The sequence below is a fragment of the Trichosurus vulpecula genome, chromosome 8, assembly GCF_011100635.1.
Source record: "Trichosurus vulpecula isolate mTriVul1 chromosome 8, mTriVul1.pri, whole genome shotgun sequence".
NCBI classification, from domain to species: domain Eukaryota; kingdom Metazoa; phylum Chordata; class Mammalia; order Diprotodontia; family Phalangeridae; genus Trichosurus; species Trichosurus vulpecula.
In genome coordinates, this window is record NC_050580.1 from 181526330 (window position 1) to 181642135 (window position 115806).

The following is a 115806-nucleotide window of genomic DNA, read 5'->3' on the forward strand; positions in this document are numbered from 1 at the left end:
AGTTTTCATGCCTAGACTGTAAGCCCACCTCCCAGCCAATGGTGAGAAGGGATAGAGGTGGGTGGGAATCTTTTCATTAAAGAGTATAAATTAAGGCAGGTTCCCTTTTACCTCGCCCTCCTCCATTATGGAGGTGTGCCCAAATCTTGCAAGGTTTGCAAAATAAATTTACTTTGTTTCTCCTAAGGATGTCTCTCCTATTATTTGAAAATCCTGTCTCAAACAGAAGCATGCTCCCACATCCAGAGTATAATGTGTTTTTGCCAAACATTACACCCATCTTTAACTTATTGATTTCTGCTAGAGCTACTTCCAGAGTCTGGCAAGTTTCAGTGTCACATAGGATCCAATCATTGTCCCCATCACCTGCCACTTACCAAACATAATCTATCATGTAACAACATCAAAAGGAGTATTTTGTAGGAATTGAGTTGAAGTGACAAAATTCTGAACAACCCACTTCTACTCTAAAGCATACCTCAAAAGGATCTTAAAGGAAAATATAAGTTGCATGGCCTTCTTCAAGTTTTATTAGGACGTTCAAATCTGAGTCAATAAACATTTTTGAACATGGCTAATGCGGGAATTTGTTTTGTTTGACTATCTATATTTGCTATAAGGGATTTTTTAAATTGTTCAATTGTGAGGAGTAAAGGAAAGAAAAAATAAATGCTTGTTAATCCAAAAAAATAAATTTGGAAAAAATTTAAATCAATAAATATTTATTAAATGCCTATTCTTGGCAAGCAATATAACTCCTAATGGTCCTGGAATCCAATGTAGAGTTCTCAAGGGGCAAATCTGTCCCCTTTTGTTTCTAGTCTATGAAGAAAAATCAACAGAACCTCTTTTTAATGATGGTGCCAAGGAACAAAAATAATATTCATATTACAAGTTGTTTGTCTTATGTTATGTTGTACTATTGTTAGAGAGAGAGGCATCCTAAATCATGCTGACAAGGAGTATGGTTTGTACAGAGTATAAACATATCTAAGAATGAGAAAATAATAATAGGTTTATGATATTTATCCCGCAGATGAATTACTTCTGATCAAAAGACAGATACTTACAGGAGCCTTGGTCTTTGATGGCAAGCAATCCTTTTCTTGGTCCTAATATGGACTTCTCCACCACTTTCCTCAAGTTGGCTTGGAACTTCATGTTTCCACTATCTTGACAAAGCATCTCCTGAATTTAAACCAGTCTGATTCAGTTATCTTCACTCAAGTTCCTAATCCCCAAAGGGATAAAAAATAAAGACACATTAAGGCCCACGATAAAATCAGTCCAACAGGATTGACAGTGGAGTTGGGGGTCAGGTAGGGCAGTAGGAGAGAGAGAACGGATATCTAATTCCCCAATGTGGGCAACAATCTTGATGGGAGAAAGACCCAGCATATCTAGACATATAAAAGCGGAAACATTTTCTTCACGAATCATATAAATAGCTCAGAGAACTGCTTGGTACATAACATCTCTGAGATAGAAAGCAAACAATGTTGACAAGACATTTAAAATAATATAGAGAAGAAAACAAAAAAAGAACTCTAGAAGGGGATCTAAACAAATGGCAATTTTGTTACTACTGTGTTAAATCTCATTTATATAAAAAAAGAAACAAAAATCCTAGTTTCATATTGCCGCCAGCAGCTGTGGTGCTGAAATGGCTGGAGAAGGCCAAATGCTATGCAGAGTGAAAAGAAAACACAAAACACAGGCCAGCACCATTTATTTAACTGAGGGACAAGGCTTATACACCTTTTAGGCAAGTAGAATCAACAAATCCACCTGTGAGGCATTTGCATAATGCATGACTTCCTTGTGCTTTTGTTACCCTTCTGCCATACACAATATTGTGTTAATAGCCCACAGGTGGTATTTAGCATGTGTGTGCCATAGGGGTTTTTGAGAGTGCACATGTGTACCGAGGAGGCTTGAAGAGCCTTCATCCTGAGCAGCAAGTGTATGCCGAGAGAGGGATGGAGAGCCCACGTGCCGAGTTATCAGGCCAAGGGCAAGAATACGGCCTCTGGCCTGTATCTTATCCCAGAATGGACCTCCTCAGTGCTGGCCCTCTACATCATATACTGACAGTTCTTGCTTTACATAAATGGATGTTCTGTAGACTTCTATGCAAAGCAATTTTTATGTATTGGGGTTAGAGTCTGAGATGGAGGGTTAAGGTTAGGGTTTGGAGTTGGTTAGGGTTAGCATAAGAGTTAAGAGATGGAGATGAATTTAGGGTTAGAAGTCAGAGGCTGATGTAGGATAAGGGTTTAGCCTATGTAACAAAGGCATACACAAGTAATACCTTTACACTAGGCATGAAACATACTAAAATACAGATATATTAAACACTGTACCATGATAATAAACAGAATTATGAAATGAAAGATAAAGTTGTATGGGACAGCACCTTCACCCAAAATTAAACTCAGAGTCTTCTCATGTAGAAAGTAGAAATGAATTTTATTACTACTCCCCTTGAGAGAGTTGGAGCCCAGAGAGCAGAATTTAGCTTTATTCCCTAACGTAAACAACCTCAGCCCCACCACTGGCCTTTTACTCTCATTGGTGGAGCTCTGGCTTACAATCTAAATGAGGAAATCTACTATCCCAGGTACAATTTTGCCAATTGCAAACTCTTAAAAAGGCTTTTATCCTAATTGGTGAGTTTCTTGCTGGGGGGTGGGAGGGGTTGGGGAGGGTTCAGGCTGCTCTAAGTTTTAGATTCCTACAGGTCAAGTGATTCGAAACTTAGGCCTAGTGACAATCAGAAGGTGGTTGGCTGAAACTTCTTTCGGAAATCTTTACATAAAGTCAAATTTGTGTAATGGGAATTTTATGTAAAGGGAGAACTGTCTGTACAAGCTTCTTTTCTTATTGGCACAAAACTATGCAAATAAGCTCTTGCTATTTCCCAGCCTCAACCTATGTACTACAATATCTTTCTGTCCAAGCTAGTGGTGGTTGGTATAACATATTGTTAGCCTTAATCTGAGGAATAATTATCTGAGGGGGAATTTGTAGATCCTTCCTTAATGTGATTATGCAAATATTTTAATGAGAAGTTGAGACCTGGTAGACAATCTCATTCCAGCCACTCTCCTTCTGTCCCTGAATAGATTACAAGTTCCCTTAAAGCAGGAATGATCCCAGTTCACTGTATACCCAATGCCTAGAACAGCATCTGACATAACAGACATTTAATAAATGTTTGTTGATTCATGATTTGCTCTGTTTTATATTAAAACGTTCATGTTTGCATCTTTTTAAGTTCATAATAAAAAGATTTTTTTTTTAAAAAAGCAGGTCCAACCACAAATCACAAAGGATGCCACGAACCTGTAATAACATCAAAGAAAACCAATCCCTAGGTGTTAAGCTGTAACGTATTTTTCTCCTAGGAGAGTTTGCAAAAAATAACGTGCATTCCCAAGGGGGAAGTGATATTTTCTTAAACATCTAAGGTCGGCTGCCCTCTAGCGGAGGGCTGGGCTAAGAATGGCAATACAAGAAAGTCAAAGCTCAGGCCCATAAGTAGGCCTCACCACAACTGGGAAGAGAAAACATCAGGGAGTGAATTTTCATCTGCTAATCTCCCTGCTCCCAGGATACAAAATTGCCCGAGGATATGTGAGCTTCAGCCCAAATTATTAAAGTATTAGGTATGGGAGAAGAAAACTATGGCCCTGAAAGCCTCAAAGATCAAGCATCACCAACCTTTTCTCTCCAAAAGCCCCCCTATTATCAGTGAAATGTGCTGGTTATTGCCCTCTCTACTTTTCAGACTCTGGCCCAAAGCACTGATACATTACCCTTCTACCTGGAGAGAAAAAGATATGGAACACAGGTTTGTCTAAGGCCCATACTGGGGTAAGGGGGAGAGTAAGGAGAAGATGAAGTAAGAAAAGTACTCACAATATAGTGCAGTGGAGGGTAGAGAGTTGGGAAACCTTAACTCATATAACACCTCTGATAGCTGTGTAACACTGGGAAAGATAACCTCTCAGAGTCTGCTACCTTATCACGAAATGAGTATTCTTGGACCAAATAGCTTCTAAATTTCTAAATCTATGGTCCTATGAACTTTTGAAAAATCAATTGAGTGTTTTTGTTACTACCCCTCGTGAGCAAATTAAAAGCAAAAAACATACTCCGAAAGATATAGTTATATAGCTAGACAAAGCAGATTCCCATTCCCACAAATTCCCAAATATCTGAAGGTGTATGTCTCTTTTGTCATTTTAAGTTCACCACTTCTATGTCAAGAGGTGAGTAGTGTTTTTCATCTTTATCCTTTTGGATTTGTGGCTTACAGTGCTGGTCAGAGTTCTAAAATCTTTTATTTGTCAATATGATGTTATCATTAAATTGTTCTACTCACTTCACTCTACATTGGTTCATAAAGGTCTCCTCAATTTCCTCTGAAATTGTCCCTCTCATCATTTCTTATGGCCCAATAATATTACATTATATTCATATACCACAATTTGGTTAGCCATTTTCCAGTAGGAGGATAGCCCCTTAGCTTCTAAAGAGCTTCTAAAAATGTTTTTGTATATGTACATCTTTTCCCTCTTTCTTTGATTTTTTGCTAGTACATTTAGTATTGGGATAGCTGGATCAAAGGGTATGCCCAGTTTGGTGACTTTCTGAGCATAGTTCTAAATTGCTTTCTAGAATGGCTGGACTGATACACACCTCCAACAGTGCATTAGTATATTTGTTTTCCTACAACTCCTTCAACAATTGTCATTTTTGTTTTATTTTTTAACTGTGATAAACTGATGTATATAAGGTAGGATCTCAGAGTTGCTTTAATTTGAATTTCCCTAATTATTAATGGTTTGGAACATTTTTTATATGGCTATTGATAGCTTGGATTTCTTCCTTTGAAAAATTGGGCAATAGTTCTTAGTTTTGTAAATTAGAGTCAGTTCTATTCACTATCTTGGAAATTTGATGTTTTGGGGGGGAATCTGTTACAAGGATTTTTCCCATTTTTTTTTCTAATTTTAACTAGATTAGATTTTTTGTGCAAAGTTTTTCCATTTCATCTAATCAAAACAATCTATTTTCTATTGTTATCCTATTACTCCTTTAGGGTTGAAAATTTCCCCCCTATATTGAAAAGATAATTTCTTCCTTGTTCCCCTAATTTCTTTATGATGTGACCTTGCCTATTTATTCATTTGGAGCTTATTTAGAATATGGCGTGAGGTTTTGTTCTAATCTTAATTTCTGCCAGACCACTGCCCAGTTTTCCTGGAAGTTTCTGTTAAATAATGAGTCCTTCCTCCAGGAATGGGGATATTTGGGTTTGTCAAAACTATGCTATTGCATTTGTTCCTTCTTTATATTTGCTTTGTACCTAACCTATTCCACTGATTGACCTGTTTTTAAACCAGTACCAAATTGTTTTTAAGGATAACTGCTTTGTGGTATAGTGTGAGATCTGGTCATGATAGACACTTCCCTGCCTTCTTTCTCACTTTTTTTTCATTATTACCTTTGAAATTACTGACCTCCATAATAACTTTTATCTTTTCTATCTTTATAAAAGCCCTTTGGTAGTTTTATTGGTACAGAACTGAATAAGTAAATTAATTTTGGTAGTATTGTAATTTTTATTATATTGGTTCAACCTACCCATGAGCAACGAAAGTTTCTTCAGTCATTTGTGTGGAAAGAGTGCTTTATAGTTAGATTGACAGGTGGTTCTGGGTGCATCTTGGTAGAGCCACTTTCGAGTATTTTATAGCTTCTGCAGTCATTTTGAATAGAATTTCTTTTTTTAGCTTCTGGGACTAGATTTTGTCCAAACCCTTTCAGCATCTATTGAAACAATCATACGATTATTTTATTGTTTATATTATTAAAATAATTTATTATATTTAGTCTTCCTTATGTTGAACCAAACGTGTACCCTTGAGATAAATCTAAGCTAGTTGTAATGTGAACCTTTCTAATATGTTGTGACTTATTTTTTAAAAATCATTTTTTGCATCATTGTGGTTGGTAAAAGTTGCTCTGCCATTCCTATTTGCATATCCCCCCACCCATTCAGCCTCTTCAAACTAATGGACAAGTTGTGTTTCCCAATACAAATTCTCTTTCTTTGCTTTGGGAAGTTCAAATCGGTAACTTTATTATGCGCCTACTATGCGCTACGAACTGTGCTAAGCGCTGGGGACACAAATAATAAAGAGGCAGTGGAACCGCAAACGAAAGGAAGTTGAAAATGGGGTGGGGCACCTGGCACGAGGGCTGAGGGATCACGGTGTTGCTGGAGTCCAAGCCCGAGCTCCTGAGGGAAAGCAGAAAGAAGCAAGTAAATCATTTGCGGGAGCATAAAAGAAGGGGCGTGGGAGAGTAGTCTGAATTGGGTTATGGGATCCTCCAGGAGGTAACCCACCTCAGCCATTGCACTCACTTCGCTGGCCGTGAGTCGTTTCCAAGCCCAGTCGGGGGAGGCATCCGCCCCGTCCACCCACATGGGGTGGAGTCGCAGGGGCTTCTCCTGCCCAGTCTACCCCCGAGCCGGGCCCCATTTTCTGGGAACTCACCCCCCCACGATTGCGGGAGGAGCCCTGCTAGGGCCGCTATTGGCCCTTGTCTCAGACCTTCCCAAGGGCTGGTTAGGGAGTGACGTAGCGCACTCAGCTTGTGGCCCCACCGATGAGCTTCCCCCCGCCCTACGTGGAATCCCGCCTAAGCGGCTCTATATAAGGCTCGCCAATTCCGTACTCTTTCTAGCAGAGGGCGAAAACCCCATGATCCTTGGCGGCATGCAAATAACAGCTTGCATCAGAGTAGGGCGCGGCCTACCAGTCCTTCCTAGCGCGGGAAATCCCGTTCTCTTCTGCGGTCGCCGGGGACGCGCGCGTGCGCCGTAGCCAGAGAGCGGTCCGGGAAGGTGGGCCGGCGGGGATTCGGTTGAGAGCGCTATGCCGTCGCGCAGAAGGGGTAGAAGCACAGGCCACGCCCGAGATTCGGCGCAAGTTTCGGGGCTCAGGATTGCGAGAGGTTGGAGAGAGGGGGCGGCGGGAGTAATCTTGTCCCTCCCTCCCGCCGAGTGGTCTCCGGGAATTGGAGCGTCCCGGGGTTGCTATTGCCGAGATGAGGGTGGGGTTTCCTCGCGGGTCTCTGTTTGCAGAGGCACGGCTGGTGCGGGGGTGGGGCGGGGGCAGGGGTCCGGCCTGACGCAGAGCCGGCTTCCCCTCCCCCGCTCATCTGCCTTGGGTCCTCCAAGCTGGCATTCTCGCCCTAGTATTTGTGATCTACCTGGTTCGCTGCCTTGGCTCGTTCTTTACATCCCCTTCACGGGATCGTTGGTTCAGAGCAGGGAGTCGAGACGAGTCAGCAAGCATTTATTGAGCACCTACTGTGTGCTGCACTGTTCTGAGCACCGAAGAAGGGCAAAAACAACCCCTGCCCCCAAGGAGCTCCCAGCGCAAACTATGTACAAACAAGACATATGGGGGATAAATTGGACATAATCACAACACTAGCAGGAAAGGATCTTAAGGGCCATCGAGTTCAGCCCCTGCATTTTACAGATCTAGAACCAGAGCTAGAACACAGTTGTTCGCTGTATCGTCTCTGCCATTAGGCTGTGAATTCCTTGGGGGAAGACCTCCTAAGCGCTTTGCACTGTGTCTGGGATGTCCACAGTAAGCATTTAATAAGTGCCGCTTGGCTTAACTTGACCAGACTCCAGCCCTTTCATTTTACACATGGAAAGCTAGAACTAGAAGGGACATTAGTAACCATCTAGTTCAGGTGAGGAAACTGGGGCCTAGAGAAGTTAAGCAAACGTACCCGGGAGGAGGGGGGAGCTAAACAACTAGGAATTGTCCAAGGTAGGATTTGAACCACGGTCTTCCTTATTCCAGGACCAGCCCTCAAATCTGTATCATGGTATTCCAGGTTCTTCCCTTTTTTATTCTTACTGGTCCACCCGGACCCCACCCCCTACTGGAGTCCCCATGTTCCATTTCTGTTTTCTCTCCAGGTGCCAGGACAAAGCTTCAGTGCCCAGAGCCGGAGGCTAAAAAGAGTGAGGCAGCCTCACCCACCCTCGAGTTTCGTTGGCAATGGGAAGACTCCGAGGGTATCTGGCATTGGTACTCTTCTGCCCAGGATATGGAGATCACAGAGGCTTTTAGGTCAGTACTATTCAGAATTTCCTCTCATTTTCTATACCTGAGGTTAAGGGTTTGGTCCAAAGGATCCATTTCCCTGGAGACAGTTTCCTATCTTAGGGGAATTGAGTCTTTCTTTCAGGGACATGCTCTGACTTGTACTCTCACTTACACTGAATTAGTCTTATCTAGCTTTCTGGGTAGAGAGTCACTGACTACAGATATTTAAGAAAATATCACTGGTCCCTGAGTCATATCAGTCTCAAGAGTGTCTTAGAAGCTCTTCTACAGGGAAAAATTCACTGGAGCATTAATAGATCGGTTTCCTATTCACTCCATCCCTTTCTCCATCTCAGAAATGTTCTGCAGTGACTAGTTCTGTGAGATAATGATAAGATTCATAAGGCAAACCTTTCCCTTTCTTGTATTTTAGGTTATGCTTGGTTTTTTTCCCATCAAGGAACTACTGATTCTTAAACTGGAGAATCAAATATCCTTTTCCCCTCTTCTAGTCAGTCCTTTTGGATTGATTCTGTCATGGGACTTAGTCTGTCTTTCATTTTTACCTCTTTAGAGATTAAGAAACTTGAATACAAAAGGAAGCAAAAGACTTGTTCTTGTCTTCATAAAGCTCACAGTTTAATGGAGGAGACAACACACAAATATGTACTAATAAGCTATATACAACATAAATGTTGTCCTTTGTTCTCGAAAAGGACTAAAATGACATCACTGTGTTAGAGAGTCAAGTTACAATGTGTCCTATTATGGCTAATCAGACCAATATGAGACCAGTACAGGCTTGGAATGCTCTAGCATAGGTTGGGCACAAATAATCTGTGTGAACATTTGGAGTGGATTCTCCAGATTTGCACATCTCGAGTTTCCTTTGAGCTACTTCAATTCTGCTTTGCTCTTAGGGCACAGCACCTTTTCTGATGTGGGCGTGCCATGCTGGGCGGTCCTGTGCCAGTGTCTCCCATGTCACGCAATCAATTCCAAAGTCCTTAAGTTAAGAGAGAGCTTGAGAGTGTCCCTGTATTGTTTCTTCTGACCACCATGTGAGTGCTTGCCCTGTGTGAGTTCTCCATAAAATAGTCTTTTTGGCAAGCGTACATTTGGCATTCAGTATCATGGCCAGTCCATCAGAGTTGCACTGTCTGCCGTAGAGTTTGAATGCTTGGCTGTTTAGTTCAAGAAAGGACCTCAGTGTCTGGTACCTTATCTTGCCAGGTGATCTTCATAATATTCCCAAGATAATTCAGATGGAAGTGATCCAGTTTCCTGGCTTGGACAAATAGGAAGTAATTAAAAGAGGGAAGACATTAGAATTAAAAGGGGTTAGGAAATACTTCCTGTGGAAGGTGAGATTTTATGTGGGACTTTAAAAAAGCAAGCAAAACCAGTAGTTGGAGATGAAGAAGAAGAATGTTTTAAGCATGGGGGACAACCAGAGAAAATGGACCTGCACTTCAGGAAAATCATGCTAGGCTGAATGGAGGATGGGGAGTGTAGGGAGACCTTAGAGAAGCAGACCCACCAGCAGGCTATTGTAATATTCTAGCTGTGAGGTGATAAAAGTCTGCTCTGGAGTGGCAGTATCAGAGGAGAATAAGGGACATATTTGAGACATGCTCCATAGGTGAAATCGATAGATTTTATCAAATGATTAGATATGTGGGGTGAGAGATAGTGAGGAATCAAAGATGACACCTAGCTAGTGACAAAAGAATTTTTAAATATAGTCCAGACTGTACTGGTCCCTAACCTGAGGATGGCCAGAGCTAAACGAAGTAGGCCAGAGGCTGATGAGTCAGGAATCAAATAGTTTCATTTCAGAGTGAGGAATATGCTTGCAAGTTGCAATATGCTTGCAACCTTCTAGAGAAGGTAGGCTTACTTGCTTATGGCATGGGTATGGTTTTTAAGCATAAAAACCCCCAAAGGCTGGACTACAACACAGTCATTCTTAGGCCTTGAGTAAACAGTTTCCACAGCAGGCCCACTTGTGCAGGCATTTTGGGGGACAATACAGGCATTCTTTGGTCCTATGGATACAGTCTTCAAGTTACTAGAATTGTTGAGCCTTGTGACTGTCTCAAGTCATTAGGGTCGTTGAGCCTTGTGATTGTTCATCAGGGTACAGAACGTGGGTGATTGCAAGATCCAGGGTATAACCACTTGTGTGTGGCTGAGGTGGGGTGAAAGAGTAGGTCATGGGAAGTGAGTAGGTTGAGGAACTGAATGGATGGGGTGTTTGATGGAGAGTCTGTCTGTAGTTTGAAGTCCCATAGTGTGAGGGCAGGATTGTGGAGGAGAGAAAAATTGTGAGCCATGTACTGAACTCATTAATGAATGAAGGGGAGTGACCGGGATGTCCATAGACTGCAGCTATCAGGATTTTGATTTTAGGAGCTTGGGTAGGGCTGATTGCCTCAAACTGGGGTTATCTTTCAGGAAAGGAAATGCTTTGGTAAACATCTCATCAGAGAGTGGAAACATGAAGCTCCAGATGGACTTCAAGAAGATGGTCCAGAGGAACACAAAGACAAGGACTGAGAGGAGGATTGCTGTTGCCATCAAGGAACAGGACTCCTGTAAGTGTGTATTCTTTTATCAGGAGGTGTTCATTTTAGGGACAGATACCATAAGTCCATTCCATTATTAATTATTTTATCTAGATATTCTTGTAATCTGTACAGATCACATTATTGTCAACATGATGATTTATGGTGCCTCTTTCTAATCATAACACATTTTGTAATATGAATATTATCCTTATTCCCTGGCACTATCATTAAAAAGGAGTTTTGTTGGGTTTTCTTCATAGACTATAAACAGAAGATCAGGGAACTGATTTGCCTCTTGGGATTTCTGTATTAGATATTTTTGGTTTCCAGGACCTTTGGGTGATAGATTGCTTGCAAAAGACAAAGCCCGTAATAAATGTTTTTGGACTCAAATTTGAAAGACCCAGTAACACATTGGGGAAGGAAAGAAATGCAATTTATATTTTCCTTTGAGACCTTTCTGATATATACTTTAGAGTAGAGGTGGTAATTCAGAATCTTGTCACTTTTCTTCACCCTAATTCCCACAAAATCCTCTTTGATATTGTTCCACTTTAGATTTTGTCTGGCAGTGGCAGAGTGATGTGGAAGATGACTGGATCCCATATGATGCTAAAACTTGCCTGGCTCTGGAGGCAGCTCTAGCAGGAAGCAATGGATCAAAGATAGATGTGATGTTTGGCCGAAAACGTTATACTCTGGATGTGGGCAACATGGTACAAATCAATTGCAAAAGTGGATACCAGTGCAGAATAGAGCGCCAGCCTTCAGGTATATGTAGTCATTGGTTTAATGAGAAATGCATGAGATTCAGTGAGGGATTGATACATGGAGAAAGAAGTAGCCAATTTGATATTGTTATGGACATAGTAAAGGAAGAGGGAATGAGCTACGCAAGGGCTGCTGTGATGTGCAGTGAAGTACTGAGACATACTGGGAAAGGTAATCTGAAGACAACACGGGGTGGGGGGGAGGTAGATAAAGAGACACCAAAGAGAAAGCTTGTTCGTTGTTTCAGGGTAGGGGATGATTCATTCACAGGAGCATGGGGAACATTGTGAAGAGCAAGTCTTAGTCACAGAGGAAATCAAAGAGTAAGGACCAAGAATCACAAAAAATGCTAGAATTTGAGGAGCTCAGATCCCTAGCTCATGGTCAGTAACTGGTTGACAAATGACCTGGGACCATTAGCTTTTCAGGTATTGTAGATTAAGGAGGAAGCTGTTCAGAGACAATTATGATGTCAGGAACATTGGGCATATTGACTGTTGGTTAACATGCTGAAGTTTTAGCTTTTTTTTCCACTGTCCAACCCACTCTTTGTGAAAAATACCTGTTTTTCAGAAAAAAGGTCATATTTTATATTTCCTTCAACCTTTTCTATTTTAAAATGCATTTTTATTGTTATCTTTTGTTTTTATACCATCTAAAATTTTCCCCTTAATTCCTTACCCTTGCCACATTCCCAGAGAGATCTCACACATAACAAGGATTTCTGACTTGTCTTTATGTTGTGCTTATCTCTTTTTTTGCCCTTAGTGGCTATGGAGTTGACTGAAGCTAATGGAGGCAGTGCTAGAAACCTATCCAGTGTTTTATCTGTGGAATGCCCTTCTGAAGCCAAGAAAGCCCGAGGTGAATTCATGGTACAAGGAGCGAAAGAAACACCAGCGGCAGAAGATGCTGAGAGGAATGACAAGAACAAAGAGAGCAAAGGTTAGCTTCAGGTGGGAGAGAAGGGAACTTCAAGGGCACTTTGGGGGAATAGGCTTCTATTGGACCCTTCAGCTCTGCTGTGTAACCTTTGTGCTACTTTGAGACGTGATCTGAGATAACCATCTTTTGGAGGCACTGAGGGCCACTTACCAAACTGTCATCTCCAAAGTTACCAGTGATCTCTTAATTGCCAAATCTAATAGTCTTTTTCATTCCCAATCCTTCTTGATCTCTCGGCAGCATCTCACACGACTGATCACTTTCCCCCCTTAGTTCTCCTATGTCTCAGAGGGTTCCTTCTCATTTTATTTTTTTGGTTTTTCAACCTTGTCATGACCATTAATTAGAGGTATTCCCAAATAGCTCTGTCCTGTCCTCCTTTCTCCTAGTTATCCAGAAAGGATTGGTCAGGAAATAGAAAGATTACCATCTGAAAAAGGTGCTGGCTAGCTCCTAGATTTTTCTCTGATTCCAGCACCAGTTGCAAACAATGCTTATCTGTATCTCCTCAGTAGTGAAGACCTTGTTACTGAAGGGCAAAGCTCCAGTGGACCCGGAGTGTACAGTTAAGGTGGGGAAGGTGAGAGACCCTTGACCTAATCCTTAATCAAACTGTTTTGCCACTTTCCTTTAGAAAATAATGTCTTACCTTTGGTAGATATTGCTACTAAAATAGGATTTAGTGCTAGTGATTCATCTCTCCTGAGGCTGGAGGACTGTGGGGCAATGTTAGCCTCATCTCCCCCTTGTCAGTGGATTGTGTACCCTGTCCCCAAAGAACCCATTCCACAGGATGGGAGCATCTGTTGGGGGTGGGGCAGAGGTAGTAAAAAGGACTGGACCATAACTTGATCCTGCTGGAATCAGGGCAAAGAAGTAGGTGTTTAAATTGTGATGCAAGATATTTGGAGGAGCCTGCTACTCTTGCTTCCTGGGGATGAGTGCCTTGGTCAAGGCCACTTCTGGCACATTTTCATTGAAGTTTTGCTCTGTCAGAACATGTCCCAGTAGAGATGAGAGAAGTCCTGAGGTCTTGCTCAGGGCCCAGTCTATCCTGGTGTCAGAGAGAGTAGAATATAGTGAAGAGAAACCAGGATTTGAGGTTCCAATGCTGCCTTCAACAATGACCAGCTATACGTGACTGTGAGCAAGTTGTGTAACCTCTTTGAACTTCATTCTCCGATGTAAGATGAGGGCAGTGATAGTGCTTGAGAACCTCTCTCAAAGTGTTGTTAGGAGGATGAGATTGATTACGTAAACGATAATTTTGCAAATGATAATTTTTTGGGGGGTAAATGCCAGCTCTCCTTATTTATGTCTGACGTGTCATCTTCTAGGCCCATGTATACTGTGAAGGGGATGATGTGTATAATGTTATGCTGAACCAGGTAAGAAGGAAAGGCGTATTTGGAAAATAACTTTTTAGTTAATTGTTAGGGTCCTAGTGTTCTTATGTTTTTAATTCAGGATTCCTTACACTAGGTACTAACTGGCTGGCAATACTCACTATAACACAATACTAGGCCTGCTTACGATTAGAATCAAATCTTTCCCAGGACATTGTAAGCTGAAGCTCTCTATTTGTCAACAGGTTTCCTTGAGGAGCAAAATCAATCACTTTATCAAAAATAATTCCTTGGCTTTCTTTTATAAAGTTACTGTATAGTTCTTATTTAGGAGTGGTTATGGAGAGGGGGAAAAAGAAGTTTTCTACTTAATAGGTCCCACCAATTGCAACAGCTTTTCCAATTACAAACCTGTTATGCTACCTTATACCCACTCTTTCTTCTTTCACTGGGAAAATGGCAATTTCTTTTATGCTTTATCTTCAGAATGAGGACTTTGGATGAAGCATACTAGAAGTTCCATTCTAACGCTAAAGTTTTTTTAACTATGTTTAGGGGACTGGGAAGGGAAAGGAAGAAAGGTCTGTGTACATAACCAAAGAAAGTATATGCTCAACCAGACAGTGCAGGGAATAGTATTCCACTGTGAAGGCCAAACTCTCCTTTGTAGATTTCGCCTCACTCCAATCAATCCATAGCTGTATTCAGCCCCTGATGCTACTACTTACTGGTCACATTCTTCCCAGAACGGCCTACAAAGCCCCCACTCTATATCCAACTTGAAGGGACAGAGGTCTTTGCCCTTTGTTCTGTTTTACTATTGTTCTTCTCTTAACTCTCTGTCAGATTGCTACAAAGCCATGGTTGTGGTCAGTACCAACAAAAGAACAAACAGCTAGAACCAAGAACTAGAGTAGTCCTGCACTTCTAGGTTTAAAGGGGTTGTTTCTTTGTAATAAATACATAGTAAAATTATGTGTTGTTTTCCTTGGGAAAATGATCACTATAGTTTAGCGTGGATTAAGAACAAGGAGAATCAAATGGCTTAGGGCTTTAGGGATGGGAAAGGATGAGAAAGTGAGAGAAGGAGCACAGGGACAAGATGGAAAAAGCCAGAACAGGTTACTTGGGGCGAAGTGCAGAGCTCCAGGATGTTCACTGGCTCTTACTGATCTTAGAACTGCAGAATGCTTTCTAAAAGCTGTGAGGAGATGGCAGTTTCTTTTGGTTCTCATTCCTCTTCCTCAGCTCTTTCTCATAAAATTAAGTTCTCTGTCCTACACTACCTATTTCCCAGGGGAAAATGGGTGTTTATATCCAAAGAAAGGTCATTTGTTTATGTGAATTTCCTGTGTAACCTAGCTTATGTTTGCATGCTCACTTTTTATCTCCATTGTTGTAGACTAATCTTCAGTTCAACAATAACAAGTATTATATCATCCAACTGCTAGAAGATGATGGACAGAGAAACTTCAGCGTCTGGATGAGATGGGGTCGAGGTGATGGCTGTAGCAGGGGATTTGGGGGTGGAGGTGGGGTTCGACATTTGAAAAGTCGGAAGGACAATGCGCCAATAATTGAAGGCTTTTCTGGATTAGAATATGGGAACCCTGAAGGGTAGGAGTGGTGCAAAGATCAATCTGGGTTTCTTGAGGAATGAAATATAGTTATTGCCCCTGAGGTGGAGGTAAACGTAGAGCAGTAGTACCCTCCTCAAGAAACTTTTATCCTGCCGCATTCAAGAGGACCCTATCAAAACTAAGAGCAATTCGGCAGTTAGATTTGGGTCTTGCTCTCTTTTATAGCAGGTCTTTTTTGGGGGGGGGGGAAGGCAGGGCAATTGGGGTTAAGTGACTTGCCCAAGGTCACACAGCTAGTAACTGTGTCAAGTGTCTGAGATCAGATTTGAACTCAGGTACTCCTGACTCCAGGGTCGGTGCTCTTCTCTGTGCGCCACTTACCTACCCCGAGCAGTTTTAATCTATGTTATCTGTATTGAGAAAATCAACATATCCCTGAACTCTACCCATCTCCTTAAGCCCTGTGATTTCTTTGTCCCCTTAAACCATTGTGGCCTGCTTTTTGCCTAGCAATGAATAACAGTCATGAAGAAATGATGTTTTTCTCTGTGTTGAGCAGTCACACAGTGCTTGAGCTTTTCTGAAGGACTGATGTTATCACTGGTATTCCCTTTGCAGTTGGGAAGGTTGGACAGCACAGTTTGGTGACCTGTTCTGGGGACCTCAACAAAGCCAAGGAAATATTTCAGAAGAAGTGAGTGGCCTAGCAAGTGGGTAGGAAAGTATCCTCCAAAGCATCTCTTCTTTTAACGAAGATGTTATTTTCTTAGTCAAGTAGGAATTATCAACTCATCCTCTCTGAAGCTTATTAAAGAGGCCTTAAAATTCAAGTATATGGTATCGGGCTGGATTATTTGGGAAGGCAAGGGGAAAAGGTGACTTCCAACGTCTGGAGAATATCTAAATAGAGATCAGAGACTGTTTTTACTCCAACCCCGCGCCCCCCCCCCCCCCAAATGTATCCCAAGACCTACTGAAATCCTTAGAAATACCTGCTTATCAGGACTGAAAAATGAGCTATTTGGGCTATCCTAGGCTCTTCTGTGCCTAGGCTTAGTAATTCATGTATATATACATTGAAAACCCCTAGGATTCTGTTCTTCCCTCTAAGTTTTCTCTCTTTCCTGATCTTTTCCATCCCTCCAGAATTCTTGAGTACAGGTTTTATGGGAAAGTGATGTGTGACAGCTTTGAGAAGTGAGGCTTTGAGAAGATCCTTTGTGAGAATACAAAATTGTCCTGCCAGGACTGCTGAAAGTATCCCTGTAGCTTCAGCAATGGGATTTCCCCCCCTTCTCCTTTGAACTCCACAGATTTTTTGACAAAACAAAGAATAGTTGGGAAGATCGTGGCAGCTTTGAGAAAGTCTCTGGGAAATACGATATGCTGCAGATGGACTATACCAGCAATTCTCAGGTATACCCTAACCTACCTCTGGGAAAAAGCTATTCCATTTCACTGTCTGGGTGAGAGGTAGCCAAATGGCCATGCTATAGTGAGCACACCTTAGGGGGAGCTCCCTTTTCCTTTGAGGAGTGACCGTTCCCTGAGGACGAAGATTGACCGATTTTTGTGACTGATGAGCTTGTTTAGTTGGGACTATGAGGATGAGGCAGGGTGGACAGGAGGAGGGAGCAGATCTCTCTTATGTCTGTGGAGGTTATGGGGAATTTTCATTTGCTACTTTATGGTGCATTCTTAGAAGAATAGCGTATAGAACAAGAAAGGTCCAACTATATCGTGCGTTGGTAAGATTCTATCTGGAGTATTGTGTTCAGCTCTGGCTACTATTTTTTAAGCAGAGGGACACTGATAAATGGAAATGTGACCAGAGAATAGTGACCAGGATAGTAAAGGCTCTGGAAATAGCCAAAGGAATTAGAGATGTGTACCTTGTAGAAGGGGACTTGGGAATTGATAGCTACCTTCAAGTATTTGAAAAAGCTGTTATTTGAAAAGGAAATAAATTTGTTCTGTGTTGCTTTAAAGTACAGATGAAGGAACAATGAGCAGTAATTATGGGGCAGATTTGGCTCAATATAAAGACTTTCTTGAGAAATAGGTATAGTGGAGAGAGCTGGCTTTGGAGTCTGGAGGATTTGACCTGAAGTCCACCCGTAACTCATTGTGGTCACTTAACCTCTTTTAAGACTTCTTTACAAAGGACTTCCCCATCTACATTGGTTGAGGATGTTCCTTATGCCAACGAAATCACAGATCTAGACTGAAAAAAGAAAAAAGGACTTTATGAAGATAAAAGATGTCTAAAAATGGAATGGGTTGCCTCTAAAAATAATAAATTTGCCACCACAAGAAGTACTCAAGCAGAGACAGCATGACTTTGTTTGGGGTTATGTAGAAGAGATTCATGTAGTGGGTAGAACTAGATCACCTCTATAATCCTTTCCAAATAGGTTCTATAATCTGTCTCAGGGTGAAGAAGAATCAAAAGAAGGGACATTTGCTCCCATTTCACCTCCCAAAGTAGAGTCTCAGCTGGAGCTTCCAGTCCAAGAGTTGATAGAGTTGATTTGCAACATTCAGACCATGGAAGAAATGATGGTGGAAATGAAGTATGATATCAAAAAAGCCCCACTGGGTATGAGCCCTGTGTTGACTTCTTCTCTTCTTTCCCCAGTCCCCAAAGTGTGACATTCTTTCTCTCCTGTGTGTGTAGTTGGACTTCCTGGCAGTAGCACTGAATTGGAGGTAGCATAAGGAGGGGGAGCCTGGAGTTTTTTTTAAATGGTCTAAAGGGAAAGATGAGAAACTTATTTAAGAAATCTGGTCTTTGGACCTGCAGGGAAGCTGACAGTGGCACAAATCAAGGCAGGTTACCAGTCCCTTAAGAAGATAGAAGATTGTATCCGGTCTGGTCACAGCGGGCGGACCCTGGTGGAAGCATGTAATGAGTTCTATACCAGGATCCCACATGACTTTGGGTAAGGTTGCCCCTAGGATACCACCATCATAACATCTCTTCAGTCTTCTGTCCTCTCCATCAATGCCAAGAAATTTACTGGCAGAAGAGAGTAACTTTATTAGCATTCTCTTAGCCCTTGAGAAACAAAGGTCTTTCTTAGATCCAAAGCTAGAATTGAACAACTCAGGAAGCAGGGAGTCTGAAATGCAGTCAGCCTCTTATTTAGGAATTTGAGTCTTCTTGTCAGATTATATCCCTACTCTTCAGCTAAATTGGAGTTTCTAGCTTTAGAAAGAATTGGACCTAGCATCATAAGTACTAGGGGAACAACTCTTCCTTTAACTGCAAGCAGATTTATTCCTTGTTATTTTCCACAACCATAAAAGTAGTACAGCCATTCTCCCATGAGAACCTACTATCAGGAGATGTATCCATAAGCATCCCATGAAGAAGGGAATTCTGCAGTTCTTTGTGAAGCAAGCCTTAGCTAGAAAAATAGAAAGATTTTCCTTTCTGTCTTGTCCTATTCATGGCACCTATTTCTTCATATATCTGGAAATTCTATTTTAAGGTTTTAATCTACTTAAAGTAATCTGGTTCCTCAGCCCACTTTTTTATGGAGTTTATTTTAGTCCTTTGAGTTATTCTGTTTGTGAATCACTAATGCTTGTGTACACTAACAAGTACGTAACAGTTTGCTTATATCTCTGGGCCTAGGCTCCGCACTCCACCACTAATCCGAACAGAGCAAGAATTGAAAGATAAGATACAGCTTTTAGAGGTGAGAGATATGTGGGTTGATGGATGTCCTATTTCCCTTAGCCCTATTAGCCCCAGGATCCATCTCTCATGATTATCTATCTTATGCCTTTAGGCACTGGGAGACATTGAAATTGCTATCAAGTTGGTGAAGACAGAGCTGAAAATCCCCGAGCATCCCCTGGACCAGCATTATAGAAACCTGCATTGTGCTCTTCGCCCCCTGGACCATTCCTGTCATGAATTCAAAGTGATTTAAGAAAGATTTATTCTCTTTCCTTCATTGAAAGTGCTCTGTTTCCTTTTCCTATTATCATTTCTGATATTAGGCTCTAAAATCCATTAACAAAAAGAGTCCATATTTTTACCAACCATAAGATTTTTAGCTAAGTGGGGCCTCATCATAAATGGCTTGTGAAATCTGTTGGAGACTGAGAAAGATACTTCTGCCTGCATATATCAAGGAGGCCATTGGCTTAGTGATCCCAAGCCCAAAATCATTAATTTCTTCCATCCTCTCATCCAGGTGATCTCGCAGTATCTTCAGTCTACACATGCCCCTACTCATAATGATTACACTATGACCTTGCTTGATGTCTTCGAAGTAGAGAAAGAGGGTGAGAATGAAGCCTTCAGGAAGGATCTTCCCAACAGGTCTGTTTCTGGCCTTGGTATCAAAAAATTCTGTCTGATCTCTCTTCAACTAATTTCCTAAAGAACTGAGTATGGTCATATGATTTGCAGAGAGGGAGGAGAGGAAACTGGAGACTTGGTCCTATCCATAGCCTAGCAGGAAGGGAAACAACAAAAGATACAGGTTGATACTAATGGCTCTCCTTTAGGATGCTGCTGTGGCATGGTTCTCGATTGGGTAACTGGGTGGGGATCCTAAGCCATGGACTTCGCATTGCCCCACCTGAAGCTCCTGTCACAGGCTACATGGTGAGTACAGTTGGAACTCTCAGGTTGAACAAGATATAATCCTGACCTTTCTTTGATGTCTTTAAAGTGGAACTCTTCCTGTTCTGTTGATAGTTCCTGAGGTTCCATATAGCTCTAGTCTGATACATGAAGTTAGGCTTCAGCTCCCTTCAGTGGTCATGGAAATTGTGACTGTGATGTCTGGGAGTGATATAAACTGAGGTGCCTTTCACCTCCCTGTGGACTCTCAACCAAACTACACAGTTGTTTCTGAGGTATTCCAAGGAAAATAGAATTTAGGATCTAGCTATTCTGAACCCCTTTGATAGCTGGAGCTTATAAGGCTTTAGCTTCTAAGGGCTTTTTATCAAGGCTTCTAACTCCTAAAACAAAACAAAAAATACTTGGTTTTTTTTCCTAGTCTTTAGAAAGCAAAAGGCTTCACTACTCTCATTTTGTCCACTCAGCTAAAGTTGTGGGAGAACATAGTGAAAACCCTAACCCCAGGAAATGAGTTGCTCTTTTGCTCAAAGTGCTTAAAATCTAGGGCTAGTGGCATATTCAGCTATACTTTTTCTTTTGTGGGCTCAGCTGCTGACCTAGGTATGTATCTATCAATTGCAGTTTGGAAAAGGAATATACTTTGCTGACATGTCCTCCAAGAGCGCCAATTACTGCTTTGCCTCACGCCTGAAGGATGTTGGGTTGCTGCTGCTATCAGAGGTGAGGAAGGGTCTCAGCTGATAGGACCCAGTTCCTATCAGCATTAGCCCTCCTTCTCAGGGTGGGAGGAGAGGATGAAAATAAAAACCCTTTCCTGGGCTTTGTCATTTTCTGCTACACTGCTGTATTGAACTGGTATGAGGCAGAGAATGATGAAAATGCTAATAGTGCTTCTTAGGGACATGCATGATGGTTTACTGGGAGTCAAAAGATCAGGGTTCAAGTTCTAGGCCTAGAAATTATCAGCTCTGTGACCTCAGGATCGTCACTTGACTCTAAGTTAAGAGAATCTGTTAATGAGAGAATTGGTAACAGTGATTCTACTAAAGTCCTCCCCAGATGTTATCACCATCAACTATCAGAGGGGAAGTGTGGCATGTGAATTCCATGGCTATTTTCTTTTGCAGGTAGCTCTGGGTGAATGTAATGAGTTGCTGGAGGCCAATCCTGAAGCAGCAGGACTGTTGCAGGGCAAACACAGTACCAAGGGAATGGGCAAGATGGCCCCTAATCCTTCCCATTATGTTACTCTGTAAGTATTCACAATTATCTTGACCAGTCACATTATTCTTTCTATTCCTTGGCTAGACAGGTTTTTAACAAAGCCTTTCTACCTTCTTTCCTTTGGCAGGAATGAAACCACAGTGCCCCTAGGACCAGCAAGTGACACAGGAGTTCTGAACCCACAGGGCTATACCCTCAATTACAATGAATTCGTTGTCTATGACCCAAGCCAGGTTCGTATGCGATACCTGCTAAAAATTCGATTCAACTTCACCCAGCTCTGGTGAGGGAGGAGATCCTTTGTTTTCTGCCCTCTTCAGGTTAGCTCACCAGTGACAAATCAGACAACATAGAACTTGTGATTTTGCTGTTATTTTTGTATAATAAATATATTGAAAAGCTGGCATTACGGCATCTTCAAACTTTGTCTCCAGATAGATGATTGTCTCTGTCCACCCATCTTACTCCCATGACAGAAAGTACACGTGGCCCTGGGCATCTCCCACAGCCAGTTGCAGGTTAGACATAGGTCCAGGTCTTGGCTCCACACAGCTTACTGCTCCCTCACAACGGAAGAGGCCCCGCTGTAACAGACACAAGGACATAGTCTCAGTTTAAGGCTTTCACTATAGCATCTGTGGAACTGGCCAGAACACTAGGTTTTTCCTTCCTCGTGCCATCCAAGTTCCCATATGTACTGCCACACTCACCAGCTGTAGGTTGGGTCTCTCCCAGAGCTTCACATCTCGGTCCTCGGAGGCTGTCAGCAGCAGTTCAGGGAGCACATGGAGGGCTGTGACTGAACCAGCATGGATCTAAAGAGGGACAAAGCAGGGAGAGACAGGCATGTCAAACCCCACCAGAGCCCTAGCTACTACAAAACCCTTTTGCTTTTTGTCTGATCTCACCTTCTTGGAGTACCGTGTCTCCAGCTTCCGGAATTCGAGTTCCTCGTCTGTGTCCTGCCGTATGTTGCTTTGCCATATGTTGTTGGTGTCCCAGTCTCCCTCAGGGAGACGTTCTGCCATGTTCCAAAGGACCCCTTCTGAGCTGGTACACAGGAAAGCCAAGTCTGCCATTCCCAGGGCAGAGTTAGAACCAGAGCAAGCCACCTCAGCATACACCTTTTCCCCTTTAGGTCTCTATTCTCTTGGATCCTTTGCCAGCTTACCAGATTCAGGCTTGGCTTGGGTTATCCACAGTGGTGTTCCTCTGGGATTTTCCAGCTGTAGATTAAAATTCTGTATGTGCTCCAGTACATTTGATTCTTTCTGCCGCTGTTGAGGGACAGATGAGAACAAACATATATGCACATGTGTGTATTATTTTCTTAACCAGCAAATTTCAGTCCAGATTTAGGAATAGTTTATCTGCAGGATTCTCTGAACCATAGCCATATGCAAACCTTAGCCACACCAAAGAAACCAATCTTTGAGTGCCCATGTTAGATCCTATAGGAGATACAGAGTATTAGACATCTGCCCCAACAAGCTATATCATTGGGCAATTAATATGAATGCAGAAAGATAAATGAAACATGCATGCATATTAACCCACAAGCGAGGCACCATGCTAGGTGCTAGGGATACAAATGTAGAGAATCAAACTACCCATATTCTCAAGGAGTGTACACTTAGAGAAGCATTTAGCCAGAAATACAAGACTTACGTAGACAGAGAGTGAAATGTCACCCAGAGTGTCCAGGACAAATACACCATATTCCTTGTGGGTAGAAAACATACTATACGTATTGAGAGGGAATTTATACCTAGAGTGAAAGAAGCAGAGATTGAACTTGGAACCTTTACTCATGATTCAATGGATCTGTACCCATGACTCATAAACGGGATCAGCTCTAGAGAGAGGAGGCTTGTGCTAAGTTGGATAAAACCTTTAACATAAGTTAGATAAAGCCTTCATACCATGAAGGTTCTTCCCATTCATGCCTCAGCTTAGGAAGAAGGCAGTACCTAAGATCTTACCAGGGTTCAGAGACAGGAGAATCTAGATTCAGTAGCAGCATCCCCAAAAGTGGCTTTGCTAAGATGAGAGAGCTGCTGTCTGGGGCCAAGTCCATACCAGAGAGCAGAGTGTTGCTATCCTCCAGGTTCAGTTGAAGGGCATAGCCCAGGCTAGGAAATTAGTAGAGGAGAGAGAATTGTCCAAATCCTATCGTACTCCACCAGAGCCATCCCTGACTTCCTCGGGACTGAAATGGAGGGGATGAAATCCTTTTCCAAGAGTCAGAATTCTTCCAGGGATATTTTACCCAAATATTGAGAAGGAGCAGTGATCTGACCTGAATTCCCCTTTGCTCAGTGATTGAAGCCCCTGTTACCTCCATTTACTCCATTTCACCTGATAATGTTGGGTATGATGCCCTTCTTTTTCACTTGCCACTTGCTGAGGTTTTTGTCATTGATCAGGGCAAAGAAGGTTTGTGGAGAGGTCCAGCACAGGGCACTGACTCGGCCGGGGGCCTGGTACAGATCACAAGGTAGGCTCAGTGTCTTGGGCCCAGAACCAGCCTTCCCACCCAGCCTCCCTTTCAAACATAGGCACAACCTATTTTCCTAGGGCACACTACTAAGTACTAAGCCCAAGGTGAGGCCCCAATAAAACTGGAGCCACTTCTACTCACTTGAGCTCTGGCTACAGCTTTGGCCTCCTGCCATAGGATTAATTCCCCAGCCTGGCTGCCAGACACTGCCAGGGAACCATCTGGAGCCCAGGCCACAGCAGTAATGGCCGTGGGCCTCTCACCAGCACCTACTTCATCTGGAGAGGAGGAGAGGCCTCATCAGAGGAAGAACAAGATACACTGACTACAACAGTCAACACAGGCAACGCTTGTTAATTTGCAACACTGAATGTTGATACTAGTGAAAAGACACCCCTCTTTTTAACAATCAACACAACAAACTGTTTTTGAGGAATATACTTTGTCAGGGAACTGGCTGGATGTTTGCTGGGAAGTGTCTGTAGTGTCGAAATGTAAGTTTAACAGGCACATAAGTAGTCTGTAGAGATGTATACACTAACAAAGGGGGACTAGAGTTGGTATGAAATGAGAAGGGACTCTCTGAGTCACAAGCTCCCACCTGACTCTTCCGGGCCCACACTTACCCACTTTCTCGGGCACATGCCAGAGTCTCACTGAACCATCTTTTGAAGCAGTCAGGAGAAGACCCAAGGTCTCTGAGGCTGCAGCTGAAATGATTGGACCACTATGTCCTAGAAGGGTATGGGTCTGAAACACCTATAGGGGGAGCAGAGATGGTAAGTCAATGATCCACAGAACTACTATGGTCAGGGCATCCTTCTCTTCCCTCTTTCCCTCAAACCCATTGGGGACTTACCAACAGTGGATGCCACAGCCGTGTGGCTCCATCTAGTCCAGCAGTTACTACCAAGATCTCTGTCCCAGGCTGTCCAGCTGATGAGAGATGGTGATCATGGAGGGAGGAGGTCAGACAGAGGGCCAAGAAAGGAAGAAGGAAAGGGACAGAGGGAAGGAGTTTTGTCACCTGCACGAGGCTCCTGGGTGGCCACACAGTGGCTAATGGGTCCAGAATGGGCAGGAATGCTTGTCAGCTCCACTCCTTGAAGGTCCCACACTTTTAGCGCTCCATCCCGGTCCACAGATACCACGTGCTCCTCCTGCTCCACCCCATCCCCACATCAAAATCATGGTTATGTCGAGGACAAGTAACTGTGGGTTTTGCCACAGCTTGTCTCACCACCCACACACCCATTGCAGGAGAGGGGAAAGAATTAGACATAGCCTTAAGCTTAAGTGATCTGGAATAAGTAACAAATCCAGGGAGCTAGTTAAGTGGGCTCACCATAACAATTTAGTAATAAGCTCAATTCCGATGTGTCACTCTCCCTCTCATAGGGCATCCCTTACCCTTCTTACCAGACCCTTGACTCCTACTTCCCTACCCCATCCAAAGCATCTCATAGTCCACTGGATTGTGAGCTCCTAAAGAACAGGGCGTTTCTTTTGCCTTTCTTGGTATCCCCAGGTCTTAGCTCAGCCTCTGGTACATAACAGGTGTTTAATAAATGCCTATTGACTGACTAACCAATACCCTTGAAACTTACACAAATTATTCAAGACATTTGATCTCCCCAATTATACTTTAGGATAAGATTGCCCTCCAAAACTAGAGTCTTCCTGAAGACTATAGCTCATCCATCCTCCCCATGATCATTTCCCCATCATGAAGCCCATTCCTATCTCACCACAGCAACCACGGTGCTCACTGCACTCTGATGACCTAGAAACTGGCCAAGCTGCTGGCCGGACACCGGGTCCCATAGCCGCACAGAACCGTCGTTGGAGCAGGAGAGCTGGAAGTTAGAAGTCACAGATAAGGGACATTCATGCTTTCTATTTTTATTAGCAGTGACTATATATAAAACATAAGGTTGGAGGCACAGTCTGTCTTCACTCCCTTTCAGAATGGCATCCTGTTGGATATTGATTTGGCAAGAGGCTAAGAGATGCCTGCCTGCCTGTCTATCCATCTGTTTAGATAAAGAGCTATGTAAAAAACTGGAAACCTGGCTGCCAATCAATTGGGGAATAAACAAATCATGAAATATGAATGTAATGGAATATTATTGTGCCACAATAAACAATGAATATAAGGAATCTGGAGAAACAGGAAGATCAGTGTGAACTGACAGAGTAAAGCAAATAAAACCAGGAAAACAATATGCACAATGGGTCTAATAAGTCAAAATAACATTAAAACGAAATCAAATGTAACATCATAGTAACCAGTCTTGGCTCTCAGTGAAAAAGAGACGGAAGTGCATCTCGCTCCTTTCCTTTGAAAAGGAGGTAATTTCTGGTACAAAATGTCGTATATGTTGCCTGACACTGTCTGACAATTTTTGAAGGTAATACCATCCTCCCAATAATCCAGTCTCACAAATTAGGCTCCTTACTCTCTCTCATCCCCCATAACCCGTCTATTGCTAAGGCCTTCATAAACTCTCTCATATAGCCCCCTCTTCCATCTTGACATTGCCACCACACTCTAGTGCAGGCTCTTACCACCTCATACCTGGGCTATTACAATAACCTTTAAGTTTCTTCCTGCTCTAGTCCCTCTCCACAGAGCTGTCAAACTGATCTTCCTAAAGTGCAGGGCTGACCACATCACTCTCCCTCCCATTCAATAAATTCTGCTTGTTCAGTCACATCCAACACTTTGACTCCATTGGGGATTTTCTGGGCAAAAAAGCTGGAGTAGTTTGCCATTTTTTTTCTCCAGCCCATTTTACAGATGAGAAAACTGAGGTAAAAACGTTTAAGTGTCTTGCCCAGGGTCACATAGCTAGTAAGTGACTGAGGCCAGATTTGAACCCAGGAAAATGAATCTTTCTGACTCCAGGCCTCTATCTACTATCCAGTATCAACTATACTACCTATCCAGGCTCTCCATCTACTATGCCACCTAGCTGTCCTCCATAAATTCTAGTGGATCCCTGTCACCTCCAAGATCAAATATAAAATTCTTTGTCTGGTTTTTAAATACCTTCATAACCCAGCCCCCTTCCGTCTTTCCAGTCTTCTCACACTTGCTATCCACCATGTCCTCTTTGATTCAGTGACACCGGCTTCCTTACTGTTCTTTGAGCAAGATGCTCCATTTCCCAACTCCAGGCATTTTCAATGGCTGTCCCCCATGTCTGGAATTCTCTCCCTCTTTATTTTCATTTCCCGGCTATAATCTTACTTTCTACACGAAGTTTTCCCTGATCCCTGTTAATGCTAGTGCCTCCCCTCTATTGACTTTTCCATTTTCTCCTGTCTATGTCTTGTTTATACATAGTCTGCCTGTTGTCTACCCCATTTAGACTACAAGCTCCATGAGGGTAGGAAGTGTCTTTTGCCTTTCTTTGGATCCTTAGTGCTTAGCACAATTCCTGGTGTATAGTAGTTGCTTAACAAGTGTTTGTTGACTTGACTTTGCACTGCTGCTGGGCCATCTCTTCCTGATTATTTTCTCTTTTCATGATACTGTTCCCTTCTGGTCTTCCTCCTACATGACTGCTCCTTCTCAGTCTCTTGATAGATTATCCCTGTCATGTCTACGGTCAGGATACCTGAGGGCTCTGTCCTATGGCCTCTTGTCTTCTCTCCATATATACTCTCACTTGGTAACCTCTTCATCTGCCATGGATTCAATTACCATTTCTACTCAGCTGACTCCCAGACCTATATATCCAGATCCATGCTCTCTCCTGAATTTCAGGTCCACATCACCACTGACCTATTGGACATTTCAAAATGGATGTTCCACAGACAACTCAAACTTAACATGCAAAACAGAACTCATTATCTTTTTCCCGAAACCTACCTCCTTTCCAAACTTCCCTCTTATTGTTGAGAGCACTACCATCTGTCAAGTCTTCCAGTTTCTCCACCTCAGGGTCACCCCTGACTCCTCACCCTCACTCCCCCTACACATCCATTCTGTCCACTTGTGTCAAAACACAACATTTCTCACATCCATTCACAAAGCTATCACCCTAATTCATGCTTCATTACCTCTCACCTGGACTATTACAATAGCTTATTGGTCTCCCGTCCTCAAGTCTCTCCCACTCCAATTCATCCAGTCACCAAAGTGCAGATCTGACTGCATTATCCCACCCCCTTAAGTCAGCAAACTTCAGGGACTAAACTAAACTCTAGGACCAAATACAAACTCCTCTGTTGGGTGTTTAAAGCTTCTCATAGCCTGCCCCTATTCTACCTTTCCAGCCTTCTTAAAAATTACCTTCTACATTCTTTGTGGTCTAGCCATACCTGCGTGCTTGCTGTTCTCCACACATGTGTTCCACCTCCATTCTCCTCACCTCTGTACTGACTGATTCCCATGCCTGGCATAGTCTCCTTTCTCACCTCTGCCCTCCTGGGATCCTTAGTTTCCTCCTTCAGGACTCAGCTCACCTGCCACCTTCTGCATGTGGCCTCTCCTGGTCTCCCCACCCCTTCCCGCTCCCTATTCCAGATGGCAGTGCTTTCCCCTCCCTCCAAGGTTACAATTTATCTGCTCTATCGTGATCTGTACATACCTACATATGTATATGCAATCTTCTCCATTAGAATGTAAACTCCTTGAGGGCAGTGGATACTTTACTTTTGTTTTTCTATGTTTTAGCCACTGACTATGTAGTGTTTGTTACAAAGCAGGTGCTTAATAAATGCTTGCTGGTCAGTTGGTTTCAACTGTCTTTGTGACAAGGTAAAACTCATGGTTGGGGATAGTATATCTGGAAATGACTAATGTAAAAACAAAATGTATCAATCAAAAAGAGGAAGGGGTAGGAACAAGTGAACTTCTACAAAGGTACTCTGATTATCTCAAGCCCTGAGCCTGGAGTCAGGAAGACCTGCGTTCAAATCTAGTCTCAGACAAATACTAGCTGTGTGACTCTGGGCAAATCACTTAACTTCTGTTTGCCTCAGCTCCTCATCTGTAAAATGAGGATAATAATAGCACCTACCCTGCAAGGTTGTTACAAGGCCCAAATGAGATATTTATAAAAACACTTAACACAGTGCCTGGCACATATACGTTCTTATTCCCTTCTCCTCCCCCTTCCCTTGTTCAAAGAAGCCATGGGAGAACCTAGAGTGGGAGGAAAATTCCTGGGTTGCAGCCCTGAACCATCATCCATGACATGCCCACTGACTGTGACGCCACTGTATACTTGCCATACAGTTAGTCACTCTACTAACCTGCACATGCCTTTCTGCCTTCAGCCCGTAGGAGGTAGGACTATATTCATTGCTGCTGGACACAAATCTTCAAACCCCATGGAAGCAGTGGGAACTCAGGGGCCAAACTAAGGTGAGAATGGCTGAAGCGGTTAGGGAGTCTAACATCTGCCCTATTGAAGCATCCTTTCCTACAGAAAGGATTTCTCACTTACCAGCATGGCATCGTTGGTCCAGGAACAACCAGTGATCCAATCACGGTGACAAGCAGGAAGGGAATACATCAAAACAGGAGCCTCAGGTGTCCTCACATCCCAACACAGAAGACTCTGTGAGAAAGAGACATTAAGGTTAAGGTCAAGCCAAGAATAAAGGGACAGGTGTGTTAAGGCAAGAAAGGAGATTGGCAAAGGAGTGAGGCATTTATAGCATGAAAGTAAGACAAGTAAATAGAATAAGATGTCCAGGACTGACGGCACCTAGACCAGATAGAATATTAGGGGCAAAGTGGGGATACCAATAGATATAAATAGAGATGTAGATATAGATGTAAAGGTAGATATCTAGATGTAGATATAGATGTAGGTGTTGCTAGGATATGCAAATAGATATCAAATGAACTTCTCTATAGTATCTAGGATTAGAGACAAAATAAATTGAGAAGGAAACCTTGGGAAGTAATTTTATTCTAGAAGTATCTGATTCCATTTTGGAATAATCTCTCTTTCTATATATGTGTAAAATGTCCTTTAGTACCCCTCATACTACAAGGGTCAAATTTGCCATCTGAAAAAAAAAGACTTCTTTGCTTTTGTTTTTCTTTTGTATTTTGGTAAAAACTGAAGAAATCAGAACTGCCAAAATTTGTCTTGGGAAACTCAGAATTGGTTTGTTTGATGTTATCGAAACAGTTTAGTGTTATGGAAACTCATGTCTAAGAGTTGATATGATAATGACAGTTGGCTACAGAGGACAAGTACGGCACAGCAAGAATTGAGAATTGGTAGGAAGGCCAATGTGGTACTCTGCTGAGGTTTACCTGATCCCTGCTGCCAGTGGCCAGGATGCCCCCATCAGGGCTGAAGCTGCAGCAGGTGACAGGACCTGTGTGTCCACGGAGCTCTGTACCAGGATGGAGTTCTTCTGCCATCTCTGGCTGGGTCAGGAATGGTAGTGACCATAACCGTACAGTGAAGTCCTCTACAGCAGGCAATGGGGAGACAGCATACAAACTTTTAGGAAAAGAGGGAGGGAAAGGATGACCACAATACCAGACCCTACCCCAAGGTGAGGACAGAGAAAGACAAACTTATGCTAAGTCTCCAGGGACTGAGAAAAGATTTAAGGCACAGAGAGCAAGGATCAGGTATGAATTCCTCCTATGCCATCTGTCTTTATAAGTCCAACTCATATACTTCTTCCTTCACAAAGTTTCCCTAATCTTTCAGTTAATATGCCCATATGACCTCCAAAGGTACTTTATACCTCTCTTACATATGCATGTATCAGGCATTATTCTGTATTAAAGTTATTTGTATATATATCCTATCCCACTGCTTATCCTGAGAAGTCAGGAACTATGACTTATCCAAACTTTGCTCTCTGCCACAATCTTGCAGTTTTCTGCACTGAAGGGGTACTTAATTAAAGTTGGATAGAAATGAAATAAACAGTATTAGACAAAATGGACTATGGAGAACTATGGAGTCGGAATGTAGAGTGAAGCAAACTCTTTCTCTTTTATTTTGTTTTGTTTTCTTTCTCATGGTTTCTTCCATTCATTATAATTCTTCTATGCAACATGACTGATGTGAAAATGTGTTTAATAGGAATGTAGAGCCCATATCAGATTGAATGCTGTCTTGGGGAGGGAGGGAGGAAGGAGGGGGAGAAAATTTAAAACTTATGTAAATGAATGTTGAAAACTGAAAATAAATAAAATATTAAAAAAAATAGACTCTGGAGGCAAGTGTTAAGGACACAGCCATGCATTGTAGCTAGACTTGTAGGTTCAAAGACAAGACACAGTGAGTGCCATGCCCACAGAAGGTATTTAATAAATATGTCTAATTGAATGAATGATATGAACACATTACAACTAACACGCGTCTAGCTCCTATCAATATTTATGCTGTCCCACTTCAACTAGACCCCCACCACTTGGCAGTTCTTCAGTCATTGATACTACAGTGACTCTTTCCATGTTTATCCTCAGAGTCCCAGTGCCAACTCTCAACATCATTCTATTCTTAGCAGATGACAATGCCTCTTCCTCCACTGAGAAGAATGAGGCCATAGCACATGAAGTGCCTCCTGCACCTTCATCTTGGCTGCAGAATCCTCTCTCCCTTCCCAAAGCTAACTAACCTCTTCCCATTTACATAAGTCTACCTGACTTATGGAGACCAAGAATAGGTCTCCAGGATTGGATTGGCCCTCATATCCATGACTATTCCAGATAGCACATGCCCAGCCCACGAACATTTCCTCTGCCAATTCCTTTGGCTTACCTGAGGCAGAGGCAAAGAGTTCCTGGGAGGAAGCTAAACCCAACACAGCCTTCTGGTGTGCGGGGAGAAGCCAGAGACAATGAGGAGTTACATCTCCAAGCACCCAGCACTGAAGATTCCCATCTTCTCCACCACTCACCAGGACCCTGTGGTTCAACCAGGCCAGTGCGGACACTGCCACATCTGACACTGGGCATCGATCTTCCTCAGTACCTGAACAAAGAGAGAGCAGCTTAGAGTGTGGCCTTAGGCTTGACCCCTCCCCAGGCTCCTATGCCCAAAATCTTCCGTCCTTTCCCCATTCATTTCTCCTGCTACCCCAAATCCCGATACCTGAAGAGGTACTGTAGATTCTGATGCCATCTGTGTGGTGACCAACGGCCACATGAGCCCTGTCTGGACTGATTGCCACAGAGAGGGCAGGGGAGAGGGGCAAGGAGCCTAAATCTCCCTTGGGTCGGCCCAGGAATCCTGACCACACCTGTACCTGTAGCCCAATATAAAAAGTAAAACCAACAGATTATTCAACACACAAATAAAGCTGCTCCCCCTACACCTAATACATCAGAAATTCTTTCTTTCAGAGGATCTCAATACAAAAGCTGCCAAATATTGGGCATCCACTTAGAACAAACCCTGCCCTTGCCCACAGATTCCATTTCTCCTGAGTCACTTTCTCTAACAAAGGCACTCTCCCAAATCTGTCTGTCTCCCCAGGGATCTTTTCCATACAGGGATATATCTCCAGAGATTTTCCTACTGAAATTGCAGAGACTCCTCCCCAATGAAGAGACACAAAGATCCCCACTATACCTCCCCAATGCCCCCAAGGCCTACAGAAAATTCAGCTATCCCTATCCTCTCCCTGCCCCTCTATCTAGGCCAGCCCTGGGCTGACCTTGCCATCCTCCCCAGCAGTTAGCAGCTGACGTCCAGATTGCAGGAAGAGAGCAGAAGTAGCATATCCTTGGTGGGCGGGGAAGGCAGCCAATCGTGCTCCCTTCTGCCAAGCCCACAGTTCAACAGTCCCATCCAGATGGCTGGCAGCTAAAACTGACCCAGTTGGGGCAAATGCCACAGCACGGACTGAGGACCCTGAGCCCCCCAGCTCCTGCAAGGTTAGGAGGAAAGGAAAGAGGATGTCATGGGAGCACTTTCCACCCCACCCCTTTTATATACCAAGCCCTCAGATCCACTCTTCCCTCCCATACTAGTCCTTCCTTCTCCCTCTCTCCACAATGACTAATACTTTCTCACCATGGTTACTCTGAGGCTGTCCAGTCGAAGAACACTTAGGCGCCCAGCCCAATTTCCTGTGATGATCACCTGCCCCTCAGGGTGAAAGGCAACAGAGTTCAAGGGCTTCTGGGACAAGTGCTGGGCAGCTAGCTTTCCATGAACTGTGTCCCACAGCTGCAGACAGGGACAACAGGCAGTAGGAACAATGCACTAGGTCCTGAGGTCCCCACACCCAGACACATTTTCCCAATTTGAGCTCTCAGAGGATCCAAAGGTCATTCCATTTACTCCCTTGCCTCTTTGAAACTGGCTCTCTTCCCATCAAGCCAGATGGCAGCCAGTCAGGCCTGACCCCGAAGAAGCATTTTATTCTGAACCAAGAGATCATTTCTGCAGAGCTATCTCCTAGTCAGTTTGTTATCCCCTGGAACAATTAGATATTTTTCTGTCTCTCCAACCCAAGATCCTCAACTTTACCTTCAGATGTCTATCCAGGGACACGGTGGCCAGCAGCCGGCGATCAGGGTTCAGGCAGCAGTCAGTGATTTGAAGTTGGTGGGCTTTGGTCTGGAACACCCTGAGCCCAGGAAACTCAGATCAGGCCTGTGGATCTCCTCCCCTCCCTCATTAAGGTCTCTGGCTCTACTGCTTCTCTCCCCCAAGCCCTGGCATCCTCCCACTACCAACCTTCAGGTGATTGCAGTCTAGCCTTTAGAGAAGGAAGGACCAAAAGTGAGGGAGATTATATTAGTAAGGATCTAGGTTGGTCTCTGTGGAATTTGGAGGTCTTACCGCCAACCACCTTGGAGGTCCCAGAGCTCCAGGAGACCATCCATGGCTGTGAGGAAGACAGTAGTATTCGAGGGACACAGACAAGAAGCAATTCCATCACAACCACTCACTATGGACTTCTCTTCCTGTGGATACACCAAAGCTCTGTTTAGCTCATACTCTCATTCTTTTACGTTCCTGACTTCTGATCTAACCAAAAAAGGTATCTGAGACAGTATAGTAACTCTCTGTACTCTCCTAACCCAGGGTCCTCTGAGCTATTCTGTACTCAGATGACTGTCCTAAGGGATCCTCAGCCCAGTCCTAGGTCACTCCTCTATCTTGGGTCTTCTCTGAAGTTAGAGTGGTCATAAAAACTCTGAACCAGGACCCTGGGACCTACCTACCTTTCCAATCTTCTCTCCTATTTATGAGTCCTCCACCCCACCCTACCAGATCTACTTGCTGTCCCCTCAACATATCATGACTATTTCCACCGAAGCAGGTCCTACACTACTAGAACTTCAAATATAGACCCATTGACAGTTGTATATGCCTGGAATATAATAGGCACTTGACAAATGTCCATTTGAATTAATTTGAATTCTCTGAGGACCAGCCTAGCTAAGTTTGGAGCAGCTCATCACCAAAAGGCTGGCCACACAACAATGTAATGATGGGCCATGGCAACTCAGGAAGACCATTTACAGGATTTTATTGGACCTGGGAGTATGGAGTGTGGGGGGCGGGGAAGGGGAGTTGGAGAAGTGGAGGATTCATTGGGATGTGACAGTGATCTAAAAAAGAGAAGGGCACCAAAAATATGCTAAGAAGGCACAAACTCATAATGTGCATCATCACACAGTGCTGAAATTACCCATCTTTGTTGTATTGCCATAAAGTATTAGTCATCATCTTTTTTATGGTCCTACACTATCTTTCATTAGGTCCTGGAATTCAGAGACCATTTCTTACTCTCCTTTGAATCTCTCCACAGCCTTTTAATAGTTTTTTTCAATACTTATTTGTCACTTGCTCAATCACTTTTACTGACTGATGAATTATTCTCAGAAGTCCTTGTCCCCTGGACCTCAGGATTCTAGGGATGAATCTGTTGAAAAGGCAAGAGTGACATCATCCCACAGTGAATTTGGCTGTCACTGGGTCTATACGGGTAGCCTGTGGAGCCATCCTGAAGGACTCTTGCTGTTCCCCCAACTTCTTCACTCCTTCCTCACATGGCTCCCCTACCTGCCAGGTACACGTGTCCAGCAGGTGAACAATCCCACTGGCAGTAGCCACAACTGCCCGTTGTCCATTGGGGGAAAGACCCACAGCTGTAGGAGTCGAGGGAGGTACCAAAGACAGGCTGGAACTACAAAGGAAGTGTGAGAGAGGGAGGAAGAGAGGGAAGGACAGGAATAGGAGAAAGGGGGAAAGGAAGGAAGTGAGGGAAGGGGGAGAGGTAGGAGGGGAATGAGAAGGGAGAGACAGAGATGGGGAGGAAAAAAGGGAGAGGGAAATGGGGAAGAAAGTAAACAGAAGGTTCCAATATGTACCAACATACAGATACACAGATGTGGAAATACAACTATCACAAGAATCACGGTTTGTGGATCTTACTTATTATGTAAATGAGTACCTTCATCATTCCCAAACACACTCTCTTCCCATATCTAATGTGTACCTCAGTTATTCCTCCTAACTTTCTCTCTTTCCTCTACTGTATGACTTTCAAGACTCCTGCCACTTTCCCTTTCCCATCCCCCCAGATTCAATGGATGAGGCAGGGGCTTAAGCCTTCCCTATTTTCTCAGTACCATTGTCCCACTCTCTAAGAATCATCACTTGAATTCCCAGGCCTCTGGCTATGCCACCCCTTTTTAAAATCTTAGCCACCAGCATCTCTCTCTGTGCTTCACCCACCCACCCATCCACCATCTGAAATGACTCCAGTCCCCAACTCAAGTCCTTACTCTCCAATACAACCCCTGTAATATGAGCATCCTCACTGATGACATTTGATGCTCTCATCTTTAGGTTCCTTGCCTTTCTTAATTAATTTCACTTAATGCCTTAAAGAACTGTATGCTAGCCTACCTTGTGAGGGTCAAATGAGATAATGAATGTAAAGCACTTTACAAAACTTAGAGCCATCTAGTAGCATGAGCTTTCCTATACATACCTATTAATTTTTTTTTCAGTTTTTCTTTCTTTTCCCTCTTTTTTAAAGTGGAGGCAATCAGAGTTAAGTGATTTGCCCAGGCTCATGCAGCTAGTCTGAGTCCGAATTTGAACTCAGGTCCTCCTTATTCCAAGGCTGGTTGCTCTATGCACTGTGCCACCTAGCTGCCCTGGCCTATTAATTTAAATGTTGTTGCCCTCAATAGGATGTGAGTTCCTTGGGGGAGTTTTTGCCTTTCTTTGTATCTCTAGCACTTCGCACACAGTAAGCTCTCAATAAATGCCTGCTGTTTTTAACAAGAAGCACATGCTCGGCAAACCTGCAAGGCTATAGGGATATAAAAACAAAGTGGTCCCTGTCCTCAGGGAGTTGAATGTCCTTCTCTCCAGATGTCCATGTTTGTTCCAAATCCGTTAGGCACCAACATGACCACACCCTGTATTTCATTATTAGGAGGCACTCTTGCAGCTCTGAGGTATCTCCAAGTGTAACTGCCTCTTGTGCTATTTCTTCCAATGAATCTATTCTCTACTCACTACCTTTCCTACTAGATCCAGAGGACTAACCACTTGCTGGCTATCCTGGGTTCCTTCTTTATCAATAACTCTATCACCAATTACCTCAGTACTTTCCCATCCAGGACCACAGTCTTTGTGCCCCTTGAGCTTCCACCAAGGTTACCTCTTAATTCTGAACTGCTCCCATCCTCCCAAGCCTGCTACTTGGATAAAACTGGCCCAGCAGAGATTCATACATCAGTGGAAGTGATACCTTTGCTGAGCTCCCATGGTCTGGGGCTTGTTGAGCCAGTGCAAGATGGGCTGAGAGGACCATTGCTGGGCAAGCTTTGGAGCCTGGTGGCAGATAGGTGAGTCGGAGGGCTGGTTGGTTGCCTGCTGGGCCAGGAGTGCTGGATACTGGGTGAGGAGCTTGGATTGCTGCTTCAGGAATATGTGGAATGTGGCAACATCTGGCTCAGAGGGTGTTAGCTCATCCACAGGGGCTGAAGATTCTATCAAAGGGAAAGCAAAGCCAAGGGAACAAGCATCCACTGGACAGTCATTACCTGGCCCCATCATATCCAGAACCAAAGGAAAAAAGGCAGCAGGCCTAGACTACCAAGTATATAAAAAAGGAAATGGGCTAGGCGTCTTGAGAAGGCCTCTTTGTGGCCTTGAGTGTTCTGTGGAAAACAACTCTACCTGTCCTTCCCAGGGCTTACTGCTCTCCCAGTAGCATTCCCAAGACTAGACCCCTCCCCACCCAATAATCAATAAATTAATAAACATTTCTTAAGAACATACTATGTTCCAGGCACTGTGCTAAGCTCTAGGGATAAAAAAATAAAAAGCTCCCTGAAGGAGCTGACAATCTAATGGCTCTTCTGAGGTAGAAGAAAGAAGATGGGAGATCTTGCCTTCTCTTACATCCCTAGGGGATCCAGTTCTTGGGCCCTTTTGTAGAAAGAAGCTATCCTTAACTTACCATATAGGGCATGGGCCTCCCCTAGCTGGGAGAGTAGGCCCAGTTCTAGGTAGGTAGCCATAACATTGAGGTTGGTAAGCAGAGAAGCAAGCAGGGAATGGTTCCCACTCTGTACCTGGGGAGTGCCAATCAAGATCAAGATTAGATATCAGCAGTAGATATGGCACAGAAAAACAACATTTATTCAGCTGAGACCTTGGCCCAGGAAAAGTAATCAGGATGGTGAACTCACAGGAGAGTATACGAAGGAAAAGTGAGATGACTGGGGAGTTCAGGGGTTTGAGAGGATCCTAGGGATTTAGAGATGGTTTAGAGGATTTGCATGGAGGTGGGGGGAATGGCTTTACCAGGTGGTAGGGCAGGTCATTCAGGGCCTCAGGGTGGCAGTTACGGAAGGTACCCAAGGCATCAGGGTCACACATCCTCCAGAGCTGAACTGTAGAGAGCAGATGTTTGAGAACATCCAGAAAGTTAGATATAGGACAGGGACTGGAGACCAGCACCTGGCACTGTTCCTTATCCCACTTGACAGTGAGCTCCATAGCTGCCCCTGGTCAATTTCCCTTGGGACACAAGAAGTCCCTAGTCCACCCACTCAGATCCTGGAAAGAGGAGGATTTGATCAGAGGCCCCATGGGGTATATGATTTTCCTAACCCCAGGTCAAGGTCACCCTCATTCAGTGCCCTGCTTTGACTGTCCCATTCTGATCACCTGCAATGAGTACATGTGCTGTGGTCTTCAGTACAGGCCTCTTCCTATAGCGTAACTCAGCGGCTGAACTTAAGGGCCCAGGAGGGAGGCGCAATCGAGCTCCAGGAAGTTCCAGGGACCCCTCTCCCAGCAAGCTGGCCATAGCAGTGAGTAGAGGTAGGAGACAAAAAGTGAAGATTTTGACTAGGCCATGGGGAACCTGTGCCACCTCACACTTGAGGGAACCTTATATATTGGTTTTAACCCTTTCCTGGGAGAAGAGGAGTCTGGGACTGAAGTCACAGTGATTTGTAAGGAACTCTTAGGTGGGAAGAAGAGCATACAATACCAGGAAGGACAGGTATGGCTTGAGTTGGCAGGGGCATCCATTACCTGCGCAGACTTCGGACAAGGTAGGTAAATGGACCCATAGGGTAGGGGTCTCCTTTCTTTTTAGCAGCCATAGCTTCTGCCCAATCCACAGTCTCCAAGGGTAGTGCCCGCCATGTACTTATCACCCCATGAAGCTGGTCCAATGTTAGACCTGCAATCCAGTATAACCTTCAGTCTCTGACCATCCCTATGGTGTCTCCTCAGTCCTTTACTAAATCCCACAGTGTCCACATTCATCCATTACCAAGTCCTATAGTGCCTCAGACCTCTCACTGAGCCTATGAAGAGAACCCTCCCCAAATTCCCTGAGATCACCCCCATTTCAAACTTCTCCTTAATCTTGTTCCTCCCCCTGCCCCCAGCTATATCATGATCACTTAGCACCTCTCTCAGAGGTCCTAAAACAGCCACAGGCTGAGCCCCATACCACCCTTCTCCCAAGTGCCTGAGGACTGACCACTGCGTGTGACATGGAGGGCAGCTAAGGCAAGAGGCAAAATGTCAGAGCCATGCTCCTGCTCCAAGACGCCTAGCATGTGCTGTAGCAGCAGGGGCACAGTGGCTGGTAATGTCCGAAGTTGCTCAGACATCTAGGAAAGAGTGCAGGGGTCAGAAGATGGTTGTTAATGGGATATAGGTGACGCAGGGGGCAGGGGGGGCGGGGAACAGAATGAGCAGAGGACATGGGAAACAGAAAGGATATAAAAAGGGGATGGGGACACAGGTGAGAGAATGGGAATGAGAGTGGAGGGTTAAGGGGTGGGGAAGGGAATAGATTAAGGAAACAGGGTAGATAAATGGTTGGGGATGAGGAAATAAAAGTCAGAAGATGAGAATGGACTGCTGGTTGTGGCATGAAGGGGAAACAGTGGCCATGGGAATGGAAGACAGTGGAAAAGGGAGTTCTGCCCTCCCCCACCTGACCTGCTCATATAGCGTGAAGAGACGAAGGTGATCAGTGGCCAGGCGCAAGTAAAGAGGAAGAGCTGCCCCTCGCTTTGCCAGCAACAGCCGCATCTGGAGAGACGTGGGAGAGACTGAGGAGGAGGGACTAAGACCTCTCATCCGGTCATCGTAAACTCTGCTCTCCCCACGTCCCTTCCACCACAATGCAGACCCCCTGAAAAGAGATCTCTCCCTTCAGCTCCTGCTTCCAGGGTCTTAAACAATGGGACCATCTCACTGCCACATCACACAAGTCCGTCCAGAATCTTCCCTACTGCCTAAAAGTCTTGCCAGTTGGGCAATGGCAGCATAATAGCCGAGGGCTCAGGGTCACTTCTCCGCCTATGAACACCTGGAAAGCTGAGACAAAGCTACTGAGCTGAAGGAGTTCTTTTGTCTTTGCGTTAGGGTCAACTGGACTATGACTACTACAATTCGTGCTGTCATTTCTGATTTGTCATCATTCCACTCCTTTCCCTTAGGTTTGCTATTCAGCATTTCTAAAACTGCAAATGTTCTCTTTTTTAATGAACTGACATTGCTTACTAAAAAATGTATCAAGGAAAAACTGTAGCCCCTTCCTTCCCTGGCTTCCTTCAAGGCCCAGCTAAAATCCCATCTTCTAGAAGAAGCCTTTTCTGGTTCCTGTTAATGATGGTACCTTTCCTCCGCTGATTACCTTCAATTTATCCTGTCTATAGCGTGCTGATATACAGTTGTTTGAAAGTTGTGTTCCCCATTAAACTGTAAATACCTCGAGAGCAGAGACTGTCCTTTGCCTCTCTTTGTATCCCTAGTGCTACTTAAAAAAGGTCCCTGTAGTTCTGGTCCTCTGAATCTATCATTATATGCACATGCCCTCCCTCTTATACTAACCTTCAGGGTCCCTTTGTACTCATCCCACCATTCCAAGGGCTCCCTGCTCCCAACCTGATTGTTGAAGGGTGTCTCCTCCAGCCGCTTTCCATACAGGGCCAGCTCCTGCCTCACCAACTGGGCTCGTGCTTTGGGTTCCAGGGGTTTTAGAGCCACTACATGAGCATCTCGGCGACATTGAAGGATATCCCCCAACCCCGTGTTTGCTGACATACTCATGACTAGGTGTACTTTCTTTGGGAGATGAGAGAAAAAAGAGTGAGGTGTTAGATGTTCCTTGTACCCCATAGCCATTCAAAATCACTCCCCAATTCCTCTACCTATTTCATCTGTTAACTTTTCTGTCTCCCAGCACATACCTGAGGCAGGATCTTTGGAATCCAATCTGAGATCAGTTGACCACTTTGGTCTCCTAGTAGGTCAGCCCCATCAATGACCAGCACTAGAGTCTGGCCAGAGCGTAGGGACTGAGCAGATTTGGGAAGTAGGGTCTGTAGCTCCCACACCAGTCCCCTGCATGTGGAGAGAGAAGACCTCAGGGATACCTGAATGTGGTGAGCAGGGAGAGATGGCAGCTTCCCATCTTGAGGGGAAAGAATTCTGGACCCACTTACTCCTTGTGTTACAAGGATCAAGTTACCTAACATCTTGGGACCTCAGTTCCCTGATCTATATAATGAGGGGGCTGAATGACCTCCAACTTTAGCTCTAAATCTATGACCTTATGGTCCAAGAGGGTGGAGAAATGCTTAAGAGGAAAGCTTACCGGTAAGTAGTTGGGAAAGGCCTGGAACACCGAAGCTGACGGTGCAAGTAAGTACAAAGGCGTCTGAGTAAGGTGAGGACATAGCTTTGATCTGGACGGGCTCCGACGAAGTGGAAGAATACTTGGGAGCCCATGGTGACCCCACAGGGAGCTTGCAAGGCCGATACTAGGGATGACTGTGGAGGTAGGAGAGGAAAAGCTGTAGTCAAAGACTTACCCTTAAGAGACTTGCTTCTTTCTGTTTTCTTGGCCCAGCATACATAACTCTCATCACCGCCCTTCCCCCCATCCTCCACTCCGCCTGTACCAGGAAGGCTGTCTTGCCCTGTCCAGATTCCCCGATCACTAGGCACAGACTACCACCATGCTGCCGTAGCTTTTGGACAGTGTCCTTGAGGAGGCTGGGCCGAGCTGGACTGGGTGGACACTGTAGCTGCTGAAAGGCTGACTGTACAGTGTCATCATTCTTAGTAGATTCAGTCTTTTCCGGTCCTGATTCCTGCTAGGATGTATGTGGAGAAGAGGATCTCAGGGTGGAGGGCATAGCTGTCTTCCATCCCTAGGGTCTGGCATCTGCTCCATGGCTTCCCTGCTTTAACTTACCCATCACCTGCTATAAACCTCTCCAATACCCCAATGTGCATATCATTTATCCCCTCAGTGCTACCCCCAGCCCCTTCCCAGTGATTGTCACTGACCTGTAGATAGAGTCTCTGGAGCAGGTCCCATACATGCTGTAACACCATCTGCCCAAACTCTTCCAGGCCCTTTACATATGGCCGGCCTGCTGCCACCCCACCCCACACACAAGAGTACCTATAGGCAGAAGGAGCACCCCTCAGAGCCCAATCCCCCAGCCCTTCCTCCATACCACCCATGTGGCAGGTCTTCTCTACTCCCCAACCCAGAGTAGGTCCTGCCTCTTCCATCTTACCTGTGGCAGGTGACACACTCCTGTTTGTCCAGATAGCTCTTCAGTTCTGAGATTCGTTCTGCAGCCTCTTCTGACTCAGAGGCAAAGTCAGTTTTCCAAGCATCTGGCACAGAGCTGGCCAAGCAGAGACATGCCCCACCCCAAATTGTAAGACTAGAACCCAGCTTTCCACCAGAGAGGGTGGAGATCCCACAGAACACCACCATGCTTTGAAATAGGCTGTCTAGTAATCTAAGGCTATGCTGGGCCTACATAGAGAAGCCATGTGCTTCTGTTCCTTTTTCTAGCATCACAGCCAGGAATGCCTAAGGGGTGGTCAGGAGGGAATAGTGCTTGGTACTCAGGGTGTGCTACGGGTGGGAGGGAGGGGGCAGTACCCAAAGAACAAGGCTCAGGGTTTCTATGAAGCCGAGTCCAGTGGGAAGCAGACAAGATACCTGAGGAAGCTGGAGTCTCTCAGGTAGATGAGAGCTGGAGTCAAACACTGGTGGCGGGAACCTCTACTTAAAAACTGCATCACCTCCATCTCAGTTACAGATCGGCCAGATGGATAGTCCTTTGCCTGAGAGATGTGAAGAGAGAAGACTTCATTCTGGGCCAATGGATGCCTCCCTTTCTCAAGAGCTTATTCTAGAGTCTAGGCAGGTTCCCATATCCCTTTAATAATCTTCCTTTATAGAGGCTAAGGAAAAAAAGCCAGTAGACCCTCCCTATTGGATCTAACCTTGTCCAGCCAGTTGACACATAATCCTTAAGTGGAAACCCTCAATCTAACAAGTTCCTCCCTTCCCAATACGCCCTTCATCCTAGTCATAGCTCCCTATCACTTATCTGAAATCTTCAGAAGAGGGAACATAACATAATGGCAGAGTGCTGAGTCTCAAAATCAGGAGACTTGGGTTCAAGTTCAGACTCTGCCACTTAATACCTGAATAACCTTAGGCAAATCACTTACATCAACTCACCTCCATTTCCTCATCTGTAAAAATGAGTGGGTTGGACCTCCGTGGTCCCTTCTAACTGTCAATCTGTGAAACTATGAGTCCAGCAAGACCTGACCCCTCATCCTTGGCTCAGATGCCATATTTTTGGTTCCTTCCACATGTCCTCCCCTTTCCCTAGCTGCCTCACCCAACGGAAGTGTGGATGGTCAGGGAGGCTGTAGTTAGGAGGAACGTAGCCATAGCGGGAGCCCAGGATCCCCACAAAGATTTGTGAGTTTTCCACCTCCTCTAAGCACAACTCCAATTGTCTACAGAGAAAAAAGGGAAAGAGAAGGAGAATTATGGCAGAGAAGGAGTGTCACTGGGTGGGTGGGGGAAGAGGAGAAAGAAACTAATATATGGGAATAACAGTGTTAAATGATAGACATGGAACAAGAACCATTAGTTACAGGGAAGACAAAAATGAGGTAGGGAGACAGCTAATTGTGGGATGGAAACTCTGGAGTTAGATAATAGATAAGAATGGATAAGAGCACCCACATTTCTTCAATATCCCCAAACTCCGACACCACGTGTTTTGTCTCACATATCTACCTGTATCAACTCCAAAATACCCTAAGACTCTCCTGCCTTGACCCTTTGTCTCCCATCTTTCCCAATCACCCACCCCTGTTCATGTGGGTCTCCTCCAAAACCCCTCATCAGTCCATATGTTTCTGGTATTCTGGGACCACATCACCTATCCATTTCCCTTACCCCACTGCACACACCTGTCTTTTCGGGTCTCCTCCTCAGTAACTCCCCAGCGTAGGTCAATGCCCCGTACACTGATTTGGTGGTGGGCTGCACGGGCCTGCAGGGCAGGTAATACTGAGCGCAGCAGCAGGTCCCGTTCCCCATGCATATCCAGGAAAGTAGATGAGATGAAAACACGGACACTGCGCCAACTGGAGGCAGAGCAGGGCACAGGGCTCAGCTTGGCTCAGATTAGAGATTACCCTATACCCAAATCCCAAAGATGCCACTAGGGCCCTAGCCTAGCCTCAGTCAGAAGTAGACCCAGGCCCCAAAGATATCAATCAATGGGTATAAAAGGAGCCAGAGAACAGTTCTTTTGGGAACCACCTGTCCATAGTCTTGGCTTTGAAAACATAGTCCCTCCCAGTATTTACTGCTTTCTCTATATCTTATACAACTCTCAGTAGAGATTTGTAGTATGGGTAGGAGGGGACCTGATAGGAACCTTACCCCTGGACCTTATAGAATGGGCTCACCCCGACCCAGAAATGAGGAGCCATGACCCTGTGTATGGGAAAAGGTGTCACTTCCAAAGATCCCTTCATGTACCAGAGTCCATCAGCCTTCTTGGTTTTCCCAATCCACCCAACCCAGACTGACCTATGCTGGGGAGCAGGGGCCAGGAGGCCTGGTACCCTGTCCTCTAAGGGCCTATCAGGTGGAGTCTGTGCCTCCCCTCTCTGGGGTGGGATCTTGAATATCTTATCCATTTGGCCCACATGTTCCAGGAGACGAGACATCCCACGTTCTGAAATAAATCTAAGACATATAGCAATAAGATCAACAGTAGCTAAAGAGATTGAGGGGAAGAGTGAGAATCAGAGTACTAGATGGAGCTGCCATTGATCAGGGGCTAGCAACTGTAAAAGATCCAAGGAAGGACTGGTCAGTAGATGAACAGCACAGCCTATTGGTCCTGGCTTAAAAGCATCAGAGTAGCAGACCATGTTTCTCACAGTCATCAACACATTCACTCTTTAGATAATGGAAGTTGTGGGTATTGGAAGGAGTAGTAATTGAAGTTATATGAGCGGGCAGTCAGGTCTGCACAGCTTAGTACTTTTTAAACAATATATTAATTAATTTTGTTTTCCACATTTACTTCCATAAGATTTTGAATTCCAAATTTTCTCCACCTCCCTTCTCTCCCCCCACACCAAGACAGCCTGCAATCTGACAGCTTAGTACTTCTTAAAGAAGGGGGCATTTGATTAAGATTTAAAGATAGTGGTAGAAGGCTAATGACTTAAGAGATTTTGGAGTGTAGAGGAAAGAAAATCGGTAAAAAAAAATGAGGCTGAAGAAAGATGAGCTGAGGCAAGTCTAAGAGTGACAGAGAAGTTTATAATTAGGAGTTGGGCTTTAATTTGGATGCGGAAAGGAGTGTAGGCCAGTAACACCTCATGAGTCTTCCTGATTCCCTTTGACCCCTTTCCCCCCACCCCAATACCCAGGGCTCACTTCAGTATTCCATCGGTGCAGCCTGTGAGGATGACATCATTGGGGTTCATACTGAGTGAACTGGAAAGGGGAAAAAGAGAGACAATGATATAATATGGCCCAAATAAGGAAAAACTGTAACAATAAAAGCCATTCCAAATTAGAAAGGACTGCCTTCAATGTGAGTTTCCCATCAACGCAGGTCTTCAATGCAGAGAACTTGTCAAGGTTGTTGCAAAGAGGATTTCTTCTTTTGGTAGGTGTCTCACATGACTCTGCAGGCGCTTGCTACAATACTACTGTAAAGGGAGGAGTCATGGGATTCCTCACCCCAACCTCAGTTGACGTCAGATAGAATGTAGTCATATAGGATGGGGTTACTGAATATGTAAATCAGATGTGTCTATGCTGTGGTCTTATTGTTAGGTATGAAAATATCATTCTGATTGAGTTAAGAAGAGAAAAATGTGATTGGCCCAGCAAACTAATCAGCCATCCCTCTGGCTCTAACTAGCTAAACCTTTGGATGAATTTCAGAGTTCAGAGACTTTGTAAGGTAGGAGTTGCTTTGAAGGGAAGCTACTGGACCAGTAGAAGACATGGAATCTGTGGGGAGACACACCCTCCAGACAGATACAGATACAGAGAGGACTAACCCCTGGGGGAGGAAGCAGCTTCAAGGTTTCAGATAGAAATGGACCTTGGGAACCCAACTGCACAATCCGCCCTGTAAAAATTCTAAATCTAGGGAAAGCTATGTGAGTACTCCATGAAGACAGAGAGGTCTTCCAGGCCCATCGGTGCCAAGACTGGTGAGTTACTTTTTCCTACACCACTATTTTGAGGCCACTGTTTCAATGGACATGGTATGTATTTGTGGGAGCCCGTACCAGGGGAAGGAGGAATGATTTATAACTACTATTCTTCTTATGCCACTTGAGTAAATGCTTTAGATAAGAACAAATTTAATCTGCTGACTGATTGTTAATGGGAAGTACATTGGTCGGCCTTTGTGAGCTATAGTGTTCGAGGTACAGTGTTACTCCTGGAACCTGAGACAGCAGCTATGATCAAGCTGATGGGGTCAGCAGGGGTGGTGCTACACTATACTACTAGAATCTTTGAAGGGTACATTCTAACATACCAGGACACTACTTCTCTCTACCTGCTGGAGAGGATATGCAAGGTGAGATTGCTTGGGCCCAGGTCCAATACTGAGTTGCAGACCCCAGAAAAAACCCACAACATTTTTAAACCTGTGGTGGGACAACGATGGATAACAGAGTTTCGAAGTTGAAGAGTGAGGTCACTGGATAGAGGAAAGAGGTAAGAAAAGACTCAAGTGGAGAGCAAGGTTGTTTGGGAATAGTAGGGCCTGTGGCAAGTAATAATAAATTGTCTCCTTTTTGCATCAGGTGATTAGGGAAAGAAGGGTTCAAGGAGGAAAAATAGACAGACAGCCTTACCCAGGATGCGTCCCAGTTAAATCAACTCCAACAAAAAGGCATTTGGGATTCACATGCTGCCAGAAGAACTGCTTGGCAGACACAAACTCAGGGAACTCCATGGTGTCACCAACAAAGATAACTGTGTCTATCTGCAGAATAAGTAATAAGAGCTCATATCAGAAGGAAGAAAAAGTTTGTGGGGTTTGTTGGGGCTGTGGGAGAATTGATAAAGTGTGAAGAAGAGAGTCTGGGGATTAGCGGAAACTTTTCTGGGAAGAGAAATCCAGATATGCTCCCTTGACTCAAGAGTAATGCATCTGACATTACAGATAGGAGCATATAAAGGAAAGGGATAAGGTAAGAGTTGATATTGAAAGTACTGAAAGACAGCACACATTTGAGTCTAAAAGAGAGATATGGAAGAGCTGGAGTTAAAACATAAGAGTCAAGAAAATGGTGTATCAATGACATGAGTTAAGAAGTATGGGACTCGGAGACAAGGGTTCACTTTCTCTGAGTCAGACTTACCAGCACCTGCTTAGTGACCATGTCCAGCAAGTATGTAGCAAATGGATGATCACCTGATTTTGATTTCTCTACAGCCATGTCCTGGGACAAACAGGATCAGTATTTGAATCAGAAAGAGAGGAATGAAGAGGTTGGTCACTCAGGCCACCTCTGGCTACATATCCATCCTTCTGTCCATTCCTACCCATGAGGCCTATTTTAGGTCCATCCATCCATCTACCCTTGTGCTCATCTAGTCAGACTATCCTTAGGCCCACCTCCTTTATCTATTTTTTTTGTACCAACCCGTCCAGACTTTGGCCAGGACTTTGCCTATCTGCCTATATCTCCCCTCCACAAACCCCACCCAGCAGAGTAGTCAGGCTCACCTCTATCTGTGTCTTGAGCTCGGTTGCAGTCTTCAGGATGCCCTCCTCTGGATTAATCACAGCTTTCTTCAAAGTATGCCTTTTACAAAGTAATAGCTCAGCTTGCTCAGCACGGGCCATAACCATTGCAACCAAAAGTAGCGCATGATTTGGGGGGTTCTATTTGAGTGAACAGAGGAATAAACAGACTCCTACCATAAGTAATGGTGACTATGGAGAATTCAAAGAAGCATAGCAAGACATGTGAAATGATGAAGAACAGAGAAAGTAGAAAAAGAGAAAATCATACATTTTGATAAAGAATATGGAATCAACATACATTTAAAGACATTAACAAGTGACATATTCATATTGTAGGTTTGCAGTCAAGTCGGGCAAAAAGAATCAGGAAAACTAGGATAATGTGACATCTATGTTAAAGTTAAGACACATAGCTTTTAGGGAAAGGCTAACATTTGGCAAATGATAGAAGTTTCAGACCTTTTGTATAATTATTTATATGTTGGGGTTGTGCGGGGTAGGGGGCATTTCAGGATACATGCTCATCTTTCTTAATTTCTTTTCTTATGTCTTTGTTCATATCTATCTATATCTATATAGATCTATCTAGATATATTTATCTATAGCTATATATATATATATATATATATATATGTATATATATATATATGCCTCATAATTTGCCAGTGGAAATCAAAATTAAATTTCTATTAAAAGAAAAACGAACAAATATACTCCCATGTGGTCCTGAAGTTTGAACTACTCTTCCCAGGCACCTGTGTGGAGGGGCAACTCCCAAGGGTTGTTGTTTGAGGATATAACATTTGGTGTCAACAAGTGGTGTCCTGGCCATCACTCTGGAGACTTTTGAGGGGGCAACATCCCTTAGAGGATTCTTTAGAATACAATCTGAGAGAAACAATTATTTTCTATAATATTAATAACCCATTCTTAATTAAAATCCAGGCTTTTTATTTCCTCATTAAAGAACCAGCCCCAGCAGATCAGTCAGCCAGTCTCTGAATGTTGTGGCTGACAGATGAGACTGCCCTAATCCTCAGGGAACATGGGACAGGACCCCACTCAAATAGGAGACTTTACTCCTGTTTAGGGTGTAAACAGAATCTAATCTAAGTGAATTCTTGCCCTTAGGGAATAAAGTCCATGTCCTTGCACCCCTGCATTGAAGTTTAGGGTGACCCAGCTCATGAAGGTGAAAACCAACCAGAGTGGTCCAGGTGGAGATGGATTCCTCTGTCCAAATTACTGGAGGGGGCTGAGGCTTATAATCAAGCCATGTTCTCAGCAGGAGAAGTCAAAGACTTTTAGGCCACCTCCTCATTAAGATGTCCACCAAATAGGGTCAATTACTCCTGTCCTGGGCATTCCTTTTCTTGAAAAATATTTAAGGCATTCAGTGTCTGCATTAGGAGTTTTTGGTTATTGAGAGAAATCACTTACCATCAATTTATTCATTATTGGCCAGTCCAATTAATAAAATGATTATTGATTACCCAGAAACTCTGTCTCTTGGGTTTTTCATTTGTCACAAACCACCAGTGACACAGAACATCAAGCACAAATCTCTGGTTTGGAAGGGTGATGGAAAACTTGTGAAGGGACTTTCCGGACAACTAAGATAGGGGGAGAGGCTAGAACCTCTATTTTACCTACCTTAACAATGTTGTTGATGGTAGCTAATAATAAATTTACATATAATAATTTTTGAAATAAAGAGTATTTTGTGGTAACAAGGAACTGGAAAGAAAAGTAGATGCTCATCAAGTGGCTACACAAATTGGGGTGCGTGAATGAAATGGAACCTTACAATGCCTTCAGAAACAGAGGAATATGATGAATCCAGAGCAACACATAAAGACTTACATGGACTGATAGGCAGTGAATTAATCAGAGCCAGGAAAACAATGCAAATAATGACTACAGAAATGAAAACAGAAAGAATCACCACCACAAAATAACTGAAAATGAATGTTGGGAAATTATAAAGAAGAAATTTTGCCCCCAAAAAGGAAATCTAAAAAGATACCTCTCCTTACTCCTTTGGTTGAAGAACACTCCATACAGTGCTAGAATTTTTTTTTAATATATTGAACATTTTGCTGAATTCTTCTTTTCTTTAAAAAAATTATCAGAAGGTATAGAAAAATTGGTACACTAATACACTGTTGGTGGAACTGTGAACTGATCCAACTACTTTGGAAAACAGTCTGGAGTTATGCCCAAAGAGATATAAAATTGTGTATACCCTTTGACCCTGCGATACCACTATCAGGTCTGTTTCCCACAGTGATCAGGGAAAAAGGAAAAGAACCTACAGATGTTCTAAAATATTCATAGCAGCTCTTTTTGTGGTGGCAAAGAACTAAAAATTGAGGAGATGCCCATCATCTGGGTAATGCTAAACAAGTTGTGGTAAATGATTGTAAAGGAATAGCACTGTGCTCTGAATGAATTGGTTGATTTTGGAAAAATATGGAAAGACTTGCATGAAATAATGAAGAGTGAAATGAGCAGAACCAAGAGAACATCGTACACAACAACAGCAGTGATGTTTGAAGAATAACTATGAATAAGTAAATTATTCTAAGTATTATAAATACTCAAATTGACTACAAAAGACAAAAAGACCTCCAGAGAAAGAACGGAGAAATAGAAGTATGCATAGTATAGTTTTACATATGTGAGTATATATGCATATACACACATATGTATATAAATATATGTATACACATACATATACGTGTGTGTATCTGTGTCAAGTGGTAGTCTTCTCTAATGTGGGCTGGGGAGGGAGGGAGACAGTGCAGAACTTAAAATGTAATCAAAAAATAAATTTAATTTTAAAAAAAGGATTATTTGTCTTAGTATGGCTTTCTGGGAAGAGGAGGAAATATGAATAAAAATCTATTTGAAAGTAGTAAAAAGTACTATACATAGCATTAATGATTTATAGCTCTAAGGCACCTTTAGAGGTCATTAGGTCCAACTCCCTCATTTTAGAGAGGTTAAGTGACTCACCCATGGTCACTAAGCTAGTGTCAGAGTTGGGATTTGAACCCAGATCTTCCTGACTCCAAGTCTAGCACTGTTAGCTGCTATGCCTCTTTTACATAGAAACAAGACCTATTTATTAGTAATAATGATAACAAATGAGGCTGGAAAATGCACAACAGGGATTTCCTGTCTGTAAGCAATAGGGGATCAGGCCTCATGCCTAGTGAGGACTTTTAAATCAAGTCCTTTTAAAAATTCAGGAACAAAAGGCAGACTGCTTGTGGGGTACTTGTTAGGGAGAGTCAGGTCCAGGGAAGTAGACCACATTCACAGGGGTCTTTAGAACCCTCTCTACTTCCCAACTCCTCGCTTTAGCGTAGTCCCATCATATCCCACCTCCCCCTTTTTGTTTACCTTTTTTTTGTCTTGGGGTCGACCAAGATCACAGACAATCAGGGTGCGTCCAGGCAATGGCGGCAAGTTGTGCTGCACAGATAGGTTTATGGCTGTTTCCAGGGCCTGTTGATAGCGCTTCATCATCTCCCGGTCTTGCTTCCACTGGCTATAGGAGAGAGACAAATAGACCCTAGAGAGATACCCCAGAGTTTATTTCCCTACTTTTCTGAGGAAAGATGGGAGGTTCTTTCAGAGAGTACACAGTCCCATCCTCCTCTCTGACTCCTCGCTTGCACAGCAATCCGCTGTGGCAGGAGGTGCTGACCGAGGCTCTCACAGCCTTCCCTCTAACAACTCCTCCTCCCAAAACAGTCTCAAGGACAAAAAGAGGGAACCCTTCCAAGGTTTCTACCACAAACCACACGTGATTATGCTTGGATAGGAATAATAGCAGCTAGCATGTATACAACTTTTTAAGGTTTGCAGAGCAATTTATGTGTTATCTCATTTTATCTCACAACAACCTTATGGGGTAGGTGATATTATGATCTCCATTTTACTAATTAGGAAAGTGAGGCAGAGGGTGGTTAAATGACTTGCCCAAGGTCACAGAGTGAGTGCTTCAGGCAGCATTTGAACTCAGGTCTTCTTAACTTCAAGTCTACCTAGCTGCCTTTAAAAGGCTCATTTCATGCAGCAAGACAACTGCATTTACTTAGGAAAAAGTAAGAGAACTAGGAAATAACAAGAAGAGGCAAAATTGAGAATTCATATGGAGAAGAGAAAAAACAGAAACAAATGGAACCAAGTCACAAAATGACCTGAGAAATAAGACGGAAAACCAAAACTGGGACAAAGACTGATAGAGGCCTTCAGAGATCCACAGAGATTAAGACAAATAGCCAGAACAACATCGAAAGCATAAACACAACGGATGCCTAGATCAATCAAGAAGTATTCAACGAGAACCAACAATGTTCCAGGCACTGTGCTAGGCGCTTGGGATACAAAGATATGAGCACTTTTACTATGGGAGGAAAGGAGAATGGGGCAAAGGGGTGGGGTGGAAGGAGAGGAAACATTACAGGTGGGTGTGGCTATGAATGACCCATGTGTGATTTCACCAATGTAGGGGGCTCCTAATGAAGAACTTCTTCTACCACTTCTCTACCAGATTGGCCACATTACCCATAACTTATAGGCTTAGCTGCCTGGAACACTGGGAGATTCAGTGACTTCCTCAGGATTACATACACAGAAGATGTAAGAGGCAGGACTTGAACCCGTCTTCCTTCACTCTTGGAGTGACTTCACCATCTACTGTACCAGTGGTGTCAAACTCAAATAGAAACTGATCCCTGCAGGCTGTATATTGACTTAGAAAATCACAAATTAACACATCTGTGTTGTGTTATATTTTTAATTTGTTAAATACTTCCAAATTACATTTAAATCTGATTTGGGCAGCACTAGAGAGCATTGTGTGTCACATGTCTGACACATCTGCCCTTTGTATGCCATCTCTTATAAACACTGGATACATCCAAAATACACATAAGCTGATTTTGAGGGAGAAGAAAAGCCTCATTCAAAGGTGTCTCTTAAGCTGAGTTCTTGAAGAAGATTAGAAAATTTAAGAAGCCAATGGGAAGAGACAGAAATGATATACCACATTTTTGACTGAAACTTAAGAGTATATTTTATTTTGAGTGTTGAGGAAATTATATCATTGGAGTTCTTACTAAAGTTGTTTGTTATAATAATGAGTTTATTATATTATGAATGTATAATGAATTATAATATAATAACATTGTATATAATAATATCTTCTTTTTGAGTACATTATACTCACATGAGAGTATATGAAGAGAAATTTGGTATTCAGTCATGTCTGATTCTTTGTGATCCTATTGGGGGTTTTCTTGGCAAAAATACAGGAGTGGTTTGCCATTTCCTTCTCCAGTTCATTTGACAAATGATGAAAGTGAGGTAAACAGGGTTAAGTGACTTGCCCAGGGTCACACAGCAAAGGAAGTGTCTGAGGTTGGATTGGAACTCATGAAGATGAATCTCCCTGACCCTAGGCCTAGCATTTTATCCACTTTGCCACTTACCTGCCCTTTGAAGAGAAATAATGTATAAAAAAATCTCTAAAGGTCGTGAAGAGCTTTAAATGATTCTTTAAAAGGAGTTTACATTTTATCCTATGGATAATTGAAAACTACTGTAGTTTACTGAGAAGGGAATAAAAAGAAATAGAAACAAAGGTGAAGATGGGAATAGGGACCGGCTATTAGGTTTTATGGTCCCTACAGAGTAAATTTAAATGTAAAACTTCCAGTGCCATAGAAAACTATGGACCAGGGAGATCTAAAGCAAGCTCATTAATGAACATGACTATACCTTTACAAAAAGACAGTTGGTATCACCAGTGTTCCTTTTTAACATCTCCTTCTGTTCTCCTACCCTCTCCCCTCTCAGGAATGCACACACACACAGAGCACACTCACTTAATCCTGGTCAGCCGATGCTTCTCCCTTTTGAAATGCTCATATAGCACAGGCACCAACATTGCAAACCGAAGGTCTTTATTAGTCAATTTCTGCTGTGGCTTCGGTATCTGGCCTTTCTTCCCCAGCCTTTCTAATAACCCCCGCATTATATCCACGTTACGGGGAATTGGTCCTGAGACATAAAGACATCAAAGTGATCTTCAATCTTTAATCTTGGCCTCCTTGGCTTAAGCTTTAATCTTGGCCTCCTTGATTTCTCAAACCCCTTCCTGGTCCCCTCCCCATAGACCCTGTCCCAAGAATACTAGAGATCTCTGCTCCCTAACCCCCATCTATCACTCTAGGACATGGAAGCAAAGGTTAAAACTGTTCCTTGTGCTTTCATTGCTCTTTCCCAGAAATGGGAAAAGTGTGGGGAATTGTGGGCAATGATAGGTAGATGGTACCAGAGTCTCGGAGTTGCCTCTCCAGGTCACTGATGGATGTATGGGCAGAAAGAAATCGGAATGGAAGCTGCCGGCTGCGGATCACTGATTCCTGGGGTGAAGGAAACAGAGGTCTGAGGGGTTATGGTAGATGGGAGGAAACTGGGAAGAGGAGGTCGGGGGTGGAAGAAGGAGAAATAGAAAAGTAAAAGGTGAGGAAAGGAGAGAACTGTGGAAAGGGAGAACAAGATGAATGGTAGGAAAAAAAGAGAAGAGAAGGGAGAAATGAATGACAGGAAGGAGGAAATGTGACTAGATCCTTACTTCTTATATACTTACTTTCTGGAAAAGCTACACAACCATTCTTCCCAAGGAGTCTTAGCCTCCTAATTGAAGCCCCACATAAATAACTGACTTGCCAAATGCTATTACTCCCTAAGAAAATAAACCTGATGGATAAGCCTACCCCAATTCCACCTCCATTCAGCTCTCCTGCCTCAACTCAAGATGAAGCATAGGTCCACACCGACCCACCCCTGCTATAACCACATGGCTCAGGAAGGCTGTCTTAGTATCTCCACACCTTACGCTCCAACAGCTGCAGGATGCGTTCGTGGTGCCGGGAACTGATTCCAACTCGAAGCAGGCTGCATATGTTCCTCAGCATGGCCATGTAGGGCAACTTCCCACTGTCTAAAGAAGGAAAAAGTTATTTCACTTGTTACAAAGTACAGAGTGCAGAGAAGGGTAGAATGGACCCCACAACCCAGATCTAAAAGCTCCAGTGGATGGGTCTAGGGGGAGATGGGGCCAAATAGAAAGTTACTGATGGAGAAAGGATATTTTTTAAAACTATTTTGTTACACTGAAAATGTGTTTACAACTTAACTAAGAGCCAAAAAATACTTTGACCTGAAGTTTGGAATTTATAATTTAGAAAATTTCTGAAATGTCTTCTTTAGTAAAGATAATCCTAATACTGCCATTAAATTTGGTGTTTCTATCACTAAACTTGACTTAGATTTGTGAAACATCCTCTTTTAACATTGAAAAGCTCTTCCAAAGCCAGGAGACAAGGAATTTTTTTTCATTAAAAAATAAAGTCATCCCAAGGAATCTCTCATGAGAAAGATGACCAGATGGTTATGGATGGATAGTGGAAATAAGATGTGCAGTATAAAAAAGCAATTATATTTTCCACATAATCCAAGAGGCCCCCACTTTAAACAAAGCAACAGTTTTAGTAAGTTTTGCATTGGAACTACCTCCATGATGGCAAAGCAAAACATAGTTGTGACAAAAAATCCCAGTGAAATTACAATAGTTTTTACTCAATAATATATCACAAACACGTCCCCAGTAGCTGATACTCTAAGTGAGTATGCCAAAAAGCCCCATTGAGGTTCACAGAAGGCTATCCAGAACAGGTTTCCCAACATGTTACTAGGCATTATTTCTATAATTTGTATAGCTGCCACCAGGAGGATGGCTAAATCTACTTAGGATAGCACAGGCCCCACAGTCATGCTCTCCCCCCAACATATGCATAGGTGATGTTAAATTTCAAGGTTATCAGATTTTTTATTAGCTCCTGGACTTCTCTAGAAATAATGTTTCCAAAACCAGATAGAAATATAATTAGGTTATATGAGTTGAAATGAATTAAGTGCCTCATGGATGGCCTATAGTCAATAACTGCTTTGAAATCAAACCCTCTATGTACATGAGAACACAGCTTGAGGTGGAAAGGGCCTTAGAAGTCATTTTGATCCAATTCCGTACCCACTATACCTAGCTTTTATCACTGGTAGTTGGCTGAAATTTCTTTCAGAATTCTTTACATAAAGTCAAATTTGCATAAAGCCAAAGATATTGGAAAATGCCTTTGTAGGAGAAATGCAAGCCAAAAAAAGGCTACTTGTAATCCAGGCGGTAAATACAAATTCAACGATTTTTCCTTTTTGACTAAGTGTATCTATCTTGTCCTAAAGATTCACAAGTAAGAGGAATTACAGCCACTTGTCATGAGCAACCTAGATGATACTGCCATATTTAGCTAGCCCGTAGAGGAACCTCCTAGGTTGGCAGTCGGTAACATCTATCACGTTGGGTTTACGGTGAACTTAGCAAACAAATGCCCATTGTATTTCCCAAGGTCAAATACGTGAAATCTTCAACAGTGGGCCAAGCAGCAAAAGTAGGTGACAGAAAATTTCTTGAAGCACAAGATGGAACTTGGCTCTATCTCTCCTAAGACCTCATGGGTATAAAAAGCAATAAGAAGGGAGCCAAGGGAAAGTAAAGCCAAAGGATATTTTTTTTAAAACTATTTTGTTACACTGAAAATGTGTTTACAGCTTTATATTAGGTAAGCCGAGAAGGAAGGTCTCCTAAAGAGGAAAAGAAAACTCGTAAGGTAACAACAAATTTTCCTCAGATTTACAATAAACTTATCATCTCTGTGGGCAGATGGGGTAGCTGAAATTATAAAGACCTAATGACCAAGGGAGTACATTTCCCAAACCTGGTTACCCCATCCCATGTTCTCAGTAAACCAAGTGAGTGGTGACTCCAGCAGAGATCCACTTCTGTGTATTTGTTCCTAATCGGGGGGAAATTTAACCAAAAGCATATACAATCCACAAAACTAAAAATGAAGCAATTTAAGCAGAGACTACACATGATAAAAAGGAGAAAGCAGACAGCAGTCTGCCTGTTTGTTGTATTTCTTCCTAAAGGATTCAAGTAGTACTTTCCCTTAAATTGAAAGCATACAAACGTGATGGCCATTTACATAATATTTGTCCTATTTTAATGAAGCTCTATTTCTATAAACAGAATATAGACTAGCCAAATACTCTAAGGCATTATCTAAGAAAGAGCTACACTGTTCCCTCAACAGGGACCACCATACAATGGAAGCCTCCTAAATGACAAACATTGGCTCCAGAAGACCCCAACCAGACACTAGATAGTGTGTCTTGCAGATTCAACCCTATTTCAGTAATGGAACATCACAGAGAGAGAATGATAGAGATACTATTCCATAAGGCTCAGACTATATATAAAGAAGAATGGGCCATAAATAGGACTTAAATGGGGAAGGTTAATTATACCAATGAGCCCCTCCCAGACAGAGGCTTTGTTCCCCTTCTGACTCAGCTCTCTCTCCCAGGTCTCTGGCTGGGGAAGCTTCATCCGGGTCCCAGCTCTACTGGAATCCCAGGGACCAGGTAGACGGCTCCTGGAGAAGGACTGCAGGTCTGAAGGGTACCTGGAATGGGATGGAAGACAGAGAGGAGAAGACAGTTTTAGTATTACAGACATCTGGTATGAGGAAGCTAGGAGCGGGCTTGAGGAAGAAAAGGGTCTGTGGTCTAACTGGCAAAACACTTCAGCCAAAGTTCCTAGTCATTATTGTAGGGGTTAAGGTCTTAGGCCACAGAGTTGAGGGCATTGACAAAACAGATTTACAAGTAAAGGGCTGTGGGGGAGCTGAATGCCCTGATGTGTTTTTGGGTCTATGGGCCCTGGGAATCAGGGTCTGGGCTGTACGTAACTCACCTGCAGCCCAGCAGGGCCTTGACATTCTGTACAGGGTCCCGGATATGCAATCGCTGTATCAACTTCTTCAGGGTAAAATCTGATGGTTTCTTTTTCACTGGTTCTGTATAATAGGCCCTCATAAACTGTAGGGATACATGCAAGGCCCCAAAGGAGACTTTTCATCCATGGCCATGGCTCTCTCAGAGAGAACAGGGAACTAAGATTCCCCTACATATCCTGTTCCCTGTACCTTGGATCCCTAATTGTTCTCCCCACCCCACCTCCATGCCTCCAATAAAAATAGAAGGAAATGAGCATCACTTGACAAAGTCTAAACACTTGGTTATCACTGTCCCTCTTCTACGCATTATAGATTTGTGAAGGGTTGACATGTGATAGTCTTGTCTGTTAAATAAGAGGGAGAAGAGGAACAGAGAACATTCTGGGGAAGAGTGAGGGAAACTAAAATTTTCACTCAGACCTACTGGACAACTAAGCCACTAGAGCCAGGCGATCATGAGGAAGATAGAAAACTGACAGAAATTGGATGTTGGACTTTTCTCTGAAGAAAAACAAGCCAAATTTGGGGTAAGTTGTTAGGCTAAATAGAAAAAAAGTCACCATGTGAAAAAAGGTTTGAGAGAACAGATTACAGAATACATGTCTGAAGATGTCATGGAAAGTCACCCTGAAAGTTTAGCAGTGTTATTGGATTTTTTTTTACTCATGTTCTGCAAGCATTTCCTATGATGCTGATATGCTTAGTCTAATGATCAAACTGTATAAAACATTATTATATGCAAACTTTTCTCTGTCATTCACAGGTTGATCTACTTATTTAAATTTCCAGTAGAGGCAGTATGGCGAGCTTAATGCATATAGCAGTATATAGGATTCAAATCCAAATACTCAATGGCTGTGTGACAAGAGGCAAGTCACTTAACCTCCATATGCTTCAAGCGCCTCCATAGTATTTATCTACTAAGACATCTCCAAAGTGGGATATACCACTGGAGTGGTCATTGAAATTCCTGGCACAGAGTACTATCTTAATTTTCTAGGGGAATGGCATCCAGCCTTGAGATCGGGTGAGACATGCTTACCTACTGACATCTGGTGGCAGTACAATATATTACAAGAGAGAGTGAAATGAAGGGAAAAGAAATGTACACTTCTTGATTCACTTAGAAGCCCAATCCAGCTGACTGCCACCACTTAAAATACTGTGACATGGGTCTCCCCTATTCTATTATGAGCAGTTCTGGACAGATAACACTCATCCCCCACGCCTACCTCCCACATAGCATTTTGTGACCAGGAACTCACAGCTTTTTGATGATGGTAAAAGGTCTTGTATACTATAGTCGAGTTGTACCACTTTCTTTGGCACACTTTTTCTGACTTCTGTAGTGTGGACAAGAAAGCAGTAATTAGGGTGCTATTCATCCTTAGCACTCCTGGGGCCCTTCTCTGGCAGTGAAGTCTCAATTCTATGCTTTGGTCACTATAGAGTAAAATGGAGAGCTCCTTCCCAACATTCCAGCCCAGGGCAGCCATCTCTTCAATTCCCACTGGTTCTGTACTCTTTTGAATTTCTCTATCATGCCCACTTGGGGTACCTTCCCTTCCCAATAAACTCATTTTTCAGATTTCTTTTGTATGTTGTCTTCCCCCAAGAGATTGTAAGGTCATTGAGGGCAGGGACTGTCCTTCTTTTTTGTGTTTTTATCCCCAGCACTTAGCACAGTGCCTGGCATATAGTAGGCATTTAACAAATCTGAGTGACTATCCCTAGTCATCCGGATCTGTATCTTGCCACTGAACCCAGATGGCTCCAGAGGAGAGAGTGAGGCTGATAACTTTGTAGAACCCTGCCTCACTTAAATACAATTCATTTGCAAGTCATGGAATCACCTTCCCAATGCCATGGTCCTCTTTGATAATGAAGGACAAACAATAACAACTGACTGACTAACCTACTTCCCCAGTTTTAGGAAGAGGGTGCCCTCTTCTCAGATTACCCCAATCCTCTCTGACTTGTCTGGCCCCTTTTGTTCCCAGGAGATAAGCAGCTCTTAGGGAAGAAATTGCTCAGTCTACATCTCCCTAGAGGTAGAATGGCTCCTGACTTATTCTTCCTAGGAGATCACAAAGGGGAAGGGGGCCAGATGATATCTATGATTAGGGGCAGGAAAAGTCACTGACTGGACGTCGGGGGCGCCGCCGTCTTTTCTTAGCCCGGTGGTCCCGAAGGTTGTATTTAGCCAACTGGTACTCATCAAACTGGGCAAATTTGTCAGTCATGGCAGCACGGAGACAGGCAGGCATAGGTACCAGCTTCCTATTGGGCTCCCCAGCCAGGCTCTGTTAGTAAGAGAAGAGGGCTTGGAAGAGTGAGACTGGCCTCAAATTCCAACACACAGATCGTGAATGGGGAGAGTGGGTCAACACATAGGGTTAGAGCATTGAAGGGATAATGAACTTTAGGGGTCACAGAGGGATCAGAGGACATCAAGCAGAGTGGAAAAAAGGAAGGAGGAGGTTAAGGGCCCACTGAGATGTAAGGGAGAAAAGCTTTAGGTCAATCTATGAATATCCTCTATGCTGTAGCTTCAATGAAGATAGAACAGAATTTGTTTTTTGAAGAAGTCAGTACTATACAGTAGAAAGACCACCAGCTAAGACACAAGGAGATCTGGGTTCTAGCCCAAGCTGTACCACTTCTTTGCTTGCGACCTTGGGCAGGTAACATGCGCCAGTCACCCAGGATAATTTACCAGAGGAAGATGTAATGCAAAGAACATAAAAATCCAGCAGGCCAGAGAGAAAGCCTATGGGACTCTGAAGGAAGAGACTGGAGGAACAGAGGGGAAAAGAAGTAAAACTTGAGCTTATATTTAGAATAAATTAAAATACAGTTGCTGGTAAATTGATTTTCTTTTATTTTGAGCCAAAGAACCCTGGCCAAAAAGTCAGAAAGCCTAGGTTTGACACAACCTGTGGGATCTTGGGAAACTGTTCCACCTCTGTGGGCCATAGGCTCTTCATCTGTGAGAAGACTGTCTCTTCAAGCTCCGAAATGCTACAATCTTAGGGAAATGGAAGGGCTTTCCAATAGAGGAGAAATAATGAGCAATACTAGAAAGGGGGACAGAAGGAAGTTGGAGCAATTCTATCCAAGGAAGTCTTACAAAACAAGAGAAGCATCGACTCAGCTAGGTGGCACAGTGGATAGAGCCCCAGGCCTGCAGTCAGGAAGAACGGAACTCAAATCTGGCCTCAGATAATTTAATACCTGTGTGACCCTGGTCAAGGCACTTAACCTCTCCCTGCCTCAGTTTTCTCAACTGTAAAATGGAGCTAACAATAGCATCTACCGCAGGGATACTTGAGATGATATTTGTAAAGAGCTTGGCCTAGTGCGACTTGATGTATAGTAATCGCTTAATAAATTCTTATTGATTATTCCCTTCCTTCCTATGTGTGCCAAGGGGAGCTATCCCGCCTAAAGGAGGGAGAACAGTAGAGTAAACAGTAGAGACCAAGGGCAAAAAGATTCTCTCTGGATCTAGACAGCTAAAGCAAAGGGGAGAGAGCTCAGTGAAAGTGAGGACAAAAGATGAGAGTGAAGGCAAAATAAAGGTAAAGATCCCTCCTGGACATACCTGGAAAAACTGAGCCACCTGCATCCAGTCAGAGGGGAGCTGGACAATGGCACAAAAATATCTCCGCACGTAGGGACGACAAGCCGGTAGGTAGGCAGCTACGGCTAGGACCATGATGGCTATATCGCGAATGTTGAGCTGCTGTCGTGCATACAGGGATGCCTAGGATACAGGGTGGAAAAGGTCAGACTGGGATACTGATTCCGTCTCTTGTTGATACCTTCCCAGAATTCCTAAAACTCAATTTTGATCTCTCAAAATAGCTCCTTTTAACTCTGATCAACACAAAGACCAACCACAATTCCAAAAGACTCATGATGAAACATGCTATCCACCCCCAGGTAGAGAAATGATGGCTGGATTCCAAGTACAGATTGAACATATTCTCTATTCTTTCTTTATTTGTAGGGTGGGGATGTCATGGCCAATGAAGGAATTTGTTTTGCATGACTATATGTATTTGTAATGTGCTTTGCTTTTCTTGCCTTCTTATTGGGTAGGGGAAGCAGAGAGGGAAGGAAAGAATTTGAAACTAAAAATAAAACAAAATTAGAAAAGGAAAAACTCTAAATTTTTTAAAAATTAAAATAGCTCCTTTTGTTCTCTACAGGACAAAATCCGAACTTGGTGTCCTGAAATTCAATGCCCTCTGTAATCTGGAGCCAAACCAACTTTCTAGGCTTATCTCCTCCTTTTCCCCTACTAGTCCTAGCTAGAGCCTCAACTAAGGCAGAGCAACCAAGGTTTTGCCAAAAGCTGCTGAAATTTAGAAGGCACCAACAGCATTAGGACTCCAGAAAATAAAAACAGATTGTTGTTGGAGCTGTGAACAAATACAACCATTTTGCTGTTGAAAGCAACTTGGAATTATGCAAAGTGATTAAAACATCCATACCCTTTGACCCAGAGATTTCATTATTAAGTATATATTATATGTTTAATATACTATACATATATTATCTATTATATAATATATTATATATATTATCTATTAAGTATATATTCAAAGGAAGCCATCAATAAAAAGAAAGTCTCTGTATGCACCAAAATATTTATAGCAGCACTTTTTGTAATAGCAAACACAGAAGATATCCATCAACTGGGGAATGGCTTGTTTAGCCATTTTGTTTAATTGTGGTACATAAATGTAATCAAATTTTACTGTGCTTTATGAAATAATGTAATGAATACAGAGAAATATGGAAAGATCTAAGTGAATACAGAGAAACACGAAAAGATCTAAATGAGTTGATACAGAGTAAAGTAAACAGAACCAAGAAAACAATAAACACAATGACTATAACAATGTAAAGGAAGTCACCAAAAAAAAAAAACCATCAAAAGTGAATGCTGCAAAATTATAAACAAACATGGCTCAAAAGAAGAGATAGGAGATACTCCTACCCCACCTCTTGGCAGAGGTGGGAGATCCACAAATGCTGTACATTGCACATCTTTTTAGACTTTTTCTATGTATTGGTCAGTTATGCTGATTTTTTCATCTTTTTTCATCTTAAAATATTATTTGTTATATAGGATGGCTTTCTGGGAGGGAGGACACAGGGAGAGATTATGGTGATTAGAAAAAAACAAAATATAAGTAAAAATGTATTAAAATTGAGTTTAGCACCTAGTTAATTAGGAAGCCACCAAATGGTAGGAGCCCTTGGTGATCTCCCCTCCATCTCAACCTGATCCTGTTCCCTCTTCTGGGAACAGCAACTAACAGCAACTCCCCAGTGTCTTGGGGACATGGGCCAGAGTCCCAGGACATCTATCACCTCTTCGTGGAGCACTGTCCCAAGATCTCTTTCCCCACAGGTCTCAGGTCCGTCCATGTTGTCAATCTCTGCAACTGGATTTACTTTGAAACAGTTGATTTGAGGTTCTCTTGCCCCAGACATCAAAATCACTAGTTATATCTCTAGCTGTAACCATCACTCATCTACTTACTAGTCCCCCAGATCCAGGTTGTCCTTTTCTGCCTCTACTTGTGCTCCACCCACTCTATCTCCTCTAATCAGGATCAATTCATCCTTCAAGGCTCAGCCAAAGCTCTTCTTTCATGAAGCCATACCTAATCACCCCAGAAGTATTCTCTTTTATTGCCCAAATGCTATAGCATTCACTGTCTATCCCACCTGCATGACACTCATCAAATGAAAACTGTTCTGGTTTGTAGTTATTTGTAAATGTGTCTTATTTCCCTAATCAGATTGTAAACCCTGTGAAGTCAGAACTGGGAGGTCCTCTTTATATCACTTCATCACGTAGGACAGTTTCTTAAACATAGGCTGTCAACATTTGTTGAATGAATGAATATACTCCTGTATCTTAGACTCCTAGCTTTATCCCTAAAGACAGCTCCCCATACCCACACAGGTAAAACTCATCATACCCTAGCAAACCCCAAATCACCCCCCAACAAGTCAGTACCTTTAGAATGAACTCAGGCTCTAAAAGGGCAAGGTCTGTGCAGAGCTGAAGCAGGAACTTCCGGGTGGGGTCTTCAACCTCCAGTAGGTTTGCCTTGGAGGACAGGGCACAGCACAGCTTGGTGATTAGCAGCATCTTGGGGGAAAAAGGAAGAGAGGACAGGAGATAAGCATAGGTATATCTGGGCAAGGACCTTGAAAAAACAAAGACCACTACACTCAGACTTAGAGCTACACCAACCCAATCAAGTCCGCAGGGTAATGTGAGGACCAAAAACTTCCTTACTAGCCCATATTGCTCCTCCAGCCCAGTGGGACAGGCAACCCCAGGGAACATCCGTGTATCTTGGTTCCAGTTCCAGCTCCATCCTCCCTACGTTCCCCTAACCTGGAAGTCCTTTACCTTCTTGTTCTGCAAAGCCTGGTCCATGTTCTCATGTTGGGCATCAGAGTCTCTGGGAGCAAGCTCCAGAGTCAGATCTTCTGACTCCATTTCTTCCCCCAAGCTCAGGTCATAAAGAGGAATTGCTCTCTCCACTTGCTTTCCCTCCTCCTCCTCTCCCTCTTCCTTCTTCTGTTGTTGTTGTTCTTCTCTGGAGAGGGACCAGGTTTCCTGGGGAATGGAAGAGGTATAAGTATCATTCACAGACAGACCCTTGAACTGACTCCATGCCGATGGGATAGGGAAAGGAGGCATAAGGAGACTTCAGAACCACCTTCCAGTAAACAAACCTTCATCTTTCAGAAGTAGGCTATGACTCTACATACCAATCACCCTGATTTTTAGAATCTTCTTAATGTCCCACTTGTGTGTCCCTTCAAATACTAGCACTCTATCCGGAGCTGAGGATGCAGCATGGGAGCTCATTTGCCCCTGGCAGTTCCCCCTTGATGCTGTATGGCAAACACCATGAAGATAGCCTTGGTATACTGATTAGGAGGCCAAGTTCAGACTTTAGTCTGAAAAAATGACCAAAAAAATGACCAAAATATATATTACCCACACTCCTATCTACATACCACACATATGCAAGGGCTAGTATATTTAATAGGGCACACTTGAATGAAGGACTACATTCCCCATGAGTCTCTGAGCTTTAAGGACAGACTTGGGTGAAGTCCTGAGAACTTCCATTTTTTTTTTTTTGGAACAGTGGCAAAGCGGGATGGGGTGATATATCAGGAGGGCAACAAATTAAAAAAGGAGCCATGTGGAGGGACCATGTGGAGCAGTCCTATTATTTGTAACCCTGGGAGTCTAAACATAAGTATGTTCTCAAGGTGTCATGTAACAATGAGACATGGATGAAAAGAACTTAGACAGAGCAGCCTGATTCCAATGTAATCTTAAAAATATATTATTTATTTACTTTAAACATTTTAAATATTAAGTTCCAAATTCTCTCCCTCCCTCCTACACCTCCCCCAGCCATTGACCTATACAGTCTTGAAACAAGGATATGTATGAAGGTTATACCATAACTTAGATAACTTTATTCAACACTACAGAATAAACACTAGAGAGAAACTTTTCTAATATAATATGGGAAAGTATTCATAGAGAGGGGTGTTTTAATTCATAGAAAATAATTCATATTGAAGAGAAACCCTTTGGATACATGAAACATACCAAAAAGATAAAGACTTTTCCTTATTTTGGGGATGTGAATCTCAAAGCAATTTGCTTTCCCACAGTACTTGAGGATAAGATCCTAATTCCTAGAGTGCATGTGAGTGAGAAGAGTGCTTTCCCTATTCCTTTGTTAACTGTTTTTATGCTGAAATGAATGTTATAACATCACAGCAATCTGCTTTAGACCATAAAGTTTCAGAAAATGATATATTTAGAGGAATGAGGAGATATTTAGAGGCCACTATGTTCAACTTATTTTTATGGATGGGAAAACTGAAGCATAGAGCATAAGAGACTTAGTCATACATTAATGGTGTTGGGCATCAGTCAAAAAACATTTAAGTGCTTATTATGTGCCAGGCATTATGCTAAGTGATACAGCTAATAAGTTTATAAGGGAGGATTTAAACCCAGTCTTCCTAACTCCAAGTCCAAAGCCCTATCCACTACTCAGGGTGTGGCCTTTCAGTTCAGGAATACTTTCTTGAAGACTGAATCTTCTAGCATCTAGCCTTAGATCTTTGCTCTTGGCATCCACCTCTCCTTGTTCTGTAGAGTCTCAGGAATATTTCAGGACTCTAGAGCTCTGGATACTACCACTGCAAAATCTCCATGTGGCTCTCTTTTGTTTTTCTCAAGGGACTCAACAGACATGCGAATGCTCTCACGCGGCATGCAGGCACACACACACACACACACACACACACACACACAAACATACACACAGCCTCAGTTGTGGCACACTGAGGTACAGGAATGTGGGAGGGGTGGCAAGAAATGACAAATAAGGATCCTTAGGGGCTGGGGCTGTTACCTGAGACTTAGTGGCTTCCAAAGTCCCCTTGGGGTATGTGGTACAGTGATCCAGGGTCCCTCCAAGGAAGTGTTGGTTCCTACAAGCTGCAGGCTCTGAGAGGATGTGGTTAGTGGTGTCCAGGCACTTTAGGGAAGGCTTGGTTAGGTGGGATGGTTGGAGGTGCTGAAGCAGGTGTCTGGGTGGCTGGGCCAGGATGCTGTTCTCCAGAGAGAGAACAGTTGGCTGTCCAAACAGTTCTAAACCTTGCCTCTTCATGGTTTGGGATTGGCATGTAGATTCCTGAAAGAAGAGAAGGATTCAGTGTACATGAATCGTATGGACAGGGGAGAACCATTCAATTTTCCACGCCAGCTGTCCTGTAAATTCAGAAGACAAGCAGGTGGAACCAAATCAGGATATTTTTCCAGACTGGGGTCAACCTTTCAGAGGTACTACTACTTGGGAGGGCCAGTGAACAGGAATGAAAGGAGTCTGGGGAGAGAGAAAATGGGGGCATTAAGGAAAAAAAAGATGGGATGTGCACCAAAGCACAGTTTTCATGGTAAGTGATTTAAATTAAGAAAACATTAAATCTATCAACAAAAGCTAGCAGGAAGAGATGGAGAAATTCTATTTGAAATGACTACAGATAATATAAAATACTTGGGAGTCTATGTGGCAAAGCACACAGGAACTATATGAATGTAATTACAAAATACTTTTCGTAAAAATACAGATCTAAAAAACTAGATAAATACTAATTTCTTGTAGGTAAGTTGAGCCAACATATTAAAAATAACAATATTACCTAAATTAATTTACTTATCCAGGACCATACTAATCAAACTACAAAAGAATTACTTCACAGAGCTAGAAAAATAATAAAAAACCCATCTGGAGGAACAAAAGGGCAAGAATATCAAGGGAATCAAGGAAAAAAAAGTGATGGAAGGTGGCCCAGTAGTACCACATCTCAAATTATACTACAAGTGGTAAGCATCAAAACAATTTGGTACCGGATAAGAAACAGAGTAATCAGTGGAACCAATTAGATATATAATAACTCAGAAGTAAATGACCACAGTAATCTAGTGCATGATAAACCCAAAGATCCAAGTTATTGGGACAATAATTCATTATCTGACAAAGAGTACTTAGAAAACAGGAAAGCAGTCTGGCAGAAACTAAGCATAGACCAACATCTCACACTGTGTATCAGAATAAGCTCAAAATGGGTTTGTGATTTAGATATAAAGGCTGCCATCATAAGGAGCAATTAGGGGAGCACAGGAAAAATTACCTGTCAGATCTATGGATGAGGGAAGAGTTTATGACCAAACAAGAGATAAAAGAGGATCAGAAGTAAAATGGATAATTGGCTACATTAAATCAGAGGATTTGCACATGCGCGCGCGCACACACACACACATATCAATGCAGTGAAAATTAGAAGGAGAGTAGGAGATTTGGGAAAAAATTTATGGTAAGTTTTTCTAATAAAGGCCTTATTTCTCAAATACATAGGGAGCCAAGCCAAATTTATAAAAATAAGAGCCATTCCCCAATTGATAAATGGTCAAAGGAAATGAACAGGTAGTTTTCCGAAGAAGAAATCAAAGCTATCAATAATCATATGGAAAAAATACTCAAATCACTAATAATTAGACAAATACAAATCAAAGCAACTCTGAAGTACCACATCACACCCAGATTGGCTAACATGACAGAAAAGGAAAATGACATATGCTGGAGGAAATGTGGAAAAACAGGGACACTAATGCACTGTTGGTAGGATTGTGAACTAGTCCAACCACTTTGGAGAACAATTTGGATATATGCCCAAAGGGCCACAAAACTGTGCCTACCCTTTGACCCAGCAACACCATGACTAGGTCTGTTTCCCAAAGAGATCAAAGAAAAAGGAAAAGTTCTCGTATATACAATATATTTATAGCAGCCCTTTTTGCGTTGGCAAAGAACTGGAAACTGAGAGGATGCCTATCAATTGGGGAATGGCTAAACAAGTTGTATATGATTGTGATGGAATGCTATTGTACTGTAAGAAATGATGAGTAAGATGATTTTAGAAAAACCTGGGAAGGCTTCTATGAGCTAATGCAAAGTGAGGTGAGTAGAACTAGAAGAACAATATATACAGTAAGGGTAAAGTTGTAACAAGAATCAATGTAAAAGACTCGATCAACACAATGATCCATAACAATCCCAAAGGACTCATGATGATAAATGCTATATACCTTCAGAGGACTGATAAAACTCTAAGTGCAGATTGAAGCATATTTTTCTCACTTTGTTTTTCTTACTTTCCCCTCCCACGACATGGCTAATACGGAAATGTATTTTCCATAACTTATAGGTAGATTATATATGTGTGTACATATATACATATATCTATATATGGCATCATATTTCTTGCCTTATCAATGGATGGGGAACAGGGAAGCGAGAGGGAGAGAAATCCATATTATGCACAAGGCATGATGATAATTCTAGAAACAGGAAACACAAAAAACTCCTCTCATAAGGAGTTAACAATTTAACAGAGGGGATGGGATATGAACATTTACCTGGGTCCCTTTTTCCTTTTATCACTATATTAAAAATGGCATCACAATGGGTTAAATAAAAGGCACTAAGGCATAGTGCCTAGACCTGGAGTCAAAGATCTGAGTTCAAATCTCTCCTCAAACAGTTAGCATGAGATAAGAAAATCAAATATTAATTTTCTATTTCATTACACTCTGTAATTGATTCTATTCTGTAACTGCCTAAGCCATGTTTCTTTGTCTCTGAGTTAAGTTCAGAAGTTCATGAGTTCAGTTTTCCACTGTGAGTTGTTTCCCTATAAATCACTTTAATTGGAAGAAAACTTATCTCTGTACCACTAGTTGGTACAACTAGAAGAAATCTGTTATCCTTGAAGGATGCAGGTAGATGCCAGGGAGTCCAGTCTGTTATCTCTGCAACACTGGCTATCCTTTAAGGAAGTCTGGTTTCTTATTGCTGTGACACTAACTAGCCATACAGGTGGACACCACCAATGAGCTTTCCATAGCAACAAAATGAAAGAAGAAAGGTTGTTGCGAGCCCTGCATTCCAAACTTCCAGACAATTATATTGTTTTCTGTCACTTATGACACCTCAGACTTTGCAAGCAATCATATTGTTTTCCATCTGTGATACATCCTGTTCTTTGTTCTCTTGTAGTTCTCAAAATTATAAAAAGGCTGCTTTGTCTCACTTTTTGGTCTTTTGGCCTACTGAAGAGCTAGAAGAATCCTTTTATTGGTAATTGCTAGATTCACCAATAAAATGAACATGCTTGGAACTTTGTGCTTCAGTTTACCCTAATTTCAATCATGATAGCAACCATGGACAAACTATATCTTCTTTTAGTTAGTGCTTCAGAAGTTTCATAAGGCTCTTTTGAGCAATACAATGATTTTAGACAATTCCCAAAGATTCATGACAGAAAATTCTATCCATATCCAGAGAAAGAATTGTAGAGTCTGAATGCAGATTAAAACATACTATTTTAAGCCCTTTCTCCCTTTTTGTTTGGATTCTTCTTTCACAACATAACTAATGTGGAAATATGTTTAGTATGATTGTACATGTATAGCTTACATCAGATTGCATGCTGTCTTGGGGAGGAAGGAAAATTTAGAGCTCAAAATTTTATAAAAGTGAATGTTGAAAACAAAAAATTAATTAATTTAGAAAAAGAACTGTCATGAGGAAGTCTCTTTCAGATAGGAAGGCTTCAAGGACAAAGTAGTACCTTAGCTGTTACATCAATCCATATAGGAAAATCACATGGGCATTACAATCTTGTTAGCATGAAGCCCAGCCTTGATAAAGGGTTGCAACTCAGGCTTATAGCCTCTTAGCTCCAGTCTAATGGCTAGTCAAGGCAAGCCTTGAGGTGCAAATTGGGATTTCAGGTCCAAATTTAAGCTATGGCATGTCCATTAAGACACACAGCAAAAGGGATATATACATATATATGTATATATATCTATATATACCTAGACTCCTGTATATACCGCATGTAGGAGTATATCCATGTAGGAACATGTATATATAAATAGGGCAGCTAAGTGGTAAAGTAGATAGAATCCTGACCCTGCAGTCGTGGAGACCAGAGTTAAAATCTGGCCTTCGACACTTACTAGCTGTGTGACTCTGGGCAAGGCATTTAACCTGTTTTCCTCAGTTTCCTCACTTGTAAAATGGCATCATAATAGCACCTACCTCCCAGGGTTGTTGTGAGGATCAAATGATAATAATTGTAAGGTGCTTAGCACAGTGCCTGGCACATAGCAAACACTGTAAGTTATCATTATTATTATTATTAATTACATCTAAAGGAAGGACATTTATCATTAGTCTCTGGGTTTCAAGGGGAGGTCTGGTTGAAGTCCATAGAACTTTAATTCATTTGAGTGCCTATAGCATGGGGTTATTATTGCCTCAGGAGGGCAACAGAGAAAAGAGGAAAGGATTGTGGAGGGATTTAAATAGCAGTCCTATTTCATGGTTATTTTTAATACTTGATCTGAGGAATCTAAGGCTGTTTCTAAGATCGCATGGGTAAGAAAGTAAAAATTAACATTATTTCAAATTTCTACTACATTGATTTCTCCTCTATTGATTCTACGCTGTATTGATTTTTATAATTGAGTCTGCGTCTGCCTAAAGTTACCTTTCTATGTCTTCCAGTTGAGCTCTCTAGAATTACGCTTTCCCTCTGAGTTAGTTTGAAGTTATAATTAAAAGAAAAGTTGTTATCTCTCATACCGGTAGCCTCTGGTATACTTCCAGGACATATGTTTATTCCAAGTTAACTTGGTACTGTCCCTAAAAGATACATCATCTAGTTTTGCCTGTCCTCTGCAATTAGGGGTTTTTAATCTCTTCCAAGTAGACAAGTCTGGTAGTTTTGATCCCCTAGCAAAGATCACAAGCTGCAAATGGATCCCATTCTTTAATTGTCAGAGAAAAGTATGATTAGTGTCACCTGCATACCAGCCCACCTTTCTTAGTGCAGCCAGTCATAATGTTCCAAGCCTTTCCAAGAGCCCTTCTTTGTTGTGTATCAATAAAGAGGGTTCTGTCCTTCTTATCAGGGTCACTGGCTTTGCTGAGTTTGTCAATCTGGCCTGCTTTCTTAAAAGTTGCATGTGGCACTGATTTTGCTTGGAGAGTGTATCTCAATCTCCCTTTATTGCATTTTTTTCAAGACATGGGACAAAGAATAATGGCTACATGGAGCTGAGTTAAAACTGCCTGATGCCCAGTCTTTAAACAAGGATGTTTCTTACATTGAAGACTACACTCAATTTGTTGTGGTTTCTCACAAAAAAGGGCTGTATGTAGTCCATTTGGGGAATGTGAATCTCAAAGCATATTGTTCCCAATAGTATTCCTTGGAGATGAGAGCCTAATCCCTGGAGAGGGCTTCATCAAAGTGATTTCCCTATCCTCTGCTAAATGATCCTACTAACTCTGTTAACAGAACAGTATCAGACTATTCAGCCTCAACTCTGTGCTTTAAACTGTGAGTCTTGATCCCATATGGGTGTCTCAACCCACAGTTTCTGAAGTGCTTAAAGGAGTTGCAAGTGGGAAGTTTATGAAGCCCTGCTCTAGAAAAGTCATCTTTCCTTGCTCTACAGGAATTCAGGAATAAGCCTGGACTCTGGGGCTCCTGGACACCTCCACTCACCTGAGGCCATATAACCTTTTGCCACAGGCACAGGAGTAGATATCCTGAGAACTTCCATCAGGCCTGTCCTTAGAACTCAGAGCTTCATGGAAAGTGCACTCCTACCATCAGGCATGCCCCTGTTAAACTTACATGTTGAGGATTTCTAACATGATACACCACTCTATCTCCCTTTGATAATAAGCTCTTAAGGCAGGGGCTGGCCTACTCATTAGCAGAAGTCCAGTCAGAGTATGGATGATAAGGGAGATTTTACAAAGGGGTGAAAGACTTTTTAAAATGGGAGCAGCACTGAGGCACTGAGGACAGGACACACACACACACACACACACACACACACACACACACACACCCCCTATATACACACAGCCTCATCTATCACTGTAGCACACACAGAGCTCACTGAGGCATAGAATATGGAGGTAAGGAATGTCTAGTAGGGATTCTTAGGGTCAAGACTAGTGCCTGAGGTTGTTACCAGAGACTTAGTTGCTTCCAGAGTCCTCTTAGGCCATTTGGGGAAGTGGCCCAGAGTGAAGTCCTGGGCCTTCCCGGCTGCAGGCTGTGAGAGGAGGTAGTTTCTGGTATCTGTGCTCTTCAAGGAAGCCTCAGTCAGGTGGGATGGCTGGAGGGGCTGAAGCAAGTGGCTAGCCGAAGTGGTACTCTGCAGGCTGGATGGCTGGGTCAGGATACGGTTCTCCAGAGAGAGAATGGCTGGCTGTCCAAACGGTTCTAAACCTTTACTCTTCATGGTTTTGGTCAGGCCTGAGTAGAGAGAAACACCCAGTATATAGACCTCCCCAAAGGATGGGTAGGAGTGAACCATTCAACTTTTCACCCTAGCTGTCCTATCTTTTCAGGACACAAAGAAGTATAACCCAATGATAGATTTTTCCAAACTCAAATGATCCAATTACTGTCGGGGGGAGGGGTCAGGGACAAGGTATGGAGAGGACAGGCAGAAGTCAGTAGAAACAGCCTGGGGTACTAAAGAGGAAAAAAAAACCCAAGGTCTATGAGAAAAAGGGACATGTACCAAAGGTCTATTTGTGATAATATTATAATTAAAATTCAGAAAACTTTTATTAAATCCCTACAATATGACCCCATGTTTATTCTGGGTATATGAAAACAAATAAATAATTGAGCTCCTGTCCTCAAGGATTTTATCATCTAACAGAGAACATAGGAAATGTACTTACCTGACCTGGGTCCTTTTTGCCTTTATCTATACATTTAAAACGGTATTAATGGTTTAAAAATGAGAGCCAATGAGGCATGGTGGACATTATGCTGGACTTGTAGTCAGAAAGGTCTGTGTTCAAATCTTAGCACACTGATTATCTGCATGATCACATGCAAGTCATTTAGATTACTAATAAGTGCTCTAAAATTTTTTGAGGAGAGAAATCATTTTCATTCAGGGAATGCTTCAAAGAAGCATTCAAAGATATCAATTAAGATATCGTTTGGAATAGAAAATCTATATGCACAGTACGATCTTGTTAGCTTGGAAACCAGGCTTAGTAAAGAACCAAATTTGCATTCCAGGCCTGTAGTCTCCTGGGACAAGGATAATTGCTGTTCAGGGTTCCAAGGGCATTCCTTTTCACCACCCTACCCATGTAAGGAGAGCTGCTCCCTCAGGCCTTCACACAATTCTAGAATCAGTCCTGTCAGGCCACTCCCAGTTGGCACAGGTGGTGCATCTGGTGTTATTACAGGGTCAGTTCAGTGGCACAGAGGATAGAGCTCTGGACCTGAAGTCAGAAAGACCCCAGTTCAAATCCTGCCCTAGACATTTACTAGCTGTGTGGCAGTGGGCAACCTCTGTCTTCCTCAGTTTCCTCAACTGTAAAATGGGGATTAAAAACAGCACCCACCTCCCAGGGATGTTATGAGGATCAGATGATTTCATGTTTGTAAAATGCCTGGCACATAGTAGATGCTTAAATGCTTGTCCCCTCTCCTCCCTCCCTAGGCTCTTTCTTCAGCCTGAAGTTCCTCCATTAAAGATTCATTTCCTTAGAAATCATCCCTCATTGAAATGCAAACACCCACAGGTGGATAACACATTAAACTATTTAGACGCCTCTAATACTTTCATGGGCATGAGTATGTTGGCCCTTTCCCACAAACAAGTTTTGGAGGGCACACGGAGAGCCTGGTGGGCTAAGTCATGATAGGTAAGAGAATTCTCCTGAATGGAGGTGGGACGATATCAAGAATACAAACTTTGCCAAAGACAGTAAAGGAGGACTTCCGGTCAGTCCCTCCTGTTCCTGGGAGCATAAAGGGCAGAGGCAACAGTAGGTCCTCTCTCTTGAGGATCTAAGGGGACCCATTCCCCCAGCAGCAGCCCCTTGGCTCTGGGGTGGGGGGCGTCCAGCCCACCAGGGCACCAGGCTCCTATTCCACCCTCCCAATGCAGACCACAGTGGGGGAGGGCTGGAGATCCAAGGCAGGTGCAGAAGGAGGGGGGCTCGTTACCTGTACTCAGGCCCTCCTCGGGAGGACTTCTGCGAAAGAGCCCAGCAGGAAAGAATCCTGGCTAGAGAGAGGGGAGGGCGTTGGCAGGACCCGGAAGAAGGCCAGCTGCTCCTGATCCTGCCCAGAGGGGAAAGCAAGAGCCTGGCAGCAGGGAAGGGAGATTAATAGCCGGGGGTGGAGCAGGGAGGCGGGGGCAAAGGGTGCAGAAAACTGAGGAGGAATCGGCAGGAGTGGGATTGAAGTGAGGGAGGGAGGGAGAAGAGAAGAATTTCCTGCGATTTCAGGCCCAGGAGGAACGGGAAGGGGCCTGTCGGCTCGTATTCCGGTATCTCTCCTCCCAAGCCATGGCAAGTATGACTCAAAACTCCAAGCCTTTTTGACTCTCGGGGAACCAAAGCCCAACTCGAAACCATTTATGCAAGCTAGCTTTAAAGGGCCAGCTACCCTGGGGCTTGATCAGGAAGTAGGAGCTCAAAGTAGCCCGAACACTGTGGGCTTAAGAGGCATTACTCTGCTTTCTCTCTTTTATTTCCTGTTTATCCTGTATATAGCTTGCTTCGTATATATTTGCGTGTTATCTCCTCCTTTAGATTATAAGCTCCATGAGGGCAGGGACTGTCTTTTGCCTCTTTTTGCATACCCAGTGATTAGCACAGTGCCTGGCACATGCTCTTGCTGTTCAGTCTTTTCAGTCTTTTCTGACTCTTTGTGACCCCATTTGGGATTTTTTTTTTTGACAGAGATCCTGTAGTAGTTTGTCATTTCCTTCTCCAGCTCATTTTACATATGAGGAAACTGAGGCAAATAGTGATTTGCCCAGGGTCACCCAGCTAATTGTCAGAAGCCAAATTTGAACTCAGGAAGATGAGTCTTCCTTTTTCCAGGCCTAGAGCTCTATCCACTGCCCTACCTAGTTGCTCTGCCTGGCACATAGTATTTGCTTAATAAATGTTTATTGGATTGAATTGGTTGGCAACAATCAAATAAACAACAACTCATATTTCTGAAGGGCCTTAAGGTTTATAAAGTATTTTTCTTAAAATAGCCCTAGGAGGAAGGATGTACAAGTAATATCCCCATTTTATAAATGAGACTAGTGAAACAGAGAAGTGAAATGATTTACCCAGTCACACAGCTAATAAGCATCATAGTGTAGCCCATGTAAGCTTCAAGTATCTATATCCCAACTACCACTTCTCACTGATGAGTTAGGTCCCCAGAGCTTAGCCAGCTGTATTTCTCTATCCAAGTACTAGAAGGAGTTGGGGAATGGAAAGAAAGAAAACAAGCATTTATTAAATGCCTACTATGTGCCAGGCACTATGCTAAATGCTTTATAAATATCTCATTTGATCCTCACAAGAACTCTGGGAGGTAGGTGCTAATATTGTCCCTGTTTTACAGCTGAAGAAACTGAAGTAGACGGAGGTTAAGTGACTTGTTTAAGGTCACACAGCTAGTAAGTATCTGAAGCTAGATTTAATTTAGATAATAAGGCTGTTGTTCAGTCATATCTGACCCTTAGTGATGCTATGGACAATAGCACACCAATACTGTTCATGGGATTTCCTTGGCAAAGATACTTGAATGCTTTGCCATTTACTTCTCCTGTGAATTAAGGCAAACAAATGTTAAATGACTTGCCCCAGGTCACACAGCTAGTAAGTGCTTAAGGCCAGATTTAAACTCAGATCTCCCTTGATTCCAAGCCCAGCACTCTATCCACTGAGCCAGCTAGCTGCCTCAAATTTTAATAAGTAATAAGGTAGCTTTCTCTAAAGCAGTAGTTCTTAATATGGAGTCTGTGAAATTGTTTTAAAAATATTTTGATAGTCGCATTTCAATTTAATTGGTTTCCTTTGCAATCCTTTGTATTTTATTCATTTAAAAACATTATTCTGAAAAGAGGTTCATAGACATCAACAGACTTCCAAGAGTCAAAAAAAAAAAAAGACACAAAAAAGGTTAAAGTTCTACTCCTACCTCTTGAATTAGCAGCTGAGAATCAGTTTATTCAGCCAGCCTTAAGTAGCTTTTAGAAATGAGTTATTTACTGAGAAGATAGACTATGAGCAGCTGGTACAAAATATACCCCAAGGTCTGTGACACTCTCACCCACAACTATATAGAGTCCAGGGGAAAGTGGAATCAAGCTGAGATGGAACATGTGTCAAAGGGATGATTCACAGCTCCTGAATGCCGGAAGTCCTTTTCCCCCATTTGGGGGAAGTTCCTTTTAGGTGTGGTATAAGTCTCTTTGCTGGGTTTCTACAGAACCACACATCCAGCCTGTCTTTGACACCTGATGCACACAATGATACCAGCTGATCTAGGAACGTGAATAGGGCACCAAAGAGAAAATAGGAGCCACCTCTGCAGTGGGACAGGAAAAGAAGGGACGATGCTAGGATATCAGTGGGAAGATGAGAGATTCAACATCCTCTGGACTTTTCAAAGCTCAAAAGGTCCTTCTCCAGTCAGAAGCCAAGGACTTTCATCCCTTCCACTCCCATCATCCCTCACACTCAAGTTCTTCCTAAACTGACCATTTATAGACAATGCTCGGAATGTGGCCAAGTTTCTTTTACCTATTCAAACACAATTCTTGGTCATTGATATGAATCCGTTCAAAAGCTTAGTCTAAGGCAGGGTTTCATAACCTTTTTTTGTGTCAAGGACCCCTTTGACAGTCTGATGAAGCCCATGGACCCCTTCTTAAAATGTTAAAGGAAATGCTCTATTAAGTTATAGGTTAGTATAATGTTTTTTCCCCAAGTTCATGAATCCTGTGAGATCTATCCACATCCCTGATCTAAGGCCTATGAGTGATTAAGACATGTTTCTCATCTTATTAAAGGATAAAAAGTAAAAATGGGATGGGGTACAGTATTATCATGAATTTAGAGCCAGATAGGACCTTTAATGTCATCTAATCCACTGCTCTCATTTTAGAGATGAAGAAACTAAGCACCAAAGATCGGAAGTGAACGTTGGCTAGAAGAGACAAAACTAAAGAGGAAAAAACCCATAAGGAGAAGGGATCCTGGTAAGAGAGAACTCTGAAGACTGTAATTTTCTGAAGATTTTCCTGGAGGAAGCCCAACTGGATTTCTCTTCTCTGCCAAACTCTTACCTGGTACCCAAGCATTTCTCTAAGAAAACTTTTCCATTGTTGACAGGAAAGATGTCTCAACTTCCCTTACCAGGTCTAGAAAAGAAAGAAGAAAAGAAAAAATGGAACTGATAATGAAACATAGAAAAAGGACAAGATATAGCCTTACAGACAAGATTCCATCTCTCCCCAGAATGGGCTCCATTGCTAACTCTCTCTTGGGTCATTGCCAGTGCTTGTAGGTGCCAAGCACACCCATAGGCCTTGGAACAGAAAACCAACAAGCCACTTTGGGGAAGACCTAACTTGACGCTATCCATAATATCTACAGCAAAGGCTCTGAAACTGTCCTGTCCCCAGTACTATGCCCGTACTTCCCTAACTTCTGCTTTTGCTTGCCTGTTTTCTTTTCTGCCTTTACCATAGGGGCAATATATACTCAGAGAGAGAAGTGTCAGTCATAAATCTCCCATTTCAGGTAGGACAGCCTTACTTGGGTAAAGGTGCAAAGTCTTGGTTCAGCTTGATGGTCAAAGTACTGCCTTAGGCTTACCCCCTTGTGACCAAAGGTGATTGACTGATTGTCACAGGATCATATAATTACAGTTGGAAGGGAATTTAGAGGCCATTAAATCCAATCTCCTCATTTTGCAGATGAGGAAAACAGAGGCAGAAAGTTAAGTGATTTGCCCATGGATACAACTAGCGAGTGTCCAAGTGGGATCTAAACACTGGTTTGACTCCAAATCCAAGACCCTATCCGTTCTACTATGCTCCTTAATTTATCAAGCTTGCTCCCATAGCCACCAGATCCAGTCATCTCCAAAGACCTTGGGACATTTGCTTTCCAGTTCATCCCATAGTTCAGCTAGCTCCAAATATAGGGAAAATTCTATTTTGGATAGAGGAGATCAGGCCAAGTGGTCTTGACCTGACCTGGAACATCCTTGTATTCTTTTCCATTGCCAATCCAGGCTGAGAGCCACCAGAGTGAGTGGATGTTATCCGGAAAAAGGATATTATCCTTGAAAGTATTAAAAGAAGTTTGGAGCCACCTTCAGGTCATCCTCTACCATCACAATTGCCCACCATTTGAGGATTCTGATGATCTGGCTGGGGTCCAATACATGTACCAGAAAATTTTGTAAAAGCCCTGAAATTTTGGTGTTCAGTTGGGACAGGTATGGCAACAATGTCAGAATGTTTGATGTGCAGGATGGAATTGCTCACAATAACGAGGAAATGCTCAGCTAAGAGCTGGTAATGCAGCAGGTATAATGGCTAAGGGGTGTGCTGGGGTCTTAAGCAATGACTAAGATGAGGAGGACAGGTGTAGGTGGCACAGCTGATAGAGTACCAGGCCTGGGGACAGGAAGACCTGGCTTCAAATGCAGCCGCAGGTACTTATTAGCTGTGTGACCCTGAAGGAAATGGCAAACCACTCCAGTATCTTTGCCAAGAAAACCCCAAATGGAGTCACGAAGAGTGGGACATAACTGAAAGCAACTAAACGACAACATAAATTCGTGTCCCATCCTTCCCACCTCCCCTCACCCAATGAAAAGAAAGAACGCCTATATTACATGAGTACCATAAAGCAAAACATATTCCCATACTGAATAAACTTCTTAGAGTTCTCCCACAGTGCAATGGGCTGTTTCACTAGAGACCTTCAAGTAAAGTCTAGGTGACTATTGGTTGGATATGTAATCAAGTAGATTCTTGTTTAAGTGAAGGTGGACTAGATGCTCTCTGAGATGCCTTCTAGCTCTGAATCCAGAGGCAGGTAGGCTGTACGGTGGAGAGGGTGCTGGACCTGGAGTCATGAAGATAGTTCAAATCTGGCCTCAGACACTTACTAGCTCTCCTGGGCAAGGATCACACAGGTTAGCACACACAACCTCTGTTTGCCTCAGTTTTCTCAATTGTAAAGTGGGGATAGTAATAGCACCTATTTCCCAGGGCTGTTGTGAGGACCAAATGAGATAATAATAGTGAAGAGCTTAGCACAGTGCCTGGCACCTAATACGTGCTATATAAATAGCCCAACTATAGCATGCCAATAATGTCCATGTGGTTGTCTTGGCAATCTTACTGGAGGGGTTTGCCATTTCCTTCTCCAGTGGATTAAGGCCAACTTATTACATGACTTGCCTGGGTTACCAGCTAGTAAGTGTCTGCTATATAAATGCTAGCTAATAATAATAGTTATTATAATTACTACTACTATTATTATTATTATCTAAATCATGTGGTCTGACTCATGACCTTCCTGTTCGCTCTTCCATTTTTCAGATGAAATGGAGAATTTCATTTGTATTCAGGGGAATCATGGATAAAACCTAGGGAAATCATAGGAAGAGTAGTAAGGAAAACATTCTTCCCCTGAAGCTCACCAGCCCTAGGTGAGTCACAGCAGCTTCCAGTTTAGGAACTTGGGATCCAGCAAGATCGCTTCTGCCATGCAGGTCTCTGGCCACAGTGGCCTTCACCTCCCTGTCATCTTTGTGGAAGGGCAGCAACCTGGGGCAACCCCCAATCAGATCTTGGTTAGTAACAAGAGTTGTATAGATAGAGTGGCTTAGAAGTCAAAGGAGGAATGGGGGGAGGGAGTGTTATGAAGTAGTTGGAAATCAGGGAAGGCTTCATGGGGCAAGTGAAGTGATATGAGCATTGAAGAATGTGTAAGACTTCAGCAGGTACTTAGGTGGGTCAAGCTGAAGCAGTCTGGTCAGATGAGGACACTTCACCCAGAATGAAGAAAAGATATAAGAAATAGCTACGGTGGCTGATTAATCAATGATACAAGTAATTACTAAGTACTAAAGGAATTTTTGTTGTTCAGTCACGCCGATATTGTCCATTGGGTTTTCTTGGCAAAGGTACTGAAGTGGATTGCCATTTCCTTCTCCAGTGGATTAAGGCAAACAGATTAAGTGATTTGCCTGGGTCACACAGCTAGTAAGTGCCTGAGGCCATATCTGAACTCAGGTCTTTCTGACTCTAGACCCAGCACTATATATCCACTGAGCCACCTAGCTGCCTCCTTAAAAAGAGATTTCGTTGTTCAGTCGTGTCCGATTTTTTGTGACCCCATTTTGGAGTTTTCTTGGTAAAGATACTGGAATGGTTTGCCATTTCCTTCTCCAGATCATTTTACAAATGAGGAAACTGAGACAAACAGGGTTAAGTGACTTTCCCGGGATCACCCGGAAAGTAAGTGTCTCAGGCCAGATTTGAATTTAGGAAGAGGAGTCTTTCTGATTCCAGGCCTAGTGCTCTATCCATTTCTCCACCTAGCAGCCTCAAATAAAGATTACCAAGCCCTTATGAAGAGCTAGACCTTACCTTATGTAGAAGATATAGTGTGCTTAAGCCTACTACATTTGTAGAGCGCTCCTTCTGCTCTGAATATAAAATGATAATGATAGCTAGCATTTACATAGCCCTTTAGGATTTGGGAAATACTTTTACAGACATTATTTCATTATATCCTCACAACAACCTTAGGTAAGTGTTGTTTTTAACCTCATTTCACAGATGAGGAAATTGAGTTTAAGTGACTAGCCCAGGGTCACACAGCTAATAAGTATCTGTGATCAAATTTGAACTCATGTTTTCCTAATTTCAGGCCTATCACTCTATCCATTGTATCACTGAGCAGCCTGGACAATTCAGTTTAAGCCTAAGAAGCCACATGAGTCAGTCTGCAAACTAGGCAGTGTTGACCAGCTCTGGAATGGAATGCTATATAGTGTGTCCCAGATTGGAATAAAGGGAATCTGGATGGCTATGTTACTATAGTTTGTTTTAACATCCACATATAACTAGGTAATTCCTTTGTAAGTATAGCTGTGGCTCTCTCTTTCTTAAAACTCCAAAGATAAAGGTATTTAAGGCATATGAGACAAGTTGAGCAAACATATGAGATAGAGAAAATCCAGGACACGTTGCGGAAATGTTGAGGAGCCTGGTTTGGTTAAAACTATAGGATGAGAAAAGGTGAGCATTGAGATGAGGTTAGTAAAAACGAAGGGCTTCAAATACTAGATTAAGGAATTCAGTCTATATTTTATAGGCAGCAGGTAGCCACTGAATATTTTTGTGTGGGAAGTGAGGTGATCAGTTGCACCTTAGGAAGATTTATTTGATAGGAGGGAATAGGATTGTTTGGAAAGGGGGGAAAATGAAGGGAACAAGGCCAGCATGGAAGCTGTTGCAATAGAAATATTTTGGGAGTAAAATCAATGAGAGTTGGGGGCTAATTGGAGAGAGGTTAGGAAGATCATTGGTGACTTTGGAAAAAATTTCAATTTGAGTGGGAGGGTTAAAAGCTAAACGCTGGTAGGGAAAAGAAGGAAGTAACTACAGGCAGTTCTTGCTTCACATTAATTGGCATGATGCAAATTCGATTTTACTTTAAGAATTCCGAAAGAAATTTCAGCCAAGTAACAGTGACAAAGGGTATGTGCAGTAGGTAAGGAGGGGGCAACACACTGTGTACTTGTGTTGGCTTTATTGTATAGTGCTATGCATACTTTATCATTAACTTTACCTTTCATTTCATAATTCTGTTTATCATCATAGTACAGTATTTAATGTCCGCATTTTAGTACATTTCATGATTCGAACAAAGGTATTTTTTTTTTGGTGTATACTTATATAGGCTAAGTAAAGTGGGTGGGTGGAGGCAAACTCTAACCCTAAATCTGAATCAGACTCCCCAGCTGTGGCTCTAACCCTCTGACTTCAACTCTGCCTCTGAGTTCTAACCAATTCCAACCCTAACACTAACCCTCTGATTCTAATTCTAACTCTAACCCTAACTTTGTCTCATTTTCATCATGTAAAAATGCTATGGAATGGTTGACTTGCATAAAGACTTGCAAGAACTGTCTGTATAGTCTTCCTTGATCTTTTTTTCTGGGAGAGAAAGAGAGAGAGAATGAGAGAGAGAGAGAGAGAGAGAGATGGATGGGATTGTAGCTCAAGGGAGTAGCAGAGTTGATCAACTCAATAATCACATTGAGTAATTACTAAAGATCCTAGGCTCTGGAGATACAAATTTTTAAAAACCCCAACAAAACAAAACAGTTTCTGACCTCAAGGAGCTTCCATGTAAATAAGGGTAGGTGCTTGGAGATGAGCATTATTTGTACACAGATAAAAATAGAGAGGAGGCAATTATCAGATGGCAAAAGTGATATCAGATAATGTTTTGGGGATACTTGAGGACAGAGAGAATGCTCTTAGGGTTGAGAAGAGAGGGAGAGGCTGGGGATAATGGAGAGACTATTGGCAATGGGGTAGAGTAGAATGATGGGCAAAAGGAAGGAACCAGGGAGGTGGGGGGAACATTAAAAGAAGAAGAGGGGAAGGGTAAAAGTGCGAGTGAAGTGATTAAGAGATCAAGGTTCCCAGCGGAGATAGGAATGAGATGGAGGCCATAAGAGATAGAGATAGCCTTAGAAAGGCGATGGGACAGCTCTCCTCTGAGACAAGAAAGAAGAATGGATAGCTGAAACTAGACTTTTGAGGAGTAAAGGAGGAGAGCTGAGAAAGCTCACATCAGATAGCCTTGACTTCAGCACATGAGAAAACAAGGTCTTATGCTGAGAGTGAATAGGGTGGAGTATAGGGTTGGTGGCTCAAAGGAAAGTAGAAAAAGTTTGAAAAAAGCCATTGTGGGGAGTGGATAGAGTATTTGCCTTGAAGTCAGGAGGACTTGAGTTCAAATCCTACCTCAAACACTTATTAGCTGGGTATAACAATGTTACTTGGAGCTGCTGTGGGGGTGTAAGACCAACAACACCAGCCCACAGGAGGGCTGCTAGTACAAGTTCTTTGATCTGCTTTTCTAAAGGAAAGCAACTTTAAAGGGGTCCATAATCTTAACTTTAATCAAACACATATATGTCATTCACTTAGTTCAGGGGAAAAGTTAGCACCCCGAACTTCAGAGAAAACACAAACAGAAATTACAAGCCAAAATTACATAAACAGAGAAATAAAGACCAACAGATGAGGCTTCCAAAAGCCCTTCAAAAGCAATACGTACACAGTCACCGGAGAGAGAAGCACCAACATCTGGGTCTTTCAAAGCCGAGGGGCTCCTTAATGGCTACATCTGGCTACATCTGGCTACATCACAGGAACATTTCCAATGACGGAGCCTCAAAGCAAAAAGCCAACCTCCGAGTATACATACCCTTCTTCCGGGTCAGAGGGCAGCACAACCCTCGTGACCCAGGCTCATGTGACCCAGGCTTCCATGTGACCCAGGCTCATGTGACCCAGGCTTCCATGTGATGCAAGTTCCATGTGGCTCAGGCTTAAAAGGTCACACAGGCCTATGAAGGGATGGGGAGGATCTTCAAATTGTATTAACATTACACCAGGCAAGTCATTTAACCCTTCTTGCTTTAGTTTCCTCATCTGTAAAACGATAATGATAACACCCACCAAACAGTGTTGTTGTGAGATAGCATTTGTATGTAAAGTGCATCACAAATCTTAAATGCTGGTGTTAATCATGAGAACAAACCCCAAAATTTGAAATAGGTTTAGAAAGAAATTAGGTCATTTGGTAGAGGAAGAAAGCCAGAAGAACTCCAGACCGCGTGTAGCAGTTGCTTGAGATGTGAGCATAAACATTCAAATTTGGGGAACCTGCAAAACAAGCACTCGGGACCTGGGTGAGATCCAAGTATTCCCTTCAGCCATCCTGTTTCCCCGGGAGCATCTCTAAGGTCAGCCAATTTCTAGCCACATCAAGGTAGGTTCAAATAATATTGAGGAATGAGGTTTTCTGAAAAAGAGATAAAAAAAGATTTCCCTATATTACCTATATTCTTGCTATCATAATACCAGGAAGGATTGCAGAGTAACAGTGAGGGCTTTGTGAGCTTTAAGAGCATGAATTTGCAGGGGATACAATTGGCAGGGTCTTGAGATTTATTCTGCCCATTAGTAGTGTATTCAGGTTAGTGGAAAGAAAGCACTGTGGGCTCGCTTCCCTTCCCTCCTCTCATATCCCTCAATTATTGTCTTTCTTCTCTTTTTTTCTTACTAGTTCTACCTCTTCCAGTCCTCTCCCAACAATTGCCATCTTTTCTTTACTCCACCCCACCCTTATTTTATATATGTAGATATTATCATAATATTATATATATATATATATACACACACACACATACATACACACATATATATACACATACACACACATATCTATATATCTATCTATCTATCTATATATATATATATATAAACATAAACATTTCCTTTCTTTCCAGTGTAACCATCCCCGTTGCTCCTCTCCGAGGAAGAGAGCACTAACAACTGGGGGTGGGGTGGGGTGGGGCGGGGCGGGGCAGGCAAGGCTCCCATAAGAGATGGCACCTGAGTTGAACCTTGAAGGAGAAGGATTCTAAGCTGAAGAGATGCGGGTGGAGGGCATTTCAGGCATGGTGGTTGAGGAAGGAGGGATTTAACAGGTAGGAGGACAATAATAACAGCAAGCATTTATATAGTGCTTTACAAATAGCTCATTTTATCCTCATAACAACCCTGAGAGGTAGGTTCTATTATTAGCCCCGTTTTACAGCTGAGGAAACTAAGGTTAATTGACTTGTCCAGGGTCACACAGCTAGTTAAGTATTTGAGGCAAGATTTGAACTCAGATTTTCCTGATTCATTGCTCTATCCACTGTGCTACCTCACCACTGAAAGTAGTGGTAAGGAGGCCAAGGGAGAAAAGAATATCTCTAAGGATGAAATGATTTACAGTGTCAAAATCAGAAGATAGATCAAGTGGGAAAGAAAATGAGAAAAGACCATTGGACTTAGTAGTTGGGAGGTCATTAGTAATTTTAGAAAGAGAAGTTTCAGGAGAACAGTGAAGTTGGAAGCCAGGTTATAAGTGGCTGAAAAGTGAGTGGCTGATGAGAAATTGGAGGCAATGAGTATGGATAACTTTATAAAAAGTGTGGATAATTTTTAAAAATTTTTTTACAACTTTTAAAAGTAGTTATTATGATCTCCAAATTAAGAAGAAGGGTTGTAGCCAGCATAAGCCTTGTTTCTCTGGTAGCAGAGGTGTTCAGAGAATGCCTCTTAGTGAAGGCACAGCAAAGAAAAGCACTCCAGGAAGAAAGGCGAGCGAGAACGATGAGGGAGGGTCTGGAACCCACTGGTCTCAGGAATGTCCCCAGACATGGTTATTTAATGGTCATATTTTACCTCTAGCCTGAAGTAAGATATGACTTCCCAGGGTCGGTAGGATTTATTCACAAGATCATAGACGTAAAGCTAGAAGGGGTCTTTAGGGGTCTTCTAGTTTCAACTCCTTTTACAGTTGAGGAAATTGAGAAAGAGAGACATTATACAAAAAGGACATCCAAAGACTTGTCCAAGATCATACAGGTGCAAGCTGATGAGGTGGGATTTGAATCCAGATCCCCAGATTCTAAATCAAGCACACTTCCCACTGTGCTCTGCTGCTTTTCTCCCCTTCATCTGCAGACAGGAAGATAGGTGAGAGAATGGTTGGATTGGCCACTAGTCTACATTAAGGTCTCTTGTTTGAATTGTCTTGATTCCTATCAAAGCTCCCAAACCACATTTGTGATACTTTGTTCCCTTTCTCAGGGTTTCCCTTCCTAAGGTATTTACTGAGACTTTGCTCACTCTATGTTCTATTGCCCTTTATTATTTATCTTTACTACATGTTACTGCTGCCACTCTTCTTTCTCTTGCTAGTCCTCTCAATATTTGTAAAGCACTTGGCACAGTGCCTGGCACATAGTTTGTACTTAATAAATGTTTGTTCCCTTTCCCTCCATTTCCTTCCCTCCCTTTCTTCTTCTTTTTTTAATTCTTTTTCCTTTCTTTTTAAAGTATAACTATGTCACTCCCCTACTCAATAAACTCCAGGATCAAATATAAAATCCTTTATTTGGCATTCAAAGCCCTTCATAACCTACGACACTCAATCTCTGGATGGACTCTGACCATTTGCAAGAATTATCCCTGTAGAACTTGGAATGCTCTGCCTCCTCATTTATACCTCATGGCTTCCCCATCTTCTTTCAAGTCTCAGCTAAAATCTTACCTTTTACAGGAAGACTTTCCCAGTCCTCCTTAGTGCTAGTACCTTCCTTCTGTGGATTATTTCCAATTTATCCTTTCTACACCTCTTTCGGATACAGTTGTTTGTATGTTGTTTCCCTGTGAGATTTTAAGCTTCCTGAGAGCGGGGAATGTCTTTTGCCTTTTTTCCTACAACAGTGCTTGGCACATAGTAGGTGCTTAATAAATGTGATCTGTCCTTAGGATCATGGATTTAGATCTGGAAGGGCTTTCAGAGTCCAACTCCCTCATTATAGAGATAAAAAACTGAGAGTCAAAGAGATTATTTAAATCCCTTGTCCAATCCACACAGATAATGTAGTTATCAAAGGCAAAGATTTGAACCCATGCCTTCTGATTCCCAAACCTGTGCTCTTTCTGCCATCCCACACACTGCCTCCTTGATGCTTTTAGGGACACCTCTGGGTTGGGGGTGGGGGGGATGGTGGGGGTGGAGGAAGAATGATTATGGGGTAAGTCTGACATTTTCCTTCAATCTAAGCTGCATAGAAACCCATCGTCCCTATTGGTGGACAGCAAAAAGACAACAGCTAGTTACTACTTACTATGGTAGTAGAACCTGTCGAAACTGTGAAGATTGTTATTCATTTTTTCCTCAATTTCCTCTTTTGCAGATTGAATAAACCCCCACATCCTTTAACATCTTCCCCGTAAACTCTTTCCTTTTCATTCCTTTTAGATCTTCCTTTAGCTTTCCCCTCACCTTTGGGTGAAGCAGCTGCTGCTAGATTGTGGCTTACGAGCTGCCTGGGAGGAATGAGATGGGTAGGAAGCAATTCAGTTTCAGTTTTGAGAAAGTTAAAACTGCTAGAGTAGAAATTTTGGGAAGGAGCTCAATCTTGACTTTAAAGCTCCCAAATTTTCTCCTTACTTATCCTCATCTTCATTTCATCTTAAAAATGTCGAAGCTTGAGCAACTCATCTATATCTATATTTGCTTCTTAAACCCCACCTCCTGGGTTAAAGCCATTGAGTAAGTTTTCAAGGAAATGAAACTGAAATGAAGTTTCATTTGGATAGCTTTTGATAGCTTGGCATTTTGGTTGCTGTCCTGTGTTAAAGCAGAGAAGAGAGTCATTTGGGAGACAGTCGGTAGGAATGTCACAGGAATAGCTACGCTGGGGAAAAGTGACTTTTGGTGAGAAAGAATGATGGAGGCAGTATCACTTTTGCTAGGTGAGTGTGTAGCATAGTTTTTTTAATATTAATTTTTTAAAAATAAAAGTGCTATGGGAAATCTATCTTGCCCTACAAGAAAGTAAGGGGAAAAGGGATGGGGGCGGGGAGTGGGGTGTTAGAAGGGAGGGCAGACTGGGGAAAGGGGCAATCAGATCACATGACATCTTGGGATGGGGGGGAGGGTAGAGATGGGGAGAAAATTTGTAACTCAAAATCTTGTGGAAATGAATGTTCATGAAAAACTAAAAATAAAAATTTTAAAAAGTGCTATGGAACATATGTGACAGACTTTTTGTTTTTTAATCTCTGTTTCCAGATTAATGAATTCCTCCTAGTGAGCTCAAAATCACTGAACCTCCAAAGCTCAGAACCATCTGAGAAATGGTAAGATTATGTGACTGGATATGCTCTACTTCTGGGGCTCTTCTCTTTTTTTAAACTAATTTTTCTTCCCTTTTATTCCTCCAGTCCCACTTCCACAATTGATAGGGGACAACAGAGACACAGAAAGAGAGAAAGAAGCAAGGAAAGACAAATCGAATTTTACCCTGGCCCAGCCCTGCTCCTTTCAGAATGCTAGCTAATAAATTCACCTGAGTATTGTCTCCCACAGGGGTTGCTAATCACACAGCCATTATCAACATCAGGCTGTGATTATTTGTCTTACATGATGTTCTTTTCTGAACTTTTCCAGCAAAGTTGGGGAATCTCATAGGTGGCTTTTGAATTTTGGAGCAGAAGTAAAAAGATTGGATCAAACATGTCTGGATCTGTGACCTGCAATGGATCTCATTTAAGAATGTGCTATGAAAGAGTTTCAGATGATAAAGATCCAAAGGATCCCAGATTCAGCTTGGAAACAGTCAAACCCTCTTGTGATCCTTTCATGAGAGTCTCAGAGAGACAACCACAAAGCTCCTCAGCATGTAACAGGGACAGTAAAGACTGGATGACACTGGATTACCTTCAGAAGTATCCAAGCACAAATGAAACTCTGTATGTGACCCTTGAGGAGTTCCATTTATGGGAGGTCCTACAGAGAACACTGGATTTGTCTTTCTGGAAGGTGAAAGTTGGCTGGCAACTAATCCAGAACTCAGCAATCATTTCTTTTTTTGGACCCCAGAAAGTGGCCTCTAATGCCAAGATTGCCATCAGTAAACTGATGATCCTTCTCAATTCCACTGTGAGAATGAACCCATGGCCTGGCCTGATTCAAGAGCAAAGAAGGATGAGTGGTTTCTTCCAGGTAGGAGATGACCTTAATCTCTGTCTCTGGAAAGGAGAAGCTACCACTTTCCGAGCCTCTGTTACCATGAGCCTTAGCAGTAGGCCACTGGACATACATAACAAGGTCAAAGTAGTGCCCAAGGTAAGGGTGCTGAGGCAGCGTATCCTGAATGAACGAGGTATTCCCCAGGTGCTCCTACAAGTGGTGCTGTTATCCTCCTGGGCTGGGCATAGCTCAGGGAGGCATCAGGCTTCTTTAGATGAAAGCCAGGAACTGACAGCCAGTGCTATCACTTTGGCACTACAAGCTGCTATGAACCAAGAGAAAAGTGCTTCATTGGTGATCCACCCCACAGGTCCAGCAGCCCTAGCAAAGGGGATCACTCTGGGAGTCCGGGAGTTTAAGAGAATTCAGCGCACAGGGAGCAGCCTGAGGAATCTGACAATCACAGTAAATGATAATGACTTTGTAGCTGAGTGTGAGGCAGAATGTTGCAGGTGGTGGCCCCGAAGAAAAGATCACCATGTCCTCCTTCCCTACATCATGAGCTCCTGGGAAGCTGTAATAACCCAAGTGGTGGCTGGAAGCCTCATTAGCCAGAAAGTAAGTGGCCACTATTGAGTTTGGTTCCCCTTAGGTCAATGGTCCAAATGCAGCCTTGGAAAGGGTCCGTGATTGATTGATAAAAAGGATCAATTAGGCAGTGGGGATCTAGGGAAAGCTGAAAGAGCTATGTATAAAGAGAAACCTAAAGAAGGACATTAACAGTTCCTAAATATCCTAAGGGATTCAGAGGATGTAACAACCTATTTTCTATCTCCTTTGAGAATAGAACAAAATAAAATAGGTTAGACACAAGAAGAACAGCAAGTCAGTGAAGACTGTGAGACATAGAACAAGTGACCAAAGAATACTATGGACTTTCTTCAGAACATGAAGGATCCCTGTTTGGGCTAAGGGAAAGAGGAATGGAGGGCTCTGGCAACCTGAAGGCTGAGGGAAAATGGTTTAGAATTCTATTACCTGATGGAAATTTCTTTTTTAAAGGAAGATGTTTGTCTTAATTTTTGTTAGTTATTTTCATTCTTCTTTCATCTTGGGCTTTTCTTTTGTTCACAGACAGATGTGGTCGTTTTCCCTTGGATTCTGGGGCCCCACAATAGGAGTTGGGGCCAGGAGATGCCTACCCAGGTCCAGGCTGCACTGGAGACCATTCTTGATGCTCAGGATCTCCTCCATGGAAACATCGTCACCGTTCCTGCTTCTAGCTTGCCTGGTCTGCATTGCCAGATCCTGTATATCATCTGTCTGGATACAAGACTAGTTCAACAGCAGCTAGAAGTCAGCAAGGTTTGACAAATGTTTGTTTGAACATGGATAAATTAAAAGCCATTCTATTAAACATTTACTATGTGTAAAGCATTATACTAAATGTTGGCAATAGGGGGACAGTCCTCGCTCTTAAGGAATCCAAATTCTAATGGGGGACACTACAATTTAAGAGGTTTCCGCTGCTAGTCAGATGGAAAAGTCCCATAGTCCTTAGGGTACAGGAACAAAGCTGATGGTAATGCATTTTCTTTAATGTCACTTCCACTGATAAAATCCTATCTGTTTCTGATGTTTAGTTATTTTATAATGCCAGAGGCTTTGGAGGTGAGAACTTTCTTTTTGAAATCTTTAGTACTTTCTGGTGTTGAGGCCAGGCTCTAGTAACTGTAAAAGCAGTTGCCAGGTTGCATTTCCAGGATGGTAACATATAGGGACTGGGCTAGAAGCAAAGCTATAGTATGATGTATCCTGCCTCTACTGGGGCTGTTAGGTTTATCTGCCAGTCGGTGGAAATTAGTCAGCAGTTGGTGCTGATGGCAATTGTGAGGAAGATGAACCTTCTCAACAGTGATTGCTCCTTTCCATGATGGCTGTGGAGCTGAGCTGGAAACAGGGCCAGTGGTCTAGGGGTGCTGCCTTTCCCAAGGCTTTTGGGTTTAGGTTGGGGGTTATCTTCTTTGAGGTCTGGGGGAAGGTGAAGATTGAGGTGGCAGTTGAGGTTTGATTTGCCTGGCACATGCCAACTCCTGTCTTTTCCTCAGGGTGTTTTACTATTTTAGCTAGACTGGCTTATCTGTCCCATAGGTCGTAGTTGATTGGTAGTTGGTAGGAGTGGCTCATCCCTTCTCCAGCAGAGTTGCTTTCCTATGGGGAGAAATAGATAATGGCTGAGGGGATTGAGCTGGAAGTAGGACGAGTGGTCTAGGGGCCACTTCTTGATGTCATGAGCTGCTTATAAATTAATCTTTATCAGGCCAATATCATGTTCCCACTTTAAGACCCTTAGTTTTCTGAGGTAAAAGTGGGGACCCTTGGGGTATGATTTCTCTTTCTTGTCTTGCACCTTGGAGAGTATCCTTCAGCTTATCTACCTTCTATAGAAGAGTCAGGTGGGTGGGATCTTACTGGAATGACCTGTCTTAAACTTCCCTTAATGCAGGGTTATTTCCAGGGTCTCTGAAATTGTATAAAATGATGAAGTAACTAATCAAGAAAGATCTTCCCCTCTATCTACTTGTTCCTTCCCTATTGTCTTCAAACATCTTTTCGATTTTTTTTTCCACTTCAATCCTACCAAGCCCTGGAGCTGTAGCCCTTCACCAAACTCCTAGAAAAAGCAGTCTACACTCATTGCTTCCACTTTATCTCAACACCTTGCAGTCTAGTTTCTGACTTCATCACTCAACTGAAACTGCTCTCTCCAAAGTTACCAACAATCCAAAAAACAAAACAAAACTGCAATGCTACCAACAGTCTCTAAATTGTTAAATCTTATGGTCTTTTTCTCAATCACACAGTTTGGGATAGCCAGGAAAAAGAAGCAGAGATAGGATTCTTTCTATGCTTCTAGCGCTTCTGGTGTGTGGAACCCTGGGGAGGCCTGTTTAGCTAGATCATAAAGTGTTTGGAGAAGGGTAATGTGTAAAAAGACTAGAGAATCTTGGTGATATGTCTAGCTTCAGTATGTGTCGGTGGGTCTTGAGCCTCAGTCTTCTTGACTGAGCTTTCTGAGGCTGGCTATCCACTGGCCCATACCACCTTTCAGCTATATTTCCTATTCCGGTTGATTCAAACATATCCAAACATATTGACCCTACTCTGAAAAACTGGTGTAATACTGGGTTCTTTGGGTTTAGGAATCAAAAGGTCTGGCTGGCTTCAAACTATTTGCCAACTGCACAGACATGGGCAAGTTGCAAACTGCTCTAAATCTTAGTTTCCCAGTTTTTAAAATGGAGATAATAAACCCTGAACTATCCTGTTTACCTCACAGGATTATTGTGGGAAGTACTTTGTAACCTGCAAAACACCACCCATATGGGAGCTTCTTTTACTATTTTGAATAATTTTTTTTCTAATAATTAACTAATGAAGTGGTGTCAGTGATAAAAATGGATCAGTCCTACCTGTGGCTCCCTGCTCATTATCAATCTGTTCCTTCTCTTCTGTTCGCTTTGGTCCAGTTCACACCAAGGAAACAGCTTCCCATATACTTGATGTCTGTTGGTATATTTGTCCGTATATTGTTAATTTTTCACATGTGCACATCTTATCTAACTAGATAATAAGCAGATTAGTATCTCCATCAGGCTAGGAATTTTGTCTGTCCTTCTGTGTATCTACCATGGTACCCTACCCATCTTGTAGGTGCATAATATATATATATATATGTATATATATATATATATATATATATATATATGTATATTAATTGAAAGGATAGGGGAACATACAAAAATGTCTTGAACCTTCAGGAGCAGACTAACCTAAGAAGTGCTTTATGGCCCTTTTCTTGACACATATACAAGTCTAGCAACTTTCAACTTTATTTGTCTCCAACCCTCTTTCAAGCCTATCAATCCCTTGTGACTTCATTTTAAGTGTACTGACTCAGGAGGAAAGGAGAGATTGCCAAAATACACCCTGTGTGCTTTATCCTGTTTCTCTTTGCTTTAGTTTCTGTTGCTTCCCACCAAAGAGCAGACATTTTTATGGAGACAGGCTACATATTTGTAATTATGTGTGCATTGTAATTATAATTGTTGTAATTATATTTATAATTATTTTAGTTATCATGATTGTTATGTATTTCAGCAGGTCATTCACCAGGTGGTCTGGAGCTGCTTGAACAATTTCCTTGGCTCTTTTCTGGAATCTATCTCCTTTCCCATGTTAGACCTGGAGACTCCTGGGAATTCGAACTCCTTGCACATTATGTTGGAAGAAATCAATTACTTCTTAAAACAAAAACCGAACACGTGGATGAAACTAGTACAGATAATTCAGCCCCTAAGAGTAGCTACTCCTCAGAAGGTAAAGTTTCAGTGAATCCAACATCAACCATCATGGATAGAGGTACCTTAGAAAAAAGTATGAATCTTCTCACTTGCCTTCCTGGCTCTTGTATGTTTCTGATAACCACCACTGCTCTGATCTTCACATACTCAGCTGCTTACTGCCTAGAGCCCCAGCATTTCATTGTCATACTCTGGTTTTTGTTCCCTGAATTGGTCCCCTTGCTCTAAAGCTATGCCTCCTTCTATGCTATCAAACTTTCATTTCCCCAAAGGCAACTACTCTCATTTAGCTCTCTAGAGTGATTCAAACTATTAAAATAAATTCACAGCGAAGTGGAGGCACCTGACTGCCTAGATCAGGGGTGGAGAACCTGTGGCCTCAAGTGCAACCCTTTGACTGAATCCAGACTTCCCAGAACAAATCCCCTTAATAAAAGGATTTGTTCTGTAAAACTTGGACTCGGTCAAAAGGCTGCACCCAAAGACCTAGAAGGCCACATGTGGCCTCAAGGCTGCAGATTCCCCACTCCTGGCTGGATTAATGTATTACTTCTCTTTGGCAGATTTGCATTTTAATAGAAAAACTAATTGATCCAAATGAATAGATCTCTCATGGTGAAATCTAAGCAAGATATTTTGGGGACAGATGGTTTTCTTCTCTCAAATTATAGTAGGTTGCTGATTGGAGGTGGGCCAGAGACAGCTGAGTCTTCCCCCACAGAAACAACAATAAAGTGAAAGTCAATGACATTAGATGGACAGATTTGTCACCTGTTCAGATTTCTGATTTGTAATTATAGGTCTAATGCCCAGATGCTTTCAAGGACTAATATGAGAACATATAGGCTGTTTAGTTCTTTAGAGATAGAGTATTAACACAGCCAAATCCAGAGACTCTTAGACCCTTCTAGAAAAGATGTACAAAGTTGCAGTACTTCAATGTTTATAAGTGGCATGGTTTCTTTTGTTTGCTTGATCTTGATGTGTTTTAAATATGTCAGGTTTCTTCCATTTTTCCCTTTCAGGTGACTGAAGATTTCAGGACCCCTCTTGGTAAGTACGCTGTCTGGGAATATCATAGAGCTGACATTACTCAGCTTTCCAGAGAGTTCAAGCATCTTCTCATTTGTAAACATTTCCATCCTTCAAAGTTTTCATCTAATCTAACATGTTTCTCGATGTAGTCATTCATAGCCTACTTCCTCACATTCCAAAGGCCATTAGGTTAAAGGACGTATAATCTGTGTACCTGTTGCAGTAATGGTATACTTCATGCTTTATTTCCCAACTCCTACCTTTGCCCCAGCCAATCAGGAAGACAACAGAAAGAAGAGATAGAATGAATTCAAAGTGTTTTATATTAACCCCATAGTTGATGTGCTATTTAATAACTGACATTACTGCGGTTAGTATTGACTCTACTGCTTAACCCTGATAGGTTTTTCAGGTATTTTAGAGTCTCAGTCCTAAGAAAACTACAGAAGAACTCATCATTTAATCAGTCAATAAATGCTGCCCACCTCCTGTACATCTAGTTCTGTGGGAGAAGAAATAAAAGTATAAAACCCCCCTGCTCTCAAGGAGTTTACAATTTAAGTGAGGTAGCAAGACTAATGTGATACAATTAGCAGTATGGCATATAAGAATTACATATGTCTACCCTCCACGGAGGTCTTCCTCCAGTACCTGGGTTCTCAAAGGCTATGATAGTAAAGCATACAAACTAGCAGGTCTACCTAAGCTGGAAGGGCTCAGGGACTGAATGTATGCCAGTACTATAGAGACCAACCTCACTAAGTTTGGAGATGAGCCCATCAACAGACTGGTGGCAGAGTGATGATTTTTATGATTGAGGTGTCTCTTAAAGATACTCTATGAAAATGATGGTGAGGCTATGATCTGTGCTGATGGAGGCATTGATAAAATTATAGATCATTAAACTATTTAATGGTCTGTGTGTAGGTATATAATGAGAGAGAGAGAGAGGGAGGGAGGGGGAGGGGGAGAGAGAGAGAAAAAAGGAGAGAATATTATGAACATTTTATATATGCGCACATACTTCTATAGTCAAACATGAATTTTCTATGTGGGAGGAAGCATGGAGAACTAAACTGAGATCTTGCCTCAGCTCCAGGAACACCTGAGTTCAAGTCCCACCTTTGACACATACTGACTGTAACCTTGGGCAAATCACTTATCCTCTCAGTGCTCTAAGCAACTTCTAAGAGTATAAATTGCAGAGAATGTGATCACTAGCATTGACAATGGGAGTTTGCTCATCTGGGTATGCCAAGGAAATCACAAATACAAAGGAAAATAAATGCTTGTTAATTAGAAACAATAAAATTAAATAAAAAGAAAAAGGAGAAATAAGAGGTCTAGCCCCTATCCTGTATGTACAAATACACATATAAACAAATAAATGTGTATATATGTAAACACACATATATTCATTAATGTATAACATAAAATTAAATGCTAAGGGTATGGTATAGATAATAAGTGCTGTTCAGAGATCACTGAGGGTTGGATGGAAGAAATGATATTTGATCTGAGTCTTGATAAGGTAAAATTTGAGCAAGCAAGGAAGTAGTTGATAAGACATTTTAGAGTAATGGAGAGGTATAAACAAAGGGCCTTGAACGTTGTCATGGTGTCTTCGTATGATAGGGAGATGCTCTTGATGATAAACGTTGATTCATGTTGGGAAGTAGTGGAAGAAAAGATTGGATGTTAAAATAGGGGCCAGAAAATGGAGATCTTTAAAAAGTCTTCAGGTACATTTGGCACAGATACAAAAATACAGCTTTGGAAGCCATTTGCAAAGAGGTGGTTATTGAAGACAATTGCAGTAGATGAAAGCTCAGAGGAAAGAAGCATTTAAAAAGAAGTATATTAAAAACAGAAGACTATGGGCAGAGACTTGAGGAGGACCCACATTTAGGGTTCATAATAAGGAAGACGTATGAGGAAAAAAGAGAGGCAGAGAAAAGGGGAATAGATTACTACCAACAAAAGAGGAGGCTCAGGAGAGTACAGTGTCATAGAAACCAAGAGTATCAACAGTATCAAAGAGAAGGGAGGTATCCATAGAATCATAGATTTTTGAGGTGCAACACACTGCAAGAGATCATCAAGTCTAACTATCTAGATTTACTAACAACAGCTAACTTTACATAGCACTTTAAAATGCTTTATAAAGTATTTTATAAAACATTTTAAAGTGCTTCACCCATATTATTTAATCTTCAGAGAACCCTATTAAGCAGGGAAGGGAATAAGTATTTATAAAATACTCATTATGTGCCAGGTGCTCTGCTAAGTGCTTTACAATATTATTTCATTTCAGGTGAGATAGTATTAAGTGTTATATTATCCCCATTTTGCAAATGGGTACAGTGAGACTGAGAAAAGTTAAGCAATTTGCTCGGGACCACATAGCTAGTAAGTATCTGAAGCAGGATTTGAACAAAGTTTGTTAAGGTTCTAAATCTAACTCTCTCCTCCATGCCGCCTAGCTCTGTGACTACAAATCCACTAACCTATCTGCAAAATATTGTAAATGAGGAAGATGAGGACTGAGAAAAGATTTTTAATTATACCCTATTGGTCAACCCTGTTCTCCTTTCTTCTAGAAGCCATCTGTCTTTGTCAGAAAGAGGACCGAGCTTTCATCCAGTACCTTAATGACTCCCCAGCTGTCTTCCAAGAGTTTGAAGATGATTTAAGGAAGACAGGCTGTGTTTTCCAAACTTGTGTCTCTTTGGGAGTGCTTAAATTTATAGCAAAAGGAGAACACTTAGATCCATCTAGCTGGGAGGAAGCTGTGGAAGATGCTTTTCAGAAAAATAAGAAGAAATATGCTGTTCACTATGAATCCAACTCAGATATTCTAAATGTTCTGAAGAAGCAACAATCACTAGTGAAGTCTTTTACAACCATACGAGAATATGAAGGCCCTTGCTTTGTAGGGCCAACTCAGGAAGTGAAGATGTTTATACAACATGTTCAGGAAATGGTTTTCAATGAAAAGCCAGTGTGTGTGGAACATCCCATTCTCCATCTGCCTAGATATATGGTGGTCAAAAACACAATAAGCAAGTTATACCTTCTTCCTCACTCTCCGGTGACTATAGCAATGGCAGAAGATCCTTTAGGTATGATCACTTTTCAGGGACCCCGACAGGATGTGCTTGAGGTGGAGAGGCAGTTTTATAGTCTGCTGAGTGGTTTTAAGGACTGGCCAGTCTCACTATCTCCATTTCAAGTGCGATTTATCCAGAACCTCCAGGAAGAACTCTTTAATGAGAATTTTTTCCTTGCTCGAGATATTTTGGCAGTGCTGAGCACTTCTGATGGAGTTGTGATTTGGGGGCTTGACTTTGGAGAACTGGTACAAGCAGAAGAATTACTGAAGACCCTGGTATACGAAAGGAAGATTGATATAGGGGAAGATGTCCAGTGGGAAGCCAATGACCAGGAATGGGAAGCTCTACTTAAAGCACTAAGTAGTCAGAAGAAAGTCACTTTTTATAGTGTCAAATCACAACAAGATATCTTGACTTCAGTGGTCATAGTGGGCAGTAGGGCTGAAGTAAATGAGGCAGAGATCAATATTAGGGAATATTTGATGAGTTATTCAATAACTGAAGACAGAGTTATTTCCCCCCGACCTGAGCTGGCTGAAGCCAGAGAAAACCTACTTCGGATAGTGAATTGGGGAGACTTAAAGGTGAATATTTGCATTCAGACCAACCATTCTACTTTAACCTTGAAATTAAGAGGACTTAGAAGACATGTAAACGAGGCCAGAGTTGTTGTTCAGACTGATCTAGATTCATTGACTGTGAGAAGCATTCCCATAAGGCACAGAGGAGTACAGCAATATCTTTTGGGGACTGGAGCTACAGTTCTTGTCACATTTGCTGAAGGACTCCAATGTTTGGTGAAGATGCAAATGCCAGAGGAAATTACAAATGCTTTGTTCTCTGAGGTCTCAACCTATAGGGAGGAGAGTGAATGGGTAAGAGTCATCATTTCTTGATAAAATTACAGAACTGAAAGGGAACTTGAGGAGTCTTTTTCTCCCTTTATTCTAAGACCTAGAAAAATGCCTCTTCTATTCTCAGAGGACTTTAGAGTTGTGACCCAGCCTTCCTTAAGCTCTTTTTGATGTTCACCCATTCATTAAACGTTTATTAAGTGCATAGTAAATATAACACTGTGCTGAATGATGGAGAAAGTTCACATTTGGTCCCTTCCCTCAAGGAGTTTATAATCTAGTAAGATGTATACATGTGCATGCATATCTCTGAGATATTGCAGGTTCAGTTCCAAACCACTGCAATAAAGTAAATATCCCAATAAAGTAAGTCACATGAATTTTTTGGTTTCCCTGTGCATATAAAAGTTATGTCTATACTGTACTCTAGTCTATTAAGTGTGCAATAGTATTATGTCTAGAAAAATGTATACACCTTAATTTAAAAATATTTTATGCTAAAATAAATGTTAACCATCATCCAGGCCTTTAGTGAGGTAAAATCTTTTTGCTGGTGGAGGGTCTTACCTCAGTGTTGATGGCTGCCGACTGATCAGGGTGGTGGCTGCTGGAGGTTATGATGGCTTTGGCAATCTCTTAAAATGAGACAACAATGAAATTTGTCACATTGATTGACTCTTCCTTTTTACTAGAACACTTCTAGGCCATTGTAGGATTATTAATGGTCCTAATTTCAATATTGTTGTATCTCAAGGAATAGGGAGGCTAAAAGAGAGGTAAAGAGACAGAGAACAACCAGTCAATGGAGTAGTCAGAACATACACAACATTTATTGGTTAAGTTTGCCCCTCTTATATGGGCATAATTTGTGGCACCCCAAAACAATACAATAGTAACATCAAAGATCACTGATCAACATAATAGATATAATAATAATGAAAAAGTTTGAAATATTGTGAGGATTACCAAAATGTGACAATGAGACATGATATGAGCACGTATTGTTGGAAAAGTGGCTTTGCTAGACTTGCAGGGTTGCTACAGATGTTCAATTTGTATAAAATGCAATATCTACAAAGCACAATAAAGGGAAGCATAATAAAACAAGATACGACCCTATACAAATAAATATTACATAAATGTTGGTGTTTAATAACTTTTAATATTGAAGTATTGGGAAGCAAGTTAGAGTAGATGATTTCTAAATTTGCTTTTAATTCTAAGATTCTATGACCAAGTCCTACATTATTCCAGAATGCCCTGGATTTTGAGTTCTTGTGCCACTTGCCAACATAACTGGGAGACAACCCTCACTGACCCATTTTAGCTCTCATTGGCTTTTGCAATCTTCCTTTTTTTTCCTTTAGCTTTTCTCATCTGACCTTGGATGAATTTTCTCATGTTTGAGGATAGTTTCTATGAATCGATCTATATCCATCACTCATTTCGTAAGGTCCATTTGCAACACCCCTTGATTTCTATATTAATCTGAAACATGGTCACTATAAAAATATTCTTCCTGATGTCTAACCACTATCTCTCTTGTGCTATTTTTGGTCCATTTATTTTTACTTTTTTTTTTACTAAACACTGACTGGTATCTTATGTATAATAATTCTTTGCATATTTGGATGCCATTTAGTGGTTCCACCAGACTAGTCCAGAATCTCAAGGCATGCAGACAGAGTCTCATATTCAGCTGACTAACAAAAGGATTTATTTTAGTATATTTTAAATCCTGCTACATTATTAAAGTTATTGTTTAAAACAATTTTTAAAATTTGAATCACTGAGGTTCTTTAAATAGACAATCATATCATTTTGCCACCATAGATAATTTTGCTTCCTCTTTGTTTATTCCCATGATTTTATTTTCTTGTCTAACTACAGTAGCTAGCATTTCTAGCTCTATATCAAATAAGAGTGGAAACACTGGACACCTTTGCCTCACCCTTGATCTTACTGGGAAGTATTCTAGTTTTTCTCCAATTACATTTTAAATAGATATATTTGACCATGATAATTGACAATTTACAAAACAATTTAGTGGATAGTGTCCTGGGCTTCAATCTTGGTTCTGGTTCCTGGAAGCAAAGCAGCAAGTGAAATAATCTGGGGTCACCAACCCTTTCCAAAATTGTGAAGGCTGATTCTGGATGTTACGGTAGTTAGGATGAATAATGCTTTTAAAATGCTGGGTAGACTGGGGAAGCAGGACTCTACAGATAAACCAATCTGGGGTAAGCAGAACCTAACCACCTCTGAACACATTAATTATCACCAAATAGGGATAAACACAGGAGTTAGTAGCACTTAAGGATTATTCCTCATGGATTCATCAGTAATTCAATCAGTAATTTTGTGTCCCTATTCTCCGTCTTCCCTCCTGGGGGAAGGATCCCAACCTAACTAGACTGCATCAATGGTCAAATGTCAGTACACCCTTCAAGGCTTTCCCTTGATTTCTTCATCTTTTAGTCCACTTAGCTGTTTGTTTTTTAGATTAGAAAAAAAAAACTTTCTAAATGAGAAGTGGAAGAATAGTTTATAAGCTTCTGAAACTCAGCATCATATAGAGTAGTTAAAAGAAAGATCTTCTCAGAGTCTTCTGGGGAATGTCATGTTTTGCTAATATACTTAGTAGGTTTCTTTTTCTTTCTCTTAGACATCTGTCCATGAGCTCCTGAAGGTTCTCAGAAGATACAGAAATGAACATTTTACTCTTGGTAAGGCTAAGAAGATGTTGTCCTGTTCTCTGGGATCCCTGCTAAATAGCTGAATTATTTTTCTTTCATCTCCAGATGAGTGGGAATTTGGGGGCATTATCCCATTTAGAGATATTTGTGCTCCAGCTAGAAGTATCCTCTTCCCAGTTACTGTCAAAATGGCAATGGAGACACTAAGCAGCAATCTAAAGATAGTATAGTACCTATGGTTGCTCAGCATTTTCAGAGCAATGGTACACATTATTTTTTGAATACTGCTCTGTGCCTTCTTTTAGTGTGGAATCTGTAGAGGGGACCAATGTGTAGAAGGAGAAGGGGGAGAAAGAAGAGGAGGATCAGTGTTACTAGTTGGCTGAGCTATCAATCAGCATCAAGCCAGTCTGATGTAACAACCAGTTAAGGAAGAGAATAGGCATTCATATAGTGTTTCCTATGGGCCAAGCACTGTGCTAAGTGCTTTTATAAATATTACTTCATTTGCTCCAATAACCCTGCAAGGTAAGAGCTATTATTATCCCCATTTTATAATTGAGGAAACTGAGGCAAACAGAAGTTAACTGAGTTGCCCAGGGTTACACATGTAGTATCTGAAGTTGGATTTGAATTCTGGTTTTCCCAAATCCAGGGCCTGCAGTCTATCTACTGTATCACTGGCTGCCTCTAATGAAATCACTAATGCCAGCCATACACTGATTGAAGCTCAGTCAGCTAGTGATATTGGTGAAAAGAGATAGGAAGTAGTAATTTCCTCTAAATTAAACTTCATACTTTTAATCATTGTAGGTTAGATTTGTAAAAGATCTTAGATATTATAGTTCAACTCCTTCTTCCTCAGCCCATTCCCAGGGTTTGATGAGCATACGGAAATTCATGCATATAACAATTCTATATGTAAAATTTTCTGTATGTAATAAGTTTCTGAAAAAATGGAAATTCCATCTTGTCAATCTTAAAAGTTAAAAAAATCCTGACTCTTGTCATTCCTCCACAGTTTGTTCATATATATTTATTTATATATTGTATATTTTATATTCATTTAATTTTTTTAAAATAGTAGTTAAAAGTTGGAGAGTTCCGCAAGTCATCGTCTTGGGTCCGCAAGCCAAGTGGGTTGCCATTAGCAGTACTAAGCAATACCTATGGGTACTATTAGAAGGTCAATATATGAAGAGAAGAAGAGAGAGAGCTCAATCTAGTCTTTTAACTCTCCTTTGCAGACATGTTTCTGATATATAAGCTTAGCCCTTTGCTAGATTTCTAGTACAATTCATTATTTTCCTGATATCAGTTAAATTAGAAAATAGTTATTCCCATTTTCCACATGCTAATCCTTCAGAAACTGAAGGGAATTACTCAGCCTTTTTCAGAATAAGTAATTTCAATTCTTCTGACCTTTCCTTATACATCCCATTATTCTAGACCCTTCATAGGCAGCATGGGGTCAGAATGGGTCAGCTTTTGCTTCCTTTTCAAGAATCTGGGGTATTTGACTCATTATGAATCTCTTCTCTCTGTTCTCAGGTGACCCTCCACTAGGACTGGTTCAGGTATTGGGTAGGGAGGTGAATTTAGCCAAATTTCAGGAAGCTTTTGAGGACTTTATGAATGGGTATTACAGTGAAACATTCAACAGTGATAAAATATTAACTTTCAGTGAAGACTGTCTTCAAGGGGTCTTGGATCAGGGGTACTATTTCCCTCTCAACCTGCATCATCATGGGAATCTCTTAAAGATCCAGGGTTTCCAGGAAGATGTGAAGAAAGCTGCCACTGCTGTCCAAAATCTCATCCAGGAAGCTCAAGACACAGATAGAGCAGCAGAAGCCCTGAAATCAGTGGTTCAGTGGCAGTATGACATCGGGAACACTGGTCTTTCCCCATTCGACAAAATCACAAACCTAAAGCTGGAAGCAGCATATAGGAAGGAAGAAGAGAACATTGAAATCATCTTGGATTCTAGAAGAACCCAGGTCAACTTGAAGAAGAGGGAAGGTTTGGTGCCAGACACAGGGACAATCTTTAAAATAAAGCGGGAAATCTGCATATGGGGTGAGTTCTCCCTTCCCTTCAATTTTCATTTCTCACTCAATCTGGGTTTACTTGACTTTATCCCTTTCTTTAAGTTCTCATTCCTTCCCAGATCATCCTCAATAATTTCTCTTAAATAGGAGTGAGAGAGGTGATCATTGACATAGGTTGTTAATATGAATCCTGGATGATGTTTATGGAATTTCACAAGTTGGAAATTTGAGGTGGTAGTTGTTACTTTGTCTTGCACTATTTTTTTCCACTGGGATGCTCTATCTAGTCAGTTTCCTAATTGCTGATAATGGGGGAAACATAAATATTCGAAATGCACTGATTATCCAAAAAGCCCTTTTGCCAATCATTCTAACCTCTTTGTTTTATTTTTACTAATACGTTGTATTTGAACACTTCCCCTGAAATACCTAAATAACACTACCCGCAGGATGTTCTCTGAAACGTTAAGTAAAACTGTAACTAATAACACCATAGATCTCTATATTTGTAGTTTACCAAGTGAAAAATGAAAAAAGAAAAAAAATAAAGCATCCCAATGTAAGAAGTAGGAAAGCTCACAGATTTCACTTAAGATTCTAAAGATACTTCCAACTTTTTGCAATAGAGATGAGCATCCCTCAACATTGGGAACCAATGAATCATGGCCCAGTGAAGATTGTGAAACTCCCATCAAATCTGGAGGAGTACCAGAGAGTAGCCAGGAGGTTCAAGTGCTCCATGAATAGGAGTACCATCCTTAAGGTGAATTATGTTTAATGAATAGGCAATTATGCTCATTAACTCAACATACAAGGAAACACTGTTGAACATAACATTATTACAATCTTGTAGACATGTTATAAAGAACACTAACCCTAAAAACATTCTTTATTGTATGCTTCACATCTATTATTATCTCCCCTTTCTCTTTTCTCCACTACTTTCTTTCTCCTAAGCTAGTTTTGAGTAACTTTAAGACAATATATCTGGGTTTAGACTGTAGCTGGAAGGGGTCTCAGACATCATCTAATCTAAACACTTTATTTTACAAATGGAGAAACTGAGGCCTTGAGAGCAGAAGCAACTTGCCCAGCATCACATAGCTAATAGAGCCAGGTCTAGAACTCAGGTCTTCTGACTCCCAGTCCAATGCCTACTGTTTCCACTATACCATATTCATATGTGAAGTAACCAAAAGTTAGAAAAAAGGACAATGTGAAATCTAACCTCCCATTCCCAATCTTTCATTTCACAAGCTTCCAAAGATAATCACTTTTGAAGGAAAGAGAGATGCTAGAGTTTTCTAGCTCTAGGAAAAAATATGCAAACTTTTAGTGTTCTACATTGGGAGTTACTTGCTCATTCAATGAAATCTCATTTGGAAATGTGGGTGTTATGAAAACAAAATATACCTAGAAAATATATTAATCCCATTTGAGTAATACCCAAGGCTCTCTCTCTCTCTCTCTCTCTTTGATTTTGTTATTTAGATAGAAAGAATACAAAACCCATACCTCTGGACCTCTTACATTTACAAGCGGAATTGGATGGAGAAAAAGAATCCCCCAGGAGTACAGAATGAGCAGTTCCTCTTCCACGGAACACCAGCAAAGAACTGCTCATCCATCATTGAAAATGGGTTAAAAAGCACCTGTAGGCAAAGTGAGTATGCCACAATTGAGAGAGGTTAGGGCTTAATGCTACCGAAATGGCTGAAATTCAGGCTTATTTTTCCTGAGCTCTGGGTTGATTTGATCACACTTGTCCCCTGGTAGTTTAGGTTTGATAGAACAAAATGAAATACTTGTAGGTCGTTCAAAGGAGATTTATTTAGCCATAATGTATATACATGTGTGTATATATATATATATGTATACACACACACATATGGATAATAAGGATAGGCACTGAGGATCTCTCTAGTCGATTCAGCTAAGCAAGTTTCCCTTGTCTGAGTTACCCCTTGTGATCCACCAGGTAAGCATCAGGTCACCAAGAGCTCTTCACGTTTGCTTTGTACTCAGCAACCAGGAAGTTCGTCAATAGCCCAACCCTTTAATTCCCCATGCCAACCAAGTCTTGAAGATGATCTCAATACCTTTTAAGGAAAAACTATCCTAGATCACATCATGATAGGAGTTAGGCTATTGTTCCTACCACAACCTGTATTCACCTGTCCCAAGGAATGTTTAGCTTATCCATTGTTTTATATCCAAGATTTAGTAACAAGTTCTTATTTTTATAGATGGGTTGTATGGCAAAGGGATCTACTTTGCAGTGGATGCTCACATGTCCTCCCAATATTGTGGAAAAGGCCACCAAGGATCCAAGCTTATGTTCCAGGTCCGTGTCCTTACTGGAGAGTACTCTAAAGGTTATGAAACAATAGTATTACCTCCAGAAAAGCCAGGAGGAGGGAGATATGATAGTTTGGTTGACTCAGTGGGTATGCCAAGAATATTTGTAACCTTTTTTGATGACCACTCATACCCAGAGTATTTAATCACATTCCATTGATCTGGTACAATTTTATCCAGGCCCTTCGAGTACATCTCTAAAAAAGGTCCTTCAGTGTAGCTGTGGCTTCAAGTGAGTATAAATTAAAACAGGAAAACAGAAGTTCTAGTGTCCAAGACTATGCATCTGGCAATTTTGATTTGTTTTATCTGTTGTAGTGCTGGTCCAAACTATGTTATGTTCTAGCACAATATAAATTGGACATAATCACAAGCCAAAGTACCACCAAAAGTTAGACTCGGTCTAAAGCAAGGATGGGGAACCTGTGGCCTTGAGACCACATGTGGCCCTCTAGGTCCTCAAGTGTGACCCTTTGAATTCAAACTTCACAGAACAAATCCCCTTAATAAAAGGATTTGTTCTGTAAAACTTGGACTTAGTCAAAGGGCTGTACTTAAGAATCTAGAGGACTACATGTGGCCTCGAGGCTGCAGGTCCCTCACCCCTGGTCTAAATGATGTTAAGCTGTTACAAGGGTATTTTCTCAGTCCTCATCCTTCCTGACTTCTTATCAGCTTTTGACATTGTTCAAATGTCCCCTCTCCCCCTTGTCCTAGATGATCTTTTCTCTCCTAGCTCCCATGATATTTATCTCGTTGGTTCTCCTCTTGTCATATCACACCTTCTTGTTCTTCTCTGGTAGCTCTTTGTCTGTCTTCTTCTCCCTCGGTGTAGATGTCTTCCAAAGCTGTCCTGGGCCCCCTTCTCTTTTTGTCCGCTCTCAGTAAGCTCATGAGTTACAAAGGGTCAAATACTGACTCTATATAGATAATGTCCAAATCTACATAGCTAGCCTTAATTACTCTTTGGAATTCTAGCCCCATACTAATTGCCTCCTGGGATGTCCTTAAGACACCTCAAACTCTACATGTCCAAAAGAGGATTCATTTTCTTCCCCATTAATCTCACAAATTCCACATTTTATATTGGGTATGCCACCAGTCTTCCAGTCACTCAGCTTTAAAACCTAGGAGACATCTTTGATTCTTCCTGCCCAAAAGTTACCAACGATTTCTTAATTGCCAAAAGTAATGGTCATTTCTCAGTCTGTCTTGAATCTGTCTTTTATCTGTCTTGAACTCTTTAGTTTCTGACATGGTTGATAACCCTTTTCTCCTGGATGCTCTCTCTTCTCGAGGTTTCTGTGACACTACTCTTTCCTAGTTCTCCTGCAACCTGACAGTCTCCTTTGCTGGACCTTCATTGAGTCCACATACACTAATGGTCTGTCTCTGGCCCTCCTTTATTGTCTCTCACCAATTGCCTATTGGGTATGTCAAACTGGACATTCCATAGACATCTTAAATTCAGCATGTACACAACAGAACTCATTATCTTTTCCCCCAGATCTCCCCTCGACCCAACTTCTCTAGTTCTATTGAGGACAACAGTCTCCTTGGTCCCACCTAGACACAGCTCTGGTGTCATCCTTGACTCCTCACACACTCACCCCACATATCTAATTTGTTGACAACTCTTGTTATTTCTACCTTCACATCTCTAGTGCATCCCCTTTTCTCCACTCACACAGTTGCTTTCCTACAGCAGGCCCTTGGCACCTCACACCTGCCCTATTGCGATAGCCTTCTGGTTGTTCTCCTTGCCTTAATTCTTTATCCACACCAGTCTGTTTTCCACTAATCTGCCAAAGTGAATTTCCTAAAGCACATCCTTTCTATTCAATAAATCCCAATTGCTCCCTATTACATCCAGGATCAAATGTAAAATCCTCTTTTTGGCTTTTGAAACCTTTCACAACCTGGCCCATACTTCCATGAACTCTAGGATCAATGTTAGTGGCCTTCTTACCATTCCTTGTACAGGACACTCCTCCTGACTCTGTGCCTTTTCATTGGTCATCCCTCATGCCTAGAATGCTCTCTGTCCTCGCATCCCCCTCCCACCTTCCCTAGCTTCCTTCAAGACTCAACTCAAATCTCATTTTCTTTTGAAAGGCCTTTTTCCATTCATTACCATTCCCTCCTTTCCTCCTTCCTCCAGCCCTTAACAGACACTAGTGTATCCCTTCTGGGTTTACCTTTCATTTTCACTGATTATAACTTCTATATATAATTGTTTTTAACATGTAATCCACCATCATTGGAATGTGAACGCCTTGAGAGCAAGGACTGTAGCTTTTCTTTTCTTTGTATCCCCAGCATTTAGCACAGTGTCTGGCAGACAGTGCTTAATAATGCTTATCGACCAACTGACTTTTCATCATAATCCATCAGTTGCCAAGTCTTGTTTTTCTATCTACCCAGCACCTCTCTTATTCATCCCTGTTTTGCTACTTATAAAGCCACTATCTTACTTCAGGCTGTTATTTCAGTTTTCCCAAACTATTGCAACAGATTTCTAATTGATTTTTTCTAATCTCTCCCCTCTCAAACCCATCTGATACACAACTACCAAAGTCATTTTCCTAAAGCATAGGCATAACTATAGCTAGTCTCTTGCTCAGAAGTCTTCAATGCTTTCTACTATCTTCATTATTTTTATTAGATGATCTGTTATACTCTTACTATTAGTAACACATTTTATTTAATCTGACTGGCTTTGCAATCACTTAAACAAATTTTATTGCATTCTTTCAATGTCTCGATACATTCCATTTACATGTCTTTCTTAATTGCATCATAATATTTGTTCAAACATTCCTCCATTGTTGGATATTGCTGCCAGTTTTTTTCAGTTACAAATAATTTTGTTATGGAAATCTAAGAATCATTAAGGTGAAAAAAATTTCTTAGTATAACCCCAACAAGGAAAACATTGGCTCAAAGGCTTATGTTTTTTAACTTTTACCACATCCCACCCTCTTCTACTGCCCCAATGCTACTAGCAATGCCTGAGTGTGCCTGTTAAAACACAGCTGCACCAGCATTGCTGTTTTTAGTTAAAATTTTAATGATTTATTTCTGTTACACTTGTGGTTCAGTGCTCTTTAGTTACATATGAAGATGACTTATGGGATATTAATCATCCACAAAAGAGTTTACTTAGCTAAGTGTATCAGAAACCAAATTCTTGATAATTTTATAACTTTTATTCATGTTATAATTCCAGTTTTATTGAATTATCATCTGTCTTCATTGCTATACAGTCTACATAATTTTTGCCTCTTAAAAGTTTTGCAGAGCTTCTGAATAGTTTGATCCTTTGTGACAAATTTTTGCTAGCATTCCATGTGTACTTGAAAAGAATATATATTATAGACACATATTCTTTTCCATTTTTTCTCCACACATCCATATTTCTATATCCATACATACATCCCCCAAGTCATAATTACAATTAGTCATGTGCAAAGCACATTATTATTTTTGTTATGTATTTGTTACTCAGTTCATTTAGAATTCTTCCTCTGCAATTTGTAGGGGTTTCTTTAGTTATTATTTTTGCTTTTAAATTCTTCCAGTTTTGTTTTTGAAATAGTTTAAAAATTTTTTTCATTAAATACAATCTTATTTCCAAAGCATGTGATTTGGGATTGCAATCCTATTTCTAAAATGCTTTTGTGTATTTTTCGTTCAATATTAGCACTTTCCTTTGTATTTTTTGAAATCACTTGTTACTTTAATTCTAAGTTTTAAATATATAATCTCATGCTAGGTTTCACATGTACATTCCTCTTTCTCTTCTTCTTGGTATATGGAAGTGCCTGTGTTTGTTGATGTTTGCCAAACTAAGAATTGCCAAAAAATTATTTTTTAAAAAATGTAATCTAATTTTTTTCTTGATACGTGGAGATTTTTGTCTTTGTAATTTTGTGGTTCAACAGTTATGTGCATTGATTGTTCATGGTTTAGATTTCTTTGCATGTATTTTTATATGAACTTTGTTTTCTTAATAAAATATATTTCTTTCAAATAGCAAGTATATTTTTTCTCTCCCTTTCCCTTCCCCATCTACTGAATTCTTCATATATGTCAATATTCTCTCTGAAGAGTAATGCCTGATCTTGTCTTGGGAAAGTTTTTTACTTTAAATATGGTATCTAACTTTTAAAGCATTTTTCAGTGTCTTAGGGAATCCCAATTTTTCTTATGTTTGTACTTCCTTTTTCTTCCAAATGTGTTATTTAATCCTGTGTATCCATTAGTTGCTTTTTCATTTCTATTACAGCTTGGGCCCATTCTTCAAATTAATTTTTATTATCTATTGATCTTTGTTCATCCTCTTCTATTCTGTTACCTGTGACCCTGTCACTTAAGTCACTTAACTTATCTGCCTCAGTTTCCTCAACTGTAAAATGGGTATAATGATAGACTCTACCTTCTGGGGTTGTTGTGAGGATAAAATGTAATTTTATATATATGTATATATATAATATATATATATACGAATATGTAATATAATATAAATGCTAGCTATTATTATTGTCAATACCGTTGTTGTTTTGAAAGTCATTTAATGTCACTTTGTAATTTTGGAATAAAAACTGAATTAAATTCACCCTTTATGTCCATTAATATATTTTATATCCAATTTATCCTTTGGTATTTCTTCCATTTCATCCTTTAATACTTAAACTTGCATTTCTTTTTAAATTTAATTTTTCTATTAACAAAAATATATTTTATCTCCCTCCTATCTCCTCCTATCATTGAAAAAAAGCAAAAACAAAAATAAACCTTTGTAACATTATATTTGTATGCACACATATAGTCAAGTACAATAAATTCTTACACTTACCATGTTCAAAAATATGTGTCTCATTCTGTACCTCTCTGTTAGAAGGGTAGCAACTTACATTTTTTCTTAATGCACAGAATAAAACAGAAGGAAGTTCAGAAGAAAGCACAGATGAGCAAGACAGTTTTGAAAGTAATGTGGAATTTATTATATATTCTTTTAAAAGGGAGCATTATGAAATGGAGATTCACAGTTTTATATACAAAGCTCTTTTGTGTTCTGCTATGTATATGAAAATGCTCATGGTGTGTGTATATATATATGTGTGTGTGTGTGTTTAAGTTCAGATGTAAAAAAAAAAAATTAAAAGAAAGCAGAGAAAAAACAACTGGCATAGTATGATAGGACCAGCATTTATTTTCTTGATGCAGCTTTTCTGATGGTCCCAGTTTTCCTGACTCAGATTTCCGGTGTGGATGCATATAAGGTTCCAGCCACATGTTGCCATCTCAGACAGTGTGTGCCTGAGACCACACAAGTTGCCATACCCTGATGACTTGCTGACCAAACTTTTCCAGATGAAGATGAAGGAAGCTGTGTTCAGAAAAGCTATATTAGGGAAGAGTAAACCTCTTTAAATGTTAAGTGACTTGTGAGTGGCTCATTAACCTGAAGTGCTGGTGTTAGAGCCTGACTACAACACACACAGTAAGAAAAAATATTTACAAACTTCCTCTCTCCTCCTCCTCCATAAACCTGGGGTGCACTCTTTCATAAATATTCATTATTTTGATAGGGAAAATAGGCACAAATTTAAAGTACAATCATAATGAGCTACATGTGTATGGAACAAATATGGCCAAGGTAACTCATAACTCTGGAACTCCAAGATCCCCTAATATTTTTCAAAAAGTCCTCTCAATGCTGGCCACGGAATATGGTATCTATGCTGGGTGGGTTGTTCAGTGGGACTCACTCTTCAGTGGGCAAGCCATAGGTTCCATTACCTCCAGTTTCAGGATTAGGCCCACTCCTTAGCTGGGGTACTGTGTACTTTCAGAAAGGTCCGAGACCTTAGAACTGACAGAAGCCTCTAGAACTCATCTCTAAGGACCTCTATCTCCCAGACAGATGGTAAGAAAGTAGAGGTTTATACTTTGCTTTCAACAACTCTTTCTGGTTCAGGGCTAAGTCTCCTGGGTAGGAGACCTTGCCTTGACTTACGATGATCATGCAATTCATTTTCCAAATTTCTATCTCTGCGAATAAGCCATACAGGCAATAGCCCCAATAATCAGGGGTCCCCATTTCTTGTTTGTTTTTTTTTAAACTCTGTGGCTCTTTTATTAGTCTAGGGCAGGGCTGCCCCACCTGACACCTATGGCCAGCTTTTACATTTTAAAATAAAGTTCTATTGTATTCATTTCGCATCCAACTGCACTCCTTTGGATTTCTCCATCATGCCCAAGGAACATCTTCATTTTAACAGATCACACCATCCCTGGAACTCTCACCTCATCAGTACCCTTTGCCCTGAGACCCTCTGATTGAGAGGTAGAGAGCTCCTCCCAGAACCACCATTTAGTGAGGGTGCCCAGAATAGCTATCTCTCCATTTCCCAACCAGCTGACCTCCTCTCGACTTCTCTCTCATTCCTCACCCCACAAACCTTTGTAGACTCCCTTTGGTATACTGTTTTTTCTGCTTCCTTTTGTGTACTGTTTTCCCAAATTAGAATGCAAGTTCCTTGAGGTTAAGGTCTATTTTTTGCCTTTCTTTGTATCCCTACGGTGCCCGGCACATAGTACTTTCTTAATAAATGTTTATTGACTGATTTCCTCCATAAGCATTTAGTAGCTCTTGAGGAGAAATAGAGAAAGCAGATGATGGGGGGGTGGGGCAGTGGGCAGCCTAGTGTTAAGGTGTAGTAAGGCATGAGTTTCAATAGGAAAAGGGGCTAAGGGAATTGGGAACAATATCCGTTTAAACTGGTTTATCAATAGAATCAAGATTATGAAGGGAAAAAGTTGAGATCAGAACAAGACTGACTGTTTGGGAGACCAGAGAACAATGATAATAGCCAGCATTTATATAGTGCTTACTAAATGCCGGGCATTGGCTACATTACAAATTTATCTCATTTGATCCTCACAACAACCCTGGGTAGGTGCTATTATTATCCTCATTTAACAGTTGGGGAAAGTGAGGTAAACAGGTTATATGACTTGCTCAGGATCACACAGCTAGTAAAAGTGTCTGAGATCAGATGTGAACTCACCCAGATTCCTGACTCCAGGCCCAGCACTCTATCCACTGTGCTACCTAGCCCAGGAGAGGGGCAAGTTGTTTGTAATATTTTTCTATTGGTGGTCTGTCCTTTCAGAGAGAGCACATATGTTTATCAATTGTTTAAGAACACTTAATATGTCATACCACACAAGTGCTTATCTTATTGAAAAACAATTTATAGAAAAACAATTTACTCTAAACAACTCAATCATAAAATGGAGGCTTAAAGTAAAATGGAATTAATGATGGTAAGTTGACAAACTTATTTCTACTAACTTATTAAGGTGATAAAACTTATCCTCACTACCAAAGTCTTTCCCAGGCCTCTTTGATCTTAGTGCCCTCCCTCTGAGATTACCCCCGGTTTATCCTGTACATATCATTTGCAAGCTGTCTCTTCCATTAGACTGTGAGCTTCTTGAGAGCAAAGACTGCCTTTGGGGGGGGGGGGGACTTTTTGGTATTCCCAGTGCTTAGCATAGTGCCTGGTACATAGTAAATACTTAATAAATGCTTGTTGACTGACTCAGGGTTGGAGGTGGGGTTTTTTGACTGAGAGAGATAATTTTGGATGTGAAGTATAGACTCCAATCATAGATTTCTATTTTTTGTGGAATTTTTAAAATCAATATTACATATTATTCCCTGGTTAAATTCTGAATCTGACCTAGTGTGGCTTTTACACTGCTCAGAGCACAACTTGGAGTTGGGGACTATGGTCCTGGGGGGATGGGAAGGAACCTAGACTTTTGGAGGCAGAGTGTTCTCTGGTAGCCAGATCGGATTCTGCAGTCTTTTGATATGTTGCTGTTGCTGCTGTTGTGTGGTCTTATCAGTAGTGTACCTTGTGACCCCATCTGGGGTTTTCTTGGCAAAGATACTGGAGTGGTTTGCCATTTCCTTCTCCAGCAAGTGACTTGCCCAAGGTCACATGGCTAGTAAGTGTCTGAGGCCAGATTTGAACTCATGAAGATTTCGTCTTCCTGACTCCTCCAGGTCCAGTACTCTATCCACCACTTTGCTACCCGTAATCTTTTGATAGTCTTTTTATAGGTATGGAATAGAAAGAAAATGGTGAAATCACTTGGCTGGTAGATGGAGTGAGTTGTACTTCTGTGGAACAATACTCCCTTGGTATTACTATCATATTCCCTTGGTGGTCATTGGTACTCTTTGAGAATAAAGGACCAATAATAATCTGTGAGTAGTAATAGCTGCCCCCTGTGCACCCAATTGGCCAGTTTGAGTTGGGCAGTGCTCCTCCTCCTCCTCCTTCTCCTACTGTCCCTTTGTTCACATGGGGAGTCAAACCCTTACATGTGGATACTCTGTCCAAAGGAACATACATTTTGGTTGCTTATGCTTCGAAAGATATCATGGGATTTGGGGGCTAGATCCTTTTTTCCTCCCTACTTATTCTATCATTATTTTTTTTTTTCAAAAAGCTGGGACAATTGACTCTTTTGTCTCGGTTTCATTTATGTAGTTCATTTAGTAATTTCATTTATGATTTCTTGAATTACAGCTGAAAAAAAAACCAGGCTTTGAAGAAGCCCATTGTGATTCAAATGAAGCTACCTGACTATGCCTTTAAACCCAACAGACTCTGACTTTCACTGATTAGCCAATAAAAGGTCCCAGCCCATACCTCACTTGCTCATAGTTCCGATGGCTCAGAGTGAGTGTAAATAGCAGTTGTTTTCTGTTCTGGCCAGAAACACGGAAGGTCTTCCCTTCCCTGACTGATTCTTTTGGGAAGGCAAATTAGGCCATCTTTTGTCTCAATTCTTATCTAGCCCTTAATCACTGAATGGGCAGTTGTGTCAGACTAACTGAGACCTGGGAAAGACCCTAGCCAAGGCCAAGGTCTCTCACTGCATCCTGGGTCATCACCGATCATTTTGACTTATGTCTTGCTACTGAAGAGAGAATAAAGCTGAGGACTTTGCACAGCCCTGCCTCACTTAAATCCAATTCATTGGCAAGTCAGGACATCAGCCTCCTGGTGTCAGTGGTTCTCTTTGAGAGGAAGGAAGAACAACTCTGTTGGTAAATTGTTACTATAATGACCCCCCTGCCTTTCTAGAGGGAAGGGAACAGGAGCTGATTTGGGCTCCTGCACCTACTGCAGTGGCCCTAGGATTGCATGGCTTACATTAACTGTAGATTATTATCATGTGAGAAGGGAGCACTTGAGCTGAATTTTGAAGGAAGTCTGGGATTCTATAGAAGGGAATGTGTTCCAGTTATGGAAGCAAAGGCTTGGAGAGAGGAGGTGGAACATCAAGTATAGGAAATAGCTTGTGTGCCAGTTTGGCTGAAATATAGAGTGCATGAAGGAGAAAGTAATGTACATGAGCATAGAAAGATAGGATGAAAGCTGATAGTGAAAGGCTTTACCAGCCAAATACCAGAGTTTGTATTTATCCTAAAGTCAAAAAGGAGCCACTTTTTAAACTGTGGAATGACCCAGTTGGGAATATCAATTTGGAAATGGTATGGAAGATGGACTAGAGAGGGAAGATACTGGAGTTGAGACACCAGTTAGAAGGCCATTACAATAGACCCTATGTGAAACAATGAGGGCCTGAACTGGGGTGGTGGCTGTGTAAAGTGCAAATAAGGCGACCGACTTCCTTGAGATAACTAATCCATGTTGTTGTGACCCCATCTGAGGTTTTCTTGGCGAAGATACTGGAGTGGTTTGCCATTTCCTTCTCCAGCTCATTTTACAGATCAGGAAACTGAGGCAAACTGGGTTAAGTGACTTGCCCAGGGTCACACAGCTAATAAGTGTCTGAGGCCAAATTTGAATTCAGGAAGATGAGTTTTCCTGACTCCAGCACTCTATTCACTGTACCACCTTGCTGCCCCTGTATCTTATCCATACACAGCATAGTACAGTGGAGACAGTGTGGATTTGGAGTCAGAAGATCTGGGTTTGAGTCTTGGTTCTAATACTTATTAGCCACGTGACCTCCAGCAAACCACTTTTCTCTGGTTTGTTTGCTCATCTGAAAAACAAGGAGAATTGAAGACCTTTCCCCCAAAGAGGTCAAAAGATGTGGACACAATATTCAGAAGACTTGCAATAAAAAACCATAGGAAAGATTGTTCCAAATTTCTCTAAGAGAAATGCAAATTAAAACAACTTGATGAGATCAAAGATTTGAGTGTTTTGAGTACTGAGCATAAGTCGATCAGTACATAATCAATCAATCAAGCTTTTATGAAGTATTTACTGGGTGCCAAGCACTGTGCTAATCTTTCCGCTACTTTGTTTTTGTTATTCAGTTGTTCAGTTGTGTCCTACTCTTCTGACCTGATGGACCATAGCATGTCAGGCCCTTCTGTCCTTGAAGTGTGTCCAAGTTCATGTTCATTGTTTCCATGATACTATCAAACCATCTCATCCTCTGTCATCCCTTTCTCTTTTCATCTTCAATCTTTCCCAACATCAGAGTCTTTTCCGGTGAGTCCTGTGTTCTTATTTGTGGTCAAAGTTTTTAAGCTTCAGCTTCAGTATTTGAGCTTCTAGTGAATAGTCTGAATTAATTTCTATAAGTATTACAGGCCAAAGCAAAAACAGTTCTTGCCTTCAAAGAGTTTACATTCTAATGAGGGAGGCAACATATATAAATGTAGATTATTATAAGAAAATACTTGGAGACCAGAA

General features: G+C 41.8%; 3 protein-coding genes across 5 annotated transcripts; 2 read left to right on the forward strand and 1 right to left on the reverse strand.

The window, feature by feature from the left end:
* Positions 1-6827: 6827 nt before the first annotated feature.
* On the forward strand, positions 6828-21595 carry PARP2 (poly(ADP-ribose) polymerase 2). 2 transcript variants are annotated; one of them, XM_036736352.1, is made up of 19 exons: positions 6828-7029; positions 8018-8171; positions 10605-10744; positions 11276-11488; positions 12257-12433; positions 12946-13013; positions 13771-13821; positions 15182-15278; positions 15978-16053; positions 16673-16775; positions 17793-17958; positions 18163-18301; positions 19000-19063; positions 19157-19291; positions 19568-19695; positions 19884-19983; positions 20587-20685; positions 21093-21217; positions 21317-21595. In XM_036736352.1, exons 1-19 carry the CDS (start codon positions 6951-6953, stop codon positions 21474-21476), a joined length of 2274 nt encoding a protein of 757 aa, XP_036592247.1. In that variant the 5' UTR covers positions 6828-6950; the 3' UTR covers positions 21477-21595. The 2 variants fall into 2 exon arrangements, with proteins under 2 accessions (XP_036592247.1, XP_036592249.1); XM_036736354.1 differs by having other exon boundaries at positions 6920-7029; positions 12949-13013.
* TEP1 (telomerase associated protein 1) lies at positions 21542-74166 on the reverse strand. Of its 2 annotated transcripts, none has more exons than XM_036736351.1 (56): positions 73916-74166; positions 71904-72190; positions 65698-65979; positions 63654-63863; positions 63252-63386; positions 60816-60977; positions 59356-59514; positions 58477-58554; positions 57169-57293; positions 56721-56878; positions 54188-54297; positions 53626-53716; positions 53177-53351; positions 50685-50832; positions 47256-47414; positions 46888-46968; positions 46378-46508; positions 44933-44992; positions 44072-44230; positions 43444-43620; positions 42861-42981; positions 42167-42291; positions 41730-41843; positions 41494-41611; positions 41103-41294; positions 40796-40971; positions 40389-40542; positions 40084-40263; positions 39133-39225; positions 38666-38798; positions 38209-38359; positions 37837-37970; positions 37471-37559; positions 37124-37238; positions 36410-36650; positions 34705-34828; positions 33475-33599; positions 33160-33259; positions 32701-32856; positions 32342-32554; positions 31777-31930; positions 31444-31656; positions 29973-30133; positions 29149-29262; positions 25438-25545; positions 24717-24849; positions 24549-24625; positions 24316-24448; positions 23831-23967; positions 23548-23669; positions 23172-23321; positions 22858-22957; positions 22361-22466; positions 22098-22261; positions 21900-22004; positions 21542-21773 (listed from the first exon to the last, which is right to left on the reverse strand). In XM_036736351.1, exons 2-56 carry the CDS (start codon positions 72174-72176, stop codon positions 21651-21653), a joined length of 7827 nt encoding a protein of 2608 aa, XP_036592246.1. In that variant the 5' UTR covers positions 72177-72190; positions 73916-74166; the 3' UTR covers positions 21542-21650. The 2 variants fall into 2 exon arrangements, with proteins under 2 accessions (XP_036592246.1, XP_036592245.1); XM_036736350.1 differs by having other exon boundaries at positions 41103-41297.
* Positions 74167-88305: 14139 nt separating this feature from the next.
* On the forward strand, positions 88306-103463 carry LOC118829718. Its single transcript, XM_036736622.1, has 8 exons — positions 88306-89190; positions 89707-89937; positions 92734-92952; positions 93962-93989; positions 96572-97959; positions 100604-100664; positions 102186-102713; positions 103312-103463. Exons 1-8 carry the CDS (start codon positions 88306-88308, stop codon positions 103461-103463), a joined length of 3492 nt encoding a protein of 1163 aa, XP_036592517.1.
* Positions 103464-115806: the final 12343 nt, after the last annotated feature.

What these genes read in the sequence shown, in the direction of transcription:
- TEP1 (XM_036736350.1), bottom strand. Translation starts at nt 72,176, where the DNA reads ATGAAGAGTAAAGGTTTAGAACCGTTTGGACAGCCAGCCATTCTCTCT. An exon ending in AGGTGGCTCAGTTTTTCCAG is followed by an intron (nt 59,515 to 60,815) that starts GTATGTCCAGGA and finishes TCTTACTAACAG; the next exon opens with AGCCTGGCTGGGGAGCCCAA. An exon ending in GAGGAGACCCGAAAAGACAG is followed by an intron (nt 42,982 to 43,443) that starts GTGTGTGCAGTG and finishes TTTTCTCTGTAG; the next exon opens with ACAATTGGAGTTGTGCTTAG.
- PARP2 (XM_036736352.1), top strand. Translation starts at nt 6,951, where the DNA reads ATGCCGTCGCGCAGAAGGGGTAGAAGCACAGGCCACGCCCGAGATTCG. An exon ending in CAAGAACAAAGAGAGCAAAG is followed by an intron (nt 12,434 to 12,945) that starts GTTAGCTTCAGG and finishes GTATCTCCTCAG; the next exon opens with TAGTGAAGACCTTGTTACTG. An exon ending in GGTTGCTGCTGCTATCAGAG is followed by an intron (nt 20,686 to 21,092) that starts GTGAGGAAGGGT and finishes TTTCTTTTGCAG; the next exon opens with GTAGCTCTGGGTGAATGTAA.
- LOC118829718 (XM_036736622.1), top strand. Translation starts at nt 88,306, where the DNA reads ATGACACTGGATTACCTTCAGAAGTATCCAAGCACAAATGAAACTCTG. An exon ending in ATAGGGAGGAGAGTGAATGG is followed by an intron (nt 97,960 to 100,603) that starts GTAAGAGTCATC and finishes TCTTTCTCTTAG; the next exon opens with ACATCTGTCCATGAGCTCCT. An exon ending in AAATGAACATTTTACTCTTG is followed by an intron (nt 100,665 to 102,185) that starts GTAAGGCTAAGA and finishes CTCTGTTCTCAG; the next exon opens with GTGACCCTCCACTAGGACTG.